Genomic DNA, 129,165 nt, shown 5'->3' on the forward strand with positions numbered 1-129,165 from the left:
TGTCCCACTCTGTCACACCTCACCTGGTTCTCATGAATCTGGAGCAGGTTTATGGCCAGCAAACTCCAGCAATCCTTCCCACCCCCTCCCCCAAAAAACCTGGGACTATAATTGTATGTGTACCACACCCAGCTTTTTATGTGGCTTCTACAGGTCCTGTGCTAGCCTAGCAATCACTCTTATCTGATGAGCCATCTATCGGCCCAGCCCTATCTTAACTATTCCTTAGTGTACTACTCAGAGGTATTGAGTCCATGTTGTTGTTTTAATGTTTATTTTTTGTTAGTTTTAGTTAATGTGTATGCGTCTGTGTGGGGGTGAGCAGATATGTGCCCAGGTGCTCCCAGAGACCACAGTGTCAGATCTCCTGGAGCTGGAGTTACAGAAAGCTGTGAGCATCTTACACGAGTGCTGGGAACTGAACTCAGGAGGAGCAGCAGGTGCTCTTAGTGAGTGATACATCTCTTCAGCTCTTGAGGCCGTATGGTGCAACCGTCACCACCACCCACCTCCAAGGTCTTTTTCATCTTTGCAAAACTCAAACTCAGTACCCAGTTATGCTGGCTAGTTTTGTGTCAACTTGGTACAAAGGAGAGACATCTGAGAGGAAACCTCAGCTGATAAAAATACCACCCATCAGGTCAGGTTGAAAACAAGACGGTCAGGCATTTTCTTAGTTAGTGACTGAGAGTGAAGGGCCCAGCCACTCTGTGTCATGTGACCCCTAGGCTGGTGGTCTTGTGTTCTATAAGAGAGCAGGCTAAAGCCACGGAGAGCAAGCCAGTAAGCAACACTCCTCCTTAGGCTCTGCATCAGCTCCTGCCTCTGGGTTCCTGGCCTCTTTGAGTTCTTGCCTTCACTTCCTTTAGCGATGGACTGTGATGTGAAACTATAAACAAGATAAACCCTCTTCTTCCCAAGTTAATTTTGGTCATGTCATCAATAGTCATCCTAAGATGCCACTAAAAAATGGCTCCTTATCCCCTGTGGTGGTTAATAGTGTCAACTTGTCAGAATCTAAACTCAGCCAGGAGGCAAACATCTTGGTATACCTGTGAAACAGTTTTTAGATTGAGTATACTGGGGTTGGAAGATTTGCCTTAAATGTTGGTAGCGCCAATTCATGGGGTGGGGTCCTAGACTGAGTAAAAAGGAGGAAGAAGCATGAGCAGAAACTTTCATTGTACTCTTTGCTTCCTGGCTGTAGATGCAATGGAACCAGCTGGCTCGAGCTCCTGCTACTATGTCTGTCCTACCATGATGGACTGAACCCTCAAACTGTGAGCCAAGAGGCCAAGTGTGGTGGTTTACACCCTAAATCCCAACACCCAGAAGGCAGAGGCAGGCAGTATCTCTGTGAGTTCAAGCCAGCTTGGTCAACATAGTGAGTTCCAGGTCAGGCAGAGTTGCATATGAGACTCTATCTCATAGATAGATAGATAGATAGATAGATAGATAGATAGATAGATGAATAGATGGATGGATGGATGGATGGATAGATGGATAGATAGATAGATAGATAGATAGATAGATAGATAGATAGATGAATAGATGGATGGATGGATGGATGGATAGATGGATAGATAGATAGATAGATAGATAGATAGATAGATAGATAGATAGATAGATAGATGAATGGATGGATGGATGAATGGATGGATAAATGGATGGATGGATGGATGAATAGATAGATGATAGATAGATGCCATGAGTCAAAATAAACCCTCCCCTCTAAAGTTGCTTTTCTTGGGTATTTTTTTCAAGCAAAGAGAAAAGTAACTAAAACACTCCCCCTTTCCCTACTCCCTGGAAACTATCGTTCCATCTGCTTCTTGTCTCTATAATTTTGATTGCTGTAAATACCTCACATAAACAAAATATCAAATTAGCTGTGCCTGGCTTATTTCACTTAGCATGATGTCCTCACGATCTGTCCATGTTGTGGTACGAGTCAGACTGAGGAGGAACGGATCTTCCTCTATGTGTCTGTACCACATTGTGTTCACCCATACATTCTTTGGTAGACTTTGGATTGCATCCTCCTTTACACTGTGGTGAAGGCTGCTACAAATACATATCTCCAAGTATTTCTTCAATGCCTGTCCTTAAGCCCACACCAAGAAGTAGAAGTGCTAAGTCATATAGTAGTTATATTTTTAAAATCTTTTCCATTTAATGTTTATTTTATGTGTGTGGGTCATATTTATGAGTACCACGTGGGTGTCTGCTGTCCACAGAGGCCAGAATAGAGAGATGGATCTTCCAGAACTAAAGTTACAGATGTTTGTGAGCTGAGAGGTATATGCTGAGACTCGAACCCAGGTCCCCTGGAAGAGCAGCCAATGCTCTTAACCATTGAGCCATTTATTTACCCCTGTAACACTATTTTTAATTTCTCAGGATAGTATCATATTGTCTCTCATATTATCTGTATCCTTTTACATTCTTTGGGGAGGGGCTTCTTTGTTTGTTCAAGACAGGGTTCCTCTGTGTAGTCTTCACTGTCGAGGACTCACTTGCCTCTGCCTCCCAGAGTGCTGGGATTACAGGTGTACCCAACCATGACAGGCTCTCTTTTTACATTCTTACCAATGATACATGAGGTTTCAGTGTCTCTACATCCTCATCAACACTTTTTTTGTTTAATAGCAGCCTTTGTAAATACTGTGGAATGCATGTTTCTGCCTCAGCTCTGAAACAAAGTTCCAACAACCATAGGGGATAATGGTGGTAAGAGAACCTTTTATTCCATAGTTAGTCTTTGACCCCAGTTTCTCGAACTAGTATTCTCAGAATTTTGTAGTTTCTGAACTGACAAAAGTGTCTGGCATAGCTCCTAAAATCACTCACATTTCCTTGCAGGTAGAAGCATCTTTGATCCTAATGAGACGACTCTTGGTGGTCTCCTGTGGAGGGACGGTCACAAGAAAACAGGACATCCAGTTCCTACCCCAATTGTACCAGTAGTGAAGACAGAGGAGATTGAGTTAATCATCAAAAACCCAAAAGCTTTGGCTGGGGAGATAATGTCTCAGCCTGGCCTCAGACCTCCATTCCATCTCTAGCACTCACGGAGACAAAAGCAACTGGGTATGTGTTAGATTTCAGGGTGGACAGTGAAGGATACAGAAGGCAGATGAAGATGAGAATCTGACCTCACTAGATGAGACTGTTTATTTCCAACAGCAAGAGGCAGATGCTCTCCCAAGGGCATAAAGGCTCTGCAGAGGGAAAATTATAGGAGTGGGTGAGGGGCTAGGGAATAAGGAAGTTGACGGTGCTGTAGGAGGATATGTGCAGGTTTGTGGTCTCTCCTTCCTGGAGTTGTCTCCTCAACTGAGACAGACTGTCTTGGGAAATGACTTTCTCATGAAACTTTCATCTTTGGGGCTGACTGTTAACTGTTGGGCGAGGCCAGCTGAAACTTCATAGGAACTCTGTTTTTTACAACCGAGGCACACTGACATGGTGGTTCGTGCTTGTAATCCCAGGAATAGGGCAGTGGAGACAGAAATATCCCTAGAGTTGACTGGCAGCCACCTTAGCTTACTTAATTGGTGAATCCCAGTTACCAATTAGAGACCTTGTCTCAAAAGAAAAAGAGAACAAACCAAGGCAGAGCCGGGTGGTGGTGGCATTCACCCTTAATCCCAGCACTCGGGAGGCAGAGGCAGGTGGATCTCTGTGAGTTGGAAGCCAGCCTGGTCTGCAGAGCAAGTTCCAAGACAGCCAATACTACACAGAGAAACCTTGTCTCAAAAAACAAAAACAAAAACCTAAACCAAACAAACAAACAAAAACAAAGCAGGTGGCTTCTGAGGGATGACATTTGAGGTTGACCTCTGGTCTTCACACACATGTACCTGTACACTTACATTTACTATACACACGTGTGCGCGTGTGCGCGCACATGCGCGCGCGCTGCAAGAATTATAAATACTAAAAAGCCTTTGGAATGCTGTCATCTGATGCCACAGTATGGTAGACCAAGAAAGGCCATAGGAAATTTGTAGCCTTTACTGAATACCTTGTTTTCAGCATGTGGTCCTTATGTGGTGGCCAATTTTTTTCTCCTCCTCCTTCTTCTTCTCTTCCTCCTCCTCCTCTTCCTCTCTTCTTCTTAGATATAAGGTTTCTCTGTGTGGCCCTTGCTGTCCTGAAACTCACTCTGTGGACCAGGCTGGCCTCAAAATCAGAAATCTGCTTATGTCTGCATCTCAAATGCTGGGATTAAAAGCATGTGGCTCCACCACCCAGACCTTCCTTCTTTGTTGTTTTTGTTGTTTATTTCTTTATTTTTCAAGATAGGGCTTCTCTGTGTAGCCTTGGCTGTCTTGGACTTGCCTCGTAAAGCCAGGCTGGCCTTGAACTCACAGTGATTCACCTGACTCTGCCTCCCAAGTGCTAAAATTACAGGCATGAACCACCACACCTGGCTCCCTTCCTTCTGTTTTTAAGACAGGGTCTCACCATGTCACTCTGAGCAGCCTGAAACTCATTATGTAGACTATGCTGGCCTGGAACATACAGAGATCTGCATGCCTCTGCCTCCTGAGTGCTGGGAATAAAGGCATGCATCACAGCTTGTCTGTGGCCTTTATAATAAACTGGAAATGTATATGCACTACTAGATAAGGAAACCCTAAGAAGGTGCTATCAGAACCCCAATTTATAGATAGCTGTTCAGAAGATCCAGAGGCACAAAAAGCATTTCCTTTCCATTTCTAATCACATGTCCACAATGCAATCCTTTGCATCACAAGAGCCTGGAGTGGAGGCAGGCTCTCTCTGAGCTCAGACCGAGGCCTTGGCATTTCTAAGTACATGTTCACTGACACTCAAGTGTCTGTACATGCTGGTGGGAGTGCAAACTGGTACAACCACTTTGGAAATCAATTTGTCATTTTCTCAGAAAATTGGGAATAGTGCTACCTAAAGACCCTGATGTTCCACCCTTGGACATATACTCAAAAGATGCTCCATCGTACAACAAGGACATTTGCTGAACTATGTTCATAGCAGCCTTATTCACAATAGCTAGAATCTGGAAACAACCTAGATGCCCCTCAACTGAAGAATGGATAAAAAAAAACTCTGGTACATTTATGCAATGAAATACTGTTCAGCTCTCAAAAAAAGGGAAAATTTGAAATTTGCAGGCAAATGGACAGAACTGGAAATAATCATAATGAGTGAGGTAACTCAGACCCAGAAAGACACGCATGGTACATATTTACTTATAAGTGGATACAAGCCCAACAAAGATGTCCTCTGAGAGACTCTACCCATTGGGGAGCTGGGACAGATGCCGGGACTTGCAACAGGACTATGGGAGAAGAGCTGAGAATTGGGGGATAGAGGGTCCAGGAGGGAGCAGGTGCCCCACAGGGAGGCCATTGGGGCCTACAGATCTGGTGCCTGCACGGACTGATGCACCAACCAAGGACAGTGCGTGCGGAGAACCTAGACCCCCTGCTCAGATTAACTGATAGACAGCTGATTCACCACGGGAGGGAGGCAGGACTGCCCCCTGAGCCCCTGACATGCACTCTGGCACCCACAATTTGGTCCCTGACCCTAGACACGATGGCCCAGAAGGCACACAGAGGAGAAGGATGCAGGCTATCCTGATAGGACCTAATAGACTTTTGCCAGACAGTGGGGAAGGGAGGGCGCCCCCTGTCGGAGGTCGGAGGGAAGCGTAATGGGCAGCTGATGGAGGGAGGGTGGGAATGGGAGGACGGGAGAGAGGGGATGGCAGTTGGGGACGCAGTGTGAACAGGTTATAATAAAGAAAATATACATTTAAAAAAGAAGGTCAAAATGAAACCAGCCTAGGTGAAAGAGAGAGTCCTAACTCAAGTCAGTCTATATTTACATGAATTCAAACTGCAGAACAAGCAGGTAAGATATATTTCTAATCCCACTACACGGAAATAGCTCTGAGACTGGCTGAGACATGACTGTCTATGTGTAAACAATGTTTCTTGTTAGTTACAGGATCTCTGTGGCTTATTTTTAGATGCTGTTCTTCTCATGGTATGAAGTTTGTTGTTGTTGTTGTTGTTGTTGTTATGTTATGTTTTGTTTTGTTTTTTATGAATGAAGATTTACAGATGTCTTTCTTCTGCTCATACAAAGAGCAGAGAACCAGCCTTAATTTGTTCTGTGCATCCTGCACACTTCATACTGTTATAATGTTAGGACTGTACAATGCTTGTGAGAAATTATATGTGTTCAGTACAAAAGAACCAGACACTGACGCTGGATCAGACCTGACAGGATTCATCCCCCTCAGCATGCTGGACACTGACATCCTGCATCCTTCATGTTCCAGCACCAAGTGCTTCCATTGCTGTTCCTCATCAGAACAGGAAAGCTTTGAAGAAAGCTCCTGATGCCAAATGATCCAGTGTTTCGGACTGTCCCACACAGGACTTCTATTAAGCCTGGAATTTCTCAACATTTAGAAACTGGACCACAAATGCTATTCCTAGCTTGCTTAACAATTTCCCCAATTGTATTTGGGCCCCTACAGAGGTATTATTCCTCCCAAATCAGCCAGAAGAAGCCTTAAAAAGAGAATGATGCCCTATTTCCCTTATGGGGGATTGGGTGGGTTTTTTTTTTTTTACTGTTTTCTTGGGATATGGATGTTTATTTTCATTGGGAATTGGTTATAAGTTATTATTGATCTTATTCAGAGAGAAAACAAAGTTGAACTTAGGAATTTCTCTCTTTTTCTTTATCTTCTTAGGTATGGAGATAGGGGTCAAAAAGAAAGAAGAGAGAATATAGAAATTTATAGGGATGACAGGACAAAAAATTATTGAACCTACTCCTCAACTTAAGGCCTTACCTGTTACTCACAAGCAAGGTTATTTTTAATTCATTGCTATAGAATTTTGTATATTGATGCAAAATAAGTTAAATTCTGATACATTGGTATAGAATTCAAATTCAAGATTATTCTTGACACACATTAAATGTATTGCTACTCTAATAGGAGGTTGTACCCATACAACTCAATTATAATACAAGGTTTATTTTTAATACTTTGAAGGTACTATTGCAGGCTGTTTAGGATAATTAAATAATATAAGTTAATTGTTAGTTGATCAACTCATGGCCATGACAATTACTAGTCTATTTTCATCACAAAAATATACACCTAGGTTTAACAGATAGATAGGATTCTATAGATAGATAAGGTAAAATAGTTAGATAAGGTCTTCAAAAACCTCAGAGACCTACAGAATATGGCATTTAAAGATGTTTTTATTATGTTATGGGTCCTTTGACAATAAGACAGATTAACTCTTGGCAACATCCAACCTTCCTCAGAGAAGATGATGAGCATCAATGAGCCTCCTTATGGAGATGGCTTCAAATGTAGCAAACAAGCCACTGGGCAAAATGCCCTCATTTCTGCTACAGACAGAATTCTGCCTAAAAGTGAGCAACCTTGGATGCAGACAGAGTTGACAGCCAAACTCTGCCCAGACAGGGTAAGCAAGTCCTCAATAGTTCCTGGCTCACAAATATGTCTGCCAGATATGTTGGGCTAGAAGGCTGAAGATGATGCTCCAACGCTATAGAGAGTTTTGAGTGACTGTCTAGGCAGCAAACTGTCTCTGTCATTTTCTCATTTTGGAAGCTGCTAACTTGCACTCCCTGTTTACTCAGATACTTAATTTTATTCCTTCTCAAGTCTCTGATGCGTTTGAAGACCGGATAGTTTAGTTTAGTTTAGTTTACAATTAAGTGTAGTTGTTTAGGGGTTAAAATTTTTTAGGTCTAGATAGATGTTTTAAAGTGATAGAGATAAGATATGATAGATATTGATTTACATTCAGAGTTGTAGACTCACCAAGATAGGAAAGATGTTTTCTTCAAGGCTGCCAAACACAAATCGCCAAAACACTATGAACATAACTTTTATATAATTCCTGTTTGTTTTGCGGTCCTTCTTGCTGTATGTAGTTTATTGTATATGTGTAATAATATAAATGTATATGTAAAAATAAATTTTTAATTAAATTAAAATTTTAAAAAACTTTGGGGGCTGGAGAGATGGCTCAGCAGTTAAGAGCACTGGCTGCTCTCCCAGAGGTCCTGAGTTCAGTTCCCAGCAACCACACGGTTGCTCACAACCGTCTATAATGGAATCTGATGCCTACAGGTGTACATTCAGGCAGAGCAATGTATACATAATTATAAATAACTAAATCTTTAAAAGAGCACTGGTTATTCTTCCAGAGGATCTGGATTCAGTTCCCAGCATCCACATGGCAGATCACAACTATCTGCAATTGCAGTTCCAGTGGATCTGACACCCTCACAGACATTCATGCAGGCAAAACCCTCAGGGGGTGGGGCCGGCGGAAACGGTGGGGGGGGGGTAGCGCTGGAGGAGGGGGCAACTAGCACCCCAGGGTTATGAGGGACTTGCGTGGGCACCTGATCGGGAGCCTTTCTGAGCTGGGGCAGGCGGGAAGGGAGCAGGCAGGTGGGGAGGCTCGGATAGAGTTAGGTTCAAGGGGGCCCGGGTGGGAGCGTTTGTGTGTTGGAAGCTAGGAGGCTAAGGAGACTCAGAACCGGATAAAAGGAAGCTAGCTGTATCCGAAAGAAGTGGGGGAAGTGGGGGTAGTGTGCAAAAGAGAGTGTGTTGAATGGGGGCAGAGAGTGGTTTGCAAACACCCATCACCTCCCTGCCCATCAGCGCCCGCACCTGATTCTTAAATGGTGCGGCGGAAATGGAAGCGTCCCAGACCCTCCCAGTTTGCCCGTTGTCCTTATCAAAGAAATCCACGACGAACCAGCACTCTGGACTTGTGAAGGGAGAGGTCTTGAAAAACTAGTATTAATTGGAGAAGGTTCTTTTAAGAGTAGAGACTGTGAGTAAGATAGTGAAAGATTGCTGCTCTAAATTAAAGCTTTGAGTGGGAGCGGGAGAGAGACATTCTTGGGGGAAGACCCAGAGGTGTGCTTCCTCTTGAGCGTTTGTGAACTGAAAGTGTGTGTTCACAACACGTTTCTTCCTAGGTTCATTCAAATGTAGAATTCCTTTACGACATGCTTGAGAAATTATATAAGCAGTGTAAAATCAGTAGAGACGACATGACAAAAGAGTGTACAGTAAGACACTTACACCTTTCACAAATAGAACTTAAATCATAGAAAGGCTGTCGCAGCAGGAGGCTGAGCACTCAGTCTAGGGATAGTTTTAGTGCCCTGCATAGGAAACTCAGCTTTCCCATCACATGCCCATTCAAAATTGTCTTTGAAGAAATAAATGAGGTTTTTATTTTAGGAGACATTAAAATTTGAAAACCTGGAAATAAAGTAATCTTACTCTCTGGATCTCAAGAGCTGTTTTCTGGAGTTGAGTTTGAACTTTTTGGCTGATTAATTCATTTCCAGTAAAAGTCATGGATTCATGTGAGAGGTAAAGATGATTTATCCATTTTAATCTGCTGAAACAAGCTTTCTAGTTGTCTACTTTGTAGATACAAATTTACAAGAATAACTTCTTTGGTTATGTATCCGGATTTTGCCATATTGAGATTTACAAATTCATTAATTAAAATAATGGCTTTAAATCCTTAAACTAGCTTAGATATAGCCATGGAACCCACGTATTTGATGTGTATTAGAGGAAAACTTGATTTGTAGTACTTGTAACTAAACTTTAAAGTACAAATGCTTTTCTGGAACAAGGTAAAGAAAGCTTTGTTTGGTAGTTGAATGGAATTTTTTTTTTCTGGAGCCGGGCACGGTGGCAAACACCTGTAATCCCAGCACTTGGGAGACAGAAGCAGGAGGATCTCTGTGAGTTCCAGGTCAGCCTGGTCTACAAAGCAAGTCCAGGACAGCCAAGGCTACACAGAGAAGCCATATCTCGAAAAACAAAACAAAATTTCTTTATGAACGCAATAAAAAACTTTATGGACCCCCTGTCATGTGTAGAATATTATGTAAGGTGTTGATGGAGAAAAGGTTACATTATATAGCCATTCAACAAACATTTATTGTTGTTTCTGCTTTACTTTGTGCAAAAGACCCCAGGATATAAAAGTAAAACTTGGGGCCGGGCAGTGGTGGCGCACGCCTTTAATCCCAGCACTCTGGAGGCAGAGGCAGGCGGATCTCTGTGAGTTCAAGGCCAGCCTGGTCTACAAAGGGAGTCCTGGACAGCCAGCGCTACATAGAGAAACCATGTCTCGAAAAAATAAAAAAAATAAAAATAAAAACATTTTTAAAAAAAGAATTAATACCTATTCTTCAAAAGTGCCAGCCTAAAGGGGATACTGAGTCAAATAAGCTGCAGAGTCTCTGAATAAGCTGGGCATAGAACAGCTCAGGGGAAGCACAGGGGTGTTCGGGAAGGGAATAATACTTGAGATTGCTGGGAATGAGCAATTCAGTTTCAGATTCCATTTAATCACAGGCAGAAACTAAGTTCAAGGTCCCAGGCCCTAGGGTGGCTATTGTTCCCAAGAGCTGAGCAGCCTCTGTTGTAAGGAAACAGTTGTCGGGGTCCGGACATCTCAGGGACAACTTGTAAGGAGGCAATTGTCTGAGTCCAGCCATTTCAAGGGCAACTTTTCCATCTTGCTGGCAGGGTCAACTAAGTTCATATTCATAGGCCCAGGAACCTGTTCCTGTCCTGATTGATGGAAACTCCCTTGCTCAACACTTTATGTCAAAATACGATTGGACAATGCTACAGCCCACCACTCCCCCACCCCACCCCGCTCCCCCTTGCTTTATGGTTTTATCTTTTAAACATGATGTACAAGGTCCCTTCCAGGCCACAGTTCAGCTCCCGAGTATGTTCTTTGGCCCTGATCAATCAGTGGCAGCTAGATTATAGTAAATTTTTGTCATTTGCATTCTCCTGGTGTTTGCATTATTATGTTGGAGTTAAGCAGATCCTACAACTAGATAAAGACTCCAGGACATGGCATGTGCAGTTCTTAAAGTTGATGATTTTTTTTTTTTAAATCATAAGTGACACCTAAGGTATTGATATTTTTTTGACAGAGTCTCACTAACTACGTAGCCTTGGCTGGCCTGGAGCTTAATCTGTAGATCAGACTGGTGTTGAACTCACAAAGAACCACCAGCCTCTGCCTCCCAGGTGCTGGGATTAAAGGTGTGCACCACCACACCTGGCTGGCTAATTTATTAAATAATTAAAATTTTAAAAACAATTAAGGCAAGCAGACAGTGCTTTAGTTATTGCCCAGCCCACTGCCCTTTGTGGTGTAGTGTACTTAGTTACTCTATTTTCTTTTAGAGAGAGAGAAGGAGGAAGGAGAGAGAGAGAGAGAGAGAGAGAGAGAGAGAGAGAGGGAGCATGAGGATACCTTTTGCCCTATTGCTAAGATATAAGAAAAGCTCTTTAATAACAGTGGAGATTTGCCTGGTGAGGACTGCTAGAGAGAATACTTTGGCTAACAGGAAGCTGATAAAAAAAACCTGTATAGGGGGCCTGGAGAGATGGCTCAGTGGATAAGAGCATTGTCTGTTCTTCCAGAGGTCCTGAGTTCAATTCCCAGCAACCACATTGTGGCCTACAACCATCTATACTAGGATCTGATGCCCCCTTCTGGCCTGCAGTGCACATGCAGATAGAGTGCTCATACATAAAATAAATAAAATCTTTTTTAAAAAAAAACTGTATAGGACAGCGGTAGTAAAAAGGGTCCCCAATTGTTCCTTACGGATGACTTATGTGATGCAGTCTCCTCTCCATCCCAGACGGCCTGCCTGCTTCCCATCTGGCAGAAGTCGGCTAGTCATATACTATTCTTAATTTGACCCTCCCCATTAGGCCCAAACACCTGTTTTCACAGAAAGACCCTTTATTAAGGAGCGGGGGAGCAGCAGAAGGAAACTTAAAGTGGTGGCTGCTTTCTGACTCAACATGTTGAGACCTGCTGAATCAGCCTTTAATATAGCGTAGTTTAATATAGCCATTTTGCTTTTTCAGTTTCCATCTTGATTATAAGGTGAAATTAAATTCAAGTTTTCAGGCTCTGCCTTCCGATGATCACGTCTCTATGGTTTCATTTCTCAAACGTTGTATACTTTGTTACCTGGATACTCTGTAAAGTCCCCCAACTACAGAGCCAATCAAATTAAAGGTCAGTTAGAAACGCTTTGTCTAGCTAGTTAAAATGATGGAGTGTTGCTTCCTACACCTGGAGACCTGGTTGTTAGATGATTGTGATTTTGTTAGCTGCTTATTACCTGCCTACAGTTTTGTTGGTGGTTACCTGATCATGGTTTTGTTACCTGGTTGTTTCTTGGTTACAGTTTTTCTTATTTAAAAACAAACAAACAAACAAAAAAACGCTGCCTTGGAAGCAGGACCGGTGTCACAGTTCAGCCCCCAGGTCCACTGCGTCCCTGGCCACGGCCAGTCTTGGGCTGTGGAGACCGAATAAACCATCACTGTCTCATTGAGGTTGTTGCTGGAGTGGTTTGTGTGATGATTCTTTATTGTATTATAACAAACAGGTGGAAAAACAAAAAAAAAAGACTCAAGTGTCTCCAGAGTTGGAAGGGACGCTGGGCAGAGTGGTTCGTATCTGTAATCTCAGCACTCAGGAGGATGAGTCGGAGGCAAACCTGGTTTACATGTGAGACTCAATCTCCAAACACCAAGGACTGCTAAAGACCTAGCTCAGGGTAACTCAGGATTATTGGGGTACCTGACTGACCAAACCAGCGGGACAAAAGGTCCTGAAGGGCAAGACATGGAGTGAGAGGACTTGGATGAGAAGATAAAGAAAGTCAGGACCAGGAGGTCTTGCGTCAGCTGCTGGGTTATGTCAAACAAGTTTGTTTAAAAAAAAAAAAGCTATAGCATCCTTTATACTATTCCCAGGGGGAGAATAGGTCATAGGCAGCAGAAAACTAGTTAAGCAATGTGGGCAAAGAGAACAAAGGATACCTCAGACACAACTGCTTTAGGACTGACAACCACGAGCAAGGAGGAAGAATGGGGTTCTCAGAAGCTGCAATCGCGATTCCTTTCCAACTCTGGCCCCAGTCCCAGCCTGATCTTGCCAAGGCTGCTCCTGGGCAAAGACACAGAATTAATGTTCCCTTTGTCCTTTCCTCAGGCCCTCAGAGAAAGCCTTGGCTAGGCCTGGCTCCCATCACCTGACAGTCATGCCCCATAACCTTGTGTTCAAACCCCAGTGCTGACAAATATGTTGTAAGAGCAAAAAACTGTCTTGTGACACTTTCCTCAAGATTAAAACATCCAGCAGGGAAGTGCGGTAAGTTGGAAAGTAAAAACAACTGGAACTAGCTTCAGGACACGCCTGAAACTGGCCAGATTCATAGAACAGAGTAAACAATACAGGCCCCGAGTTCTTCTGAGAGGAAGGGAAACTGAGCTGCCAAGAAGACTCAGACCAGACCAGCTGCCTGGAAGAAGCAGAGACCAGCTGAGCTGCCTGGAGGAGGTTTAGACAGCTCAGGCACCTGGAAGGGACACATTTCAATCTGCTGAGCTGCCCACAGACTATGCTCCAGGTTCCTAGCTTTGTAAGCTGTCAATCACACCGGGGTGATCTCTGGCAATGCGGCTGTCTGACTCATTTCCATTTCTGTAAACAAGCTTTCACCACATTCCTCTAAGTAACCTAAATAAAGCTCACCAAGTTGGATTTTGGTGATATTCATAATTTGATCTGTGGTGGCCTTGCTATTTGGCATGAGTGGACATGTGTGATGTGTCGCTTCAGGAAAAGCTTTGTTACGCTACACTATCCTATAAGATAAGATCATTCAAAAGATACGGAGCCACGCCAGGTGGTGGTGGCGCACACACCTTTAATCCCAGCACTGGGGCAGCAGAGGCAGGCAGATCTCTCTGAGTTTGAGGCCAGCCTGGTCTACAGAGTGAGTTCCAGGGCAGCCAAGGCTACAGAGAGAAACCCTGTCTCAAAAAAAAGAAAGAAAGAAACAAAGGAAAAGAAAAAGATAGAGATAGAAAGAAAACTCCCCTTGACTATAGGCTAAGGTTATCTTCATAGCAACCAATAGGGGCTTGAAGAATGTTGGATTATAGCATCAGTTGTAGGGGCCTTTCCTGCTACCCACCCTAGCTCCCAGATAATGACACGGAGACCTAGTCAATTTATTCAAGGAGCTTTTAAGCTCCATAACTGGGCAGGTATTCATCTAGTCTAACCCAATTAATTATGCTAGTCTGGCCACCTCCCAGCCACCTGCCCTTTTACTTGCCATCCCAGTCTTGCCTTGGCCCTTCTGCTTTAACTCTGTGTCTCTAAGGAGAACTACTCATCACTTTCTCATAGCAACTTCTTCCTCTTCCTCCTCTAAGACCCCTGACTGGGAATGGAAGTCCAGCCTTCTTGTTTCGTCTGCCCAGTCATTGGCTGCCCAGCTTCTTTATTAACCAATCAGAGATAATTTGAGGGGGGGGGCATTGTTTACACAACATTGTTACAGGAGATTCTTCATAGAAATGACAGTGGCCTCATTGGACTGCTACCAGATCTTGGGGCACAGAAATCACCGTCTGAATGCACAGTGCACAAGACCATCCCCCAACACCTCTCCTTTTTAGTCCAATAAAAGGCTCTTTGTCTTACAGAAGATAGTTGAGTCTAAAAGTGCTTGCAACGTGAGCACCTGAACTGAATCCCCAGCTTATGAGGAAAGCTGGTTGGGAAGGCACCGGGAAGTGGGAGAGCAGCCAAAGCACTTAGAGGGAGGACTTTAGACAACAGAATGGTCCTCTGGGTTTCATATCAGAGTAACAGGCACCAATTTTACGATTAAAAATAAGATGATAAGATACAAGGTACCATGCAGCAGATAATTATATTATATGAGGTTTATTAAATGAGCATAAAGAGAGAAGGAAAGGAGGAAGAGGTACCAGAGAAAGAGAGAGAGACAGAGACAGAGACAGAGGAAAAGAGGAAAAGAGAGAGTAGAGAGAGAAAAGGAGTAAGGGGGTAAGAGAGAGAGGGGGAGGGGCTAGATAGGTCTGTCCTTTTATATACTGGGCAGGGCCACGCCCCCTTGGCAGGTAGGCAATGACATCACAGGTAGGCAGACTGAAGTAGAATTCTAACACTAAGTACTGTCCTTTCCGTTTCAGACTCCATTTAATCATTGGGGAAAACTAAGTTCAAGGTCCCAGGCCCTAAGGGAGCTGGGGACTTCCCAATAGCTGAACAACTTCTGTTGTAAGGAAACAGTGGTCTCAGTCCAGACATCTCAGGGACAGCTTCTCCATGTTGCTGGAAGGGTCAACTAAGTTCAAATCCTCAGCCCCAGGAACCTATTCCTATCTTGATTGGTGGAAACTCCCTCGCTCAACCCCTTATGTCAAAATATGATTGGACAATGCTACAGCCCACCCCGCTCCCCTTGCTTTATGGTTTCATCCTTTAAATATGCTGTAAAAACCTCCCTTCAAGGTCACAGTTCAGTTTCTGAGTCCGTTCTTCAGCCCTGATCGATCGGTAGCAGCTTGATTGCTATAAAGTTTTGTCATTTGCATCGACCCAGTGTTTGAATTAATGCTGAATTTAACTGGACCTCCCAACAAGTGTGTGTGTGCGTGTGTGTGTGTGTGTGTGTGTGTGTGTGTGTGTGTGTGTTGATTACATGCATTGCTAGCTCCTCCCTCCTATTCCCCTAGATTCCTTCAACACATGCCCATCACATTTTCATAACCACCCCCACCTCCTTCCCTTCCTCCTCCTCCTCCTCCTCCTCAGCCCCCTCTTTCCAACCTGAGTTGTCTATTCCCTGATCTGCCAAAATGTAGCAAGCTGAGCTGCACTCTGTTATCACAGTCAGGAGCTGCTCTTGGTGCCACGAGTGCCAGCACACCCTGAAGAAAAGTGACTCCCTCTCACCCCAGCAGCTGTCACGAGTCAATACTTCCTCAGCTAGGGGGCGGAGCCTCGGAATTCCATCCCTCAAACACACCGGGATCTTTGTCTGGCTTGATCTTGTGCAAGTGAGCACAGCTGCTTGCGTTCAGGAGTACGGTGGTCATGTCGTACTCAAAAGACAGCATGTCACGCCACTCCGCCACTGCCCCGTCCGCCAGCTCTATCTTTCCACCATCTTCTTCTGAGTTACTCCCAGAGCATTGGGTGGTTAATACAGATGTCTCATGTAGGGTTGAGAACTCAACAGTCACTTAGTCTCAGGACCTTAACCAGTCATGAATTTGCACACTGACTGCCGCCCAGGGTCAAGAGCAGCACCAACCTATGAGCATAAGCATAAACACTTAGTTTGGCAGTGCTTGTGTCTGTTTTGCACATCATCGGTAGTGGGTTCCCCTACTGGGGTCTATAAGCTCCTATGGCCTTACAGCAGTGGTTCTCAAGATGTGGCCCTTTAGTACCGTTCCTTGTGTTGTGCTGGCCCCCAACCATAAAATTACTTCATTGTAATTTTGGTTCTGTTATGAATTGTAATGTAAGTATCCGATATGCAGGATATCTGATATACAATCCCCCAAAAAGAGTCGACCCACAGGTTGAGAACCACTGCCTTATAGGCTTTTAAATGCATTTCAGAACTACTAATAGAATTCTTGTTAAGGGTAGGCCAAGGACTTAGGCACTGAGGGTAGGGAAAATGTGGGACACGGTCAGTTACTATCAAGGGAAGGGGGGTGATTCTCACTAAGCTGACTCAATGGGACTCACGTTCTAAAGTGGGGGGAGGGGTGGAGGCTGATCTAAGTGATAAAGGTCTTTCCTAGCATGGGAAAGACCCCAGACTCAACCTCAAGCATCAGAAATAAACAGAATGAAATAGGATGGAGGGCGTGGCTCAGTTGATACCGTGCTTGCTTAGCATGCACAAAGGCTCGGGTTCCTATGCCAACAAGTGATTTCATTAAAGTGTTTACAATATAAAGTGCTTTATTTCTTGTGTACCAAAAAAAAAAAAAAACCAACTTGAAACTCAAGAGCATTTGGATACTGCTCCATTCCCATGGTTTCTTGCGTGATTCAAATTATTTAGGGAACTGGCAGGGAGCTTCACTGCTTTCAGTACTGCTTGAAGTTAACATGGAACTTCCGGCTCTGCAATTTTGGGGACTCCTTATTAAAATCACAACTTAAATTGAGAGAACTGCACTTACCTTCCACTAAACACTTCCTCCTAAAAGGCAAATGCAGAGGAAGTAAGAACTCTGTCAGTTCTCCAGCACACAGTTTTAACTGTTTGATTAAAATATTTAAACATGGGAAGGTCAAGAGAAGAGATGGGCCGAAGAGAGCAAACCCACAGTTATTGTCATGAAAGGAGATTTTAGTATGTCTCCCCCAAATTCAAAATTGAAGAGTACGAATGATAACATGGAAAGTCCGAGAAACAGAAACAACTGACTTCGTGGGCATCCACAACACACACACACACACACACACACACACACACACACACACACACACAACCTTCTTCCCCTTCCTCGATCCCCACCTCCAACCTGCACAGCAGATCCAAGGACTGTGCCTTGGAGGCACATCACTGTTCCCAAGCATATACTTCCTGTAGAACACAAACTAAGTACCTGGGCCAGCAAGATGGCGGCTCAGCAGGGAAAGGCATCTGCCACCACTGAGCAACCTGGGATCCATCTCTGGAACCCACGTGGTGGAAGGAGAAAACCGACTCCCAAGAGTAGTCCTCTGACCTCCACATGTGCATGATGGGATATGTGCATTCACATACATAGACACACACACACACACACACAATGTGAGCCTTGTTATGTACCCTTGTTATAAAAATACCAATCATACGGAAATGTATAAAGTAAAATAAATAAATAAAAATGAGCTGGGTATGGTGGCCCAGGCCTATCATCCCAGCACTTTTGAGGCAGAGGCAAGAGGAGCAACAGTTCGAGGTCATCCAAAGCTACATAGAAAGTTCCAGGACAAGCTGGGCTACTGAGTCCTATCCAACTTCTTCCTCAGCCCCTCTCACCTTATTTCTGAGACAGTGTTTCCCACTAGTCCTGGAACTCCCTGATGTGATTAAACTGTCTGGCCAGCAACCCCACGGTGTCCCCTTGCCTTTGCTGCTCAGCACTGGGATGAAAGGGGCGTGTCTCTAGCCCTGGGCGTGTGGGGATCCAACTGAGGGTCTCAGGCTTATGCAGCGAACTCTTTACTGACTGGGATGTCTCCCTAGCCCCAAGCATGTTTTTCCTTTCTTTGTTTTTACTATGTTTTATTTGTTTACTTTGTGTGTTTATATGTGTAGGGGCATGTGACCTGTGGGTGTATAAAGCTCAGAAGACAACTTGTAAAACTTGCCTCTTTCCTCAAAGCTATCATAGTCCCAAGAGAAATGGCTCAGGAACACCTTAGTGGCCAGTATTTAAGGGTATCAAACTGTGCACTGCTGTATAATTCATTATAATCTTGTGTTTTAATTGGCTTTTCAACTACCAAGTAACTACTAGTTTCAGAAGTGTGAAACAGATGGCTTTCATGTGGGTGTAGAACCGGTTTTTCTTCCAGATTTTTCAAGTCATTCTCTATAAGAGAGTCCCACTGTACCATGCGTACAGCCTATTTAACAGATTCTTTTAAACACATTCAATGGTTTTTTTTTTTAAATGGGGGGGGGGGAATGGTTGACATCGTAATTGAGATGCTGAGACAGGACTGAGAGAAGATACAAATAATGTGGAGTCATAGAGGCCGAGAGCCTCTGGGTGTAAAGCAGGGTGTAACTTGCATAGGAAGTGGCATGTTTCCTCATCTTCCAGCCTATACCCAACACTGCAGAGTCCTTGCCAGCCTGGAAGTCCTGACTGGCTCTCTAACAAGATACCTTCTTCCCCTGAGGAGTTCAAACTTCCCCCTCCCTAATTTTACATCTTTGCCTGTCGAAATCCTATCATCCCTCTTTTAAGATCCAGAACCAACCTCACCATGATATAATTTGCCCGGGATGAAAAGCAACTCTCCCTCCCCAGTCCCAGCCCAGCGCCGGTTTTCCCAAGGACAGTGAAGTATACACACACACTACAGTGAAGAGCTTGCTGCCTCTGCGGACCTTATGTAACTTCTCACAAGACGAACATGCTAAAATAAAATAGTCTTCTGGGAGAAAGCACCTATAGCCAACCCTGATGGCCTGAGTCCAATTCCCGCGACCTGAGGAGTGAAAGGCGAGAGCCCACTCCTGCAAGCTGCCCTCTGACCTCAACCCGTGCTCTGTGGCACGCGGGCCACAAACATATTGACGCTCACACACAAAATAAAAATAAAATAAAGGAAAAATGAGACAGAGACTAGACCGCTCTTTTCTGCTAATACACAGCTGAAAGAGGAGACAAAATTCACTAGGGAAAATTGTCACCTAGGTGAGTTGGGTGTAAAATGAGAGCAGTGCATAAGACCAAGTAAAAGATGGACAGCAGATCCTGGTGGGTGAGAAACAAAAGATAAAAATCAGCCAACCCGGTGTTGTGGTCCGGAGGGAGGCGTGGTCACCGGGATTACTTTAGTTCGCGGCGCGCTCAGGCAGTCACGTGATTGCTAACATGGCGTCGCCCAGTTCCCGGCTGCTCCTGGCTGCTTTTCTGCTTCCCTGGTGTTGTGCCGCCTGGGCCCAGGAGCATCTGGATTCGCTTTCGCCGACACCGCTGGTGATCTGGCATGGGATGGGTGAGTGGGTGTGGAATGGGGCATCCTTTCCCCGAAGGGCAGAGCTGGAAGGTTCCACAGCACTCGTCTGATCCAAAGTTTTCCGATTTGAGGGAAGGGAGCCTGGTGTCTTTGGTGAGCGCTCAGGGAGAGCCGTGCACTGCTGGGGTTTATACTGTCTTTGTTAAAAATCCTAGTGGCGGTGGCATCAGCCAGCAGCATCTCAGTCATGCCAAGCTGGACCCTGCAGAACTGGGCAGCGCCCTCGGGCTTTTATTCACATTTGGATAGGGATCTACCAGGCACCTGCATGACCTTGAGTTATCATACAACACCTGTCACGCCTGAGCATGGAGCATACTGAATTTTTAACCCTTCTGGAAAGTACTTTCCAGTAGGGAAACATACTATAAAGAAATAAAGGAAGCATGTCAAATGGTGATGGGTGCAGTGGTGACAAACATAACACCTTGAAGAAGACAGAGCCTGAGGGGTGTGAGCTTGTGCTTGTAGAGAGAGCAAGGCTAGGACAGGATTCACCCAGACAGTGACAGCTGAGCAGACCTGAAGTGGATGTGTGCTTGAGGTAGGTAGCCTTATGTTCGTGAAGAATTGTTCTAAGCCTACTGTGGTCCCTCGTGCCTGAAGAGAGCCAGTGCAGGAAAGGTATTTCCCCAGCACGCAGGAGGCAGAGGCAGGAGGATCGCTGCAAGTTGGAGACCTGCCCCGATCTACATGGCAAGTTCCGGTCAGCCAGAGCTACATGGGAAGACTGGAGATGGGGGTAGGGGTAATTTTAGTTAATTATACTTAGGTTTAAATTATACATAAATAAAAATGAAAAGATCATTCTATTTGTGACACTAGGTGGTCACGCAGACACTTCTAGTGGTTTTACTGCAACAAAACCTGCGGTTAGCTCTGGGGAGAAGTTATCATTAGAGAGAAAGGGATTGAGGAGCAGAGGATTGCTCAGACTGCAGGGCATTCAGGCTGCTTGTCAACTGAGGCAATACCAGGCATTTTCTCTGGTTCTTTAGGAACCTGGATTTATTAGCCTGACGATTCCTTTTCTTATTTAAAAAAGAAAAAAAAAAAGTAAGGTTCAGCTCAATGGCCTCTTTGCCCTGGAGATTCCCTAATCGGTTTTCTCATTTTCTCCTGTGATAGGTGAAGAGGGATCAGGCCAGGCGCATTCCGGGGACTGTAGAGAGGGAGGACAGAATACATTGTACATGTCACAGAAACTGCAAGGGGACACTGCAGGCCTTCAACCCTACAGATGCCTGTGGCACAGAACTGTACGATGGATGACAGCTGTGTGCTAACATGCAGTGTGGGGGATTGGTGGAACTTTGACGTACTTGGGGGTGGCACCAAGGGATTAGATGGGGCTGGAGAAACTTAAGGGGACAGAGATGACACCACAAGTTTGGCTTAGACAATTAGAAAATGAAGTTGTTTTACCAAGATGGGATAGCTCAGAGGTGAGCACACTGGTGTGTGTGTGTGTGTGTGTGTGTGTGTGTGTGTGTGTGTGTGTGTTCAAAAAATTTTTAAGCAAACAGAGTAACACACACTGGAACTTGCCTCCTGCCTTAGGAAGCCGAAAGAGAACATCCTAGTTCCAGGCCAGCTGAGGTACATAGCCAGACCCTGTCTCAAAGCAAAACAAAAGAGAAGAGTTAAGGGTTTTCTGCTTTTGGACTTAATAAACCTGAAGGGTATGTTGTTATTATTTTTGGTGTGTTGCTTAGTTTTAATTTGAGGGCCATTTTTAAATTTTAATTTATTATTTTTTTATTTTATGTGCATTGATGTTTTGCTTGCATATAAGCCTGTATGAGGGTCTCAGATCTTGGAGTTACAGTTGTGAGCTGCCATGCGTGGCCTGGGAATTGAACACAGGTTCCCTGGAAGAGAAGTCAGGCCCCTTAACTGCTGAGCCATCTCTCCACTCCCCTTGAGGGTCACCTTTATTAAATTATCTTTATTATTGGGGCGGGCGGGCAGGGGTTGTGCCACCTGCACCAGTGCAGACCTGGCTTTTGGCGGAGACAACAAGATCTCATGTTAGCTGCAGGCTAGCTCAGAATTTGTATTTGTTGCCCAGACAAGAATGGTTTTGGACTTGTGATCTTCACCGCACCCCCGACCCTGGCAGTCCCCAAGCACTAGAGTTGTAGACGGGATCTTCCGTACGCCACGCTGCCGTTGAACCAAGTATGTCATGAAGAAAGGAACAGAAGCCTCTTGAGGGCAAGAGTGTTTTCTCCTCAACCTTCCCATCCGGTTGAAATGCGGTGATTCAAGTGCAGAGTGGAACAGGACGGCAGCCCACGTTTCTACTCAGTGGTCCATTTGCTTCCTGTTCTTAGCTCCGCTTATTTTCGGGAAAGGAAGCAATCTTGGGCCTAGGCTGAGGCTCTGAGCCCTGAGGCTCTCGCTCCTGAGGTTATACAAGTTGGAGATCAACCCTTTCCCAAAGCTTACAGCGGCTGTGTGGTTAAATCCTGTGAATTCTGGTCCCCCGGGTTACATACAGATTGTGGCACCATTCCTGGCTTCCCCCCCCCCCTTTTTTTTTTCTTTCTATTTGTTTTTGCTTTACAACAAGAACTCGTGCAGTTCAGACGAGCCACGAGCTTAGCTAAGAACTGAGGATGACCTTGAACTTGTGCCTTCAAAGTGCTGGGACCATGTGCACACTCCTTGTCTCGATGATACAGTCTTGGGGTCCTCCCCAGGGCCTGGTGCATGCTGGGCAAGCACTCTATCCGCTGGGCTACTTCTCCTACCCCACGTGGCCTTCTGAAGCTTGTTAGCACCTGATAAGCTAGATAACCCTCCAGTGAGCAAGGAGGGTTCTTTTATCTGTCACCATTGAGGTGCAGTTTGTACTTACATCAGGCTCACAGTTGTCAGTGCACAATTTGGTGTGACTGAGGCTGTTCCCAAGGTGCGAACATGACTGCTCTCTGGTTTCAGAACTTGTCAGCACCAGGGAAACCTCCGTATGAGGTAAACCATTGTTTCCTCCCCTCTCCTCTCACTCCTGATAACCTCCAGCCTATTTCCTATGCCCGCGAGGTTTCTTATTCTGACCATGGCGGGTAAAAGGTCTTTTGTGTTGGGTTGTTTTACGGAACTTGCTCTGAGGTTCGTCCAAGTTGTAGCATGTGTCAGCACTTCGTCTCTATTTGTGGGTGAATAGTGTTCCATTGTGTGGGTGTACCACCGGTTATTCGCGCATCCGTGGGCATTTGGCTTGTTTCCACCTTTCAGCCCATCCCAAAACAATACTACTATAGACACTTGTGTCGTAAGGTTTGGTCTGGATGCATGGCTTCATTTTCCTTGGATGTGTGGTAGCAGTGGACCTACTGGGCCATTTGATAACTACGGGCTTGTACAATGCTTTTAGCCATTGCTGTGCTTTTTCACGCTGGTATAGTCCCAACAAAGCAGGACAAGCGAGCCTATTGCTCCATGGCCTTACCAACACTTGTTTTCTAATTTTAAAAATGTTATTTATTTATTTATTTATTTATTTTGCCAGGTGTAGTGGCACATGCCCTGGCACTCAGGAGGCTGAAGCAGGCGAATCTCTTGTGAGTTTTGAGGCCAGCCTGGTCTGCAAAGAGAGTCGCAGAACAGCGAGGGCTGTTACTCAGAAAAACCCTGTCTCGGAATAAAACAAAACAAAACAAAAGCAAGAAAACAAAACAGCAACAGAAACAAAGTTGTTTGGGGTTCTTTTTGTTTTGTTTTGTTTTGTTTTTTTGTTTGCCAGATATAGTAGTACACATCTTTACTCCCAGCACTAGGGTGCTAGAGGTAGACAGATTATCTCTGTGTTTGAGGCCAGCCTGGTCTACGTGGGGGTTATATAGTAATACCCTGCCTCAGCCACAAGAAGTTATTTTTAAGCAGTCCAGGTGGGTATGAATTGACACTTCATTGCATTTTAACTTGGATTTTGTCAACAGGGATGCTATTGACTATTCCCTATCTTCTTAGAGAAATGTCTTTGCATCTTTTTCCTATTTATTTATTTATTTTAGTTTTTTGACACAGGGTTTCTCTGGGTAGCTCTGGCTGTTCTGAACTCACTTTGTAGACCAGGCTGGCTTCAAACTCTCAGATCCTCGTACCTCTGCCTCCCAAATGCTGGAATTAAAGGTGCACCTCCATGCCTACCTCTCGATTTATTTTTTTAAGGTGTGTGTGTGTGTGTGTGTGTGTGTGTGTGTGTGTTTGACAATATGTGTGTGTGCTTGACAACATATGTGTGTGTTGGATGTTTGTATGTGTGTTTGACAACATATGTCTGTGTTTGATGTGTGTATGTGTGTGTGACAACATGTGTGTATGTGCCCATGGAGACCAGAAGAGGGAGGGTCCTTGGAGCTAGAGTTACAGATGTTGTGAGATGCCCAACACTGGTTCTGAGAGCTGAATTTAGAAGCCCTGGGAGTGCTCTTAACTACAAATTCTTCTCTCTAGCCTCTTCATTTCTTTGATTTTAAAATTATTTATTTTTATTTTCGTGTAAATGTGTTTGCCTATGTGAGTGTATATGAAGTGCATGTAGGTGCCCAAGGAGGCCAGATAATGGCATCAGATTTCCTGGAGCTGGAGTTACATGCGGATGTGAGCCATCCAACATGAGTGCTGGGAACCAAATTTGAGTTCCATCTTTTTTTTTTTAATTAGTAAATGAATTTTGTTTGGGGATTAAGACAGAATTTCCAACAGATTCTGACGGAACCCCAAGCATGCTTCTGACATTTGTACTATATATATTTGTGCAAACAGTGTTTCAGTACTAATGATTACAAAACCAAAATATTGGTTAACTCCGAAGAACAGAGTTCTTCAAGGAAGTTCTGTGTGTTCATTATAAACTGTTCAGCTAGAACCAAATCATTTGTTTGTTTTTGTTTTAAAGAGAGTTTCTCTGTGTAGCACTGGCTGTCCTGGAACTGACTTCACTCTGTAGACTTGACTGCCAGGATCTCAGAGATCCGCCTTCCTCTGCCTCGTGAGTGCTGGGATTAAAGGCGTGTACCGCCACCACCCGGCACTCAGGAGGCAGAGGCAGGCAGATCTCTGAGTTCAAGACCAGCCTGCGAAGGTAGCTCCAAGTCAGCCAGCACTATATAGAGAAACCCTGTCTCGAAAAGCAAACAAAAAGACTAGAAAATCAAAGTATTTATTTACAGTACTGGGCACTGTGGATCTCTGTGTGTTCAAGGCCAGCCTAGTCTACAAAGCAAGTCCAGGACTACCAAGGCTACACAAAGAAACCTATCTCTAAAAACCAAAAAAAGAAAAAAAATGTGTGCCACCACTGTCTGGCTGCCCTCAGTTCTTTGGGTCTCACTTTGTAGGTTTGGCTAGATTGGAACTCAGCAAGTAGACCCCCCCCCCAAGCCTGGTCTCTCAAATTTACAGAGATCTGCCTGCCTTTGCCCCCTGCATGGTAGGTTTAGAGGGTGACCCACTATGCAGAGATAATTTTTGTATACCATGATTCGATTGTATACCTTAAATATGATCTATATATACCAAAGAATTATCTTATAAATTCCTTTATGACTCATCATCAGTAAGCGTTCGAGTTGTACACATACTTTATATTCCCATATAGCCAAGGCAGAATTTCTAAAGAAGGGTGCCTGGTGGGAAAAGCTGACGGAGGGCGCGCACCTTCAATCCCAGCACTCAGGAGGCAGAGACAGACAGATCTCTGAGTTCGAGGCCAGCCTGGTCCACGGAGTGAGTTCCAGGACCGCCAAGGCCTACACGGAGTGACTTCTCTCTCAAACAAAAACCTGATTCTCTATGCTGCCCTCTCACATACTGGATAGTGCCCTTTGAGACATAAAAAGGCGTTTTGTGTCTTTCAATAGTGTTTTAATCCATGAGTTTCCACCACTGTTTTTCTTGGCTAGGGGACAGCTGTTGCAACCCCGTGAGCATGGGTGCCATTAAAAAGATAGCAGAAAAGGAAATACCTGGGATTTATGTCCTGTCTCTGAAGATTGGAAAGAACATGATGGAGGTAAGGTGCCAAGCCCGGCAGGGCTGAGGGACAGCGCTATTTGAACACTTCACCTTGCATTTTTAGCAGCAAACCATAGTCCCCACTGGTTTGGCTTTATCTTATCTCAGGATGTAGGATTTTGTTCCACAGCCCAGGCTAGCCTAGAACTTGCTCTTCCCGCCTCGCCCTCGCAGGTGCTGGAACTGCAGGGTTGTCCCAGCATTGCTCAGCAACAGTCCAGCGGCTACAGTCGGGTATTGACTCATGTCGGTCCCTGTCTTAAGAAGGTGCTGTCTACATGCAGTTCCTCCTTTTCACCTCGCCACTGCTCCTTTTTTAGGAAATGGAGAACAGCTTCTTCTTGAATGTCAATCTCCAGATAAGCATGGTGTGTCAGATTCTGCAAAGGGATCCTAAGTTGCAGCAGGGGTACAATGCTATTGGCTTCTCCCAGGGAGGCCAGTTCCTGTAAGTACACATCTGTTCCATGGAAGTGATGGTTCTTTCATTCAGATGAATTGACTGTAAATATTGGGGATCTTCCCCTATCGCGTAGAAAGGAAGTCATTCTTCAAATGTCTCTGTACAAGAATCTTTGTGGAACTTAATTTCTCTTCTTTCTCAGTGTGTGTGTGTGTGTGTGTGTGTGTGTGCACTTGTGTGAGCATGTGTATAGAGGCCAAAAGTCAGTGTTAGGTATATTCCTTAACTACTTTCCACCTTCTTTTTTTAGGAAAAATTTAAATTTTTTTAAAATTATTAATTGTGTGTGTGTTGGGATATATGCACATGTGAGCGCAGTGCCCACAAAGGCCAGAGAGGGCATCAAATCACCTTAGGCTGGAGTTACAAGTTGTTGGGAGTGATCCAATGTAGGCGCTGAGAACCAAATCTGGGTCCTCTGTTAGAGCAGCAAACACTTTTTTTTAAAAGATTTATTATGTATACAGTGTTCTGTCTGCATGACAAAAGACACCATTAGATCACATTATAAATGGTTATGAGCCTCCATGTGGTTGCTGGAAATTGAACTCAGGACCTCTGGAAGAGCAGTCAGTGCTCTTAACCTCTGAGCTGTCTTTCCAACCCCAGCAAACACTCTTAACCACCGAGCCACCACTCTCCAGCTCTTATTTTAACTTAATTTTTGTTGTTGTTTTTGTCAGGGTTTCTGTTTAGCCCTGGTTGTTCTGGAACTCACTCTGTAGACCAGGCTGGCCTCAAACTCAGTGATCCACTTGCCTGTGCCTTGTGAGTGCTAGGATTAAAGGTGTACTCCACCACCACCTGGCTTAACTTACCAATTTTTAAACTACACGCACCCATGCATGCCTTGGTGTATGTGTGCAGGTCAAAAGACAGACAGCTCTGAGGAATCATTTCTCCCCTTCCACTATGTGGAGCCCAGGAATCAGCAAGTGCTTAACCCTCTCTGGATAACCTGTTGAGAAAAGACAGTTTCTCTGTGAACCTGGAGCTCAGTATTGATAGTTTATATGACCAGATTACCTCTGTGTCTGGCTTTTTTTTTTTTTTTACTGTTTTGTCTTTAAGGAGGAAGGAGCATGTGATCCAGGCTCAGTCCCTCATTCGTGCATGACAAGCACATCACTGACTGAGCCAATCTCCCCAGACTCTATGATTTATCTTCTGTGAAGTAAGACTTGTCTCCACCCTTAGGAGAAGAAAAGCCTGTGCTTCTGTGGTTTGAGGACCCATGATATATTAAGTAGCTTAACCTGTCAAGTGACTGTCGGTACACTCTAATCTGACTGTCAGAGCTAACAGCCCATCCTTCATTTCTCCAGGAGGGCAGTGGCCCAGAGATGCCCGACACCTCCCATGCTCAACCTGATCTCAGTTGGGGGACAACATCAAGGTAACCCCTTTATCCCTCTGCCTCTCTCCCTCTTTTCTAACCCATGTCCGACTGATGTTTTGTATTTCTTTTTTTCTTTCATTTTTTTTTCCTTCCTTCCTTCCTTCATTGCTTTCTTTCCCTTTCTCCTCCTCCTTTTTAGATAAGGTCTTGTTTGATTGTTAGTCTGCCACCAAACTGTTAGCAGTTCGCCTGCTTCAGCCACCCAGATGCTGAGGCCATAGGCATGAGCCACACCACAGCCAGTGCCTGTGTGTGTCTGTGTTTAACTTAATTACGTGTGTGTTGGGGCTGGAATGTGAGGTGTTAGGTTTCCTGGGATCCGTCCTGCATGGCTGCTGGGAACTGCTCTTAATCATCGAGCAACCTCTCCAGCCCTGACTTGCTGGTTTTTAAAAACATGTAGTAGCACTGGGTGATGTTGGCTTAAATCCTTAATCCCAGCACTCAGGAGGCAGAGGCAGATGGATCTATGTGAGTTCGAGGCCAGCCTGGTCTACAGATCAAGTTCCAGGACAGCCAGAGCTACACAGAGAAGCCATATCTCAAAAAAAAAAAAAGATGGAGGAAGGAGGAAGATATTGTTTTATGAAATTCTCTGTATTACCTGTAGGCCCGGCTAGCGATCAATTAAGACTTGTTATATTTTAAAATAGCCTTGGTTAACCTGGGGCAGGGCAGATATCAATCCTCTAAACTACCTCCCATTGAAAATCCCAAATACGGGCCGGGCGTGGTGGCGCACACCTTTAATCCCAGCACTCGGGAGGCAGAGGCAGGCGGATCGCTGTGAGTTCGAGGCCAGCCTGGTCTACAAAGTGAGTCCAGGACAGCCAAGGCTACACAGAAAAACCCTGTCTCAAAAAACCAAAAAAAGAAAAAAGAAAATCCCAAATACTTGCTAATGTTCTTCATCTGGGCCGGACTCTCCATCCACGCTGCCAGCCATGTGCTTCTCCTCCAGCTAACCCATGGCGGCCTTCCTCTCTTCCCTTCAGGTCTCTCTCCTTCTCCTAGTGGCAGTCTTTCTTCTTCCCAGAATTCCTCTCTCTCCTAGCCCCACCTATCTCCTGCTCTGCCCAGGTGGGATGGCTTTTTATTAAGCAAAATGTGGGTCAGACAACAAGCAGTAATTAGCATCAAAATACATCAGATTATCCCAACATCTCCCCCTTTTCTGTCTAAATAAAAAAATGCCATTTTTCATATACAGTAAGTACAATTATGAAAAATTATAAAAACCAATAGGTAACACTTACACACATAATTTTTTTTAATCAAAATGTATTTGGCAACCTTGTAGAAAATATCTATTCTATCTTGGTGAATCTAAAGTTTTGAACTTAAATCAACATCTATTAAAGCTCAAATCTGTCAACCTAAAAGTTTCTATCTAGACTTAAAAATATCTTTTTAATTTTAAACTTCATTTTAAAATTAACTATCTGGTCTTCAACCCCATCAGAGACTTCAGAAGGAATAAATTTAGCTACTGCATAAAAGGGAACCTGCAGGTTAGCAGCTTCCAAAATGAAAAAAATGACAGAGACAGTTTACTGCCTGAACAGACACCCAAAACTCTCTATAAGATTGGAGCATCATCTTCAACCTTCTGGCCCAGTATATCTGACAGATATATTTGTGAAGCAGGAACTATTGAGGACTTGCTTACCCTGTCTTGGCAGAGTCTGCCTGTCGACTCTGCCTGCATCCAAGCTTGCCCATTTTAGGCAGAACTCTGTCTGTGGGAGAAACAAGCACATTTTTGTGTGCTGTGGCTGTTTTGCCACACTCAAAGCCATCTCCACAAGGAGGCCCTTCAGTGGTCATCATCTTCTGTGTTAGGATGGGTACTGCCAGGAGTTAACCTGCCTTATTGTCAAAGAATCCTTAAAACAATAAAAATATTTTAAATGCCATATTCTGTCGGTCTCTGAGGTTTTTGAAGACCTTATCTATTTTACCACAAATATCTATAGAATTATCTGTTAAACCTAGCATGCATATTCCTCTACTTGACATGACCATGAGTTGATCAACAGTTGACTTGTATTACTTAACTTTCCTAAACAGTCTACAATAACACTATCAGACTGTTGGAAGTAAACTATGTATTAATTGAGCTGTATATGTACAACACCTCATACTAGAGTAAAAATATAATGTGTGAAGATAATATTAAATTTGAATTCTATTTCAGTGTATCAAAAGTAAACTTACTTTGTATCAATATACAAAATTCTATATTAATTAATTAAATTTAACCTTATTTGTAACAATTAAGGCCTCAAGTTGAGGAGTAGATTCAATAATCTACTTTTTGTCCTATCATCCCTACATATCCCTATACTCCCCTTTCTTTCTTTACAACCCCTATCTCTATACCTTTTAATGACAACATATATCTATAGCCCAAGAAAGCAGCCAAAAACCCACCCAACCCCCCTTAAGGGAAATGAGGCATCTTTCTCTTAAAGTTTCTTCAAGCTGATTAGGGGCAGAGAATATCTGTAGGGGGCCCAAATAAAAAAAATGGTTAAACAAGAGAGGAACAGTATTTCGTGGGCCAGTCTCTAAATGTTGAGAAATTCCAGGCTTAATATTAGTCCTGTGTGGGACAATCCAAAATGCTGGACCAATTTGGATCAGGAGTCTTCTTTGAAGCTGTGCTTCTCTGATGAGGAACAGCAACCGAAGCACTTGGGGCTGGAACATGAAGGATGCAGGATGTCAGCATCTCAGCATGCTGGAGGAATGACTCCTGTCAGGTCTGATCCAGCATCAGTGTACAGTTCTTTTATTCTGAAAACATATAATTTTTCACAAGCATTATACAGTCTTAAAACTATGTGTGTATTAGGTGTGCAGGATGCACATGTCTCAGCCAGTCTCAGAGCTGTTCCCATGTAATGGAATTAGCAATATAAGTTAACTGCTTGTTCTGCAGTTTGAATTCATGTAAACATAGACTTTCTTTTTTTTTTTTTTTGGTTTTTCGAGACAGGGTTTCTCTGTGTAGCCTTGGCTGTCCTGGACTCACTTTGTAGACCAGGCTGGCCTCGAACTTACAGCGATCCACCTGCCTCTGCCTCCCGAGTGCTGGGATTACAGGCATGCGCCACCACGCCCGGCAACATAGACTTTCTTAAGTTACCAGTCTCGTTTTTATTCAGGTCTGTTTCAAGTTTTCCTCTTTTAAAGACAAAAGATAATATCACCATTAACAATGAACATACAATTATCATCATGTTGGAATCAAAGCAAGATTGTATAGTTTTAAATGTCCTTTTTTAGGCTCTGTGGCGCTTGATGTATAAGCTAGGCCGCAACCTGTTTCCCGAGAAAATGTTTCTCATTTTAGAAACAAGCTGTGGTTGCCCTGAGCAGAAAAAAAAAAGGCATTAAGTTTTAAATAGACATCAGATGGATTCTCACTTTACCTTAGTGTTTATGTATACAGTAGGTATCTTGTACCTACGTAGGCAGCTTGCATGTTTGTTTCTCTTTTTAACCTTTCCTTGGCCCTTATCTTGACCAACAAAATATATTTCTTCTTCGGCTATAGATATCTTGTACCTGGCTTTTTACATTTGTTTTGGGTGGTTTTGCCTCACACCTTCTCCACATGGGAACCCTGTAGCTTCATGTCTGTCTCCCCCTTCAACCTATGTCTTTACCTTGACCAACAAAACATACTTAAAGCATTTTTTTATTACTTTTTAAAAAAAAACATAAATCTCATATTGATGCGTATCTATCCTTTAGATCAGTAAGCATATACAATCCATTGTTAAGAAAAAAGGAACATACCAAAAAAAATGTCACTTTAAATCCTAATACAACTTAATCTTATCAGTAGGGGGTTCAAGCCTGTGGAGGCCAGGTTGGAACTCAGGAGTTCCGCCTGGCTTTTGTCTCTATTGTGTTGGGATTAAGGGCTGGTGCCACCACCGCCCTTTATAACTATTTCATCTCAAATTTTTAGAAATCTCAGTAAAAAATCAAGCAAGGAACCCAGAGAAGTCTAAGCCTTGAGTCATTTGTGCCAATTTAGACTTCAGTTAGTGGAATCCTGCCCACCATTCCTTGGAATTTATTTACTGCTATCTCTCTGTGGCAGACCTTTCCCAGAAAAACCCTGACAAACACCTTGCAGCTAAGGAGCTTAGAATTTCAGCTGTTGCCAACTTTATGGAGAAGAGTTCAGTCCCTTCTCCTTTTCTAGTTGTTAGTAACTTAGTCTCCCATTTCTCTCTGCCTTTCTCCCTGAACTTTTTTAGAGAGGGTAAGGAGAAGTGTGACCATGACTAAGCTCATTGCAAACAAATTCATAAACACCAAAAGAGAGCCAAAAAAGATCCAGGAGCTTCCTCTCATGGCGCCTTGGAAAGGGACCATCATAGTTTTAATTTTATTATTTTTCTAGGCAGTTAACTCTATTCCTCAGGCTAGTTTAGAAGACTGTCAGTCTCTTAAGTCCGCCTCTCCAACTGGCCACGTGTATGTAGCCATCTTTGCTATGGCTCTTGGATGCTCTCTGCGAGCTATTAACCCTTTTTAGACTATGACAACATGATTTTTAAGAGTGCGGATACCTGCCCCCACATTGGGCGCCACTTTTTGTTTTATAAAATTATCTATATTACCTGTAGGCCCAGCTAGCGATCAATTAAGAGGAAGAGGAGAAGAAAGAAAGAAAGAAGGAGAGAGAGAGAGAAAGAAGGAAAGAAAGAAAGAAAACAAAAAACATGTAGTAGTTTGATCTGTACACTGTCAATCACCCTTGTCAAATCCCATTTCTGCACAGTATAGCAAAGTAGCCACCACTGAAAGATCCCCAAAGGGAGACCCTCACTCAAGCCTCGGGATGGCGCGCACCCAAAGACTCACAAACGACCGTCTTGCTGTAAACACATGAGGCAGTTTATTGGCGGAGCTCCGGGTCGACACGTATCTCACGCAGGAGACAGAGGGGTTGACCCAGAAGCCCAGGGGTTAGGGGTTTATATGGGCAAGGGTCGGGGGGAGTGGGAAGTTTTGGCGCGGCCACACACGGTTGGTTGTTTCAAACATTTGAACATCAGCAAATTGCATAGGCAGATCTGGGGTAAGCTCAGACTTAATCACATGGGTACAGTCCTTGGTTCCTGTCTTTCTTGGAACCCGAGGGTAGATGTTTATCTGAGCTAACGACACCTCTGGAACATTGTGTGCGGGCCTCAAGGGGGGGATTAAGCAGACATCATAAGATCGGATGAGGGGTCTTGGCTCATTACTCACTCGACCATGTCCGGTACCTGTTTCTCTCAGGAATTTGTCCTTGTGTATTCTCCCTATCTTTTATGGCCAGCCGGTCCCTGGAACACTCAGTAGGCCTTTGTCTCCTATCTCCGCATTCTTTGTGATTTATCATCTGGGACCTTGGGCTAGCAGACCTGTCGACCTGCACTTATGAGTTAGAGAGCTCTGCTGTTCTGGTTGCTTTAATGTTAATTAAAAATTTCCCTTTCACCACCAATATGGAAGTAGGAAGTTTCTCTGGATTACAAAGCTCTGTAGTACATGTGAATCGTTGCTAGCCATCCTCTCTACTTAGCTCATAAGATTTCATAGAGTTGGGCTGGAGAGATGGCTCAGAGGTTAAGAACACTGTCTGTTCTTCCAAAGGTCCTGAGTTCAGTTCCCAGTAGCCACATGGTGGCTCACAACCACCTATAATGAGATCTGGTGCCCTCTTCTGGCGAGCAGGCACACATGCGGGCAGAACACTGTATACGTGATAAATAAATAAGTCTTTTTAAAAAAGGCTTTTATAGAGTTAAGAGTTCCATCTGATTGACAGTGGTTGAAGAGTTGATAAAATACATTGGGCTGTGCGTGTAGCTTGGTGGTAATTCATTTGTCCAGCATGTGCAAGGTCCTGGGTTCCAAATACAATGGAATCCCTGTTCTCTGTCATCTGTGCTGTGCAGTCGACATTAGGCTTAGGCAAAAACCAGTATGTAAGCCTTTTGTTCTGTCCTTTAGCACTACTTCGACAGAGTACCTATTTGAGGGAAAACATGTGCTATATGTCATTGTGAACACATTTGACAACAAAAACTAAGTTACTTTATTTACTTAGTTTGATTTTTTTTTTTTTTTTTTTTTTTGAGACAGGGTTTCTCTACATAGCCTTCCCTGGCTGTCCTAGAACTTGCTCTGTAGCCCAGGCTGGCCTCAAACTCACAGAACTCCACCTGCTTCTGCCTCTCAAGTGCTGGGATTAAAGGTGTGTGCCACCACTGCTCAGCAATTTATTTTTTTTAATACTTTATTTCCTACTTATGTGGGGGTTTTTTGTTGTTTGGTTTTTTTGTTTGTTTGTTTGTTTTTTCGAGACAGGGTTTCTCTGTGTATGCCTGGCTGTCCTGGACTCACTTTGTAGACCAGGCTGGCCTTGAACTCACATCGATCCGCCTACCTCTGCCTCCCAAGTGCTGGGATTAAAGGCGTGCGCCACCACGCCCGGCCTATTTATGTGTTATATTCACATCATTTTCACTCCTCCCCTCCCCCCTTCAACTCCTATATTCATGACCTCTTATTTATTTATTATTGGTGTGTGTGTGTGTGTGTGTGTGTGTGTGTGCGTGTGTGTGTGTGTGTGTGTGTGTGTGTGTGTATTTGCTGAGTCCATTTAGTGTTGCTCATATGTACATGACCACTTGGGGTTGGATAACCTACCAGGTCTTATCCCTGAGTACAGATTCTCCCACTCTCGACTATCATTAATTGCCTCTGGTCCTTCATTTTTAGAGGTGGGGCCCTGTGAAGTTTCCCCCACCTGCGCTGGGGATGTCACCTGGTGGTGTCATTATAAGGTCTTCTTTAGGCGACCATATTGTTGAGAGTTCATATGTGTAGTGACCGTTTCACATATAGAAGACACAGTCTCAAGTGTAGCCATGCTAGGCTTCGGCCTCTTCTTCCAGCATGTTCCCTGAGCCTTGGGAGTGTGTCGTGTTGTAGATGGATCAGTTGCGCTGGGCACCTCACAATCAACTGTTCTCTGCGTTTTAACCAGTTGTGGATTTCTGTAGTAGTCTCCATCTGTGCCGTAGAGATGCCTCTGTGATGAGGGCTGAGAGGTACACTTGACAGGAGAAGCAGGTGCTCAAGTCGCAGGGCTGGAGCGAGGCCTGGGAGTGTGGTGATAGCTAGATCTCAGGCTCTCGCTCTCTCCTTCCCCCTCCCCCTCCCTCCCTTCCTCCCCCTCCTCCCCCCCTTCCTCTGTCTCTCCGTGTGTGTGTATGTGTGTGTGTGTGTGTGTGTGTGTTGCTGTGGATAAACCCCACAGTCTGCAAGAACTCTGCCACAGAACTGTACCCCAGCTCACTTTTGGCCTTCTGAATCCCTGAGTTCCATGTCTGTGGATTCAAAGATCCCAAAACTATTCTGGGAAAAGCCATGGTGTTTGTGTGCCTAGAATCCCAGCGTTTAGGGAGAGGGGCAAGAGGTCAGAGAGTGAGGTCAGCCTGGGCTACGTTAGACGGACGCTACCCTGTCTTCATAAAAAGAAAGGGAAAAGGAACAGAGTGTCGAGAGAGGGCAGGGGAAACTATTCAAGAAACAAGTGAATTTCCTGACCATTCGCCCTCCCTAAACAACACAGTGTGATGACAGTCCATGGGACATTTGCACCCGTATTAGGTGTCAAAAGTAATTTCCACAGGACTTAAAGGAAGGGGAAGAGCATGGATAAAAGTATGGCTTGGGAGGGGAATGGGGTCTGGGGGCCCCGTGACTTCCCCAGAAAGAGGACAGGGCAACCATGTGCTGTATGTAGCAGCCACACAAGGGTGGAACTGGGGCAGAGGCCCCTGGTGGGAGGAGCTGGGAGGGAGGGGAACAGAGGAAAACTGGCTGCTGTTAGTTCTCAGTACTTGGACTTTTTTTTTTCTTTTCTTTTCTTTTTTTCAGTTCTCACAGTACCTGGTACAGTGGGCACTCAATATATGGTTGTCTTTTTGCCTATACAGGAGTCTATGGATTCCCTAGATGCCCAGGAGTGAGTTCTCACTTCTGTGACTTCATCAGGAAAACACTCAACGGTGCTGCTTACACCAAAGCTGTGCAAGAACAGTGAGTATGGGCCGGGCGTGGTGGCGCACGCCTTTAATCCCAGCACTCGGGAGACAGAGGCAGGCGGATCGCTGTGAGTTCCGAGGCCAGCCTGGTCTACAAAGTGAGTCCAGGACAGCCAAGACTACACAGAGAAACCCTGTTTAAAAACAAAAACAAAAACAAAAAAAGAACAGTGAGTGCAGCCAGCTGTGAGGCCCAGACTGTGGGAGTGCCCTGCTCAGTGCATGCTCAGTGATCCCAGCAGTAGTGGCTGGTGATATCACAGCTGTTGCTAACTCTGGTCTCTGGGGATCCTACATCCTCTGGGAGCACTGCCTGCACAGGGTGCACAGGCATACATACATGCAGGTAAAAAACACACATGCTTAAAAATAAAAAACCTTGGGGCTGAAGAGATGGCTCAGCAGTTAAGAGGTTGCTCTTCCAGAAGGCCAGGGTTCAAATCCCAGCACCCAAATTCATAACTGTCTATAACTCCAGTTCCAGGGGATTTGGCACCTTTACATAGACATACATGTAGGCAAAACACCAGTGCACATATGATGAAGTTTTAAAATAAATAAATGAATGAATCTTTTAAAAACAAAAACAAAAACAAAATCAGGCCTGATGAAGTGGTAAACTGGACAGAAGAACCGAGGCAGGAGGATCTCTGTGAGTTTGAGGCCAGCCTGGTCTACAGAGCAAGTTCCAGGACAGCCAAGGCTACCCAGAGAAACCCTGTCTCAAAAAAAAAACAACAACAAAAAACAAAAACAACAACAACAAAAAAAAGTTACGACGTCCAAGGCACTGCAGTGCGTGAGCCTCCAGGCTGAAAGGGCTTACTGAGTACTGTGTCAAAGACAGAAAAAAAAAACCAAAGCCACGTTGCCATACATTCCTATGAAATTTCACAGCACCATGCATGAGGAAACGATCCCAACCAGAGTGGATCTGGGGGCAGCATGCTCGCCTATAGCACTGCAGCTACCCAGAAGGCATCGGTGCAGAGCCTTGTCATCTGAGAGAAGACTGCAGCTAACCTCAACTCCTGTATCCCTGTACCAAGGAATGACCCACTGTGAAGGGAAATGGACTTACCACCTTCAGGGAAGGGAGGTGGGGGTTGTTGGAGAGCCCTCATGGTGTCATCAGCTAGCTGTGTGGCCCTGGGCACCTTGAGCCTCTGACGTGGAGTTAGTAGCATGCCTTACTGGAGAGTCATTTTTTAAGTAAGTTGAGTATTAGCTATTTAGCGCAGCCTGCATTCCCATTGAGTAAAAGGTCTGGGCTGTTACCACAGCCGGGCTGTGTTTCAAACATTCAGCTTTCTCTTTCCCTTCCTAGTGTTGACATTTTGTTTGTTTTCTCCTTTACTTGCAGTTGTGAAGTCTTTCATTCATAACTTCACCAAATATTGAAATTGTTACTGTTTTCCCAGGCCTGGTGGCGGGCTTCATAGATACCATGGGATGGAAGCCAGTTGGGCAGCTTGGTCTCATGCTAGTGGGAGAGGGGGAAACAGGCACCTCAGATGGAATCTGCTAAGATGCGGGCGTGCAAGTGATGGTACTGGGTACCTTTGATCTGGGTATAAAGGAGGAGATGGAAGGGACATGGGAGAAGCCAAGAAAAGGATGGCCGGTACAAAGGCAGGACAAGTCAACCTTCTTCTGGGCTGGTGTGACTTTAGTGATAGGTGTGAGAACTGAAGAAACAAGTTAGGGCTTTAACCATGTAAAGGCGTAGCCAGGGAAGGAGCGCTGAGAAATGCTGTTCTCTCTGTATCCGCATTCAAAGCTGTCAGGGTTTTAAGCTGAAGACTCAAGTGCCTTGTTTACGTTTTTTTTAGAAGACCTTGTGGAAAGTGGATTCTGAGAGGGCTAGAATTAAAACAAGAGACTGCTCAGGGTCCTGTGGCAGTGGTCTAGGTGAGAGACAGTGGTGGCTGAGACACTAAGGTGGTGACAGTTAGATGGAAGGCTTGAAGGGTGTTGTATCCACACTGTCCATGAGTTAGGCCTGTGAGCCAACACAGCACTAACAACACAGTCTCCCCGGGGGCCGTGCATCCTGAATTCTCAACAGCTGTAGCGCAGACTAACTTATAGGCCTCCGCCTAATTTCCGGAAGGTTGTTTGCTTTTTCTTTTTAAAGGTATATGGGCAAAGCCTCGTTTGCACAGATGGCCGATTATAAGCAAGCAGTCCATACAGAATAGCGGGAGAGGGTGGTAAGACCAACAGAGGCATCCTGGGGCCTGGGGGGGGGGGCCTGGATGTGCAAACAGGAGGACCTGGGCTCAGATTGCCAGGACCTACATAAAAAGCGAGGCACAATGGCATGCATCTGCAACCCCAGCCCTGAGCATCAGAGACAAGTGGATTCTGGGAACTCACTGTCCAGCCAGCTTGTCACCCTGTCTCAAAGAAAGAATATGGTGCAGAGAGATAGAGGAGGAGGACGCCCAATGTCAACTCCACAAGAATGGGACCATCCACACATGAACACACGCATGTAGCCCCACATACAGACTGAAATAAGTTAGTGGATAACCTTTTGTTTCCCAGGGCCTCAATGAGCATGGTGGCTGACACCTGTAATGCTGGAAGAGCTCAGGTGGGTGAGACAAGAGGATTGCTGCGAGTGTGAGGGCCTCATTGGCTACATAGTAAGGACCAGGCAGCTAGAGTTCCATAGCAAGACCTTCCCTGACAAAAAAACAAACCAGAAGAGTCAAGTGTGGTAGTACATGTCTATAATCCTAACGTTGGGGATACAGGGGCCAGGAAGAGTGTCCATTTGAGTCTATCCTGGGCTACAGAGTGAAACTCTTGTCTCAAAACACCAAAGTGACTTACCTTAACTACCGTGGTTTAACTTAGATTAGCCTTTTCCAATCTATCCCTCAGGGTACAAGTTGATAGTGAGAGTGCACATTGGTTCTTCTGTCTGCTTCATGAACCTCCTCCTCCCAGGGCCCTGCCCTTCCGCCCATCCTCAGGCCTCCTCTGAGCTGTACCACCTACATCCCTCCTCTTCCTCCTCCTCCCAGGCCCCTGCCTTTCGGCCCATCCTCAGGCCTCCTCTGGGCTGTACCACCTACATCCCTCCTCCTCCCCCTCCTCTCCATCCTCCCCTTCCTCCTCCTCCTCCCAGGCCCCTGCTCTTTCTCTGCCTCCTCTGAGCTGTACCACCTACATCCCTCTTCCTCCCCCTCCTCTCCATCCTCCCCTTCCTCCTCCTCCTCCCCCTCCTCTCCCTCCTCCCCCTCCTCCTCCCAGGCCCCTGCACTTTCTCTGCCCATCCTCAGGCCTCCTCTGGGCTGTACCACTTACATCAAGCTCCTTACAGTGAAATGTTCTTCACATCTTCCTGCCATCTCTCCTCTTAGCTGGACTCTTTGATGGCAAAAGCTTAATGGTGATGGTTGTCCTCGTGCTCACGCTTAGTCAGCATCCTCCTGAAGTCCTGAGTCACCAGGAAACTGGTTTGACTGGGTCAAAGACCTTCCTCATCATCCCTTTCCATTGTGTGGCTGATTCAGGATCATTCACCTTGGGGAACTGTGTGGGTGTTTTTACCCACCCACCCCTGACACTGTGGGCCCCACCCGCAGAGTCCTCACCGCTCCAGCCTCCCTTCACCTTACATCCCTATCACAGGCTCCAGCATAGCTTGTCTCACATCCTGTACGAGCGAGCCCATGTCATTTAGCAAACCCCTATAGAGAGCATCTGCTGTCCGTCAAAGGGCTTACAGTCCTACAGGGAGAATACAGTAAGCAGCAATACTAAAGCCTTGACAAGATCGGTGCTGATGGCGGTGTTCTATAAATATTCAGTCTGCTGAGCTATTTATCTATTTTTTCAGTGCTGAGGATCAAACCCAGAGTCATGTGCAAGTCAGACAAATACTGTTATCTGTGGCCTAACCTCTTAAGCCCTGAATTCTTCCTTTATTTACATGTTAGATATTTTTATCCTATGTTTGGGTCTTTATCTGTATGTATGTATGTATGTATGTACGTATGTATGTATGTACACCACATGCATGCCCAGTGCCCAGGGAGGCCAGAAGGTGGCACGGGATCCCTAGGACCTGGAGTTGTGAGCCTGGTAGCTCATGTGGGTAAGATGAATCAACCCAGGTCTTCTGGAAGAGTACTTAACCACTGAGTCATTTCTTTAGCTCCTCGCCCTGAGTTTTGAAGTATCAGTAAAATTAAACTTTTTAGAACTTCCAAACACAGGGTTTTTGTTTTTTTTGGGGGGGGGGAACAGTGTCTCTGGTTGGCCAAGGCTGACCTCAAATTTACTATGTAGCTAAAGATAACCTTAAGCTTCAGAACCCTGTGCCTCTACCTACCTCCTGAGTGCTGGTATTGCAGGTGGGTACTACCACATCTGGCGCCAAATACATTTATAAACAGATTAGAGTGTCATTCTGATTACTGGTAGTCACACCGAGCTGGCTAAATCTCCATTCCAGTCTGAGGAAGATGAGGAGAGGAACAACAAAGGAGCGGAAGGGGCAAAGGCAGCTGCGTCTTACCAGACGAATAGGAAGCCGAGGGAGGGGGGTGAGGCTGTAAGAAGGGGCAGCCTGGATGGACCACTGTGATTAGAAGGACGCCGCATATTGACGGATCTCGTCCCCAAGTCTTGGCCTTTTCTGTAGCTGCCAAATGGCGGCTGTTTCATCGGCAGGTCTAAGAAGTATTCCCTGTTAGAAGGCAAGGCCTGGGACTCGGGGCTTTGGCCTAGGAAGCGGGGCGTGCTCCGGGCATGCTGACTGAGAAGCGCCTAGTCACCTTCATCCTTTTTTCTCCCTCAGCCTGGTGCAAGCACAGTACTGGCATGACCCCGTCAAGGAAGATGTCTACCGCAACTACAGCACCTTCTTGGCTGACATAAATCAAGAGAGAGTAAGCGCCCAAGCACACTCCCATGCTTAGGCATTCTCTTCTGGCCATCAGAAAGAAAATAAGCAGTGACCATTTATGGACGATACCCTGTGCATAAGCCAGGAGCCACAGGGTTTGTTTGTGAGAGGCAGTGCTCATGAGTTTCAGTTCCTTTTTTACGGTAGCTGAGCTGGGTCTCCTCCTCCCTGAAGCCCTCCCGTCCTTCAGGTTAAAACAGCAGGAGGAGGTTATACAGTCAGTGGCCCGCTGGGCAAAGTAGAAATTCACAGCTGGCGTCTACACAAAGGAGGCCTCCCTGGCGGGGCCTTTCAGGGCAGGTTTCCTCAAAAGAGACTCTGGGAAGGCCAGGGACTGTGCGGAGGCGCGAGCATGGGTTTGGGACATTCCGGGAGAATCCAGCCTGCGGTTGACTGCACGTCAGTCAGATGGGTTTCTGAGGGAAGGCTGAAGATAGAATCCCCCTGCCGGAACGTGGTAGCAGTGACCCTGCAGCACTGTCCCCTCTTCTTTCAGAGTGTCAATGAGTCCTACAGGAAAAACCTGATGGCCCTCAAGAAGTTTGTGATGTTGAAATTCCTTAACGATACCATCGTGGACCCTGTAGAGAGTCAGGTGAGACGCATGGCCACAGAGTGCCAAGAGATGGCGGGATGGTCACCAACAGTACTGACTGGTGCTGCTTTCTGGGCAAAACCTGTCCTTACCACCAGCCTTCACCTGCGTGTCTATTTATGGGACACCAAATCAGCTGCGGTCCCCTAGCTGCACCCAGAGTTTTATGAAAAGTATGTGGTTACATTCTGGGGGGTGGGGAGAGGGGGCGGAGGTTTACAGTTTTAATGTGTTTCTCAAAGGGACCTGTGACCCAGACAGGTGCAGACTCGCTAACCCCATCTCTAACCCCGGAGCTTGATGTCCAAGTCCGCCTTGACTCAGAATGACCAACCTCTGCAGCTCTGCCACCCGTACTTAGTACTTGAACTGTCCCAAGCTAGTTCGTAGGCGTCTGTCTCACATGCCTTCTCTCTCAAGGGCATCTCCCTGCCTTCTCCGCCTAACTACCCCTGTCCCTTCGTCATGGCCAAATACAATAATGTCACTCCTCTAGGACACCATGCCTACTCCCAGGTTTTGGCTCCTCCTTTTAAAGGGGCCCTCATTCTGCGGCTCCAGCTGGTCTCAAACTCCCAGCGACTCTTCCCCCCTCGTCCTCTTGAGTGCTCCAATTGGCAGGTGTGAGCAACCGACTGCTGCTTCCGCTTTTGAAGTCACCAAGCTCAGCTGAACCTCTGCTCACAGTCAGATGGCAGGGGAGGAGGGGAAGGCAGCCTAGGGGCCAAATCTCACTGTATTTTTGAGTGGCCTGTGAGCTCGGAGTTTATATATATATATATATATATATATATATATATATATATATATATATATATATATATATATATATAAAAACAGAGGGGGAAAGCTAAACTATTGTATGCTATGAAAACTGTATGAAAGCCAAATCTCCATATCTACAGAAGCATTTCGTTAGAAGACCCCTACTTCCTCTTCACACTCTGTTGCTCCTTTTGTGTCGTGCGATGGCAAGCAAGTAGCCAACCACGTGATTCTGTATCTGGCCTTTACAGAAGTCCACTGACCCGGAGCTAAACAGTGAATTGGTTCTCTGCCTGCCAGACTGGCAGCTTCTTAAAAAAAAGGGGGGGGTGGCTGGTATGTTCATCCTTGAATGACTGCGGACAGCACAGTGACTTTCAGGGTTGATGCAGTTAAGGAAGGAAGCAGAGGTGACGGGGAAATGGAAAACTTCAAGAAGCCTAGCCTCATCATCCCTCAGGATACATTACAATGGTCATTGGCTGGCAGTTTCAGGTTCTAGCCAGCCTCAAAAGATTTCTGAAAGTGTGCTGCACAGGTGACCTGACCCACAATTCTTCCTTCTCTCCTGCAGTGGTTTGGATTTTACAGAAGTGGCCAAGCTGAGGAAATCAATCCCCTCCAGAAGACCACTCTATACAAAGAGGTGAGGGGGGGGGCGGGGTTTACACGTGCTTCGGGAGGTTAACGCTGTTTCTGTCCATCCCGGGTTCCGTTGGGGCTAGAGCCCCCAGAGCTCACGAGCCACCTAACTTAGGTCACCGTAGGCTGTTTCACACTCACTTCCTGGTTTGTGGAAGACCTTTGGCTCATGGTTCTCAAACACAAAAAGAGAAATATCATCTCTAAGGTTTTACTTTTGAAGAAAAGGTTTGGAACCGGCTTCCTTTGTAGAATTAATTAGTTTACTGCAAATCCCAGAAGCCTCTAAGGAAATGCAGACATGGGTGAGGTGTTGGGCTATGACAACCATAAACGGAGGCGTGGACTTTGCTGGTCGGAGGGTACACCTCAGCGGCAGTCCGTGTGCTCGACATACATGACGACTTTTGGGGTTGTTCCCTAGCACCAAGAATAAACATATCAGGCAGTGACAAGGCAACTTCTACTGCAAGGGCTGAACTGGGGCTGCTGTGGCTTCTGTTTGGCAACAGGTCCTGTTTCTCAAGCAGAAATTGCAGTGTCACCACATCCAGCCACTGCTCACCACAGACTAAAGAACTGATGCCGAAGATGGACTCACAAATGCCCAGGCACCACATCTGAACCATCTTTCACTACCGTTTCCCCCCCCCACACAATTCCAGAGACACTTTTTCCTCTGCTTCTCTAATATGCATGGTGTCCCGGTTTGGCTGAGGTAGAAATACAGGGAAGCTAAGGTTCTGGTAGCTTTGGAAATTACAGCCAAGGCCTTCCTTGTCATGAAACTCAAACCCAGGGCAAACAAGCAGTAGCACTGCTCTACCCTTCTAGATCGTCTCTTCCCATCAAGAGACTGACACCCCGGCTATTGGGGATGACACTGTTACTGCAAGATACTAGCGTGGCCCAAGTTCACTGCCCTAGGAATTAGACATGTTGCATCTTAAAGTATTATGTGGCTAATTTTCTCTTCTTTCTTTGGCTCAGCCCCATTTCACTATGATGTTCCGTACCAGTTTTACCTGTGGCTCGCCCAGCTACTTTCCAGAAAGCTGACTATAGGCACTGAGGTGCAGCTCAGGGCAGGCCCGGGTTTACTTCTAGCATCTTGCAGGGAATGCGGCAAAACAATCTCAGTTGTTTTTTGTTGTTGTTGTTGTTTGTTTGTTTGTTAAAGACAGCGAACATCCTCTATGTAGCCCTGACTGTCCTGCAACTCTGTATAAACCTGGCTATCCTTGAACTTAGAGATCCACCTCTACCTCCCAAATGTTGGTATTAAAGGGATGCGCCACTATGTTGACACCCTACACATGTATTTTTAATGCTTAGAAGCAAACTGAAGGAACCAGGCATGGTAGTACGTGCTTTTATAATCTCGGCACTCAGGAGGCTGAGGCAGTATTGCTGCAAGTTCGAGGCCAGCTAGGGCTACAAAGCAAGGCCCTGTCTCAAAACAAAGATCTAAAAGGAAGTATCTTTTTCTTTTCACCTCAACAATATGCCCCTCTATATTGCTTTATCTTGTATATTCAAAGTGTATCCTGAGACTAAATGTTGTTAACATTCTGTATTAATCTAAAGCCTTTCATTAAGCCTCTTGGGTTCATTGTAGCCTCTCTCTCTCTCTACAGGACCACCTGGGACTAAAGCAAATGGACAAAGCAGGGAAGCTAGTGTTCCTGGCGAAGGAAGGAGACCACCTTGTAATGTCTAGCACATGGTTTATCGACCACCTCATACCCTTCCTGAAGTGAAGCCCTGGCCCTCTGCAGCCAAGTTCAGGAAACCACAGCTCTTCCAAGCCACGCAGGCAGTTCTTTGTGCCCAACCCTGACCTCTGGTCTAGCTTACAACCAGTCCTCTCCTGTTATCAGCTACCATGCACTACTTGGAAAGATCTGCTGCGATCTGAGGCTTATCCTTTGCCGCCTCCTATCCTCATATGGTGTTGAATTCAAGTTTAATTAGCTAATTACCGTGGAGATTGCTTTACAACCTTGTGATGTGGTCAACCCCTTTTCTTAAAAAAGGAGTCTGGGGCTGGAGAGCCGGCTCAGCCACTAAAGGCTAGGCTCACCACCAACAATAGAAGGGAGTCTGTTGTTTCAGATCAGTAATTTGTGCCCAAAGGAGATGGAAGAAAGTGAAGCAGGGATGCCAGCTCTGGGGGCAGAAACCATACAGATTTGGAGCAGATGAAAGCCTGGTGGTACTCAGTCCTGAGCTGTTCACACCAGCACTTTCGTGCTGACACAGCATATGTGCATGAAGTGTGTACAGCATGTTTTAAGGCTGTGTTCCCATTTAAGCGCTGCCCTCTAGTGGCACCTAGCAGTCACACCACAAGCCTACCATCACGCTCCACAGCACTCACCTTGTATCCTTCATCCTCAGTAGACACAAAAGGAGGGAACAGTCCCGGAGAGTTATTTAAGAGAAGTGCACTTTTTCTTCTTCATCTTTTTTTGAGATCACTCACTTTGTAGCCCTAGCTGGCCTGGAACTCACTACGTAGAACAAACTGGCCTTGAACTCGCAGATCACCTGCCTCTGCCTTCTGAGTACAGGGGCTAAAGGTTCACCACCACACCCCACAGCAAACTGTCTTATATGCCGTGAAAAAGTGGGGGGCGGAGAGGTGAACCCCAGGTGGCTGTTCTTATCATTCCACTCTTGGCTAACTGCCCTTAGTGTTACAAGAGACACAAATGTCACTCATATTACAAAGACTGAGAAGATGGGCTTTTACACTTCCTCCCTAACTCCCATTTGCCAGCACGAGAGCTGCTGATGTGGTTCAAGATAATGGTTAGAAAACACTGTAGACTTCCTGCAGACCAACCCACATTTAAAAACTGATGGTGACTCTAATGGTTAAAGAAAAACACCACTGACCCACCGTTCCCTACAGTACTTGAGCGTGGGCCCTTTAACACTCAGGCTGAAAAGACAACAGCCCTTTCTGGATGGTTCCTATAGAGCACTAGTTTGGTGAAATGATTGTTTTCATGAAAGCACACCCTATTAGCACTGCAGAATGCACCCACTGCCATTTTTCCTTTTTTCTTTCTCAAATCTATTCTTCAAATAAGATGAGGGTTAGGGCAGGAAGCGGGAGGGTATGAAAAGAGTTGTCAAAAATGAAATAAAGTGTTATTTCTTACCACTGGTGTCATTTTCAGTATTTTTTAAAAACATCAGTAAAGCAAACATCAGATGAATAGCTGAACAAGTTTGGTATTAACTTTATTCTATTTTCTGTATAACTTTAAGTACATAAAGGTTTATTTCCACAGGCCTCAGGAACTGGGCAGAAGTCACAGGACAATCTCTCTTCCCATCAAAAGAAAAAAAAGTTTGCATATTTTGGTCAGTGTGTCCTAGATGGAGAACTGGGATTTCCAATCCTAACGCTGTTCAGGATTCTGATGTACATCAAGACAGTTTGCAGTGCAGGTCTTAGTCCTGTTCAGGTGCCTGCAATGAGGCCCTACGCTGCTGAGTGTGACAGGCAGGAGGATGAGTGGAGGTGACGGCAGGCATCTGGCAGGGAAGAGAAACACCAGATTCCTTGGAAAGGGGGGGGGGGGGCTGGTTGGTTTTTAAGTTGTGCCCATGGGAACCAAGGCAGTAATCCCTCTAGGGGAAAAAAACGGTTTGAGACACTTTTTTTCCCCCCACAAAAAGGATACTGTTAATGCAGCTGCAAAGCGGAATGCCTACTACATCATGGTTGAGGCTGACCCCGGATGGAATGCAGAATGAAGGAGGCTTTTAGGGAATAAGTCGGCCTGGGATGCCGAGTGGCAAGCCTGGCCTCCCTTGGCAACATCGGAAAGTTGGGTTGGTTAGAAGAACCTAGTACAATCACCGGCTACTGCTACCCCATGCCCACTGTTAGGAGATTAGTATTTTGATCCGGTTGTTTCCGGGACGTTTTTAACCCCCAAGGACTGTTGGTGGAATGACCCCCAAAGCTGAATGCCTCAGAGCTCCAGTCTGGGCCTGCAGCTCCGGAAGCTCGGACTGTGGAGCAGCTGCGCTGATGCAGAGAAGCTGCTCCTTCCTGCGAAGATCCACTGACCCGCTGTCCCGCCCGGCTCAGCCTGAGCTATATTCAGTGAAGGCAGGTAGCTGGGCTTCTCAGCGCAGAGAAGCAGTTTAAGAGCAGAAAGGTAGAGGAAATCTAGAAAAGAAACGTCTCCATACAGATGTATCCCATGGTGTGAAGGGAGAGGGCACAGGACCCACAGGCATTCGCTTATCCAGCGATTTCAGTCACTGTGGTGACCAACTTCTGCCCGTTCCACAGGGTCTTGAACTGCTCGGGGACTGGGAACTCGTTCTGGAAAAAAAAGAGGTACTCTGTTGATGAGGCTGGAGAGATGACTCAGTAGTTAAGAGCACCTGCTCGTAACTTGCACTACGAGGCAGCGCAGAGCCATCTGTGACTCCAGTGGCAGGTAATCCATCCCATCTTCTGACCTTAGGCACCAGGCAAACATGGAGTGACACAAGCTTAGCCAAACCAGCCCTGCAGCTCTACACGGCTTGCCGCTTAGTGATCTGTGGTCCCGAACAGACTTAGACAGCTCTAGACGCCCAACGGGGGATGGCAGCACTCGCATTCTTAGTGAGCTAAGAAAGGCAGGGAACAACCCAGCCCTTGGAGCCACCTTCACAGGACTTCCTGGCTTCTGTGTGTACTGTTGGAATTTACCTACTACCAAATGTCCATCAAGTAGTTTTCTCTAATTAAAGAAGTTGTTGGTCCTGTTTCAACTGTCTGAGATAGGGTAGGGGATTTTGAGTCTGCGGCCAGCCTGCGTTATGTGGTAAGGCCCTGTAGGGAATACAGGTAGACACCAACAGGCCCAGCTGATTTCTTCTGTTTCTAATGTCAGATTCCTCAGGGATACAACTTGTTGGTAGAATGCTTGCCTAGTATGCACAAAGCCTGGTTTAATCTCCAAAAGCCAAGAAACAGCCCTGCGCTGGCTGTATCTGAGCACTTGGGAGGCAGAGGCAGGAGGATCACCAATGATCTCCAGGCAACCCTGCAATAAAAGGAAGAAAGGAAGGAAACGGAAAGAGGAGGGAAGGAAGGAAGGGAAAGGGAAGAAAGGGAACTTACAAAATCCCCGCCTTCTGTAGGAATGAGGACATTCATCTCAGAAGATTTGGCACTGACTATCTCACAGTCCAGGGAGTTCTTGCTCAGGTAAACATGGCAGCCATCTGTTTTGTTAATGGAAATGGTTGGCACTTTTCCCATCACCTGTAGAAGAAAACCAAGACAACTGAGTTCCGACAGGTGTGAGAGGACTAAGCTCTGGAGGGAGTAGTCACAGTTTTAAGCGGTTATGCTCCTTCACAAAAGCCCCCCAGTGCACAACAGATATTAGAAACCGGGGCTGGGCTGGGCTGGGCCAGGTCCTAGACAGAGCTCCCTTAAAGAGCCAGCTTCTGCCACATCCAAGGCAGCTCGCCTTACAGCCTCTGGAGAATCAGATTCCTGCCCAAGGAACATCTGCGAGTCTGCTGTGTCCCTCAATTAATTCTTCAGGGGCCAAAAGGAGGAGCCAAGACATCAGGTTACCTGCACTTTGACATCCCTGCTGTTGATTATCTCCACAATGCCCACCACATCATCAAACACCAGGCCGAGCTTCTTACAGTTATCTAGAAGCGAGGGAGGAGGTCAGCAATGTAACTGCAACAGTGTAAGAGTTTACAGAGAGGCGGGAGTGCCTCTGGCTGCCTAGGGCAGCAAGGACGACTCACCTACTGTAATGGAGTTAATTTTGCCCTTGATTTGCAATGTTGTGTTGACACACTTGTATATGTAAGCCACCTGCTTCAGTTCAGTGTCATCAATCACCAGGTTGGAAACATTCTCCTGGTTTTCCTGATGAAGACACAGCCAGGATTCTTAGCACACAGCACATTATCAGCACAAGCAAGGCCTCTCCCCAAACCCTGGTTCTGCCACCGTAAGCCAGAGCCCTGCACTCCTCAGCTAAATTCTGCTTAAAGCTTTCCTCCTATTCCCTCCTCCCAGGAGATCCAGTTCTTTTCACTCACCACTCTCCACTTCTTGCCTTCCAGTTCGAGCAGAGCTGGCTCCTTCTTCGTGGCTGGCTTGGGGGAGGGGTTAGTTTGGGGCTTAGGTGCAGAGAATGGCTTGGGACCACTCCGCACCGGGCCACTCTGAGCTTTCAGGGCGGGGTTCTTGTGAGTCTTCATGTCATCAGATACATGCTTCAGGGCTGTAAGAACACAGCAGCTACCTCAGTCCTGTCCTGCACGCCAGAGCTTTGGGCTGAGGCAAGAAACAAGGCTGCCATCACTAGTCCTTAGCAAAAACTTCAAAGCAGGAACTGAGCTCTTGAGAGACCATCTTGTAAGCAGTTTTGGGGAAGAGTGTTTATGGTTTCTCTTGTCCTCTAGGTTATATGGGGTTTTTTTGTTGTTGGTTTTTTAAGTTTGTGTGTTGAAGGTGAGGAAGGAGCAAGGCCCAAAAACAGATCTAGAAATGTATTTATTAAATATATGCACACAGAATATGTATGTATGTCAACAAGAAGGGGGGAAGTATGTCACAGTGAAGAAAATTTAGTGGGGGGAAAATACTAACCCTCCTAATGAAATGTTCCTGCTTTTTGTTAGTATGTATTAATTACACACAATAATGTAGTTCACTGTGATTTCTCAGACATGTACAAAAAATGTTCTGATCATATTCACCCCCGTCACCTTCTCTCGTTCTCCCTCAACTCCTACTGGCCTCTTCCTGTCCCTTCTACTTCATGTCTTTGTGTGTGACACAATGAGTTTCATCAGGCGTGCTCAGAGGAGCATGGGTAGGAGGCTACTTACTGGGTGTCTTCTGCCATCTAGTCCCTACTCGTGCTGTTATTTGGTTAAGCCGTACAGATTGTTAACAAATTTGATCTGGTTAATTAATATTCAATTAACAAAATTTTTCTCATGTTTTTTAACTCAAGGCATGAGTGCCAATTTTAGCTCTATCACTGCTTGAGGTTGTAATATAATTGTTTTGGAGGTAGAAGCTGGTGGGAGGATGGTGAAACCCTCCTTCTTATGTGGGGCTGGGTCTAGAGCTGGCAGTTACACTAACCGTTATTATCTTAACCATTACATGGTCCCTTGGCGTGGAAAGGTGTATCTCATGGCTGCACTGTATGCTATCAAGAGGATACACCACAGGTAACAAACAGCCAGGTCCCATAAATGCTGGGTATGTCCCTGATTATACCACTACTGGTTACTATAAATGTATTTTTATGAGTACATTCTTGATCTTTTTTGTTTGTTTGTTTGTTTTGTTTTTCAAGACAGGGTTTCTCTGTGTAGCCTTGGCTGTCCTGGACTCACTTTGTAGACCAGGCTGGCCTCGAACTCACAGCGATCCACCTGCCTCTGCCTCCCGAGTGCTGAGATATAAGTACATTCTTAGTCAAGGGTTACACAATTAAGAATTCCAACAATGCCGGGTGGTGGTAGCTGCAGCAGCAATGGCACATGCATTTAATCCCAGCACTCAGGGAGGTAGAGGTAGGCAGATCTCTGTGAGTTCAAAGCTAGCATGGTCTACAAAGCGAGTCCAGGACAGCCAAGGCTACACAGAGAAATCCTATCACAAAAAAACAAGAAAAGAAATTCCATCAGCTAGGTATAGAAGCGTCCACTTCCTCTGTAACAATAGGTCCTCCTTATACAAATTTCCCATGTGACAAGCACACATCCAACACAAGGACTGCAGAGTCCGTGTGGTACTGTGGCACAGGCTCTGGGGAAACTGCCAGCACTGTTAGCTAGCTAGAAGGTGCCTGAACATGCTACTTAGTGACTTCCACTGTCATTATCCACGTTCAATTTCTACTTCTTAAAAGTATACATTTAGTTACAAATTGACTGTAGGGAAGGAGAGAGTAAGCAGACAACTTGCAGGCATCCCATCTCTCCTTTACCAAGTGGGTCTCGGGTCAAACTGAAAGCATCCATCAGGCTTGGTGGTAGACGCCTTTACCCTTTCAGTAAAGCTTATTACTGTGGGCGTGAGGGTCCTGCTGCAGTGTGCACGTGGAGTCCAGGACAGCTGTGCAGCATAGCCCTCTCCTCATTTTTACGGCTTTCAGGGAATGAACTCAGAGATGACCGCGTTTGCGCTGCAAGCACCTCTTTACCTACTGCGCCATCTCAGTAGCCCTTCATCACCACTTAATTCAAGTCTGACATCACTTTGGGTAACGTGAAGGCAAGTGACACCCCAAATGAATGTTCCCACATGCAAGCCAGTGTTCTGGTTTAGACCAGATACTGTGTCTGGTGGATGAAGTCTAATCCAAACAATTTGCTATAGCAACTGCTCATGCCCAAATGCTCACCGTGTGTGATGCTCTCCCCCTGATTGATCTGTGCAAACAGTGCGGAGCGGGAGGCAGAGTCGTCAGAGCCAGAACCAGTAGGGATCGGGGGAGGAGGTGGGCCCGGTGGGGGAGGAGGTGGGCCTGATCCAGCAGAGGGTCCAGATGGTAATCCACTCAGGTCTTTTGCCACAGGCCCCTAAACACAAAGTACAGGAATTCAGTGAGCTACTCCTTATCCTCTCGATTTTTCTTTATTTGCTGTGGTCTGTGCATTTATTGTTAACACTTTGTTTGTCAATTTATAACAGGGGCCTGTCTTTGTATTTTTTTTTAATTTACTTCAACTTACTTTTTTATTTTATGTGTATGAGTATTTTGCTGGCATGCATGTCTATGTACCACATGTGTGCCTGGTGCTTAAGAAGGACAGAAGAGGGTGTTGAAATTACAGACAATTGTGAGCTGCCCTGGGGGCACAGGGAATCGAAACCATGTCCTCTTAACAGATCAGCCAGAGCTCTTAACTGCCGGGCCATCTCTCCAGCCTTCCTTTTCTGGCCTTGGTGGCTGTAAGTCTGAGCGGAAGGGGAAGGAGGGAAAGGAGGGCTCACTCACCGTCTTGCTCCAAGCCAGGCCAGTGGTATGGAACTCCTTGATGTACGCCTGCAGCTCCGTCCATATACTCAAGTAAGCTCTGACCCAGTCCACGTGCTTCTTATCCCTGCAACAATTAAAATTGAACTTCAGAGTATGGTAGCAACTCCAGAACTCCTCCTGCCATGGCGCTCATCCTCCTGCTGTGGGATGTCTTAGGCTCTGCTCAGTGGCAGCTTCCCTCTCTTCAATAATACTCGTTTAATTAGTTTATCTTATGCGTATGGGTGTTTTGCCTATATCTGTATGCCACATGCTTGCCTGATGTCTAAGGATGCCTGGATAGGGCGTCAGATCCCCTGACTGGAGTTACACATGTTTGTGGGTGCTGGGAATCAAAGCAGGGTCCTCAAGAGCAGCCAGTGCTCATAACTGCTTAGCTATCTCTTTAGTTTCTCATCAATGTTTAAAACAAAACAAACAAACAAACAAACAAAAAATGGCTTAGCGATTAGTAAGGTGGTGCACACCTTATTAATCCCAGCACCTGGGAGGTAAAGGAGGTGCATCTCTGAGTTCAATGTCAGCCTAGTCTACAAAGCCAGGACAGCCAAGGATTGGGAGGGGTGGGGGAGACCTTGTCTCCAAAAAAAAAAAAAAAAAAAAAAGAACCAAAACCAAAACCTTATCCTTTTACCCTAATTAGACCAAACTCCAGGAGAGCTGGGACGCTGGATTATATGTCTATCTTTGACAGCAGTGTTTACCAACATTTTTGTTAGGACCAGATTTTTTCCCCCCAAAATATACCACAGGCAGAACCTAATAGCAAAGTGGTTAAAATAAACATTTTTGCAGGAAGCCACAGTGGACCAAGATTACTCAAGCATTGCCATCAAACTGAGGACCTGCATGAGCCCTCCCAACTAAAGAGGAAAAAATAAACCTGGCGGTGGTGGCACATGCCTTTAATCCCAGCACTCAGGAGACAGAACCATGCGGATCTCTACGAGTTCAAAGCTAGCATGGTCTATAGATCGAGTTCCAGGGCAGCTAGGGCTACACACAGAGAAACACTGTCTCAAAAAACAAACAAAACCAAAAAGGAAATAACCAGCAATTCTTACAGAAGATACACTGCACTGGGTCTGGACACCCCCTTCTCTTTCTAAATGGGAAGGCGCTGATTACTTAGCCCAAGCAAGTATGAGCTTTGGGTTTCCATTTTTTGATCCTCCTTTCAAAGCCAGGTTTCCTAACCGTGTCAGTTCTCAGGTCCTATGATAGGGTAAACTCTGAACAGGTCTGTGGAATTCCAGGCAGCTAAAAAGATTCTAAGAAGTGTGTGGTGTTGTGGGACACAGGTCACACAACTGAAGGCTTATTTCTTCCACAGCTAGTCAACAAATGTCTGCTGCCTGATGGTGTCTGGAGAGTTACAGAGCTCAGTAACTGTGGTGGCTTCAGCTCAAAGTAGGCAATGAAGAAGTCACTTAGGACTAGCATGGTTGTCGTCAGAACACAACGGTACCCTTACCTAACACCAGTGTTGGCTAAGCAGCCTCACTGTCACTTTCCCTGAATACATTACTCTAGTTTAAAAGTCCTGTGCCCTAGCGCCACTGAGACGCAGCAACAGAAGAACAAAAGTTAATACAAACAAGCAACTTAAAGGCCTGGAGAGGTGGCTCAGTGGTTGGGAGCCACGGTTGCTCTTCCGGAGGACCCCGAGTCAATTCCTAGCACCCCTGTGGTGTCTCTCAAGGTCTATAACTCCAGTTCTAGGGGATCCAAAGCTCTCTTCTGACCTCTGACGGCACCAGGCACACATACGATGCATAGATTTATACACAAGCAAAAAACCATACATACATATAGTAATAATAGGAATTAAAAAGAAAAGAAAGCAATTTAAAGTGCATTAATCCATGTTACCAGCATAAGGTAAGGAAAGGTAAGGACTAAGAAACTAAAAAGCAGAAAAAGAAATGGAAGCAGAAATATGTCCTGCTTGGGCTGGAGAGATGGCTCAGAGGTTAAGAGCACGGACTGTTCTTCCAGAGGTCATGAGTTCAATTCCCAGGAACCACATGGTGGCTCACAACCATCTGTAATGAGCTCTGGCGCACTCTTCTGGCCTGCAGGTGTACATGCAGGCAGAGCTCTGTATACATAATAATAAATAATAAATCTTTAAAAAAAGAAAAAGAAATATGTCCTGTTGTAAATGCAGTTCTAGGATCTACCAGGCTTTCCATCAAACAGCCTTGAAGTAAAAGAAGCAACAAGGAAGTCACTCCAGGAAGTAACCAGGTGCTCTGTGCTGTCCCGGCTGGGGACAGGCTGGACTCACACATCTCTGTACTCCTTGAGGACTCGATTTGTGTAAAACATGGCAGCATCATTCATCTCTTTCACAAAGGGGCCAGGTTTCGCTGCCTGTGAAGGAAAAAGCAGTCAGTAACTGAGAGCCTCTGCAGCCCTATGCCCTTGCCCTGTTTAGACCCGCCCTTCCCCCTTACCAGAGCCACCCAGCCCAGGGCCTGGATGCTTTCACTGATAGCTGATAGATGATTGAAAAACTTGCTGCCTCGGTTCTTCTCCCGGAAGGTTATCACTTCTTGGATCTGCTCCGAGATGGGTGCCAACAATTCAGAAAGCTTATTCTAGGAGAGATGGGAAGCAACTGTGGTTAGTATTTCTATTAAAGCAACATACGCTCATCAACTCTTGACTCTGAAGGCAAGCTTTCCCCTCCTCAGTTTACAGAGACAATATTCTATGTAGCCTAGAATCCAGGATACTCCTGCCTCAGCACCCCCCCACCCCCCCCCACCCCCGTGTTGAAACTCTAACCATGGGAGAACTTGTTAAGTCTACAATGAGCACAGAAGGTAAACTTTGTGTCCAGGCTACCTTAAATCATACGGCTAAGAACTGCTCACATCCTTCCTCTACATAAAGTTTCAACTTCTCAGAAGAGAGTCTGAGTTCAGGACCTATATTCTATACCAGAAAAGCCCCACCATTCAGGCCACTTGCCTCTTTTCTGACCCACTAATAGAAGATGCCAGCTTATTTTTGTTCCTTATGTCCTCTTTTCCACCCACGCAAATGCTCCAGGAGCAGCTTTTCCAGCCCAGCTGTCACGGCCTCTGTATCACGTGCCGATATGACCAATCTGACCTGCCCACACGAAACTACAAGCTATCCCCAGGCCCATGTATGTGCCCTCTCCTTTCCTCTGTTTTCCTGTGAGACAGGGTCTTATGCACTCCAGGCTGGTCTTTAGGTAGCAGAGGATGACTTTAAACTCCTCCTGATTTTCTGTCTCCACTTCCCAAATGCTAGGATTAAAGGTATACTGCCAAGCCTGGTGTAAATATGCTTTTCTTTTTCTGTTAGTTTTTCAAAGGCCAGGGCTTTGTCTGAGTTCTCTTTTGTCCTCAATGCACCCTGAGACACACAGCAGCTGCTGAATAGAGATCTGGTGATAAAAATGCAGTCCGAGATGCTGCCATTCAAAGCCACTTAGCAAAATGAAGGAGCTTTGTGTTCCCATTTTTTGATCCTCCCTTCAAAGCCAGGTTTCCTAACCATGTCAGTTCTCAGGGCCTCAGTCTAACGAGAAGTGTGAAAACTACTCTAAAGGGCCAGTCAGTGAATATTTGTTCCCATAAACTTCACTCTGATACACGGGTGTCAGATGAGGTCAGCTTGCAGCCTGTACTTCTGCTAACCTTAGCCTAAAACATGACAATGTCTTGGCTGCTTTATTATTTTGGGAAAATATGAGCTTGGAAGAAAGACTTAGGTAAAACACTATTGTCACTCAAGACAGCTATTTAAATTATTTTCACATATTTAGCATGATTAAGATCAAGGGTTTTATTTCAGCCTTAGCAGGAAGACTTGTTTTAGCATTTTCTGTGACTAGGAAAGCCTAAGACAAGTTAAGAATCTTTCCCTCTGAGAAAACTCATTTTTCTAGCTTTTTTGTTTGTTTGGTTGGTTGGGTTTTTTCTGTTTTGTTTTGTTTGTTTTTTGTTTTTTTGTTTTGAGGCAGGTTTCTCTGTGTAGCCCTGGCTGACCTGGACCCGCTCTGTAGACTAGGCTGGCCTCAAACCCACCTGCCTCTGCCTCCCAAAGTGGTGGAATTGCAGATGTGCGCCACCTTGCCAGGCTCATTTCTATAACTTAACTTTCCACATCACATAGCACAAAATGTTGACGTAAGAATTAAAGAGAGACTCCTCCATCAGTAACGGATGAAGGGGGTCCCAGTTCCCCGCTGTAGCTCTGCCACCCACCATAAAGCACCAGAGCTGCCTTTGTTTACTAACAGAAGCAGCAAGGTCCCAGGGGCAACTAAAGTAATGGACAAAATGACAAAAAACAAAAAGTCAGCAGGGACCAGCAACTATCCAAGGCACATTCCCACGGGGTCCTGAGGCGGCCTTATGTCTATACATTACTGTGAGTGTGGTGGGTCTATTGCAGCCTGCTGTGACAGCCTCTTGCAAATTTGTTTGCCCTGAGCATCACACCAGACAAAACCATCCAGTGATGAACTTACACCGGCTGGCTGCTGGCACTGAGAAGCTGTAACCAGGAGAGCTCGCTCCAACTTCAGGCCTGTGTGCACCATCTCCGCCTGCAGAAGGAAACAATCCACTGTCCATGACACATGACACATAAGCAGACCTTGAAACTGACCCTGGTAGTATCCAAGCCCTTCATGTTGTCTGCCCCATGCATTCCAGAGCCCAGGGACTGATACCACAATCACATTACTATTGTTCCTGCTGGAACTGTCCAGGACAAATAGCCAGAACTGGAAATGACCATAATCCCAAGCTGTCTTAAGTGAAGGCAGCTCAGTGAGCTCACAGGAAGTACTTTGGGATCTGCCTGTTTGAGGTGGTAAGAATAGAACCCAGGGCTCTGGGAATGCTAAGCACTCTACCACTGTGCTAAGAACACATCCCAGTCCCACGTAACTTTGTTTAAATTTAGGTTTATTTTTATTCATGTGTCTCTGTATGCATATACCTCACTGTGTGCAGATCCTAATGCAGGCCAGGAGAAGGTGTCAGAGCCCCTGAACTGGAGCATTAAATGGCTGTGAGCCACCTAGTGTGAGCGCTGAGAAGAAAGCTCGGGCCATCTGCAAGAGCTGCATCTCTCCAGCTCCTTTTATTTTTTGAGGTTCTGAGACTGGGTTTTACTTTATAGCCTACCTAAGTTGACCTTAAAATTGTGGCATCCTCCTACCTTGGTCTCCCAAGACTAGGATGACAGGCAGGAGCTACCACAGGCAGCTGGATTTGCACTTTCAAAGATTAAAAATGACATGATGTTTTAATTTTTTCCCCAAAGGAGCTGGAGAGGGCTCAGCAGTTAAGAGCACCAGCTGTTCTTCCAAGGGCTCCAGAGTTGTTTCCCAGCATCCACCATGGCTCACACCCTCTGTAACTCTGCTTCCAGGGGATGGAATGCCCTCTTCCGGCTTCTGTGGGCACCATGCACACAACTGTATACAGATGTACATGCAGGCAAAACACCCGGGCATATAAAATGTTTTTAAAAATTAATTCTTTTTCAAATGTTATAGAACTGTCTGAAGGGGAAAAAAAAAAACCACAACACCACTTCCCCACCACTAAAGTCCCAACACTGCTCCGTAGAGCTTACACCTCTCATACACTACCAACAGTCTGTGTACAAGGGCTCGGGGTCAGTTAGAAAGATGCTAAATATGGTTTCTGCTTATAAATGATCATTCAGTGCACCAGCAGAAAGGTGCTGGGTCCCAAAAGCGACGCAGAGAGCGTATGTGTGTGTGGGATGCAGGTGGTGGTGACAATGTAGGAGGCAGTTCATGAAGGGACGTGGGAGGACAGGCATCTGTCACTGCCTACTTCATGTCTCACAGGGGACCAAGTGCGAAAGTAACCCATATTAGCATAAGTAATAACCATCAGGCATGGCTTTATAGGTGCTACGTCATGATGATGATTCTTTTGAATAAGCCATCCTCCGCTTGGTTACATAACATTAAGGTAAGTCTGCTAGCACATTCTCCACCACAAAGGTGAACACTTTTGTATTTTATAAGCAAACAAGCTTTCTCATAAAAGAAACACATAGAATAGGTAGTGAAAACAAAAGGCGTAGAAAAATAAAGCCACTTTTGTGCCTAGACAGATGAAGGCAGAAGAAAAGGAGTCAGGGAGGTCCTAGAAGGTTCCTAAGCTGAGAGTAAAAAAAAAAAAAAAGGTGAAGAAAGCCATCAGTCCTTACATAGGAAGGAGATCAAAGGCCCCATCCTTACATGTTTCTGCACGTCTCCCCCAATCTCCTTACTCATCTTCAAGTACTCTGCCACGGGATTGGCAAGCAGTGAGTCAAACGCTTGCACATACGGAGCTGCTCCTGGAGAAGGCAGACACACACAACAGGAAGAATCAATCATGCACCAGAAAGACTTTTTAAAAATGTGAGTGATGTAGGCCGGCACTCATGTGGTCATCAGAGGACAACTTCAGATGTCAGTCCTTCCTGGCCTTCTACTGGACACAGCATCCCTGCCTGTTCATCACTGCTCACACCTGGCTACTAGCCCACGAGCTCCCAGGGGGTCTTCTGTCTCTGCCTCCCATCTCGACACAGGAGCACTGAGACCACAGACACACGCTACCGTGCTCAGCGTCAAGTGGGTTCTATGGATCTGGACTCAGGTCCTCTGGCTTGGATGGCAAGCACTTAATCTGCTGAGCCATCTCCCCAGACAGGAGACATTTCTTGAAAGTAGAGAGCCAAGGAGACACGGTGCACAGAAAACTAGAGCAGGAGTCAGGCAGCAGAGCCTGCCTCTAACCCTGGTGCTAGCTGCTTCTGTGGCATCCTTACTCGCTGAGCTTAATGCTTGTCACCTATAAAGTGAAAATAAACATGAGGGTCCTCCAGGGTCCCTTTCATCCTGGCTATTCTATGTATTGGCTAGTGCAGCGGCAAACTGGCTAACTGGGCAAATCATTTAGAAAGAAGAATCTTTAATCACTTGTCATTTGACAGAATGACTAGTCACTCTGCTAAAGGACAGGAAACATCACATAAGCAGGAAGTTCTTCCGTTAAAATTAGTTAACCACAGGCCTCCCTGTGTCAAATCACTTCCTTCCTATCTGTTCACAGGAGATAAACTACCTACATTAAGTCTGGGAGGTGGGCTCCAAAGGAGAAAGTTCACCAGGACAGAAAAACTGATGCGGGGACAGCACAAAGCACCCCGCTGGGTCCGGCTTACCTTTTGAAGGACTGTCTCCAAATCCACAGTGCATGTCAGAGGTATGTGACACTGCCTCCAGGCGGCCCACTGCCCTCTCCAATCTTTCTACAAGATTTTGCATGTCAGCCATAATGATCCACCTGCTGAAACAGATCAAATGTCATGTGCCATTTTAATATTATACCTCCATGGGGGTGAGGAGGATGCCAATTCTGCGGAACAGGATAATTTAGTAATAAAATACAGTGGAAAAGTCAGCTAGAGAATTTGCAAAACCACACAGACATCATTAAGTAAGAAAACTACTTAGGAAAAGGTGTTCACTAATGCAAATCTTATTCAAATACTTGAGTACTTAGTATATACTAACAAATATTTGTGCACGAATTTAGATTTACAAAGTAGGTGATACATATTTTCTCAGGTTAAACCTCCCTACAACTAATTAGGATGTTTGCTATACTCCTTTGGGGGCATGAGAGGTTGAGCCCAGGTTTTCATCAATGCTAGGCAAGCACTCTACAACTGAGTTACACCCCCAACCAATTACTATATGCTTAAAGATATAAATTTAATTTTTAGTAACATTCACTGACTTGTGTCTAGTCATACACTAGTCACTACAGAAGCCAACATTCAAATCTCCTAGCTGTATGTTTAATGCGGTTTCCACCTCACCCCCAACTTCCTGCTGTCTGCAGTGGGATGTCACATACCAGGATAAATACCATCCTTACTAACTTTTAACTGAAGGTGGGGAAAGGGTACTTAACATAGATACTAATGACCACCAAACCAACAGGGAAAAGGCTGAAGATGCCGGAAGCTGCAGGTGGGGTGGCATGGGGTTTCAGGGAAGGGCTGAATGCTGGGAGATCAGATAAGGGTATCATAAAGCTGCCACCTGAGTCAGGCTCAAAAGAGAATGGGTGGGTCTGGACACGCAGCCAGGAAGGGGACCACAGACTGGAAAGCTTGTTAGAGACTTTTCAGAGTACCTTACCGAAGCCCGCCTCACTCGCTGTCTCAGATGCTGAAGAGAGTAAGCTCCAAGAGAGAAGAGTGAGCTGATTTTGTAATTTGACTCTCCCTCTACTCCTCCTTCTAGATCACTCACTACCCGGCAGGTTAGGTTTAAGGTGTGCGGTACTTATTTATGAGCCTATACATATTATGAAACCACAGAGGGCCAAGGGTTCTTCTGACAGTTGCTTGGACTACACACCCAAGCGTGAAACATTACCCATTTGCCCCTGTACAAGGTAACTGTGATTGTAGAGTTTCAGTTAAAACTTTGACTCGCACAACAATTAGGCCCTTCCCCAAAATGACAGATAGCACGCCAGAATATCGCACGCTACACACTGGCCTCCCTGTGCAGGAGATAAGCAGCTCTCCAGACAACACAATCCCTGTTCATTCTTCTCTGTGTGCAGGTGCTATCTCTCTGGACCCAGTCACTCGTTACCGAATGTTATTTAAGAGTGTCAGTGAGAAAAAAATAAGCGTGAGAAATCAAACCAACTTCTCTGTTTCCTGAACTGAAGAAGCGGCAGAAACCTCTAAGTCTATTCCTACCCAAAGTGGAACAGACCTGGGACAGCAGACACCTGTTCTCCCTTACGTTAGCAAAACCAGCAAGCAATACCCATTCTGCTCCCCTGTTCTATTCACATATATCCACACTGTAAATCTAGGGGAATAAACTAAATCCCAAAGCTACCATCCATGCAGAGCACTCACTTCTGCTAATACAACATGTTCTGTCACACACAATGGCAGCCAGTGAGGCCAGTGCTACAGAAAATACAATAATGGAAAATACAACACAAACAGTGTAGGACTATATATGCTACCACAGCTCTGAAAACTAATTTCTTTTAAGATTTTTTTTTATTTTACATGAATGGGTTTTTACTTTTTTTGCTTACAAGTATGCCTGTGCATTGTATATAGAGATGGCCCACAGAGGCCAGAAGAGGGGGTCAGCTCTCCTAGAACTAAAGTTACAGATGCCTACGAGCTGCCACATGGGTGGATAAATTGAACACACGTCCTCAGGAAGTGCATTCCAGTGCTCTTAACCACTGAGACATCTCTTCATCCCTAAACACTAATTTTTAAAGTTTAATAACAGTTTTAGGAACTAGACAGATGGAATAGTGGTAAAAAGAAAAATGTATACTCCTCTTTCAGAGGACCTGAGTTCTGTTCCTAGCACCCACTTCAGACAGCTCACAACCACCTGTAATTCCAACCCCAGGGCATCTGATGACTTCTCCTGGCCTCTGTGGACACCTGACTCACATGCAGATACTCCCACAACTACACATAATTAAAAAAATAAATCTTCCTCTAACTCTCAAGTTGCTGAAGATGACGCTCAACTCCACATCCTCCTGCTTCTACCTCCCACATGACAGAATTACAGGTATGAACTACCTTCCTGGAAAACGCCACCATTTATAGCTGTTCTCCTCCTACCACTAACTAAATAGAGACCAGTAACCAGGGCTTTGGGTTCTTTTTGTTTTGTCTTGTGGGAATAGAGTGAGATTTGATAGGTTACGGGAAAGAATGTCCAAATGCAAAGGGACTGAAAGACAAACCAAAGGCACACCTCTCTCCTCCCAAGGGCTCAGATTACAACTGTGAGCCACCACTTCCGGCAAGACAGGCCTCTTCTTAGCCTACCCACCCTGCTCTGGGTGGTCGTGTCCACCTCTCCCTAGCCGTCACCTGCCCTTACTGTAGAAACACAACCAACCCACTTGCAAACACCTGTTAAGGCCTCAGAGCAGCATATTCAAGTCAAGACGTGGGATTGGGATTCAGAATCTTAGATCAAGCTCCCATTTCAACATCGAAATCGGGCACCTCAAACTGAAATATCTTTCCCAGCTCTCCTCCCACAAGCCCTCTCCACACTGTCTCAGTGGTCCAGCACTGCTGGCCGTCACACAGCTGCCCAAGCTAATAACCTGGCAGCTGTCAGCCATCGAACACTGAACAAGAGAAGTCTTTCTGGTGTGTTGGGCTTCATAGAGCCAGGGTCTCACGTAGTTCAGGACTGCCTCAAACTCCTGCTTCTCCTGTCTGCACCTCCCAAATGCTGCATGAAACACCGTCTTAAACAAACACATCTACAGGCTGAACTTTGCCTATCTCAAGAACAGATTTCCTTGCCTTCATCCTAACTTGAAAAACAAATCACTAAGGCTTTTCCCTGCTTCCTGCCATTACTTCCTAGCTAGTCTCCCCTAAATTCAGTAACATGCCCCGTCTTCATCCATCTCAAATGCAAATGTAATTAGGATGTATTTTTAACATTTTGTGTAGGTGTGTGTGGAATAGGGCAGCAGGGAGCAATTTTTCCAGTGATGATTCTCTCCTTGCACCGTGTTTTGAGGCAGGGGCTCTCAGCGTTCCTTGTGGCTGCACTGTGTATGTGATCGCTGGCTGCTTCTCTTGTCTCTGCCCTGCATCTTGCTGTAAGAATGCGTGGATTACAGACGCAAGGCCCAGAACCCATCTGGGATGCTTGTTTTTGTTTGTTTTTCCCCAACATGGGTCCCAGGAATCAAAGTTGGTTTTGTGCAACATAAGCTTTTGCTTACTGAACTACTGCCCTGGCCCATAACACTACCATATTTGTATTCAATACCTTTCAGTATTCCCCACAGCATTCAGGGTAAAGTCCAAATAAGCTTTTCCATAATCTGGCCCTGCATTATCTCCTGTCCTCACCTGCACCTAGCTTAACCACACTTCCACAACCAACTTACTTACTTACATTTCCATAAAAAGCCGTGTCTTCTCTCACTTATTAAGCTATCTACTCTGCCTGCTTGCACTTTGCCCCAACTCAGAAACTCTTACTGTCCTTTAGATCTCGGGTAAGACATTACCTACGTAAAAAGCATGTCCACTTATGTGCTTCCACGATACTGTACACTTACCTCTACCACCACACAGAGCTTAAAAGCACTTCCTACGCAGGGCATGGTAGCGCACGCCTTTAATCCCAGCACTTGGGAGGCAGAGACAGGCAGATCACTGGAGTTCAAGGCCAGCCTGGTCTACAAAGCCACTGCAGGACAGCCAAGGCTACACAGAGAAACCCTATCTCAAAACACCAAACCAAAAAAAGGAAAGAAAGAAAAGAAATTTAACAGAGGCCAACAGGGTGTGGTAGTGCACGCCTTTGATCCCAGCACTTGGGAGGCAGAAGCAGGTGAATCTGAGTTCAAGGCCAGCCTGGTCTACAGAGGAAATTCCAGGACAGCCAGGGCTACACAGAGAAACCCAACAACAATAAAACAAAACAAAATTTTAAAAGTGATACAAATAGACTATGTTAAAGCATCTAGACTGCATACGGATGGCTTGGAGTACGAAAACAAGGCTGTGTGAGCACGCTGGCTCAGACACCCCGGGAAGCCTGGTGGTGTCTGGCTTGAGATGATGATGAAAATGAAAAAGGAGTGATGCTGAAAGACAGCAAAGTATTTACAAGCACTAGCTGATAAACAGTAGGACTTGAACGAGAGGGAAAGCATCAGGGTCTGTAAGGTTACTCACCTACCTAGCTACTCAAGATTAAATGAAGGCTACTACAAAAGACTTTTGTTGTTGTTGAGACAAAGTCTTACTCTGTAGCATTGGCTGACCTGGAATTCCCTGTGTAGACCTGCTGGCCTCAAATTTACAAAGATCCACCTGCCTCTGCCTGGAGTGCTGGGATTAAAGACATGCCGCTATGCCCCACCCATCACAAATGATATTTAAAACAGAAAACAAAAGAGCCTACAAACAAGCCCCTTTGAGGAGCCAGCACCTGAATTAAGTGCTAGGACATTGTTTTTAAAAGGACAAAATAGTTTCCCTGCCCAAAAGGGGAGAGGCAAAGCTACCTTCCATAGAATCAGCTTCTTGGGATTTAAAGTAACTGTGGAAATCACCTTGCAAAAACTCCATTTGATGCCAGAACAGTCCCTTCAACATTGTTAGCAATTAGCTGGGCAGCCTCTGATCCAGCCGGCAGGGATGGAGAATCTGGACTTCTGAGACAGCCCACTCTATTCAGACAGCTCCAAGGACTCCTTATATGGAGGCAAATCTGCCTCCCTGGAACTTCCACCCAGTCTGTCAGCTCTGCCCTTGGAGGGCACACATACCAAGTGTGAACTAGACACAAGTGTAACTGTGTGGTCCTGACTGAAAGCACAGCCGCATTCGGAGAGGGGAGAGGACGACAACTCTAGAGTTACAAGGATGGGCGCCTTATGAGAATGACGGCAGGAAGGCAGTGTAGCAGATTCTAGCAGGTTCTAGTTAGAGCAAGAAGATGATGTCCGTTTTAGATGTACGGAGCCTGAAGAGAAGAGAAAGCTTCTAAATGAAAGTGCCCAGTAAGTACTTAGGAAGAGAGCCTGGGAAAGGACCAAGACTGAAGATGATGTTTACAAGTCACTGGCAAGAAAAGCTTCATGACATCATCATGCAGAGCAGAAGGAAACTATGAGCTTGATTCTCCAGCAACTTCTTTTGCGGTCCATAACCAAGAAAAACTAGACCTGGCTGGAGATCCTTGCCAAAGCTGCTTCTTTTTCATCATTCTGTATTTTTCTGTAATGCTACACAAACACTCTGCCACTGAGCTACAGTCAGCAAGCCCTCAATCGCTTCATTCCAACAACTTCCTGTTATTCACTGACTCAGGCTGAGGGCAATGGGCTGGGTTACTCCTGCAGTTCTGGTCACAACTCAAGAAGCCAGTAGTGTGAATTGGTTTCCACTGTGTCCCACGGGAGTTCTAAGTCATCAACTCATATAAAATGGAAATGAAGCTGGGTGTGGTGGCACACGCGCCTGCGATCCCAGCACTCAGGAAGGCAGAGGCAGGTGGATCTCTGTGAATTGGAAGCCAGCCCGGTCTACAAAACTCTGGGAGAGCAAAGGCTATATAGAGAAACCCAGTGGGGGGCGGGGGGAGGAAATGAAAGTAGCTGTCCAAGTCAGCCTATATTCTTAGTAACACAGCTGACCTTAAACTGTTTCTCTTGGCTGGCTGTGGTGGCACAGGACTCAGGAGGCAGAGCCGGGTGGATCTCTGAGTTTGAGGCTAGCCTGGTCTACAGAAGTTCCAGGGCAGCTAGAGCTTCACAAAGAAACTCTGGAATGGTGGGGGGGGGGCATTTCTTGGACTTTTCTTTGTAAGGCTGTTGAGATTTTATCCTAGGAAGTAAACTAGCACGATGTAGATGCGGTACTAACATGAAGATGTTCGCTGCAGTGTCCATAGCTATCTACCCATCTACAGCCAATGTACCTTGGGCTCCTAATTATGGAGAACAGCTAAAAGGACTGGGAAACAAACAAACAAACAAACAAACAAAACTGAATATAAGATTTATAATAGCTAGCACATTACAAAGTTTTCAACAAATTCCTCTTTTTTTCTAAACTTTGACATAGAAGAATTGTTTTACAATGAAAGAGGAGGAAAACCATTTTTAATCCCAGAACCCAGAAAGCAGAGGCAGGCTGATTTGCGAGTTTGAGGCCAGCTGGTCTACACAGTAAGACCCTGTTTCACAAAGGAGCTAGCGGATGAGGGAGAACACTCTCTCCTGGGTTGTCTCTTTCAAGCTACCACAAAGCTATGAATTAGTTAGTGCTGTCCCTAAAAGTATAGACACTCTCAGCAGTAGGCGCTAGGCATGCTAACAGGAGGCACCTCCACGGAGGCTGCAGCTCTGGTTGGGTTTATGTCAGCCTGACACAAGCTAGAGTTATCAGAGAAGAGAGCCTCAATTGAGAAAATGCCTTTATAAGATCCAGCTGTTAAGGTGTTTTCTTCATTAGGGACCACTGGGGGAGGGCCCAGCCCATTGTGGGTAGGGCCATCCTGGGCTGCTGGTCCTGGGTTCTGTAAGAAAGCAGCCAGCCAGTAAGCAGCACCCCTCCGTGGCCTCGGCATCAGCTCCTGCCCTGTTCCTGTTCCTGTTCTGACTTCCTTCAGCGATGAACAGTGCTGCAGAAGCGTAAGCCAAATAAACCCTTTCCTCCCCAACTTGTCTTTTGGTCACAGTATTTCGTTGCAGCAATAGAAACCCCAAGACAGATGACTTAACCCAGAAACCAAAGAATCCACTCTACAGAGTAAAGATGTCATCTAAACCTAACCCAAATCAGGAACCTCTGTTCGTCCCTAAGATTTTGGTTTCACTGATGAAAGCAATGACATTTAGTGCCACCTGAGGATTCGATTAGCAGAGAAAAGAAAGGCCTATCTTCCAGAGCGGGAAGGGATCCAACCCCGTATCAGCGCTTGTCTCCTATTCCGTCCTCCCCCATCCTCTAGCTGAGGCTCCAGGAGTGTTAGGTGAACCGGTGATATCACCTACAAGCTGAAGTCAGACTTGGGAACCAGCTGACTCAGTGGTCTGGGGCTAACAGGCAGCCCTGTGTGACTACGACTCTCTCTCCCTTACACTGAAAAGAGCGTCAGGAACACTCAGCAGACCCTTGTTAGTTTTCTGGGTTTATGCTGTGTAATGAACGACTGCATTGCTGGTTTCTGCCTTGATGGTTCCTTTAACAGAACAGCCTTTCCAACTCACTGCCATAAAGATATTTTCAAAGATGAAATCCATCTTTAGCCATGATTCAGCTACAACTAGAGATATGAAAAGATCTGTGATTCTACATCTATAATTAACTTAAATATAGGAACTGTAATGGCCTCTGGAGGGGGAAAAAAAAAGACCTAAAAACACTCTCCCCAAAAAAGAACCTCAAGCAAAAATAGCAAGGCTGCTTATTCCTCCCATTAAACATTTCAACTATTTTCCAGCCCAAATGGAAAAGTTTGGCACATCTCTGGTAATAGAAGGCAAACAAAGCTGCACTGTAGCGGAGGAATCTTTTCAGAACTTGGACTTTCTTTTTTAATTGGATTTATATAATGGTGTATCAAGACGAAATAGTTTCATGGTGAAAGCTGAAGTTATATTAACGTAAAGGCAGAGCAACTACAAGCCTATCAGCTCTCTCTTCCTTCTCCACTAAGCCCAGCGAGCTAAGTTCTGGCAGGACGGCCAGGAGCAAAGCAGGAGTGTGCAGATCCATGCTACTGGGGAAGAGGCAGATCTGCTAAGCTGCCAGGTAACTAACACGGACTCTGCTGCTAGTGCCTGCCAATCACTGGCCTTGCTCTATGAGAAGAGCGCAGCTCAGGGTGCTGGACAGCGAGCTCAGCAGTTAGAGCAGCAGCCCCACACCAGGCCAGCACCACCGTTTGTAACTCCTGTTCCTCCTTCTAGCCTTTGTGCTCACCAGCATGAATGTGGTGCACACATATATATACACTTGGACATGCATACACATAAAACAAAAAATAAATGTTAAAAAAAAGTAACAACTGAAACAGGGATGCTAGAAAGGTGGCAAGTTCGTCAAAGACAACCAGGGACGTCCTTGAAAGCACACAACTTCCAGGTGCCTCAGAGTATGCTGCTTAGGATGTGCCACACACTGTGCTAAGGGCAGCCACAAAGCCTCCTTGGAGATGTGCGGTGAGGAAATAAGACCCTGGAGAACCATGTTTTCTATTGCACTTATTGTGTGTGGAGGTGCACATGCTACAGTGCATGGGTAGAGACCAGAGGACAACTTGCAGGGGTCAGCTCTCTCCTTCCACCATGTGGGATAGAACTATCCCACTAGGGATAGAACTCAGGTGGCCATCTCGCCAGCTCACCTATGAAGTTTTTTGTTTTTTGTTTTTTTTGCTAGCACTATTGAGGAAGAGGCCAAGGATGCTGCCAAGCATCTTATAGGACAGCCCTAATGTCAGCTGTGCCAAAGCTGGAGGAAGGGGGGGGGGGGGGAAACCTGGTCTGATATAAAAAGCATAAAGGGAGAACAAATGACTCACATAAAATGCTAATCTAAATTAGAAAGTCAAGTCTGAAAATTAATTTAAGTAAGTGTCTGAATGGGGCTGTGCTACAGCTCATTGGTAGACAAGCAAGCACAAGGCCCTGGGTCTAATAGGAAACATTTCCAAAACAAAACAAAATACAACACAACACAGCACAATGGAACATGTAATTGTGAAGAACTAAGTTGGAAAAGGAATTTAGACTTGATACTTTGGGATTATGAAGTCTGTAAGAATAATGCAAAAAATGGACAATGGGTAAAAAAAAAATGATTTGTCTTAAAGAACTTTAAAGGATTCACTATGGCTGGGTGTGGTGGCTCCCATCTTTAATCCCAGCACTTGGGAGGGAGAGGATCTCTGTTAGTTTGAGGCCAGCCTGGTCTACAAAGAAAGCTCAGGACAGCAAGAGCTCTGTTACACAGAGAAACCCTGTTTCACAAAAAAGAAAATAAAATAAAGAAAGAAAAGAAAAAGCAAGTCTCTATGGTGCAGAAGCCGGAGGGTTAGGTACGTTAGACAGGTTACCGGTAGATGGGCTGACGATTATACTTAAAGGAATAATCACGGCCATTGGTAAGGTACAGTTTATGGTCCTCAGATTTTAAACCTCTCCATTAAATCTGAAACCAAAGGGCTTTATTTCTGATAATACTTTGTATTTGCTTTGTTAAACAAAATGAAACTTGTTCTTACTGTTTCACAGAAAATCGGTATGAAGAAATCATCCCTTTAAAGGCTCAGTCTCTGGTTTAAAAGAAAGAAAGAAAGAAAGAAAGAAAGAAAGAAAGAAGGAAGGAAACTCAACAAGAACAACAGAAGTGCATGCACTACCAAGAACCTGGATGAAGAGCCTCCCCACACAGCCCCCTCAGGATGGCAACACTCCACCAACTTCCTCCTCAAAGGCAGATGCATCCAGGGAGTCTACAGTACTACCACTGGGTCTGCACGGTTACATTACACTTTAAAGTACTCTTATTGGTACCATTTTTATTAAACTTCTCTGAGTCACTAATTATGCTCAGTTGACCTACAAAGTATTTCTGAAAAGTAGGAAGTATCTACAGAAAGTTCTGCATGCTGGGCTACAGCAACCCGATTAGCAAACTGACAACTACAAATAACATCCAAACTCATTCAGGTAAGACATCAGAAGCCCCTAACAACGGGCACACCAATACTATCACCCACCCCAGGTTCTGCCAAACTCCAGGCTTGAGGACTTCTCTGTGCGGTGCAGACCTAACCCTCTTCTGCCACATCTTTGCCTTTACAGTTTGCTCCGGCTAGCCCGCCACGTTAGGCGTCTGTGCCTAGGTAGACTACGATGCCTGGAAAGCACCAGATTTTGGTTTTCTGCTGTCACTTCACAATTTTATCTCTTTCCAGTGAGCCTTTTATATTCCTTATCTGAGTGGCACCGCCCAGTATGGCCAGAACACCAGCAAATTCTAGACTACAAACTACTTCTTCACTCCTGTAAACAAGCCTCCAGCTCCTCAGATTCCTGCTGTGATACCTGCCCCAGGCTGGCCTTCAACTCTTGATTCTCCTGCCTCAATCTCCAGGTGCTAACATTACAGACCTGCACTACCACATATGGCCAAGAGTCCAGTTTAATGCTGCTCAAACACAAGCCCTCCCGGCCATTTCCACTTCCCCTCTCTAGTTTAAGCCACCACATAGCGACAGCTTTTAAATATTGGCCTACTCCCGTCTCTTCCCATTCTGCCAAGTGGGAAAACCCTTCAAAGTATTCCCACAGCGTCCAGGTTAAAATCCAAATTCTTTAGCATGCTTCCAAGGGCCTCCATATTTGACACCACCTCTGGTTTTCTCCACTTCTCCAAGTAACGGCAACAAGGCTAGCCAGCCACTGTTTCACATGCCTAGGTCTCTGTGCCCTCCCATCTACAGTGCTCTGCCTAGAAAGCCACTCTCGAGGTTCATTATATGCCTGAGGATATCTTGAAGCACTAAGTCTCCCTTTTCTGCGTAGAAGTGTGGCTCAGGTATTTCCCCGCTATGTTCTCAGGAGCTCTGTGCTCTCACAGGGCACGAACTCAGCCATCCTTGATTTGCTGGCCCCCTCCCACATTGTAAACCCCGCTAGAACAAGCCTATCCCCTGCCACAAGGACCAACTGTCTCATCTGATACATTTTTCACACATATTAAGGTCCAGTGAGTCCTTGGCAAATGATGAATGTGCTCTCCTCACCCCAGATTTTCTCTTCAATAGAAAGCAGTACAAAGAGCTACAGCTAACAGTTCTGATACTAACCTCTATCTAAAATATTCTCGGCCCCCTCTTGATCTTTCAAAATGTTTCTGACTCCCTGGCTACATCCTTCCACCCTCACCACATTTATAAATACTTCTTAACCATCTTTGCACTGCTAACTCCGGGGGGGGGGGGGGGGGCAAGGACTAGACTTTTCAAAGCTGTGTTAGATGAATTTTACATACTGCCGACACAGAATAAACACGGCTACACGCACTCAGCAACTTGGCCAGACTCAACCTGAATCATCTGACTTCAGATCCAGAAGTGGACAGCACCTCCCATAAAGTTGGCTTGGCTTCCTAGTTAACAGTAGCAGTCTAAGAGTAAGGGGAGCTCTCTGAAGGTAAGAGCAGGGCTTACTAGCCTATTTTAAACTCAACAGGCATTCCGATTTTTTAAAAAAACAAAAAATTTTTTTAAGTTCCACACAGCAGGTAGCCTGCCCAGATCGAAAGACTACTTCAAGTTAGAGAGGTTCCAAGGAAATGAACGTGGGAAGGATCCGGGACTGAAAACCTTGCTCTAAAACCAGACTCCCTTCTCCGAGATCAATTTACCCATCCGTGCAATGGGGACGAGACCTGGCCAGAAAGAAATTCTAAGGTCTCACAGGTTCCTTTCACTTAGTTGGGGTGTCTTTAGGAATCAGGCCTCCGCGGAGGCTGATAGACAGAGCTGCGAAATCGAGGGGAAAACGGCTTCCCCAGAACCTTCCGGCTCAATCTGGTACCCCGGCCCCACCTTAAGAGACCGCACCCAGGAGCCGAGGATGGCCGAAGGGCCACAACCCCGGCCCGTTCAGCTGGGCTCCCTAAACGAGTATAGGCTAACAAGGCCATTCCCAACGCCAGGACCTGGTGGACCCCAAAGACCACCCCAATCCTTAACCAACCACCAACCCTCACCTTAAGAGTTCCGCCTCACCTCCGGACTGCGATCAGCCGTTCCCTACTTCCGGCAAGAACCGCCCAGCGGTCTCCGCGCGACCCACTTCCGGGCCCTCACTGGGCGCGGCACCTTCACCGGAAATGAGCCACCGGCTGAAACGCTAGCCCCGGAGAGAGGAAGAAGTTTGGCCGCCCGGCTCGTGGCTCCGCCCTCATTCCCCGCCACCGGAGAGAGATTCCGGCTTAGGAGCACTTGGGAAAGGGCTCCGCCCCCAAGGCGGGGGCGACTCGGAGAAGGGGCGTGTCCACCGTTGGTCACGCCTCGAGACCCAGACCAATGAGAGGCTGGAGTCCTTGCTCAAGCCCCGCCTACGCAAAAGAGGACAGGTGAGTGGCTGCTTCTCCTGTCAGTTTGTGCTCAGGGACTGAGCTCAGTCCATTTTTTAACCTCAGTCTCGGGGAACAACAGTAAGGCTGGAAGCTTCTGAGAGCCAAGTGTCTGATGGTGGGGATCAGGGCCAAACTCCGCCCCTCGTTGGGCGTGCAGATCTTGGTTTTCCTATCTGTGGAGGGGAAAAGCAATGGACTCGCGGAGCTTAGCAGCAGAGCAGGCCCGGCTTTGGGCGTGTGGGCATGCCGGTTCTAGCTCCGTCCTGTGTCTAGGGCTGGGGAAGTCGAGAAAACCTAACTCGCACCCCACTTCCTGTTTGCTCTGTGCGTTTTGTGACCATAGATGGTCAGGTCTGTGGCCGCGCAAAAGCTTCCGCCCCGAGGCTTTAGAGTCCTTCCTCCCAACCAGCAGGGTGTGGTCCCTGAGAATGAAATGAGCGTAATTGGAGGAGATCCTGTCCCATTCCTCAAAAATCTTGCTTTTGAAGCGTCTTCGCCCCAGGCTAAGTACGCTCAGCTGGCTGCTAATGAGTCCAGGAGCGACTCAGAACTGTAACTGCAGCCTACGGGCCAGTCTTCGCCTCCCCGCTTCTTAGACGGGGGATGGCCTCTTTGTTTGCTCCGGACTTAACACTTTCCAACCGGTCATTATCCTCCCACGAAGATTTATTTCTAGAAGAAATTGGCGAGTGCTGTGCTATGGTTCCTACCCCTTCGATTGAATGACTGACAGCTCTGTGTTCAAGTTGAATGCAGGTGTTACATACCAGAGTCAATCATTCAACAAATACAGCTCTTGTAATAATAGCTACCATTTACTGCGCGCTGACTACATGCCAGGTTTGTGCTGAGGGCTCAAACCATGTTCATTTAATCCTAATAGCAACTCTCTGCGGTGGGTACCGTTACATCCTCCGAGCTTCAAATGAGGAAGCTGAATAATTTGCCAAGGTCACAAAGTAGGTTGTTGCAACTTTGAATAGAACACACATTTGACTTTCTTGGAGCTAGTTAGTTTAACCCCAGTGACAGATCGATCTGGAAACACCCGAGGCATTGGATGCCTCTGGTTGCAGACTTACTTCGGTTCCGTTCCTAAGTAGAGCCCTTTACTACGGGGCCTGGCTTTGGACAAGTCCTTTGTACAACGTACTGGCCTCTCCCAATTTATGACTCCTGGAATGTCTAAAAGAAAAATGATGCCAGGTGTGGTGGGGCATTAATCCCAGCACTCAAGGAGGCAGAAGATTTCTGTGAGTTCGAGGCCAGGCTGGTCAACAAAGGGAGTCCAGGACAGCTAAGGCTACATGGAGAAACCCTGTCTTAAAAAACAAACAAACAAACAAACAAACAACAGAGGGAGGGAGGGAGGGAAGGAAGGAGGGAGGAGGAACAACATGAAAAATTGTGGTACAAAAATAATCATGTAATTAAGTTTGGGGATGGGGGCAATGTGGTGATTCTCACCTTTAGATCCAGCACAGGGAGGCAGAGTCAGGTATATCTTCGTGAGTTCAAGGCCAGCCTAGTCTACATAGCGAGTTCAAAACCAGTGAGGAATACACAGTGAGACACTGCCTCAAACAAACAAGTACATTTGGGCTGGAAAAATGAAGACACCTGCTTGGAAAGCCTGAGAACTTGAATTGGATTCCCCCAAGATCCACATAATGGAAGGGGAGAGGGCCCTAGACAGTCGCTGAGGGTCCACGTGCCTTCAGTCTCCACACAAACCAAATTTTTGTTTTGTTTGAGACAGCTTCTCATAGGCTTGGCTGGCCTTGGGGCTCACCGTGTAAGACCAGACTAGCCTTGAGCACACAGAGACCTGCCTGCCTTTGCCTCCTGGGTGCTGGATTTAAAGGTGTGGGTGACCAATGTGCCTGGTCAATAAATACTGTCCTAACATCGAACGGTTAGACAGTTGTGGTGCACACCCATGACCTCAGCTCTTGGAAAGCTGAAGTAAGAGGCTTCTGAGTTTGGGCCAGCCTTGGCTACATAGGAACAACTTGTCTTAAAACAAATCAAAATCAAAAGGTTACGTTTAAGTACGTATGAAGCTCAGAACCAACACTCCCTAATCTATTTCATTCTCCTAAGTCTCTTTTTTTTGAGTCAGGACAAGAAATGTACAGATCATACATGCACCCAAGAGCAAGATAAAAGGGTGCAAGGCTGTGGGGCATGTGGCACATGCCACCAGAGGAACTGGCATAGGACTGTCACAGTGGAGCCTGTTCAAACCCCGGAAATCTCAAACTTGAGATTTAAATTTTTGTCCTTAGATCGCAGGAGTGGAACAAGCTCTGTCCCTGTCTCCGTGCCTGCCTCTGAGCATGTAGCTCGGAAATCCCCAAGGTAGTCAGGCAGTCACACAGCGGGCACCTAGATGCAAATAGAGCATCGCCAGTATCTTAGCCACAGCCAATTAAATGCATTCACCCACGAAGTCCCTCCCCTCTGCCCAAGGTTCATAACACTTGTGCTCCCTGGAACAAAGGGGCTACCGCAGACACACACACACATACACACACACACACACACACACACACACACACACACACACACCACGGGAACTTGGGCTGTTTCAGCAATAAAGGCGTGCATAAGCTGTTTCACTGAATATTGTCTAAGAGTCACAGATTTATCCTCATCCTCGGAGAAAAGTCTTCCCCACCACCACCGCCACTGCCACCCCTGCCAGGGCCAGCTGGACTGTAATCCCACAGGGCTCACCCGTTGCAGACTCTGCTTCCTCCTCCTTGTCTCAGTGTTTCACAGAGTCTGGGCACCCCCAGGGAAAAGCAGAAGATGGAACCACAAAAGGGGGAGGGGGCAGTGAGATGGCTCATGGGTTAAAAGTGCTTACCATGTAAGCCTAACGATCCCCATAGCCCATATAAAGGTGAAAGGAAAGAGAACCAACTCCCAAAGTTGTCCTCTGACCTCCACACATTAGAAATGGCGTACATGCCCCCCACACATGCATGCTTAATACATACATAAATGAAAGACCATTTCCTCACCTATAAAACTGGGATGATAGTTCATGGGGTTGCAAGGACTAGAAGCAGTGACCTTCTTTGAAAGTCATTTTGTGAAACAACTATAGAGCGTGCACATGTAACTTACAACCCATACCCTAAGGCACTGCTTGCTTTGAATGAATATATAGGTGCATGCACTAGTAACTCCAGTCACAGATAGAGTAAAAACGCTGCCTGCTGCATAGTTCTCTATATATTGCAGGAAATGCACTCAGCCCTTCCCCTGCACCAAGCACTGTGCTATGGTCCTCCAGTTCCACAGCTGTGAGAACTGGGGCTTCCAGCTGTCCTTTTCCTTGCTGATACTGTCCTGTGGCCAGACCACAATGCTTCATCTAAAACTGGCTCTCATCTAGCACAAATGCAGCAAGTGCCTTGAATTCAGAATAACCATTTCCTGAGCCAAGGCGGATGGGTAACCAGTGGAGATAGGAACTTGGCCAAGATGTGGTGAGTAGTAGTTGCTGTAGAAGGCGACGACTTTGACATCAGGCTGGACAAAGCAGCTTAAACCAACCGTTCAAGAGGAGAGGTAACCATGCTGCCGTCATACGCTCCACCCCTGGGCTGTACCCCCGGAGGAGAGGCGGACCTTAATGGAGGAGCTATTACATCGCACTTTAGAAGTGTGCTGTAGAGCATGGGCTTGAGTGGGCAAGATAAAGAGACAGGGAGGCCCATTAGAACAGATGGAGGGGGGCTGGAGAGATGGCTCAGTGGTTAAGAGCACCGCCTGCTCTTCCAAAGGTCCTGAGTTCAATTCCCAGCAACCACATGGTGGCTCACAACCATCTGTAATGTGATCTGGTGCCCTCTTCTGGCCTGCAGGTGTACACGCAAGCAGAGCACTGTATACATAATAATAAATAAATAAATATTTTAAAAAAAAAAAAAAAGAACAGACGGAGGACCAGCACAATGGCTCAGTGAGTCCTGAAGACCTGACTTCTACTCCTGGAACCTACATAAAGTCGGAAGGAAAGAGCCAAATCCATAAAGATGTGCTCTGACCTCCACATGGTTCTGTGGCATGCATACTCACACACACCGGCACACTCACACACACATGCCTACGCGCACATGCACACACACACACACACCAATAATAATAATTTGATTTTTTTTTTTTTTAAAGAAGGACGGGCACTGGAGAGATGGTTCAGAAGCTAAGAATGTGTACTGCTGTGGTAGAGGACCCAAGTTCAGCTCCCAGCACTCATGTCTGGTGGCTAACTATTACCTGTAACTCCAGCTCCTGGGGGGAGTCTGATGTCTCTGGCCTCCATGAACACGTGCACTCATATGCACATACCTACACACACACACACACAAACACACAGAGCACACATAATTTAAAAACATAAATAAATCCTTCTTTAAAAAAGAAAGAGAAATGCCGGGCAGTGGTGGCGCACACCTTTAATCCCAGCACTTGGGAGGCGGAGGCAGGTGGATCTCTGTGAGTTCAAGGCCAGCCTGGTCTACAAAGGGAGTCCAGGACAGCCAGGGATACACAGAGAAACCTTGTCTTGGAAAAAAAGAAAGAAAGAAGGAAAAGGAAGGAAGGAAGGAAGGAAGGAAGGAAGGAAAGAAGGAAGGAAGGACTGCAGTGTATGGTCTAAGGTAAGAAACACCATCCTTATGAAGGGAATGATGATTTTGAGGGCAGAAGACAAATGATTTAAAGTACATCTGGTCCCCCAGGACTACCTCTGGAATGCTTGCGTTCCTCTAAAATTCATATAGAAATAGCTCCAATCAATAGCGAGTGGTGGGACTTTTAAATGACTAGGCTCGGAGGACTAATGGGTGGCACTAGTGCCATTAAAGAGCTGGAAAGCTCTACCCACCTTGCCCTACCTTCTACCCTGTTAAAACCTTAACAAGAACCCATCTCAGAAGCCCAGAGCAGGGCCTTATCAGACACCTTGAGGACTTCCAATGTTTAGAACTGTGAGAAATAAATTTATATAGTTTATAAATTATCCAGTCTTAGGCATTTTGCAATATATAGCAGGAAGGGTGTATATTTTCATCCAATATTCCTCTTCCTCCTCAGTGAGCTCTATAATCATAATTGTTTGGTTTTGTTTTTTGTGTGGTTTTGGTTTTTGGGGGGTTTCTTGGGGGGATTGTTTTCGTTTTTGTTTTTTGTCTTTGGTTTTTGCTTGCTTGCTTGCTTGCTTGCTTGCTTGCTTTGAAAGAGAGTCTCACGTTCCTAGCACTGGCTAGCCTGTAAATCCTTATATTAGACCAGGCTGGCCCCAAACTCACAGACAACCACCTGTCACTGCTCCCCAAGCGCTGGGCACAATTATCTTTTAATGCCTTTCTCCCCCTATTCGTTTCTTTCCCCCCCTGCAGTTGTGTTTCTGGCATAGAAGTGATACTAAATATTTATGGGGAAACCTTGACTAAATGAGAAGGGTAAGAAAGAAGGTGGCTCTGAGGCTGGGTGTGTGGGTGAGCAGGGCAGGATTTCGGTTGGAGGGCTTTGAGTTTCCGACCTTAAACTGTAGCCTGGGAAGAGAAAAGGAAGGAAGACTTGTAGGTAATCAGTTGGCAAGCAGGAATTGCAGCACTCTGTGCATATGTTACCACCTCTTCTGTGGTGTTGGGGGGAGGGGGAGGGGTAGAGGGTGGGGGGAGGGGGTGGGGGCTGGGGGCTGAGGGGATGGGGGAGAGGCAGGGTTTCGGCACATTCTAGGTCTGCAGAATCGCTTGCTTTGTCTCTGAGGGAGCTATCCAAGTCTCCTCCCTTATCGCTCAGGGTTTTAGACACAGAATTCTGGCAGTTCGTCTGGAGCACTTCCCAGCCTGGCAGCTAGGACAGCATGGATCCCCGCAGCCTCGCTCAGAGGACTCTGTGCATCTGTGCCGCCTGGCTCAGAGCCGGCGGCGGCCTGCATGCATTTGGGCAGATCCTGCATTCTCTGCCAGGAGGGGCTGATGGCAGACAACAGCCTTTGGGGGACTGTCATCTTTCTCCCCTTCCTAAGGAAGAAGAGGGGGTTGCCCAGGCTGCAGCTTGACTAAGGGTCCCAGGTCACACTTAGGAGCTGCACAAAAGGAATAGCAAGGATGAAATGTGGTAGTTAAAATCTGACTTTGGGGGGGTCACACTGACCTGAAAATGAACCCCAAACCTGCCACTTACTGTGCGATCTTGGAATTATCCTCACTTAACCCTCAAGAAGGAAATTAACACCCAACTGAAATAGTTCATATAAATTAAGAAAGAAAATTTATACAGTTTATAAAAAACACTTGGCTCTTAGAAAACAAGTGAATGCTAACAGTTATTACTCAGAACAAAGCAGCCATTGTCTGTGCCCCTGGTGAAGGCCACCAGAGAGCAAAATATGATCTGAAGTGTCAATACACTGGCTGGTGCCACCAGAGCTGCCACTACTATCTCTCTAGAAAGATCTTTATAGTTCCTACTTTTCACAGTTATCTTTTGATTCAGAGTCAGGGACTGTGTCCTTGGCTGCAAGTGAGACGAAATTAGTTAGGAAGCTGAGTGCCTTTGCCTACAAATAACAGAAAGCCTGGCTGCAGTGACATTTTAAAAAATGTTTTAATGGCTCTATATCAAAGCCAGTATCTTCTGACACCCACCCCACCCCCACCTCACGTGCTGCCACTTTTTCTTTTTCTTTTTTCTTTTTTTGAGACAGGGTCTTAGCTGATCTGGAATTCATCCACCTGCTTCTGCCTCCTGAGCGCTGGGATTAAAGGTGTTGCGTCTCCATGCTCCACTGACTCTGGCTCACCCTTACAATGGCAAATTCGACGCCGCAGCCAAAGCTGTCTCATCATATCTCCGGAAAGAGCAAAGGGAAGAAGCAGTGTCCGAAATTGGAAAGCTGACGTTTTCTCAAGAACCCACAAAGCATACCCCATTTCCTGTTGAAATAGCCAGATCTCACGGTGAACTGAGTTCAGCTTCCCGGTCTCTCAGAGGGACCTTTCTGCGCTCCATTTCACAATGCGTCTGAGGGTCCCCAGGAGTCCTGAGCCCACGTGCCCACATCCGTAACCATTAACACACTGTCTTCGCTGGGGTTGCTACAGCTGCAACAAAACACCGGATTGCTGTTCATCATCGAGGGGAGGCAGGGCAGAGACTCAAACAGGGCAGGGCCTTGAATGCAGGTGCTGATACAGAGACCACGGAGAAATGCTACCTACCAGCTTGCTTCCCATGGCTTGCTCAGCCGGGTTTCTTAGAACCCGGGACCACCACCTCAAGGATGGCACCAGCCACAGCAGGCTGGACTCTCCCCAATCAATAACTTATCTTTTAAAAAATGCCCTACCGCTGAGTTTTTGTTTTGTTTTTGCTTTTTCAAGTCAGGGTTTCTGTGTGTAGCTTTAGCTGTCCTAGACTCTGTTTGTAGACCACGCTGGCCTCAAACTCGGCGATCTGACTGCCTCTGCCTCCCAAGTGCTGGGATTACATCGTGACTGACTTTTTACAGCTGGATCTTATGGAAGCATTTTCTCAATTAAGATTCTCCTCCTTGGGGCTGGAGAGATGGCTCAGAGGTTAAGAGCACTGGCTGCTTTTCCAAAGATGCTGAGTTCGATTCCCAGAAACCACCTGGTGGCCCACAACCATCTATATAATGTGATCTAATGCTCTCTTCTGGCCTGCAGGTGTATATGTAGGCATAGCACTGTATGCATAATAAATCTAAAAAAAAAAAAAAAAAAGATTCCCCTCCTTTCAGCTACCTCTAGTTTGTGTGTCAAGTTGGCCTAAGATCGGCCAGCAAAGCCAGGCATGGTGGCGCACACCTTTAATCCCAGAGGGATATAGTGTGAGACACAGAGTGACACACTACAGCTTCCATGATGAGATGTTTTCTACGCTTTGTTTTTCCTTCGTCTGTTGATTTGTTAGTTTGTGTGGTTTTTTTTTTGGGGGGGGGAGGGAGGCTGCAAGGGTGAAGTGTGGATCTGAAGGGACAAGGAGATGAGCGGGACTGGGGTGCATGATGTGAAATTCACAAAGAATCAATGAAAGTTAAAAAAAAAAAAAAGAGTGCTTGCCTAATATGTCTGAAGCCCTGGATTTGATTCTCAGGACAGCAGAAGCCAGGTGTAGTGGCACATGCCTGTTAATCCTAGCGTTAGAGAGCCGGACCAGGAGGATCAGACACTCAAGGTCATCCTGGGCTGCAGAGTGAGCTCCAGACTAGCATGATAGGTCTATAAGAAAAGAAAAGATAAAAGAAAAAAGAACAAGAGAGAAAAAACACCTCAAACTTATTTAAACTCACTTGTCTTTGAGAACTCAAAGAGATGGTTCAGTGGGTTAATGTACTTGCTGGGAAAGCCTGGTGATCTGAGTTTGATATTTGGAACCTGTATAAAGAGGAACGAGAGATCTGACTCCACAAAGTTGTCCTCCGACCTCCACATGTATACTGTGGCATGCACCCGTGGACCCCCCAGCCCCCAATATACGTGAAAAGCAGTAATTATAACTGTTTAAAAAAGAATGGAGGAGGCTGGGCATGGTGGTGCGCACCTTTAGAGGCAGAGGCAGGTGGGTCTCTATGAGTTCGAGGCCAGTCTGATCTACAGAGTGAGTTCAGGACAGCCAGGCCTGGTATACAGAGAAACCCTGTCTCAACAAACCGAGAGAGAGAGAGAGAGAGAGAGAGAGAGAGAGAGAGAGAGAGAGACAGACAGACAGACAGACAGACATAGAGGAAGAGAGACAGAGACATAGAGACAGACACAAAGAGACAGAGACACAGAGAGAGACAGAGAGGAGGATTTGTTCCAAGCACCCACACTGGGTGGCTCCACCCACCACCTATTCCAGGGAATCCAGCATCCTCATCTGGCTTCCATGGGCACCTGCCCACATGTGATATGCATACAGACAAACAGGCATGCATGCATACATACACACACACACATACACACAAATAAATAAATATTTAATTTTAAAGGAGAATGGAACTGGTTGGGCTTAATGCACTAGGACATCAACAGTGAGCATTGATTGTCAGCTTCGGTAGCAGCCTGTACCCTCTCACATGTGAGACAATGGCTTAAATCTGAAACGGGACCCCCTGAGGTGCATGTCGAGCAAGCTTGTCTGCCAGTTGTGGCACCGTTTTGAAGGCCGTGGAGCCTTTCAGAAGTGGGTCCTGACTGGTGGAGAGAGAGACTAGAAATGGGTCTTTGAAGGTTATGTTCACCCGTGGTCCCAGTTTGCCTTCTCTGCTTCCTGGGTGGCTGCGATATGCTCCCTCCTTCCTCTCTCTTGTCCCTTTCTGTCGTGATGGGCTGCGATCCCCCTGAATCTGTGACCCAAAAGAAATCATTCTTCTTTTAAGTTGTTCCAGGCAAGCAGTCTGTGACAGCAACATTAACCCATTGCTCAGACATATGAAGGGGATGCAGATGTTGAAGGGGATGCAGATGTTGAAGGGGATGCAGATGTTGACCGCTCAATGAGAGTGACAGGCGGATACCAGGCTAAACCTTTCTGAGTGCCCAATATCAACATACACCTTTCTCTCTATTCTTATGCTTCAAAAACTAAAACAATCCCCAGAGCCCGAACAAGTCTTTTATAATCTGAAGAGGATGCCCCACATCCACCTTCTACCCTTAAAATAAAATCAATGCAAAGCCCCCTCCCATCATGTCATCCAGCCCGGAGTCCAGGCCCACCAGATAACATTCCTGCTTCCCTCAGTTCCCTGATGACTCGGCCTCCGTGCTCCGTTGCTATGGTGGTTTTGAATATGGCCCTCGACACTCACAGGGACTGGCACTGTTGGGAGTGTAGTCTTGCTGGAGGAGGTGTGGTCTTGTTGGAGGAGGTGTGGTCTTGCTGGAGGAGGTGGTCTTGTTGGAGGAAGTGTGGGCTTTGAGGTCTCAGATGCCCAAGCCAGGCCTAGTGGTTCACTGTCTCTTCTTGCTGCCTGCAGATCCAGATGTGGAACTCTCAGCTCCTTCTCCAGCACCAAGCACGCTGCCATGCTTCCCACCATGAAAATAGTGGTCTAAACCCCTGAACCTGTAAGCCAGCCCCATAAATGTTTTCCTTTATAAGAGTTGACATGGCTGGGCATGGTGGCACACACCTTTAATCCCAGCACTTGGGAGGCAGAGGCAGGCGGATTGCTGTGAGTTCAAGGCCAGCCTGGTCTACAAAGCGAGTCCAGGACAGCCAAAGGCTACACAGAGAAAACCCTGTCTCAAAAAAACGAAAATAAATAAAGAGTTGACGTGGTCATACTGTTTCTTCAAAGCAATAAAACAAAAACAAAAACAAAAAAACCCTAACTAAGACACTTGCCTACAGGCTGAACTTTAAAGTTAGCCACTACAATATGCCACATCCTGCAATATCGGAGGGGAGAAGGGAAAGGAAGAAGAATTGGGTATAATCTGTGAATATTAAGTAGAATATCAAGAACCCTTCTCGTGAGGGATCACAAGGCCTTAGTTGGTAGCTGTTGACATATCCCCTTTTCATCCTACATTTTCTTCTTCAGTCAACACCTCAGTTCCCTGGGGTCAAAGCAACGGAAAGGGAAAGGAGGTGTGAAATTGGCATGGCACTGTCTTAAAAGCCCCAGCGCTGCGGTAGCTCTCGTGCTCTCATTTCATCAAGTAGAAACTTGAGAGGGGAGAGCATCCTGGATTATCCAGAGGGTCAGACAAAACGACAAGGAGCCAGCAAAGGGAAGGAGGGAAGACAGAGCCAAAGTTCCAAACAGCAGTAGGAGAATAACAGCTCGGAGGTTCTCCAGAGAAAAGCCATGAGTTCTGTTCCCAGCAGAGGGTGGGGGTCGGGAGGGAATAAAACAATAAAGATCAGTACAAGAAAAGGAAAGGGAGCAGGTGACAGTAACAGTGGCCGACCTCGTGACCCTTCTAAGAGTGCTGGAGGCTTCTAAGAGGCTGGCAAGGTAAAGAGGCTAGCCTGAGGCTGTAGCTGGGGGGGGGGGGGGGTGTAGTGTTTGCCTGGCCCACCTGGGTCCTAAATTCAATCTTCAGTGTTGAGGTGGGGCGGTGGGGGTGGGGGTGGGGGTAGTAGCACTAGGGATAGGCTGGTTAGGGAAAGAAGCTGGCATATAATCACCCTTCAGGAATTCGCTTTCTTAGAAGGATGGATGCCTGGACCATCAGCTCAGGATGGGTGTGGAGGTGAGACTGAATTAAAAAGGAAAGTACAGTGTATCAAAAAGAGGATAGCAGAAATAAAGAGAAGGAGAGGCGTCCCTTTAAAGCCTGGAGCTTTATTAAGACCACTTAAAGAAGAGAAAGAGGCAGGCATCATAACCGATGGGGGAGTCCCAGAGATAGCCTATGGGACAAGGAGAATCGAGGAGCCTTTAATGGGTAGGAGCATCATTAGGAGTTGTAAAACCACAGGCTTAGGGCTGGGGAGATGGCCAAGCAAGAGAGTTAACCCCTGGAGCGGGGGATCTGACAGCTCTAGTCTCCGCTGGCATTTGCACTGTGTGCACAACACACACACACACACACACACACACACACACACACATGCTCAATAAAAAATAAAATAAAATAAAACAAACCAGCAAACAGCACTGGACAGACCAGTTTCTTAATTCTCTGTCTGCAGGAGAGATCTGGCCAGCTCTCTGAGCAGCCGGCAAGGGTTATGTTCTAACACCAGTACTAAATAGAGAACAGAGGAGGGGGGGGGAGGGGAGAGGGACAGGCTTCCCTATAGACCTTCAGAAGGAGCACAGTGGAAGCTGTGCTCTGGAGACACGGGTGACAAAGATTAACATAGTGGGCAAATTTGCTAAAAAGCATTTCAGGTCTTTAAAAGGGAAGCATAGGATCAGCTTTTGCTACTACCTCAAACACACAAATGACACAGCCTTGAGCAACGTACTCGTTTGTCTTTCCTTCACCAGTCACTTCATCTTTTAGGTTTTTTGTTTTAAGATTTTTGATTTTGCTAGGTGTGGTGGCGCATGCCTTTAATCCCAACACTCGGGATCGCTGTGAGCTCAAGGCCAGCCTGGTCTACAAAGGGAGTTCCAGGACAGCCAGGGCTATTACACAGAGAAACCCTGTCTCAAAAAAACTAAAATAAAATAAAATAAAATTATTTTTAAGCCAGGAGTGGTAGCACACACTTTTGATCCTAGCACTTGGGAGGCAGAGACAAGTGGATCTCTATGAGTTGAAGGCCAGCCTGGTCTACAAGAGTCCAGGACAGCCAGGGCTATTCGGAGAAATCCTGTTGAGCATTTAGCTTAAATTTTGTTTGTGACCTGTGGAGGCCAGGAGAGGATGTGGACTCCTTTGGAACTGGAGTTATAGGTGATGCTGCTGTTCTGGAATGTACTGTACGGCTATCTGCAACTTCCGTTTTCCCAGTCATCGTGGAAGTTGGAGAGGCTCCTCAGATGCCATGAGGGCTGGCCTGATGCAACAGAAACAGCTCAAGCAGGAACAATGTGACAAGTAACTCTGCATGGGAGGCTGGGAAGTAACAAAAATGTGTAACTCTAAAAGTCTCTGTCTCAATTACTTGGGAAGCAGCTGGGGTGGAGAAGGCGCTGGGAGTCTAATATCCTTGTCCACAACAACACGGTACACAAAACACCACCCCAGCATCGGTGGTTGGGGGGGTGGGATTGTTTGAGTTTGGTTTGGTTTGGGTTTCTGTTGTTTTATTTTGTTTTAAGAGTAAGCAATTGGCCGGGTGGTGGTGGCACACGCCTTTAATCCCAGCACTCGGGAGGCAGAGGCAGGCAGATTGTGAGTTGGAGGTCAGCCTAGTCTACAAAGTGAGCCCAGGACAGTCAAGGCTACAGAGAAACCCTGTCTCGAAAAAGAGTAAGCAATAGCAGCTGGGCAGGGTGGTGTAGGCCTGTGATCCCAGCCCTCCAGGAGGCAGAGGCAGGTAGAGCTCTGTGAGTTCAAAGCCAGCCTCGTCTACAAAGCAAATCCAGAACAGCCAAACAGCCAAAGGCTATTACACAGAGAAACCGTATCTGGGGGGGGGGGGAGGGGAGGGGAGTAAAAGCAAGCAATCAGGGTGTATTTCGACAGGTGAGAAAGTAAAGGTAGATAAGGAGTACATCGTCCAGAGTCCAGAGCAAGGCAACTCAACAAACTGGCTCTGTAGATCAGGCAGCCTTGAGTTCCCATACTGCCTCTGACTCATGAGCGCTGGGGTTGAAGACACGCCCCCACCGCCCCGCCCGGCTTGGAATACTTCTTAAGATTTACTTATTTAATATGTATACAATATTCTGCCTGCATGTGTGCCTACACGGCAGGAGAGGGCACGAGATTTCATTATAGATGGTTGCTGGGAATTGAACTCAGGACCTTTAGAAGAATAGCCAGTGCTCTTAACCTCTGAGCCATCGCTCCAGCCCTTGGAATACTTCTTAAGAGTTCCTTCTTAGGTCCTTACTTCTTGCTCTTCCCAGTAACGGCACAACTTTGTTTTTTAATCATCATCTTTATCCCACCGTCTCTCTGGAGTGCCTGACTTGCTTTGATGTAGCTTTCCTTGCTTGAACTTTCAGTTGCTGGGAATGACCTTAGCTCCAGCACACATTTAAATGGCCACAAGATGGCAGCCTTGTCAATTCTGGCTTCAGGGAGTCTAGCAACCAGCTCCTTCCAGCTGGAAGGGGAAAGGTTCTGAATAAGACTTAAATTTTTTTTCCTTTTTTTTTTTTCCCCTTCAATACAGGGTTTCTCTGTGTAGCCTTGGCCATCCTGGACTCACTTTGTAAACCAGGCTGGCCTCCAACTCACAGCAATCTGCCTGCCTCTGCCTCCCAAGTGCTCAGGATTAAAGGTGTGCGCCACCATGCCTGGCAAGACTTAAATCTTAAGACTTCTTGAGATCTTGTTCAATTCTGAGTCTTTTAATTATATTAGATGCTTTTTATTTTAATTTTGCAAACATTCTGTTTATCCCCTTTTCAAATGAGGAAACTAAAGTTGCCCATAGTTAACTTGCTCAGTCAGGGTCTAAATTAGAAACTAGGGTTTTCTGACCCCTAAGATGAGTAATAAGCCCCTCATTAAATTAGCCAATTTTATTGGGCAATCCTCTTGTTTAGGTTTTGTTTTTAAACTACAAGTTGGGGAAATTAATGTTAGCCAGTCTGACAGAACAATGTGACTAGCCTAACAATAAAGACACATCTGTGGACCTGAAGAGATGGCTCAGGACTTGAGAGGACAGCAAACTCCTCCAGAGGACCTGGGTTCAAGTCTCAGCAAGAGGCAAGGGCAGTAGGGTCTCTGTGAGTGCCAGGCCAACCTGCTCTACATAGCAGGTTCCGGACAGCTGGGGCTGTGTAGTAAAACCCAGTGAAAGAAAGAAAGAAAGAGGCCGGGCGTGGTGGCACATGCCTTTAATCCCAGCACTCAGGAGGCAGAGGCAGGCGGATCACTCTGAGTTTGAGGCCAGCCTCGTCTACAAAGTGAGTCTAGGACAGCCAGGACTACATAGAGAGACCCTGTCTCGAAAAACAAAACAAACAAACAAAAAACAAAAAAAAAAAAAAAAGAAGGAAAGAGAAAAAGAAAAGACAGAGCTGAGTGTGTGGATTTTATGTATCAGACCTTGATGTCAAAATGCTAACGTCTAGGAGTTATTGCCTTGCTTTTCTCCACTGATTAAAGAACTAAAAAGCAAGGGGAAAATCTCAGACACAGCAGACAGCAACAAGCAGGTAACAGAGTTTTTTTTACAGTAAAGAAACACGGGGGCAGCGCGGGGAGGGATGCAGAGGGGACCCAAAATTTACTCCCCTCCTCCCTGCAGTGCTGGAGATTTTAAATGTTTCAGGCCTAGACAAGTCCCCTTCTCTGAATTTTAAGTTGGCCTAGTTAGACAAAGAGAGCTGACAGATTCAGGTGAACAAGTTGAGGGCCTGTCTTGAAGGGTGTGACCATCCCGGACACATCAGCCAGAAGCCCGCTGCCATTTTGCCCTCCGGCTTTGCCTGTATATTCGAAATAGCACAGGAGAAGAGAGAAAGGATTAAATGTGACTCACAGTCTTCTGTGACTCCCCTTTGTTTGTTTGGTTGCTTGGGTTTTTGTTTTGTTTTTTGAGACAGGGTTCCTCTGTGTAGCCCTGGCTGGCCTGGAATTCACTCTGTAGACCAGGCTGGCCTCAAACGCAGAGATCCGCCTGGCCCTGCCTCCCAGTGCTAGGACTAAAAGCGTGCGCCACCACTGCCCGGCTCACTCTGTTAAATAAAACTGGCCAATATTCTATGTCGTGAAGGCTGCAAGGACACAAGAGTCCTTCCATTTCTCTTGGAGCCTAAGCTTGAAGATCAGTGATTTTGTTTGTTTGTTTGGTTTTTGGTTTTTGGTTTTTCGAGACAGCGTTTCTCTGTGTAGCCTTGGCTGTCCTGCACTCGCTTTGTCGGCCAGGCTGGCCTCGAACTCACAGCGATCCGCCTGCTGTGGATCCCAGGAGGGCTGGGATTATTAAAGGTATGCGCCACCATGCCCGGCCAATAACAGGGTTTTTTTACAACACTAAAATTAGCCAGGAGCAGTGGCACACAGCTGTATTCCCAACCCTTCAGGATACAGAGGCAGGTGCATCTCAGTGAGTTTGAGACCAGGCTGGTCTACATAGCCAGTCTAGGACAGCCAAAGCTACACAGAGAATCCTTGCCTTGGGAGGGAAAAAAAGAGGCCAGGCAGTGGTGGCACACACCTTTAATCCCAGCACTCAGGAGGCAGAGGCAAGCGATCTCTATGAATTCAGGGCCCTGGTCTACAAAGTGAGACCAGGACAGCCAAGATAACATTGAGAAACCCTGTCTCAAAAAAAATCCACCAAAAAAAAAAAAAAAAAGAACTACAAGCTATTACAATCCTACTTTGGATTTCAGGCTCTTAAAACAAAACAGGGCTGACAAGATGACTCAGCAGGTGAAGGTTCCTGCCACCCAGCCTGAAAACCTGAGTTTAATGCCCAGTAACCACAAGGTAAAAGGATAGAACCTGATGCCACAAACTGTCCTGTGACTGGCACATGTGTGCTGTGATACACATGTGCTTATATACATACATAATACATACAAATAAATACGTAAATGCATAAAACAAAATATATATTATGCATTTGACATATTAGATTGATATATTAAGCTATGAACATTTCTTTAACTTCTACAATATGGTTAGATGAAACGCCAGCTTCCTATGCTACGTATCCAGGCACTGTTTGCATTCTGCAGACTTTGTCCTGCATTTATTAACTAGCACTTTATATGGTTCTCTTTTTGGGGGGAGGTGGGGTGTTGAGACTGGGTTTCTCCGTGTAGCCTTGGCTGTCTTGGACTCGCTTTGTAGACCAGTTTGCCCTCAAGCTCACAGTGATCCCCCTGCCTCTGCCTCCCTGATTAACATTTTGGTAGAAAACGCAAAGTTGGATGGTGTTAGCAAAGTCTGGTGTCCAAAGTCTACAAGCGTAGGCACCACCTCGCTATTATCTCTGGTGTTTTTTTATTGACACACAGTTCACACACTATTAAACTCACCCTCCCGAGTATTATATGTACCTTCTCGTAGGGTTGCACAACCATTGTCATTACCGAATTCCAGGAAAAAAATTGTCACCCCTCCCCCCCACACACACATACAAGAGACTCTGCCTGCTCCTTAGCAGCCTCTTCCTAGTGCCCTCCCCTAGCTCCTGGCAAGCTCTGCTCCACGTGCCTCCTCCACACTTCATGTAAGCAGGACGGCTCGGTATGTGGCCTCTGTTTGCTTCACTGTGACTTCAGGGTTCATCCACGCTGCAGCACCTGTCGCTTCACTTATTTCAGGACTCAACATTTTACTTATTATATACAGAGTGCTGTATCTGCGTGTACACCTGCCCACCAGAAGGGGGCACCAGATCGCATTATAGACGGCTGTGAGCCACCATGTGGTTGCTGGGAATTGAACTCAGGACCTCTGGAAGAGCAGCCCATGCTCTTAACCTCTGAGCCATCTCTCCAGCCCCGCAACTGGTATTTTTATCCATCCATCGGTCAGTGGACATTTAGGCCGTTTATGCCTCTTTCTTTTGGTCATTTGGATAGTCATGTTTTTGTGTGAACATGTTTTTAACCTTCTTGGGAATGTGCCTAGGAGTAGCAATACGTCTACTCTTGACGTTCCAGATTGTTCTCTGCAGCACCTGCTACATCTTACTGGATCGGGGTTCTAGGCCCGGGTGCTTGTCTCTTAGAGTTAAGTCACAGCTGGCCTAGTGGGTGGAAAGCTGTATTCTGTTAGGACTTTTTGTTTGTTTTTTTTCAGATTTATTTTATTTCTTCAGCCAGCACTCAGGAGGCAGAGGTGGGCGAATCTCTGAGTTCAGGGCCAGATTGTTCTACAGAACAAGTGCCAGGACAGCCAGGGCTACACAGAGAAACCCTGTCTCAGGGGAAAAAAAATAAGATTTATTTTATTTCTTTTAATTGTAGACATGTGTGCATGTATGTGCATGTATGTGTGTATACACATGAGTACAGGTGCCCACCAATGCCAGAAGAGGGTGTCATCTCTTGAGGCTAGAGTTACAGGTTGTCGGGAGCCACCTAATGTGGGTGCTGAGAACTGAACTCAGCTCCTCTGGAAAAGTAGTACATGCTCTTAACCACTGAGCCATCTTTCCAGTCCTGTTTGTTTGTTTGTTCTTTTTAAAAGAGGTGGGGTTTATCTGACTTAGTTATTATGGCTTTGGTTTGTATTTTTTTCTTTTTCTTTTTTCTTTTTTTTTTTTTTGTTTGAGACAGGGTTTCTCTGTGTAACCCTGGCTGTCCTGGACTTGCTTGTAGACCAGGCTGGCCTCGAACTCATAGCAATCCACCTGCCTCTGCCTCCTGAGAGCTGGGATTAAAAGCGTGCACCACCACGCCTGGCTAGAAAGCAGGGGGTTTTGTTTGTTTGTTTGTTTGTTGAGGTGAAGTTTTATGTGACCCAGATTGGCCTCTAACTCACTGTGTAAGCCAAGGGTGGCCTTGGAGCCTGAGCCCCCTGACTCTACCTCCCCAGTGCTAGAATTATAGGCATGTAACACCAGGCCCAGTAGGAAGAAACTCTCTAAACTATTTGGTTGAGAGAGAAAAAACAAACAAACAAACAAACAATCAGCCTGCTCACTGGGGTGAGGATTGCCCTTGCAGAGGATATGAGTTTGGTTTGCAAAACCCACACTGTGTGGCTCAGTCTCTTGCCACTCCAGCTCTAGGGAATCTGATGCCCTCTGCTGGCCTCCAAGGGCACCTGCACTCATGTGCGCATACCCGCATATAGACATACATACACATCATTTAAACAATAAAATAAAAGGCCGAAGAGATTGCTCAGCACCTCCGAGCATATGTCCCTCCTGAAGCTCAACATCAGGCAGCTCGTACTTTGTGTAACACCAACTCCAGCGGATCTGATGCCCTCTGCTGGTCTCTATAGGCACAGTCGTGAATATATACGTAGACACACACACATACACACACACACACACACACACACACACACAAAGGCATGAATAAAAATAAATTTTACAAAATAAAATAAGGGAGGCTGGAGAAATAGCTCAGAGGTTAAGAGCACCAGCGGCTCTTCCAGAGGTCCTGAGTTCAATTCCCAGCAACCACATGATGGCTCACAACCACCTATGAGATCTGATATCCTTCTTCTGGTGTCCACGCAGATATAGCATTGTATACATGATAAATAAATCTTTCCAAAATAAAATAAATCTTTAAAAAAAGAAATTAGCCGGGCGGTGGTGGCGCACGCCTTTAATCCCAGCACTCGGGAGGCAGAGGCAGGTGGATCACTGCGAGTTCGAGGCCAGCCTGGTCTACAAAGTGAGTCCAGGACAGCCAAGGCTACACAGAGAAACCCTGCCTCGAAAAACCAAAAGAAAAAAAAAAAGAAATTAATCTGAATTCATATTCTACTTTTTGAAGAAATAAACCTAGCCACTGCGGTGGCAAATACATGCCTTTAATCCCAGCACAAGAGATGCAGAGGTGAGTCAAGCTCTACAGGTCTGGGGCCAGCCTGATGTTGGCTCAATTTCCTTAACAATTATACTTTATTATGAACTTATTAATCGAGTGTACCCCTCTTACAACCCAACTAGCCTGAATTGGAGGAAAAGGAGATTAAGGAAAACAAGACTGTACTTCCGAATGCACCTGCTTGTTCTACTGGACCACCTTTGCCCTTAATATAAGGAAACAGCAACAGCTGAGCAATTCTATGCCTTGCATTAATTTGTATCTTCTTCTTCATTTTTTAAATTTTGTTTTGTTTTGTTTTTGGGTTTTTCGAGACAGGGTTTCTCTGTGTAACCTTGCCTGTCCTGGATTCATTTTGTAGACCAGGCTGGCCTTGAACTCACAGAGATCCGCCTGCCTCTGCCTCCCAAGTGCTGGGATTAAAGGCGTGCGCCACCACGCCCGGCCGCATCTTCTTCTTTACATACGCCATAATTTTGATTACCCCCTTACAAGACTGGGATGCACAATAAGACCTTGAGAAGTCAATCCACTTCTTCCCAGAATTATTCCCACTGTCCCTGAAGGTAAAGGGCCATAAACACCAGTACTTAATTTGTAACATTCAACCTGTGGAGATAATGTAATAGATATATCTGAGGCTGCGCTGCCTTCAGTAGTATGCATTAGGTCACTAATACCTAACTTCCATTTTCCTGGAGGTCTGGTATTTCTGGACTGGCCAGGGGAATCCGACTTATGTTGTTGGTGGGGCCCCAAGCCAATGGGCACCTCCTGCCATTTCCTGACAGCAAGATATTGCCTTGCACGTCTCTTTTAAGATTGACAATCCCTAGACCAATGTTTTCCTTTCCCACTGCGGCTACAGTCCCCTGGAAGTCTTGGTACCTCATAACCATCATGGCCAGATGCCCTATGAGTATCATTTACTCCAAAGTGAGTGCATCTGTTGTTTTGTGGCCTGGAACTTTTAACCTCACAGTTTCTTTGTACGTGACCTATTCTGGCATAATTAAAGCACCGGGTGTTATGATATCTGGAACCTCTGGCCATAGCTTGACCTACCGTATTGTTTTGATGCTCTGGAAATCTAATATTAACTGTTTCTCTCACCCATTCATCTAATGGAGCTCCTCCTTCCTTTAAGGCCCTCTTACGTTCCGTGTTAGGGTTCTCATGTGCCATGAGTTTCAGTGCCTGTTTGGTGTCAGCATCTGCTATTGCTCTATCTAGCACTGGTCCCATGGTCCCAGTCTCTGCAAAAATTCTGTGAAGGCCTCCCCGGGCCCCTGAAATATCTTATAAAGGGAACGGTTACCTCACCAGGTCCCTCCACCACGTCCCAAGCTCTTAAGGCTGCAACACGACATTGTTCAACCACTGTATCATCATATTGGACTCGTTGGCAGATCTCGTCAGCAGGTCGCCCTTCACCAAGCAATTGCTCCTTACCAACATTTGTGTCCCCTTTCCTATTTTCTTGTTCGATTCTCTCTGCCTCCCTTCACTGCCACAATAACCAGTGCACTTACTGTGCCTCTTCCAACACCGCTGAAACCAAACTTTTCCAATCCTGAGGAGCAATTCTATGCTGCGTGGCCCAGTTATTCAGCATTTGTTTTTAACAAGGGTGGAATGTAGTCCATACCTTATGACAGACTGCTTGAAATGTTTTAAATCTAGCATATCTGTTGGACTCCATGCCATTCCATCATAGCCCTCAGCACCATTTTGAGCAGGCACATGTCTTACAGTAACTGGAAACGCTGATGGTGACTGTGTGACTCTGGAAGGTTCCTCTATCGGAACATTTTTCTCCAAAGACCCTTTTGTTTGTCCGCTCTCCTGATCCTCTAGTTTCTTTACAGCCTCTCCGGCCTCCCAGTTTTCTTCGCCCCCTTTCACAGGCTGGTGCTCTGACCACCTGGCCCATGGAGCAGGGAGGGTGGCAATTGTGGGAAACACTGACTCCCAGTTACCATGTTTTTTTCCCTTTATCAACAGCACCGTCTGTTTTCCAATGGTTTCAACCTCTACCCTCAGATTCTCTAGCTGTACTGCCAACTCTGTAATCCTTTCAAGAACGATGGAATTTACTGACCCTTCCAGTTTTTGCATCTTATAAGTCTCTCTTCCAATTTTTAAAAAAATGATATATAGTAAAAGTAAAAGAACAAAGGAAAAACAAAAAATTCCCTCTGGGTATAAAGCAGGAAAGCACTTTGCAACAGCAGCTGGGATTTTGCTGACACCCTGAAAGAGCATGGCTATATCTTGAAAACCTGTATCTTCCTCCGCCCTCTGCAGTATTAGAAATTACCCATTATGCCCAAGGTGCGTTGGGCACCACCTGTAGGCTCAATTTCCTTAACAATTACACTTTATTATGAACTTACTAACCGGGCATACCTCCCTTACAACCCGACTGGCCTAAATTAGAGGAAAAGGAGATTAAGGAAAACAAGAAAGAAACCTGGTGTCAGTTCCTAGGAGCAGTTCTCCTGGCATAGTCAGCAGGATTTCAGCCAGCAAGTCCATCAGAGTTGCCGCTGGAACCTAGAGCAACCGGAATCTGGGAAGCTGAAGCCTCAGCCGGAGTCCAAAGCCTTGACGCTTTCCCCGGAGCTGTTCTCTCTAGGAGCGTCTTGAAGCACAGGGATAGAGCCAAAAAAACCAATTCCCAACAAAATGCCCAAACCTCCTGTTTTGGGCCCGTATGTATATCTCCTCTGAGTCTGTCCAAGGATGTTTTTCAGCTGGCAACAACCAAGCCCCCAACGAAGTGGTTGGACTTCTAAGTGGAAAAACATCCTGCTCGCTCACATCTAAGTGGTAAACATCCTGCTCTCTTACTCATCCCACACTCGGGATCAAAACAAAAAACAGGTTTATCTCCCCTACAGCCTGGTCTGCCTGTCCAGTTCTAGGCCAGCCAGGGCTACATAGTAACACCTTGTCTCCAGAAGAAAACATAAGAACGGCAACAGATCCCCAAAACCACCCTCGCCACACAGCACAGTCTACACAAACAACCTTTCCTAGAGGGATTTATTTATTTAATATTATTTATTTATTTTTATGTATATTTGGTGTACATGAATATCCATGTGAGAGACTCAGATGCACTGGAACTTGAGTTACAGTTGTGGGCTGCCACATGGGTGCTGGGGAATTGAACCTGGGTCCTGTGAAAAAAGCAGCCGATGCTCTTAACCACTAAAGCCATCTCTCTAGTTCCCCTCGAGGGTTTTACAGTGCATGTTGTTATCATTCCTGGGTAGGTGTGTAGAATGTGTGTTTGTACCACTGTGCATGTGTAGAGACCACAGGACAGGTTTCAGGAGTCTGTTCTTTCCTTCCACCACTAGTTAGGTGCGGGGATCAAACCCAGACCCTCCAGTTTAGAGGACAAACACTCTCCCCTAAGCCTGCTTGCCTGCCGGTGGCACCCAACATATAATGCTGCACAAAAGGAGTAGCTCTGAGTACAGTGTGTCAGAAGGTTCTGGCATCTTCCCAGAAAGCTTTTCTAACTTTACGCACTGTGGAGGTGTGCCCGGGGAGAAAACTGCCATGTGCATATATTGAAAAGGCTTGATCATTATAATTCCCCTCACTCAGGCAGCCTCTTTACTGGGCTGTTCTTCCAACTGAGCTAAGGCCAAAGGAATCGTCCTCTGGCTGCAGGTAACAGAAGGCAGCTCTAACAAACTTCAGAAGGGACACAAAGCCAAGCGTGGTGGCTTAGGTCCTGTAATCACATCACTTAGAAGGCTGGGGCGAGGAAACTAGGCTGGGCTATCTAGCAAGAACTTATGTCAAAACTTAAAATATTTACTGTAAGAAAAATGTGAAAGATTCATAGGCTCAATACAATCTGGAAAATTTTGCAACCAGAGCAGTCGAGTTTTATTTTAAAATACACTGGATCGTGGTGGTTCCGGATAGTCAGATCACAGACAAACCCCTTCATACCGCTACCTACACAAAGCTCATCAGCTCCGGGTGGTTTTGGGTTTTGGGTTTTGTTTTTTTTTCCTTTTGCCTTCTTGTCTCCCACTATTTTTTTTTTCCCAAGAGAAAGCATTTCCAGTTGGCTTTGTTGTGATGAGATGTCATCCTCTGACAAGGGGGGCTTTGAACTGTGACTGACAGCCCCACCACGCCAGTGTGCAGTGGGGGGAGGGGCCCTCTGCAAAAGAAAGGGCTAGAACAACGCTGGTAGAGGGAAACAACAGATGTCCTCTGCATCCCAACCACAGGTTACCAAGCAACGCCTTCCCACGTTTTAAAATACCATATACACATTTTTTAAATGCTTCTGCCTAACATAATATGACTATTTCAAGGGCAAACAAAAGACACACTCAACCCCTTCCAAAAAGATACAACCCATGTCCAGCAATGGCATCCATCTTCCCCACCCCGCCCTACCCCCACACACACCCTGGGTTTGATCATGATGGGGCTTGAGACAGAGTTTCTCTGTGTTGCCCTGGCTGACCTGGAACTCTTTCTCTCTCTCTGTTGACCAGGCTGGCCTCTAACTCAGAAATCCACCTGCCTCTGCCTCCCAAGTCCTGGGATTAATGGCATGTGCCACTACCACCTGGCCAACTGCTTTGTAAATATATCAAACTTTATGCAGACTTCAACAACAAAAACCATGATACATAAAAGAAGGCATTTGTCCCTATTACAGCCTTACCTGATATCTGTAGGTTTGGTTTGTTGTTTGTTTGTTTGTTTTGTGTGGGGGGAGAGGTATGTTTTTACTTGTTTGTTTGTTTGTTTGTTTTGTTCTTTTGGTTTTTTGGCTGGCCTGGAACTTCCTATGTAGACCAGACCGAGCTTGAACTCATAGAGATCCTCCTACCTCCGCCTCTGGATTGCTGAAATTAAAACTGTATGCCACCACACTTGACTTTGTCTTTGTTTTAGTTTTGTTTGTTTGTTTGTGGGGCGTTTTGTTGTTCTTGTGAGGGGGGAAAGTTGTGCTCATGAGTGTAATGCCTCTAGAGGCCAGAAGAGGGCAGCAGATCCCTCTGAGCTGGAGTTATAGGTCGGTTGCTTGCAACTTCTCCCTGTATGTGGGTGACAGTGACCTTACTCAGATCCTCTGGAAAAGCAACAAGCACTCTTGGCTGCTGAGGCATCTCCAGTCCCTCACCCTGGCATTTGTGATTCTGTCCTCCCATCCCCAGTCCCTACCAGCATCTTATTTGGTTTAGTGCTTTGGTAGGCCGGTTGTGTGACTCAGCCATCAGGGCAGCACCTAATGATTCTCAGCTTCTGTTGGAAGAAGATGAGCACGTTTTTGCTCACACAGGAGATCTCTACCTTAATTAGTTAATTAGTACCAGGGAAGGCACATATAAGCCTGCTGTGCGCAGAAACGAGATTCTCTTTCAGAACTGCTGGTGCTTTATCCTTGAGACCTCTCGCCTTTTGAATATCATTGTTTAAATCACAAATAAAGCAATCCTGAGTTTACTTATTACATTTATTGTTTTGTATTATTTGTTTTTTTTAGGACTGAGAAAGCTTCCAGGGGAAGTGGAATTTGGCTATGCTGACCTCGTTATGAGTCTGACAGGACACGGAGAGCCACATGTTAGGGGAAAGGGACAAAATTTACCTGCACACACGCTCTTTGCATTGGTGATTATAGAGTCGGACCCTTGACAGAGTTGAAAATTTGAATTGTTTCGACTCACATCTCACAGACTGGGGCATTGGAGCTGGTCAGTTTCTGGACTGAAACAAACTGCTGGGTTGGAGAGATGACTCAGCAGTTAGTATGCTTACTGATCTAAGAGACTAAGCGTTCAGTTCGCAGCTCCGTATCAGGTCTCCGAAACTAGCGCTTGCTTCTGTCTTCCACAGGCACCTGCACACACATGCACGTGCCCACACAGAGACATATATTCCCATATACAGACATGCATTCACATACCCACAATAGACATGCATGCACACACCCACACACATAAACACACAAAAACACATGCACATACCCACATACAGATATACATGCATATATTCACGCAAGACATGTACGCACAGACACGCACGCAGACACACATACCTATACACAAGAATACATGCACACACCACACACACACATACCCACACACAGACATACATGCATATACCCACTCATGGACACATATACTCACAAATAAATACACATGTACATACTCACATATCCACATGTAGACACATTTGTACACATAACTGAAAACAAAATTTTTTTTTTTTGGTTTTTTGAGAGAGGGTTTCTCTATGTAGCCTTGGCTGTTCTGGGCTCACTTTATAGACCAGACTGGCCTTGAACTCACACAGATCTGCCTGCCCCTGCCGAGTGCTGGGATTACAGGTGTGTGCCACCGTGCCCAGCTAGAAAAAAAATTTTTTAAAAAATATTATTTATTTATTTATTATGTATACAGTGCTCTGCCTCCATGTATGCCTGAATGCCAGAAGGAAATATTAGATCATGTTATAGATAGTTGTGAGCCACCATGTGGTTGCTGGGGATTGAACTCAGGACCTCTGGAAGAGCAGTCGGTGCTCTTAACCTCTGAGCCATCTCTCCATCCCGGAAAAAAAAAAAGATATTTTTTAAGGAAGAAAATAAAAAGATTTTTTTTTAAGTTGTAAGCAATGGCACGGCTTATATCCTCACTCTGAGAAGGCTAAGGCGGGCTGGTGCTAGTTTAGAGGCTAACCAAGGCTATGTAGGAAATGAGGGTTCTTCTTTTTTGAAAGATTGATTTGGGGGTGCTGGAGATGTGGCTCAGCAGGTAAGAGCACCTATTGTTCTTGCAGAAGATCAGGGTTCAGTTCCTAGCACCCACATGGTGGCTCCAATCCTAAAAGACTTATTGCTCTCTTGTGGGACATGGAAAAATAGTCTGTCTTTTCTTTCTTTTTTTAAAAGATGTATTTATTTATTTATTATGTATACAGTGTTCTGCCTGCATGTACACCTGCATGCCAGAAGAGGGCACCAGATCTCATTATAGATGGCTGTTAACCATAGCTAGGAATTGAACCCAAGACCTCTGGAAGAGCATCCACTGCTCTTAACCTCTGAGCACCCTCTCCAGCCCTAGATTGTCTTTTCTACCGAAGGGTAAATAAAACAAAACTCTATATTAAATTTAGAGAGGACACTTGACAAAACCTCACATTTCTCCAGGGATAACGCTTCTGGAAATCAAAATACACGCTCAAGGTTGCCTCCTGTTCTCAAGCGTTGCGCACTGCGGATTCGCTTCACTGTTTCGAGCCGGCCTGCCACGTGAGTGGCGGAGCTCTCAGAGTGAGGCACAGGCCCCTTTGCTTTAGGAAGAAAAGACAGTTGTTTGCCTGCCTCTGTGTCTACTCACCATGTGCTCGGCCAGAAGAGGGCATCAGAGCCCCTGGAGGTAGTGTAAGGTTGTGGGTGCTCGGAACTGAACTGGCGTCCTCTACAAAAGCAGCACGTGCTCTTAACGGCTGAGCCGTCTCTCCAGCCCCATCTACTCTTAATAAAACAAATCATGACTGGGGACATAACTCAGTGGAAGAGTGCTTGCCGGACTACACGAAAGCCTCGCTGTACAATGACAGCCCACCAGAGGCTTCCTGGCGACCATTTACTGGCCCCACTTCCCCAAAAGAGAACTTCCTGTCTTTTCCAACCCTGCACTTGGCTTTATCTTCACCTTTTCGGAGGAATTTCGTTTAGTAGTTCAGAAAAACTTACAGACAACCTTGAGCTCTTCCTTTTCCTCCCAAATCCTCAGCCTCGGCCCTGCGTCATCGTCTAATTCACAGTCTGTTTGGTTGACTTTTTTCCCTCCGAGGATACCCAGAACGCAACTGTTTCTCAGAAGTCCTCGGTATCGAGACTACACCCTGAGGTCTCCTGCCTCCGCTCCTGTAGCCCCCTCCTCAGCCTCCGCCCGCGTCCACTTTTCTTCCACCAGGATCTCCGCAAAGAGCAGCCAAGATCAAATCTGGTCACTTTAGATCCACTTGTAAGCCAGTTCAAAAGGAAACAAGTAAACATAGCTCTGTCCTTCCTGGCCACACTACAGGAAACCCGGAGGCGATCACATTAACCATCTTTTTTTTTTTTTTTATCTATTTATTATCTCCTTGGGGCTGAAATCAAGGCCACATGCATGCTGACCACAATATACTTACTCTGCCACCGAATTATACCAGGCCCCATAAAACGAAAAACAAAACTTTTTTTTTTAAGGTAGGGTGGAGCGATGTTGTTGCTATAGGAAGTTATAAATAGCTGAGCTTGGCTCTTCTCCACACTGCATTGTACACTGTGAACAAGTTCTGAACAATCAGTGTGTGAGAATGCTTGGGGGGGGGGAACAGTCATAATAACCCGGATGTTTTCCAGATAGGTCCTGCCATGTCCAGTTGCTTCTCCCGTTTCAAAGTTGGCCTTTGATGAACCAGAGAGTCTGGACTCTGTGACCCAGGCAGCTCTGATGTTATTGCCATCCATTCAGCAGAAATGAATACCGTGCACTTTGGTTCTTTTCCATGCTGTCTTCCAAAAGAACAGACGGCCAGAAATACAGCGGGCCGGAAGAGGCTTTCTAAAGCTTGGGCAGCCTTGAAGGCTTATTTACTGGGAAGCTTGTAGAGCCTAATTACTGACCCTTCCTTGCTTGACACCCTTCCAAGACCACGTTCTTAATCTTTTATCAACTTGCCACGCAGCTGCGAGTGACCCTGACCTCCTGGTCCTCCTGCCTCTATTTCCCAAGGGCCAAGATCACAGCTGTGGACAACCACGCCGGGTGTATGCAGTGCGGAGAACCGATGTATCGACCCCAGAGCCTCGTGACGCTACCCAAACGCTCTCTTTACTGAACTTCACCTCCGTTCTCTGTACTGTGCTCTTGTAGCCTTCTTTGCTTTATTGTTATCATGTGTGTGTGTGTGTGTGTGTGTGTGTGTGTGTGTCTGTGTGTGGGATATGTATGTGGAAGCAGTTTGTGTGCCACAGCGTGCATATGGAGATCAGAGGGCAACTTTGTTTCTCTGTTTCTTTTCTTTTCTTTTTTTTCTTCAACAGGCCATCACTATATAGAAGCCCTATCTAGCTTGGAACTTGTATGTACTCTAGGCTGGCTCTGAACTCACAGAGATCTGTCTGCCTTTGCTTCCCTAGTGCTGGGATTAAAAAGTGTGCCCTACCATACTTGTGTCTAGGAGAGCAGCAAGCGCTCTTAACCACTGAGCCCATCTCTCTAGCCAAGCGGGAAAAATTTCCTTAAAAACAAAAACAATGGGGCCAGTGAGGTGCTCAGCTCCTCCCTCTGGGCTCCGGGGGTATTGCACACACGCGGTGCACAGACACACATGCCGCCAAAACCCACAGATGAAATAAGAGCGTTTTAAAAAATTGCTCTCTTCCCCGGTTGTGTGGCTGCTCCCAGAAACAGGAAACGACGGATCTCAGCAGCGTGAGGACACAGGAGAGGAGGAGAGGCAGCGCAGAGGTCCCGAGGCTCTGCCCTTGCTTGACAGAGAATGTCGGTCCACTGGGAAGGCTTCCGGCTTAGTCATTCCAGGTCACTTAGCACCCATGCCCTAAACTCAGCAACCCGTGAAAGAGCCTGCTAAGAATCCTGAGGAACAGCCGGGCGTGGTGGCACATGCCTTTAATCCCAGCACTCTGGAGGCAGAGGCAGAGGCAGGCGGATGGATGTGAGTTCGAGGCCAGCCTACAAAGCAAGTCCAGGACAGCCAAAGCTATACAGAGAAACCTTGTCTCGAAAAACCAAACCAAAAAAAAAAAAAAAAAAAAAGATTCAGAGGAACTAGTCCATCCAGGAACACTGGTCAGGCTCCACTGAGGAAGATGGAAGATGTCTCTAGGTATCTTTTTTCCCTTTACTTAATATATGTCTATGCACCGTGTGCACGAAAACCTCAAGGAGGCCAGCAGAGGGTGTCAGATCCCTTGAGACTGGAGATATAGCCAGTTATTAGCTGCTATGTGGGTCCTGGAACTCAAATCTCGATCCTCTGGAAGAGCAGTCAGTGCTCTTAAGCACGGAGCCATCCCTCCAGCCCCATAGCTAGGTATCTTGACGAGGAAACATCCTGTTAGCTTAGTAGTCTCCTCTGTACGGAGCAATAAGATCAGTGTGCAAACAGGAGAGGTACTTGGCCCTCCTTCCTTCCCACTTATCTGCGATTGCGATTCACTCACTGATGTCTGGCGTGATGTAGTTAAACATCTTGGTACGCAGGGAGATCTCTGACTTATTTAATTTGCTAATCAGTGAGGCCTTTTGCTTCCATCTCTAATTCCTGAATGACCAAAGCATTAAGAAACTGTAGCTACAGAGGTAGCTTTGCCCCATCTTTAGGTAAAATTACCCCCCCCCCAAGTAATTATACTGGCATGGTTTGAATGAGGGTCTCGAAATGGTCCATGAGCACGCCTTTGATCCCAGCATTCAGGGAGGCAGAGGCAGGTATCTCTGTGAGTTCAAGGATGCCCTGGTCTACAAAGCGAGTCCAGGACAGTCAAGGCTACACAATGGACAGGACATTGTCCACAGTTATGTGGAGAGCAGGGACTGACTTCGACGTGAACTCTGGTGCTCCATATTTGACCACCTCTCTTTGGTGGCACTCAAAGAAAGAATAAGCAAGCAACCAAACATGAAGACTTGAATTTGATTCTTAGTACCTTTACGAAAAAATAAGCTTGGGGCCGGGCGGTGGTAGTGCATGCCCTTAATCCCAGTACTTGGGAGGCAGAGGCAGGAGGATCACTGTGAGTTTGAGGCCAGCCTGGTCTACAAAGTGAGTCTAGGACAGCCAAGGCTACACAGAGAGACTTTGTCTCAAAACAACAACAACAACAACAAACAACAGAAACAAAAACAAAAATAAAAAAGCTGGGCTTGGCAGCATGCGGCATGTGCAGGAAATCCCAGTGCTGGGAGGCAGAGACAGGCAGCTCCCTGGGGCCTGTCAGCCAGCCTAGCTGTGAGCTCCAGAGAGAGACCCCCACCCAAGGTCGGCCTCTAGCCTCCACATGTATGAGCACCCACATGCACGTGGACACACATACACACACATGTAAAAAAAAAACCCACAGTACATTTTCACTAACTTAATTTTTTATGTGAATGTGTGTGTGTGTGTGTGTGTGTGTGTGTGTGTGTGTGTGTGTTGAGTGTCCATCTTCATCTTTTATATTATTTTGAGGCAAGGCTCTTGTTCACCTCTGCAGATGCTAACTGGCCTAAGAACTTCACGGGATTCCCCTGTCTCCAATGTGACTGTAGACACGCTGAGATTATAGATAGGTCTAGAAATCCTAAATCTGGTCCTCACATTTACGCGTCAAACACTGTAGCCACTGAACCACTCACTTCTCCAGTCCCATATTTCCTAACTTTATAAATGTTTAAGAACCGCTAGTAGTGATTCAGTAGCTGGGTGTGGTGACACACGCTGTTAATCCTAGCACTCTGGAGGCAGAAGTCAACCTCGCCTACACAGTGCATTCCAGAGCAGCTGGGGCTACATAGTGGGACCCTGTCTCAAAAAAAAAAATCATTAGGAAGGACATCTAATCTATCTCAAATTAGAATAAAATAAAATAACAACAGCAACAAAAACAAAACCCAAAGCCTAACCTAACTTCTAACTTTACCTCTTCTGAGCCTGGCGTGGTGGCGCACGCCTTTAATCCCAGCACTTGGGAGGCAGAGGCAGATGGATCCCTGTGAGTTTGAGGCCAGCCTGGCTACAAAGTGAGTCCAGGGAGCCAAGGCTAACACAGAGGGACCCTGTTTCGGAAAAATAAACAAACAAACAAACAAAAAAAGACTTACCTCTTCTGTACTTTAAGGAGTTCACTAAAGAACTAAAGAGTTCATTATTGAGAGGCTTTGATTTCAATTTAAAGAAATCTGATATACTAGGAATATATATATATGTGTGTGTGTGTGTGTGTGTGTGTGTGTGTGTGTGTGTGTGTATGTATGTATGTATGTATGTATGTATGTTGCCCTGGACTCACTTTGTAGACCAGGCTGGCCTCAAACTCACAAGATCCACTTTCCTCTGCCTCCTGAGTGCTGGGATTAAAGGCATGCACCACCACGCCCGGCTGAAACTGAGAGGAATTTTAAGATGTGATTTCCTCCTGCTGCAAAGTCTAAGTATGACTCACCTAACTAGACATTTATTTCAGGCTGGAGGCCGACCTGAGTTGTAGAGGCCTCATTTTACTTGCAAGAAGTCTTTGAGTTTGAGCCACACAGAACGATGTCACTTCATTTTTCTATAATTTCTCAAATATTTTAATTTATTTATTAAGTTTTATCCATTTTTATTTTATGTGTATGGGTTGTTTTTGTTGTTGTTTGCCTGTTTTATGTATGCAGGTGTATGCAGTGCCCATGGAAGCCGGAAGAGGGCGCCGGAGCCCTTGGAACTGGAATTAGAGATGCTGGTGAGCCACCATGTGGGTGCTGGGACTCAGAATCGGGTCCTCTGGAAGAGCCGCCGGTGATCTGGTGATCTTAACTTCTGAGCCGTCTCTCCAGTCCTCAAACCATTTAGAATACACGAATACCCAAATGGATGTAAAATGTGGCAGAAAGGCGTGAGATACTCCTTGTGAGGGAATCCCGACGAAGGACGTAACCCACTTGTAGAGTACTTACCTGGAACAAGCAAAGCCTTGGTTTCCACTCCCAGCACCAAAAGGAGAAAAAGATAAGGAATCCAAAAACCATAAGGATGGCCAGAGAATGAAATCCCCAGGAATTCACAGGATTCTTAAGGACCGTGTAGAGTCCCGCCGTAGGGTTTAGCCGATTTGAAATGACCTCCGAGGATAGAGAGCTTTTCATTCACAGATATGACTGCCTATGAGGGTGGTCCCCAGCTCTCCCTTGTTCTGCGCACTGCTTGTGCCCACCCCTGTTGGCAGATGGGCCTTGCACTTGCCAACGGTGAGGGCTGCTACTCGGGGGTGCTTGAAGTCGCACAGCACACATTTTTCTCACCAGGCAGGGAGAGACGCCACTGGCCATGCGTTTGTAACTCACACCAAGCAGCCCCCGTGGTACAGAGGCAGCCTTGCTGCCGCTGTATCAGAGCAGGAAGGGAAAGCCTACACCTCCCACCTCTGTCCTGTATTCTACCTCCTCGCCTCCTTTCCTTTGGAGGTTTCAACAATTCCCCACTGGGGCTTCCTGCCCTAGCAACCTCACTCCCATAATTTGCAAAACTGCCCCTCTCACAAAGGACTCTGGACTTCTGTGTGCAAGGAAGAACAGTTTTCTTTCTTTGATCCCTGTCCTTTCAAACGGTGCTCTTTCAGGCCTGCCGGGAATACCAGAGCAAGTCTATTGACAGCCCAGGTACCTCTTAACGACGTCTCCCGTTTCTACACAATGGCACAAAGGCCCTGCCAAAGCTTTGAAACTAAACCCTGAGAGTCCTCCAGGCCGTGCCTGAACCTTTACGTAACAAGGAGCCCAGAAAAGGGAGGAGGAAGGGACAAAGCCTGTGGTTTTCTTCTTACCATTGTGTTTTCTGATTTCTCTGAAACACTTGCGCAGAAACCCAGGGAGGTTGTGTAGTTTGCCTGCGGTCACTCCTCTAGCTGATGTGAGCTGGGAGTCCATCCAGCATGGGATTTCTAGTGTGCACGGCAGGCTCTCTAGCACTGAGTCACGGCCCCAGCTGCTAAGGTCGAGATCGGATCCACCCCTGTCCGTGAAACCAACCAGAGAGGGGGTAGAATGAAGTCTAGAGGTGTGTCTTAGTCTGATTTGTGCTACTTTTTGTTTTGTTTTGTTTGTTTTTTCGAGACAGGGTTTCTCTGTGTAGCCTTGACTGTCCTAGAATTGTTTTGTAGACCAGGCTGGCCTTGAACTCACAGCGATTTGCCAGCCTCTGCCTCCCCAGTGTTGCTGGGATTAAAGGGGAACGCCACCACGCCCGGCATGGTTTGTGTTACTCTTAACAGCACGCCCGAGACTGGGTAACTCATAATAATTCAAAATTGACTAAGCTCACGGGGTCTGGAGCCTGGGAAATCCAGGGTTCCGGGACCTCAGGTCATGTGGGTTGATCGTGGTGGAAGCTACTAAGAGCCGTTTTCCGCTGACGAAATGCGCCAGTTCAGGTCAGATACAAGCATCAAAGCAGGTTTATTGGGTGCAGCTCGTGGGTGGGTTCACTGGTCCCAAGGAACCAGGGAGGCCAGGGAAGTCGCCATGGGGAGGGAGAGAGAGAGGAAGGGGAAGGGGAAGAGGAACGTCGCGCAGGGAGAGAGAACATGCAGAAAGAAGGAGGGAACCAAAGTGTCTGGATTATACAGGGAAGTCCAGGCCCTGGGCTGGAAACTTCACTGTAGAACGCTGGGCGGTGGTGGCGCACGCCTTTAATCCCAGCACTTGGGAGGCAGAGGCAGGTGTATCGCGGTGAGTTCGAGACCAGCGTGGTCTACAAAGTGAGTCCAAGACAGCCAAGGCTACACAGAGAAACCCTGTGTCGAAAAAAGAAAGAAAGAAAGAAAGGAAAAGAAAAAGAAAAAGAAAAAATTCACGGTAGAGGGCTTGGGTATGCCAGCCATGCCCTATAACTGGGAGGGACTGAGGGATGCTGGAAGAACCCAGAGGCCAGGTCTGCTTTGGTGTGTTAAATAGGTACCTCAGCCACTCATCCAGGGTCTGAAACCCAAAAGTGCCGGTGGGTAAGAAGACATGAGAAGTCTGGATTTGCTTCGACAGTGCGTCTGATCCTGTAATAGTGTTAGTCTTAATCCATTCATGATAGCTCTGTCCTTGAGGTGTCTAGTTAAAATCGTTTACTTTACTAATGTTATTCTTGTTGGGGGTGGATGTGTGTGCAGATCAGAAACAATGTATAGAGTCAATTTTCTCCTGCCACCTTTACAAGGGCTCCTGGGAATCGAACTCAGGACATCAGACTTGCACAGCAAGTGCCTTTATCCACTGAGTCATCTTGCCAGCCTCTTAAAGGTCCCACATCAATGTGGACGCCTTAAGAACTGAGTTTCTAACACATGAACTTTCAGGACACATTCCAATAAGGTCCTGTGAGGTCTGGTGTAGCTCCGCGCCTCTGCCGTGGATTGGAGAATAGGCCAAGCTGCCCTGGCCTGCTCAACTGGGCCTCCGTGCTTAGGTAACTAAGGAAGAAAAAGAACACTTAGTGATGGTTATAACAGATTTGAGAAGTATTTCTGAAGAAGAAGGAGAAGAAGAAGAAGAAGAAGAAGAAGAAGAAGAAGAAGAAGAAGAAGAAGAAATAGAAGTAGTTGCTCATCTCCAGCCAAAGATATCTGTTAACATTTAAGAAACAAAGCTGGGTATGGTGGCACATGCCTTTAATCCCAGCATTCAGGGAGGTAGAGGCAGGAGGATCACAGTGTATTCGAGGTCAGTCTGGTCTACAAAGCGAGTCCAGGACAGGCAAGGCTACACAGAGAAACCCTGTCTCTTGGGAGGAAAAAAAAAAAAAAGGAAACGAGGAAGTACAGCTCTCACGAGGTCCCACCACCAATGATCTCATCTGGCAGAAACACCAAAGTGAGGTGATTCATGGTGATGCCTGGAGGCCGCACCCCAAGGCCCTGGCTGCAGGCTGCTGATGGTCTTTACCTCCTCACCCGCCGCGCGGCAGAATGAAGTCAGCTTCTGTTTTCCTCCTGGCCTCAGAGTCTCCCCTGAGTACTTCTCACTGACAGAACCTAGCCCGAATCCTGCTGTCAGGACAACCAGGGAAGTGACGTCCCAAGGCTTCCCCACCTCCAGTGGAAGGGGAAAGCATGGGAAGGAAAGGATGCTCCTGAAATGTCAGCAATAGGACATGACCTACACCTCGGGTTAGTTGGTGACATTCATACGTGCTCTTCTATCCATGCCTAACTTTTCTTTTAAAAAAAAAAAATGCCAGGCATAGTGGCACACACCTGCAATCCCAGCACTCGGGGAGGCAGAAGCAGGCAAATCTCTGTGAGTTCAAGGCCAGCCTGGTTTACTAATTGAGTTCAGGACAGCCAATACTACACAGAGAAACCCTGTCTGGAAAACTAATTATGTGTGTGTGTGTGTGTGTGTGTGTGTGTGTGTGTGTGTGTGTGTCACATGTACATGAGCATGGGTGCCCAAGGAGGTCAAAGGGTCAGATTTTCCCAGTACTCCAGTTATAGGTACCTGTGTGTACTGGGAATTTGAACTTGGATCCTCTGGAAGAGCAGGAAGAACTCACTTCTGCCAGACACTTCTCCTGCTTTCCCACCATGGGGCCTTCATCAGAAACCAACCGCAGGCTAGCTGTCTGGTAAGACACAGAACTATAGACCCAAATAAACATCTTTACAAAAAAAAAAAAAAGAAATTTCAGTCTCAGGCATTTTGTTATAGTAACAAGAAACAGAGTGAGACACTGGCCAAGCTAACAAGGACCACAATTTCACCCCACCTCTAAAGGAAGATGACTAGACCCACCAGTCAGTCACTGAGCCAATCTCAGAGTGGTATTTGTTCTTCTTGTTGGCTTGTAATCCTACCTCGGCATCCTGTTAGTAAAAGATAAAGTGGCATACCTCGGCACTGCTGATCCCTGTATATGATACTGAAAAAAGAAAGAGGAAAAGTTGATTAATATATATTCAAATATTTCATGTGCATGTCTCTGTGAGTGTATGTGTCTGTGTGTGATGTGTGTGCTCCTCTGTGTGTTTATGTGTGTGTGCACACCTGTCTGTGTCTCTTGCGTGTATCTCTGTGGTATGTCTGTGTGTCTGTATGTGGTGTGTGTGCTTCTCTGTGCTTCTCTATGTGTGCCTGTGTATGTGTTTATGTGTGTGCACCTGTCTGTGTCTCTGTGTATATATCTCTGTGTGTGGTATGCCTCTGTGTGTGTGTGTGTAAATATATACAGATCATCTCTTGGCTTTGGCAGTAGAAGCAAGGGGATGATGGGAACTTCATCATTTGAACCACACTTCAGTCAGATGTGCACACCGTGCCGCTGTTGAGGCTCAGGCGTGGTGGCAAACGCCTTTAATCCCAGCATTTGGGAGGCAGAGGCAGGCGGATTGCTGTGAGTTAGAGGCTAGCCTAGTCTACAAAACGAGTCCAGGACAGTTAAGGCTACACAGAGAAACCCCTGTCTCAAAAAACAAACAAACAAACAAAAAACCAAAACCAAAAAAAAAAAAAAAAAAAAAAAAGGGAGAGAGGGAGAGAAAGCATAGCTGCAATGCAAAGGCTAAGAGACCAAACCTCAACAGCACTGTCAAATAAGGCACCTACAGGTTGTCTGTCTGTCTCAGATCCAGACGTGGTTTCCATGGAGCAACACCTAAACCCAAGAAGGTGGCTATTGCAGCATTTCAACCGCCAGTCATAAAAACAAATGCTTTGGTTTCAAAAATTAAAGGAAAAAATGCACACACAGAACAAAGAATAAAAGATGCCTTGTAGTAGTCTCTGTTTCCATATGAGGTCACATGACCACAGTTAGGATGTACAACTTGCTTCCTCTCCTTCCTATTCCATATTCCCTTTACTGTCTTTCAGCCAAGGACACAGTAAGGACCAGGACTTACCGGCCCAGCCACTAGGAGAGTTGTGAGTGGGAAGCAAAGAAATGAACCAGTCTCTAAAGAAAGGCTTTCTTTTTATTAACAAGGGAGATGTGCCAGCATGACTTTTTTTTATTTCTTATTTTTTGCTGTGGAGAAAGATAATGTTAGAGAAAAGTAGTAATTTTACAAGCTATGACCTTAGCCGGGCATGGTGGCGCATGCCTTTAATCCCAGCACTCGGGAGGCAGAGGCAGGCAGATCACTGTGAGTTCGAGGCCTTCCTGATCTACAAAGTCTGTCTCAAAAAACAAAAAAACAAAAAAACAAAAACAAAAACAAAAGCTATGACCTTGACTTGACTAGGAAAGAGGAAGAGATTCCAGTGCACAAGTAGAGAAATTGGCCTAAGATCAGTTCATGCTTGGTTTCAGTGAAACACAATGGATAGAGGATATGTGTGTGTATATATATATATTTTTTTCCAGCTTTGTGGTCTAGATTTTATTTTATTTTATTATTTAATTTCTATTGGCCCACTGAGCCTTCTCCCCTGCCCAGCTCTTCTGGATGGGTGTACACACACACACACACACACACACACACACACACACACACACACACAAAACTGTTGTCATCAAGTGACTCTAGGAATGGCTGTCGAGGTTTCTGATGAAGCCATGCATAGTTTGCACTTGTTTAAACATATAATATTTTATACCCGTGCTTCTCAGCCTTTCTAACCCCGCGGACCTTTAATACAGCTCCTCATGCTGTGGTGACACCCCCCCCCCCCCCGAGTCACAAAATTGGTTTTGTTGCTACTTCATAACTGTAGTCTTGCTACTTTATGAACTGTAATCGGAGTGCCCCTGCTTTCCGATGAAAGAGTTGTTCAAAGGGGTCCTGACTCACAGATGGAGAGCTGCTGTTTTATACAGTTCATTCACTTGCGAGTGCGTATGTGAAGCTGTTTGTGGGTGCTCTCGGTTGGTCCCTCCTGACCCACTCTGCTCATCAGCAGCCCACTCTCTGCCCCTCAGGAAGTTATATTTAATAATGGCATCCACCAGCTCGCTTTCCCGGTGACTTGCAGTTGGGTTCAGCCAAAAGGAGCCACTACTCCTCATCTTGTCCCTCCAGGCCTGTGGGGCAGCGGAGACTCTCTGGGTGGCTTCACCCTTCCTTGTTGCTTCCCATAACTTTGCCCGTATTTTTTGACAATACTCTCTTTATTACTACGCAGATCTTAATCAGACTGGGTTTGAGTGTACCATCTGTTTCCTGCCAGGCCCTAACTAACACAGTAGACATATTTATTATCTTTGCATTTCATTTCAGAACAGAACGGAGCCAAATTACAAAAGGCGGGCTATAAAAAGGGGCGTCGGTCCAGAGTGTGGAACATTGTACAGGACAGTTGCAGTGGTTCTATGTAAATCAGTGGTTTAAAAAATAACAAGGGAGGCTCTCTCTACGCCCATCTCTTACCCCTCTTACTTTCTCTCTCTCTACCTCCTCCATCTGCCTCTTACTTTCTCTCTCTCTTCTTCTTTTTACTGTCCCTGTCTCAGTCTTTCTCTCTGGGGTACCCCTTACCCTCTTTCCTTCTCCCCCCATACTCACTTAATAAACTCTGTATAAAAAATAATAATAATAGAGCCGGGCGTGGTGGCGCACGCCTTTAATCCCGGCACTCGGGAGGCAGAGGCTGGCGGATCGCTGTGAGTTCGAGGCCAGCCTGGTCTACAAAGTGAGTCCAGGATAGCCAAGGTTACACAGAGAAACCCTGTCTCGAAAAACCAAACCAAAACAAAACAAAAAAACAAAATAATAATAATAATAATAATAATAATAATAATAATAATAATAATAATAACAAGGGAGAAAGGACTGCAGGTTAAAGAGCGTGAAGGGCTCAACACACTGTAAGCCACGGATCTTCCCCTCATCTAAATGTGAACAAATCCAGGCGTGATAGATAAGCAAGAAATTGTCCGTGCCTTTAAGAACTGCATCCCTAGAAAGGCGGAGTGAAATAACATGGTACCCAGGATTTGCTTTACCATATTGTGACAAAGAAACAGACATGATGGACACGGGTAGGGTCATAACTACTTTTCTATTGCTGTGATGTAAACACCATGATGAAGGCAACTTATAAAAAAACAAAACAAAACATTTCTTTTGAGGCTCACAGCTTAAATCTTTATCCACAAAAGGTAAAGAGAGAGAAAGAGAGACAGAGAAACAGAGAGACAGAGAGAGAGAGAGAGAGACAGACAGACAGACAGACAGACAGACAGACAGAGAGCTAACTGGAAATGGCATGGGCCTTTGAAACCTCAAAGCCTCCCACTCCCCCAGTGACACGCCTCCTCCAATAAGGCCACACCTCCTAATCCTTCCCAAACAGTTCCACCGACTGGGGACCAATCACTCAAATATATGGACCTATGGGGACCATCCTCATTCAAACCGTCGCAGGTGAAACTGTAGGTATCCGTACCTAGGAATACATTGTACTATTTCCTTTGGTTTTGAATGTATGCCATGAAGAAATAGTTTACATGCCAAATATTTTCTGATTGGATCTGGGGCCTGCTCTACCAGATAATTCATATCTGTGTCTCTAAACCTAGTCAAAAGGCCATGGCTGGGGAGGGACCTACTGTGATTGTTTTGCTAGAGGGACATGTTATCAAGCTACCTTCTAAATATTATGTCTGTTCCTGTCTTAGGATTTCTATTGCTGTGAAGGGACACTGTGACCACAGCAACTCCTACACGGAGTATCTAACTGGGGCTGGCTTACAGGCTTAGAGGTTTGTTCTATTATCCTCAGGGCCGGAAGCACAGCAGCACAAAGGAACAAAGGTTCTACCTCTGGATCTGCAGGCAGCAAGAAGAGAAGGGACCCCTGGGCCTGGCTTGAGCATTTGAAACCTCAAAACCCATCCACCCCCAGTGACACACTTCCTTCAATAAGGCCATACCTAATAGTGTCGCATCCTGGTGACGAAGTGCTTTAGAGGTTTCAAAAGCCCAAGGCAGGGGGCTGGAGAGACGGCTCAACGCATCTATTATGTGATCTGATGCCCTCTTCTGGCCTGCAGGGGTACAAGCAGGCACAGCACTGTATACATAGTAAACAAATCTTTTGCAGGGGCGGGGAAAGCCTGCTGGTAGCGGTGGCGCACGCCTTTAATACCAGCACTCAGGAGGCAGAGACAGGTTGATTGCTGTGAGTTCGAGGCCAGCCTGGTCTACAAAATGAGTCCAGGACAGCCAAGGCTACACTGAGAAAACTCTCAGGTACTCTTCCCCAGTGCCACGTCTATCTGCGTGCTGGACTGTTCCCCCACCACGATGACAAAGAACTAAACCTCTGAAAACAGGTTGACAGAATTAAGAGCTTTCCTTTTAAGAGTTGAGGTGGTCATGGTGACTCTTCACAGCAAAGAACACTGACTAAGACATGTTGTTGTTTCAAAACCACTAAAAAATGTTATGTATTTACATGTATGTTTGTATTATGTATGTATATATGTATATATCCTTGCAACCATATCAAAAAACACAAAATGCTGGTCAGTCAGTGCAAACTCATGGCAAAGTTCTTGGCTACCATGTCCGTTAATAAGGTCCGAATGTTTGATCTCTAGCCCAGCTAAGGACAAAAAAAAAAAAAAAAAAAAGACAAATATTTAGATATTAGTCCATTGAGAAGCATGTGAAACCTCAGTGACACGTGGAAAGCCTGTGACAAAGTGGTATAAAGAGTTTGCTAAAGACACAAAAAAGCAGAATTAATTGAAATACACTGTAGGAAAATAGCAGGTGTGTGCCCAGACAGGAAATCTTGCCCCTAAGAGGAGTGGAGGCTCCTTTGTAGCTGCTAAAGGGGAAGTTACTTGGATGTATTGACATGAGACATGTGTGTGTGTATGTGTATGTGTGTGTGTAGTGTGTGTGTGTGTAGTGTGTGTGTGTGTGTGTGTGTGTGTGTGTATGTGTGTGTGTGTGTGTGTGTGTGTGTTGGCAGGGACAACTGTATCTGGGTGGACATATGTACATCTCACTCTCTTATGAAATTAAAAATTTAACAGCATACATTTTTCTTGAGACCAGTCATTGAGTGACATTTCATATGTCTAGGTAAAAAAAAAAATCATATTATGGATTAAAAAACATCCTAACGTAAAATAAACATTAAAAAAAGTAGTTATTGCCTGTTTAAGTGTGGGAAAATTGGTATATCTTTTTACCTCTGTCTCTACACCCAGTGCTGAAAACAATAAAATACTCTTTTTCTTTCTTAAATTTTTAATTTATGTGTATGAGTGTTTTGTCTGTAGTTGTGTTATCTGTGCACTACTTACGTGTTTGGTAACCAAGGAAGTCAGAAGAAGAAAGCACCAGATGCCCTAAAACTGGAGTTACAAGCAATGTGAGCCATCACGTAGGCTCTGAAACAAACCTGGTCTTTTTTTTTTTTTTTTTTTTTTTTGGTTTTTCAAGACAGGGTTTCTCTGTTTAGCCTTGGCTGTCCTAGACTCACTTTGTAGACCAGGCTGGCCTCGAACTCAGTGATCCACCTGCCTCTGCCTCCCGAGTGCTGGGATTAAAGGCGTGCGCCACCACCACCAGCTTCAAACCTGGTCTTCTGTGAGGACCAAGTGCTTGAACAAGAGCAACAAGTGTTTTGTTGTCGTTGTTGTTTTGGTTTTGTTTTTTTTGTGGGAGGAGGGGGCTCAAGACAGGGTTTCCCTGTGTAGCCCTGGCTGTCCTGAACTCACTTTGTAGATCAGTTTGGCCTTGAGCACACAGCAATCCACCTGCCTCCGCCTCCTAAGTGGTGGGACTAAAAGCGTGCACCACAATAACCAGCCCATCCACAAAGCATCTTGAGTAAAGTAAGCGTGGCATAAATAAATGCCTATCTTATTTATTCATGAGTTGGAAGACTCCACAGTAGTAAGTTGTCAATTTGTTTCCAAAACAATCCATGCATTCAATGCAATATCCAATCAAACTCCCAGCAAGTACTTTAACTGTGTGTGCATGTGTATAAGATGACAGGCTCGTTCCCAAGCGTGTATAATCAAAGGACTCTGGATACTTTTTAAAAAATGATTAAAAAAAAATAAAATTAGGGGTTAAAGGGATGGCTCAGAATGTGTATCTGTTTATTTGTGTACGTTAAATACGTGCTCGTCCCTAAAAAGGCCACTAGATGCCTTGGAGCTGAAGTTCCGGGCAGCTGTGACCTAGCTAATTGATACCGAGAACCGAATTTCTGTTCTCTGTAAGAGCAACAAGTGCTCATCATCAAATCGAGCCACCTTCAGGCTCAGGAAGGCGTTTTAACAAGTATAACCATACTAGGGAGACACAGGTAATCATTAGCGGTTGTAGCTCTGCCTTCTTGAGGACCAACATGACTTCTCAGGTTATATAGTCAAGGGCCATCAGAGGAGGGACAAAAATCATACATACTATGTCAACCCTTTTTTAAAAAAAAGATTTGTTTGTTTATTTACTTATGTATTATGTGTACAGTGTTTAGCCTGCATATATGCCTGCATGCCAGAAGAGGGCACCAGATCTCACTATAGATGGTTGTGAGCCACTATGTGGTTGCTGGGAATCGAACTCAGGACCTTTGGAAGAGCAGCCAGTACTCTTAACCTCTGAGCCATCTCTCCAGCCCCATTATGTCAGTCTTGTCTGCTTGACCGTTATCTTAGGATTGGCTAGACAGGACCTCATAATAATAAGACCATTGCTATGTGGAGCTTAATTTCAAGTAGTGACTGCCATTTTTAAAGTTCAAGGTGACAGCAGAAGAGAATGACTCACAGCAAAGGAGATAAGTAAACTGAAAACAAAACCATCAAGTTTTGTTTTTACTCATTTGTTGTGTGTATTCATGTTTTTTGTTTTGGGTTTTTTTTTTCCTGCATACTTCTCTGTGCACCACTTGCACAAGTTACAGACAGTTGTGAGACACCACCTGGGTGCTAGAAGATCAGTCAGTGCTCTTAACCCTTAAGCCATCTCTTTGGGGTGCTAGCCAGAGCCTAAGAATGACGTTTCCAGTACCTTAGGCTTTATACTCTTCCTCCAAAATCCCCTTCCCTGCCTGCCTTGGTGTAATTGACCTCCATGCTGGCTTAATTCAAATGTCTCAGCTTTTTCCTTCTCCCTCTTCCTCTTTCCGGCAGTTGTCAAGATTTACAGGTTTTTCTTTTAAATTCTAATAAAACTGTCGAGACGTTTCCATTTGAGTCTGCTCTTAAATTCTCTTACTAATGAGACTGAAAACCCCAAGAGGGGACTCTGATTTCTCGAGTATTAGTGACTCTGTTGAGAGTCCCCAAAATTTTCCACTAACAGAGTCACAACGTTAAAGACAGGAAGTGAAGATCTTTTTTAACACCATGCTCTAGAAACAAAAGTCCACCTCAGACCATAATGAGCCATCTACCAATGGCACATATGCACACAGAGCCAAGCAGCCACCAGGAAGGAGAGCGCGACCAGGTGGAGGATAGGCAACCCTGGCCTCTTCCTTGGCCACAGGATCCATTTAAGGAAACAGGGCGGGTTCAGCTCCTCCCGAATGACCAAGCCCATTTGCTAGAAATTAGACCGCTGGGAAGAAGGAAGTGAGGAGGTGAAGAGTGTTAGGTTTTGGAAGTGGGGGTGGGGATCAAGATGACACTAAGATAGATTACTGAGGAATATGGAGGTTATTAGAAGAGTTAGTGATGCCGTAGATAGAAGGACTGGGCGGGGAGGAGGAGGGGAGGCCAGAGACAGACAGTATGAGGGTCTCTGAGGTGAGGAGCTGGAACCCCTGACAGAGGAGGGAGCCTCTTCTAAGGATGGCGGGGGTGCGGGGTGTTGGGGGGGGTCTTGGGGGGGTGTCACAGACAGAACATAGAGCCAGGTTCTCTCAGTCCCAGGCAGGAGGCGGGGAAGGGAGTAGGAAGCAGGATGCGTTCTGCCTATGCCCTTTTGATGTTAGAAATAAGTTCAGGGTTGCAAAGAAAGAGAGTCTCAGCAAAAAGAAAAAGTGTCTCAGCAAAGCAAGACGACTGACCGGAAGGAGTGACCGGAGCTGGGCATGGTGGCTCGCCTTAAATCCCAGCACCTCAGGGAGCAGAGGCAGGAGCATCTCTCTCTGGGTTCACAGACAGCCTGGTCTACACATGGGGAGTCTCAAGTCAGCCAAAGCTATACAGCAAGACCCTGTTTAAAAAGAAAATGCTGGGGGCCAGTGGGATGGGGCTGGAGAAATGGCTCAGCAGACGAAAAACCTATACACATAAAATAAATTAAAAAAAAAAAAACACAAGAACCAGGCATAGTGGCACACACGCCACTTTCCGCCCCAGCATTTAGGAGTCGGAAGTAAGCGGATCTCTGTGAGTTCAAGGCCAGTCTGGTCTGCACGATAAGCTCCAGGCCAGTCATGGCTACGTAGTGAGGCCCTGTGTTACGATAGACAGTGATGAGGTACCACGGCTGGCCCATGCCAAGATGCATTCCCTGAGGAATTATGCCACGCGACAGATCTGGTGTAAGGAAGGTTGTTGGGGGAAGGGAAAACCTGGAGAAGGGCTAGGGACAGTGAGGGAGCAGAGAGGGCCCAGAGGGGCAGGGAGGGAGAGAGAGGGAACACCTAAGGCAGAGAGAAATCGCTGGTACAGAGAGAGCCTGGGGCCGGGGTCCTTTTATTTGGCAGAGTCCTAGCAGAATCACCTATGTGCTAACACCTTATCTCCAAACACACACACACACACACACACACACACACACACACACACACACACACATACACACACACACACATACACACACACACACCCCAAAGGCGGGCGTGGTGACACACGCCTTTAATCCCAGCACTCGGGAGGCAGAGGTAGACGGATTGCTGTGAGTTCGAGGCCAGCCTCGTCTACAGAGCGAGTCCAGGATGGCCAAGATAGAGAAACCCTGTCTTGAAAAACTAAACCAAAACAAAGAAAGAAAGAAAACAGGAAGAGGAAGCACACAGGGACAGGAAATGCTCTTGGTTTTTATTCTAAGGCTGGTAGTAACTCTATCTTTTCTGCTTTGTCCTGGGGGCTTGAGTCTGTGTTATAAACCAAAGATTCACAATGCTTGCCAGAAAGGGCCAAAATTTAATGTTTCGTGTACTGCTAACTCACCTCCCAGGTGAGAAATCTGGACCCAGGATCCACTCACAGGCAGAGTCTCAGCAGAGTGCCTGTAGCTATCTCCGATAGGGACAGAGGAAGCTGCTGCGCCCTCCAAAAGGCAGGGCCAAAGATCCCGAAATGAGTCCAACCTGACTATAGGAGAGTTTCTAGTGGTGAGAAGCTGGTTCCTGGTTTCCAAAAGGGGCCATTGCCCGTACGTCTGGTAGGCAGAAGGGACATGTGGCTACCGTGGCACTTGTCAGCGTGCCAAAGCTTGTGCTGGTGTCGAGGCTCCTTCAGCATCATAAGAACCTGTTATACATTCCAAAACTCCACACTAGCGTCGCAGCCCTTCTTATCCCTTCCCCTCCTCCTTCCCCCTCCCCCCTCCCCCCTCCCCCCTCCCCCTCCCCCTCCCCCCTACTCATTCTCTTTGTCCTTGCTATGCTCTCTCTCTCTGCTCTTCTCTTGCTTCTCTGGTTATGTTGTCTGTATCCTCTATCCTGTCCTCCTCTCCTCCCCCTTCCTCCCTCCCTCCCTCCCTCCCTCTGTCCCTCCCTTCCCTTCCCTCCCCTCCCCTTCTCTCTCCCTCTCTTCCTACCCTCATATCTACAACAAAACGTCTTCCCCTCAACCATACCATGGACTGGTCACGTCATCAGTTTATGCACAGACTAGACTCCAATATCACATTTTTACAAGTAGAGCACTTGGTGTTCGGGGGAAATAACAGATATGGTGAGAAGAGGCGGGCGTGGTGGCACACACCTTTCATCCTAGCACTCAGGAGGCAGAGGCAGGTGGATCGCTGTGAGTTCGAGGCCAGCCTGGTCTACAGAGCGAGTCCAGGACAGCTAAGGCTAACCAAGCCGAGACCCGCCCCCCCGCCCCCGCACACACACACAACTATCTGATGTTCTCTTCTGCTTCTGTCTCCCTTCGCCTCTCAGAACCTGGATGCTAAGACAAGTGCTCCTGAGGTTTTCAAGTCTGGGACCCCAGGATGCTGCATGGGAGTTTCTGAAGGGAAGGTGCTATGACAACGATTGTGGCGACTGTCCTGGAAGACGAGAGTGACATCGGATCTGAGTTCCGTATAAACCCCAAGGAGGGCAGCCGCTCCTGTCCCTGTCCCCCTCTGTGAGCTCAGGGTACGTTGGGATCACTGGGATTCTTCTCAAGCCTCTCGGCCTCCTTGGATCACCTTGGTGAGGAGGACCTGGCACACCCACCCCAACCTAGTTTTAAAGGTGTTTCTGTCAGAGGAAGGGCAACTTCCCTGAATGGTGAGCAATCAAGGCTTGGCCAGGGCTAGGCCCTCTTTAGAGCCCAGGCCTCTCCCAGGAAATATCTTCAGGTCAAGGTAATTAGGGACTTCTCTGATTGCTCTGGAGATACGAGCCCTATCCTGTCTGCCCCCGAGGGGAAATGGGCTGGGCAGTAGAATCTGGAATCTAGATAAGACCCAAACGCACAGCCCTGCTCCTTCCCCCACATGCCTGCTTGTCCTCTTTTCCTCGACTCCTACGGCCAAGCACTGATTTATAGCCGAAAGACACAAATCCTAGACCTTGCCCTAAGGACCACACACGCCAGAAAGAGAAACAGACACATACAATTGGTTGCACTACTCCTTTTGGCTATATTTTAAAGTTTCCAAAATTAGCAGGGCAGTGGTGGTGCACGCCTTTAATCCCAGCACTCGGGAGGCAGAGGCAGGTGGATCGCTGGGAGTTCGAGGCCAGCCTGGGCTACAGAATGACTCCAGGACACCCAAGAATAATACAGAGGAACCCTGTCTTGAAAAGCCAAAACAAAACAAAACAAAAAAAACTTTCCATAAATAATAAATTAGCTAATACTAGACCATTGATCTCTGGAGAATCATGGGCTAGGGTTCTGAAAGCCTCTGATTGCAGCCTTATTGCCAATTGATCAATACATAACACGCGTGCTTCTTTTGTTTGTTTGTTTGTTTTGTTTTTCCAAGACAGGGTCTCTCTGCGTCAGCCTTGGCTGTTCTGCACTTGCTTTGTAGGCCAGGCTGGCCTCGAACCCACAGAGCTCCACCTGCCTCTGCCTCCTGAGTGGGATTAAAGGCGTGTGCCACCACACCCAGCTCACATGTGCTTCTATTTAAAGACACTATTGAACATGTATCGTTGACCCATTAACATTGATTTCATGCCTAAATGAAGCTTACTTAACACATGTGTCCTCTCTGGAAGGCGTCTAGCCGCAACAGCCTTTGATATTATCGTTGAAAGCCATTTTAATAGTGAAATCACCAAAAAGGACACAAAGACACAAGTCACACCATGGCACTAAATAGACTCCACATGGGACATTTGTTAACACGGAGCCGAGAATATGACCCTTTTCCACTGAAGCTTTTTTACTAAGGTCAAGCCTGTCTATAGTTGCCACTCAAAAGCCAGCACACGGAAATGACATGTTCTTTTTCATATGCATGTATAAAGTGACCTCTCCAAGGTATGGTTGAGGGGAAGCTTTTGTTGTAGCTATGAGGGAGAGTTCAGGCAAAGGCATCTGGAAAAGTCCAGAGCCAGGGAGGAAAGTGGTAAACTAAAGAGGCAAGCAGAATGGATTGGACCATTGAAGGGTGGCGGGGCAAGACAGGAAGGGGGGAAGGAAGACAGGAGAGAGATGAAGACAGAGGAGAACCAAGAGAGTGCAGCTTATATAAGCATGAGAAGTTGGGGGAAGGGAAGCCCATGAGCCGGAGAAGCTTAGGGTAGGGGACAGGGCGAGAAGAGCTGAGAGGAGCCACAGGTAGCTGTGATCCTGAGAAAGCCTAGAGGCCACGATGTGCTTTGCTATGCTAATGGGTACCACAGACAGTCATTTGTCCAGAGCTCTTTTTGGACCTAGTAATGCAGATCCTGACTTATAATGTCATATATCAATGTCTATATCCAGGTATAGAAATGAGGGTGACAATGGGTATAGGCTATGAAACTATCAAGGAGACCATGAGGGGGGATGGGAAGAGTTGCTGAAGAAGGAGGGTGTGTCGCAGTTAACTTTGTCAAACTGACACACGCTAGAGTCACCTGAGAAGAGACTCTCAATGAAGGACGGTCCATATAGGGTTCGCCTATGGCCACGTCTGTACAGGATAATGGTGATTAAATGAACTGACATGGGGTGGCCCAGCCCACTGAGGCTGGCACTATTCTCTAAGCAGGAGGTCCCGAGCTGTGTAAAAGTGGAGAAACCAGACTGAGCACAAGCAAGCGAATGAGCACACGGCTCATTCGTTTCCTTCTCTCTTAACTGTGGATGCGATATGACTGATTTTTCTCACAACAGACTGTAACCTGGAATTGTAAATGAAGTAAATCCCTTTCTCCTTTAAGTCGCTTTTCACCAAGGTATTTTTTATCATAGCAACAGAAAGGGAACCAGGATAAGAAAGGGCACAGGACAGAGGTAACATGAAAGCAGAAAGCAGGCTGTGGGGGGTAGAAGTGAACAAGGGGAGTTGAGGATAGGCGAGGAGAACCGGCGAAATACATTATTTTAAGGCCAGCCTGGTCTACAAAGCCTACAAAGCTAGTCCAGGTTAGCCAAGGCTACACAGAGAGACCTTGTCTCAAAAAACTAAAAAAAAAAAAAAAATTTATTTTAAAATATTTTTAAAACTTATTTATTTTATGTGTATGAGTGTTTTCCCTGCATGTATGTATGTGGACCACATGTGTGTGTCTGGTCCCCAGGGAAATCAGAGGAGGGGACTGGCTCTTCTAGAACTGGAGCTAAGGATGGTTGGTTGTGAGCCACCATGAGCATGCTGGGAGTTCGACCCAGGTTCTCTGCAGGAACAACAAGCGCTCTTAATCACTGAGTCATCTCTCCAGCCCAACAAAACAACTTTTGCTTGAAAATCCCAGAGGGAAAATTGATACAGTATATGCTAATTTTTAAAAATGTTTTGAAGCCAATTACTAGAGAAATGAGAGTTGTGTAGGAAAGCAATTCTATTCAAGAGCCAGAATTCTGAAAGATGGAGGGATGTGCTGGCTACTTTTATGTCAACTTGACATAAGCTAGAGTCATTGGATAGGAGGGAGCCTCAACTGAGAAAATGCCTCCGTAAGGCCAGGCTGTAGGCAAGCATTCAGGGAGGTCCCCACCCCCAGGGAGTTTTTTTAAATTAGTTATTGATGGGGGAGGGCCCACAGCTTATTGTAGGTGGTACCAACTCTAGGCTGGTGGTCCTGAGTTCTATAAGAAATTAGAGTGAACCAGGCATTGTGGCGCACGCCTTTAATCCCAGCACTCGAGAGGCAGAGGCAGGTGGATCTCCGTGAGCTGTTCAAGGCCAGCCTGGTCTACAAAGTGAGTACAGGACCGCTAAGGCTACACACAGAGAAACAGAGAAACCTTGTCTCAAAAAAAAAAAAAAAAAAAAAAAAAAAAAAAAAAAAAGAAAAGAAAAGAAAGAAAAAAGAAAAAAGTAGACTGAACAAGGCATGGGAAGTAAGCCAGTAAGCAGCACCCCTCCAGGGCCTTGGCATCAGCTCCTGCCTCCAAGTCCCTACCCTGTTAGTGATCCTGCCCTGACTCCCTTTGATGATGAACAGTGATGTGGAAGAGTAAGCCAAATAAACCCTTTCCTCCCCAAGTTGCTTTTGGTCATGGTGTTTCATCACAGCAATAGTGACCCTGACTAAGACAAGGACTATTTATCTCTGCCACTCCATCTTGGAGAACATTGACGCAATAAAGGCTTTTATAGGAAGGAAACAGAAAGACTTAAATGTTTAGCAAGATACTGATCATTCAGGCCTTGGCTGGCTGGAACAGAAGCTCTCAGCCTTCCTAATGCTATGGCCCTTCAATACAGTTCCTCATGCTGTGGTGACCCCCCACATGTTGCTCCGTCATAACTGTAACTTTGCTACTCTTATGAATCATAATGTAAATATCTGATATGCAGGATATTTGATATGAGACACCCCCCCCCAAAGAGGTCTTGGCCACAGGTTGAGAGCTGTTGGGCTGGAGCATTTCAATTGCCCTTGGCCCTTTGATGCTGGTTCCTGTAACTCTTTAGACAAACACATTCGTTCTCTGCATGTTAAATCTTGCAGCATTTTTAAATACTTCCCGTTGGCATTTGGAATTGAAGAGCAAGGAGAGCTGCTCTGTGTTCCGATGTTAACCGCACGCCGAAGGAAGATCACAGAGCAGTGAGCATCCTCACCTCCTGCGCGCAGCTTCTCTTTGGAAGTTAGAACTCTAGGCAAAAGGTGTAGAGACAAAAGGTTGCCACAGACAACTCGGGAAGGAAGGGCCACCGTTGCAGCCAGGATGTACACACGGGGCGTGCAAAAAGTTTTGCTGCTCTCTACCTGTCCAGGAGTGACTATAAGTTTTGATTTTTGGAATTGCCATTGGTTTTTGCAAATAGGCAACTTCACACATATGCCATCTGAGAGTAATGAAGACCACTGCCTACCTCCTCAGAGGATGTCACGACTTGGAGGGAAAAATGCATAGTTGCCGGGCGTGGTGGTGGCGCACACCTTTAATCCCAGCACTCAGGAGGCAGAGGCGGGCGGATCCCTGTGAGTTCGAGGCCAGCCTGGTCTACAAAGTGAGTCCAGGACAGCCAAGGCTACACAGAGAAACCCTGACTCGAAAAACCAAAAAAAGAAAAAAAAAGAAAGAAAGAAAGATGCATAGTATGATGCTGTTCAGGATGGTGTGGAAAGTTTCCGGGATGTGCTTAGCTGAAAGTAGATGACCCTCTCTCTCTCCTTCCCTCCCTCCCTCCCTCTCTCTCTCTCTCTCTCTCTCTCTCTCTCTCTCTCTCCTTCTCTCCGTCCCTCCCTTCCTTCCTCCCTTACTCTCTCTCCTCCCCCCCATTTCCATGTTTCCTGTCCACCAAGAGGTAAGTCATCTCTCACACTTGTTCCTACTGCCTTTGTGTTCAGCTTCATCACAGGACCATCAAAAACAGAGGCAAGCAACCATAGACTGACACCACGAACCAAAACAAATCTCTTCTCCCAAAAGTTGTATATGCCAGCTATTTTGTCACAGTGATAGCAAGTCTGACTAATGTAAGGGTCCTAGAGGACTGACTTACTGCTGAATAAGCTCACTCTTTCTAGCTCTTTCTGAACTCTGGCTGGCTGGTTCAACTCAGCTGTTTTGCCTCAAACTCCTCTCCAAGCTGACTGATTGAAACTGGCTTCACTCAGCTTCTGACTACATTGTTCTGCTTAGCCTCAAAGTACCTTTAGCAAGCTGTTCTAATCTTTTGGGTCCTTCTCATTCTCTGGATAGTTCTTGTCCTCACCTGGGTCTAGCTTGTTCTCACTTCAACCTCTCTATAAAACTCTCCCAGAGCCGGGCGTGGTGGTGCACGCCTTTAATCCCAGCACTCTGGAGGCAGAGGCAAGCGGATTGCTGTGAGTTCGAGGCCAGCCTGGTCTACAAAGAGAGTCCAGGACAGCCAAGGTGGTAGCTGTCTTGAAAAAACAAAACAAACAACAACAACAACAACAACAACAACAACAACAACAAACTCTTCCAGTAAAAACTGCCTCTGAATCCCTTGAACCGAACTGACACAAACTCAACTCCACTACACCACCTCTCAACTCACTCTCGACCTGAACTGGCTGAACAGCTGACTAGAACTCAGAGATCTGCTTGCCTCTGTCTCATGTGCTGGGATTAAAGTCATGTACCACCACCCCTGCACCTAAGCTTTTCTTTACCTGAAACTTCCTCTATACCAGGCTGGCCTTGAACTCAGAGAACGGCTTGCCTGTCTCCTGGATTAAATGTGTGTCTGTATTCCAGCCTAATCACACAGACCTATGAGGTCTTTGGATGTGATCTCTTGCCAGAGATGTCATGTTCTAAATTAAAATTCCTCTACAAGCTTCTCACCTAGGTTGAAGGAATCAAAGAAGATTCTCAAAAAAGGTGGCACTTTGTCGGTATGCTAACACTTAGAGGTCTATGCAAGAAGTCCCCGACCAAGAAGTAGGTCATGTGGTGCAATACAGAACTATTTCTTTCCTGTTTCCAGGTGATGTCTTTGTTTTGTTTTTTTCCTCTCAAAAATGATGTCTTCTATTTTACCATCCCTACTCACTCACAAAGCCTTCTGCACTGGTAGAAATGTCCCCCAACAGTGCAGGCCATAGCCTCATGTAGCTGTGGGTACTTGGAAGGTAAGCCTAGAGTGACGGAGTGAATGAATTCTAATGTCTAATTGGTGTTGAATTTAATTTAATCATAATGAATTTAATAGCCACATGTGGTAGTGGTTATTGTGGCCCACAGTGTAATGACAACTTACTGCACTTTATATATGTAAAACATATGGCTTTGTACATCATTTTTAAAAATCTATTCACTTTTGCAGTGGTAATGATGGAGAGCAGAAACTCAAGTGTGTTCAATCCGTACTCCATTTTCCTATTAAGTTTGTTGCTGTTGTTGTTGCGTAATAGTGCTTTTCCAGTTGATTTACTTGGAGTCTCTTGGAATAAACTCGTCTTTGACAAATGAAGGTAATTTTACCTATTCTAGCTGACTTTTGTTTTATTTTCTACTCAATTGCATTGGTCAGTGCATTTATCTACTTGTTTGTTTTTGTGGTTCTGAAGAGCAAGCCCAGAGCCTCGTCTATGCCAAACAAGAACTCTAATGAGCTACATCTCCAGGGTCTTATTGTTAGCCCAAGCCGCCTTTTAACTTATTATCTATTTGTCTGTTTGTTTCATTTTTGTTGTTGTTGTTGTTTTGTTTTGTTTGAGACAGGGTTTCTCTGTGCAGCCTTGGCTGTCCTGGACTCGTTTTGTAGACCAGTCTAGTCTGGAACTCACAGCGATCCGCCTGCCTCTGCCTCCCGAGTGCTGGGATTAAAGGAGTGCGCCACCACTGCCTAGTTGATTGTGATATTCATCCTTGTTCTCACCAGTGAGTCCCTTCTTTCTCTACCCTGCCCCCTTCAGTGTTAGGAACTGAACCCAGAGCCAAGTGCACTGTAGGTATGGACAATGGAGTACCCAAGTGTGGTTTCTTTCTCAGGCATACGAAAGTGACAGAAACAAGTAGCAGATAAATGCTTCCTTTCATGGTTGCTGCTCTCCTGGTGACTTGTGTGTTGCCAAATGGGGCACTCTAGGCACCTCCCTTTCCCCATCCTTCTTCCCCTCGCCTCACTCCCTCCGTCTGTTCGAGGCTAACTTGCCACCAAGCCATCCTCTCTGCTCTCTACTGCCGGCACCCAGGTGGCATGCCCAGAATGTCATTCATTCTGGGAACAGTGCACAGACAGCCTCTTCACTTAAAAAAAAAAAAGCTTCCTACTAGACTGCTGAGATGGATGAACAGGAAAAGGCACTTGTTGGGTTCAATGAAGGAGGAAGAAAAGAATAGACAACATGAAGTTGTCCCCTGATCTTCACACATGTACTCTTCCTTCTCATGTGATACACATGCATGCACATACACCATCATTATTTTACAACTTAATTTTTCCCCTTTCCTGCTTTCTATTCTTCTACTCTCACTTTCTTTTTTAAAAAATTTATTTATTACGTATACAGTGCTCTGCCTGCATGTACACCTGCAGGCCAGAAGAGGGCACCAGATCTCACTATAGATGGTTATGAGCCACCATGCGGTTGTTGGGAATTGAACTCAGGACCCTTTGGAAGAGCCGTCGGTGCTCTTGACCTCTGAGCCATCTCTCCAGCCTTACTCTCACTTTTTTGTGTCTTTTGTTGGAAATAAGTTTGGGGTCGAAAAAAAAGAGACCACAATTCCAGCTGAAGTGTCTGGAACAAGGCAAACTTTACTCCTGGCCAAGAGAGTGCGCTTAGAAGAGCAAACAAGAGACAAGACTTGGTTCTTATTCGAACTCAGATGGTGACAGCATCTTTTCCCCATTGGCTGACGTCCACGTCACAGTGTTTTCCAATTGGCTAGTCTGAAAAGAGCAGGAAATGAAGGAGGAAGGAAAAGGGATTGCTGCTCTGAAGAGAAAGGGGTCACTGTTCCAGGCCATCGGGCTCCTGGAAAGCAGCAGGAGCTTTTAAAGGACGAGAGGAACAAAAAACGTTTGCATACAAGTCTTACAAGATGGGGATAACAAGTAGAAAGAACTTATATTTGCTCTGCCTTACACCTTCTAGAAGTTGATACTCCTCAGGCTGGAGAGATGGCTCAGAGGTTGAGAGCACTGATTGCTCTTCGGGAGATCCTGAGTTCAGTTCCCAGCAACCACATGGTGTCTTTTTGTTGTTGTTGTTGTTGTTGTTTGTTTTTGTTTTTGTTTTTCAAGACAGAGTCTCTCTGTGTTAGCCTTGGCTGTCCTGGACTCGCTTTGTAGACCAGGCTGGCCTTGAACTCACAGCGATCCACCTGCCTCTGCCTCCCAAGAGCTGGGATTAAAGGCATGCGCCACCACGCCTGGCCCACATGGTGTCTCACAACCATCTATAACGTGATCTGATGCCCTCTTCAGGTCTGCAGGTGTACATGCAGGCAGAGCACTGTATACATAGTAAATAAATTAAAAAAAAATAGAAGCTGATACTTCTAAAGTCTTGTCTTCCATATGGCTTCACCTGCTTAAAACTATTAATGGCTCTCTGCTCATCTTAGAGTAGGATCCAAGCCCCATGTGCCTGTCCTTCTATGCTTTCCTCCTCAGCCTCATCTTCCTCCTTCTAACCGCACCCCTCTCTTTCCTTTATACTCTGTCCCTGGCCTTCGAGAGCGTCACCACAGACCGTTGGCCCGTTCTCCTCCCAGTCTAATCTCGTTCTGTGACGTCCATAGCTCCTTCCTCTTCCTGGTAACGTTCATGACCCACGTGTTCACTCAGTTAACATCAGTGCTTTCCAAGCACAGAGAAGGAAAGTCCACAAAGGACTTTCTACTTTCTAGAATCCTTTCTACTGCAGTCCCTACTTTTTAGAACAGGGCCTGGCAAAAAGGAGGGCTCACTCAGTACCAAGTCCAATAAGCAACGGGTCAGCCCTTGGAGTCCTAGTGCATAAACAGCTTTTAAGCATGTGCTCCACCTGATTTGATGGAGGCAGGATAGCAAGCCCCGCCCCCCCCCACGCCACCCCCACTTAGGAACGTTCAGCTGGTGATTCGGGGTATGTGCCACATGTCCGCAGCTACATTGCATTCTCCTCCTCAGCCTTTCTTTTTTCTTTTCTTTTTTTCTTTCTTTTATTTTGTTTTGGGTTTTTTTTGTTTTGTTTTGTTTGTTTGTTTTGCACAGGGTTTCTCTACATTGTCCTGGCTGCCTTGAGCTCACTATGTAGACCAGGCTAGCTCCAAACTCAGAGTGCTGGGACTAAGCACATGGGAGGCAACCATGCCAAGCAAGATTTACTCTTTTATAAAGCAGCAGTCAGGACCCAGAAGATTTTCCAAATGTAAAATTGTTTTCTGACTTCAGTGTTTCTGGTATTTTGACTGCTCTCAAAATTAAATTCAAATGCTCAGGATGCTGGGGGTTCATGGTCCTTGACACTCCCTAGCTTCGGCTACCCAACTTTCTGGTTCCTTCCACTCTGAAGCACAAGGTTTTCTAACCTTCAAATACACCAAGCATTTTGTAGTTCAGCTGTTCTTCTCCCCACACTATCTCATGCCAAGCTCTTTGAATATCTGGCTAGTTCTCCTTCCTGACTTAAGTCAAATGTCAGCTAATGTTCCAGAACATTCCATCCTGATCTTCCGTGATCACATCAGTCAGTCCTCTTTTTTTTTTTTTTTTTCTGTGTTCTGATCACAATCTAAAATTTTGTGGTGGTTGCGGTTGTTGTTAAGATATTTTCTTGACACAAGGTCATTACCTAAGATAAGACCTGGCTGGCCTTGAGCTAGCTATGTAGACCAGGCTAGCCTTAAACACACAGATCTGCCTGCCACTGCCTCCTGAGTGCTGGGATTAAAAGGGTGTGCCACCACACCCAGCTAAAGATGGATTTTTGTTAATCTGTGTGCATGTGTCCATGTGAGTGAATGCTACATGTGTGTAGGTACCTGAAGAGTCCAGAAGAGGGAAGGAAATTCCATGGGTGCTGGGACCAAACTGCGTCCTCTGGAAGAGCAGCAATACTCCTAACTGCTGAGCCATCTCTCTAGGCCTTTAAAACTGCTTATTTTCTTTTTAATTAATTAGTTTATTTGTTTGTTAGTGTTTACCATGAGGGACATGTACAAAGACACATATTGGAGGTCAAAGGACAACTTGCGGTGATCAGGTCTTTCTACCATGTGGGTCCTGCAGTCAAACTCAGGCCAGGCTTGGTAGCAAGGGCTGTTACCCACTTAGCCATCTTGCAGGATTTACATTCTGAGCTTTTGTTTGTCGGAGAAGAGGGTTTCTCTGTGTAGCCCTGGCTGTCCTGGAACTCCCTCTGTATATAGAACTGGCCTCAAACTCAGAGATCTGCCTGTCTCTGCCTCCCAAGGGCTGGCATTAAAGGTGTGCCACCATCCCCAACAAGTTTTGAGATTCTTTTTATTACATTTTGTCTATTCATCATGAGTCTCCACAAAAAGTTCAAGCTCTGTGTTGTCCACCAATGTCCTTAGAGCCTAGCAGGCATATGGCATATGACAGAATCGTTGTAAATATGAACAATCACTTATCTGGACCTTTTTATTATTATTATTATTTTAAACAATGTGGAGGTCTTGTTCTCATCTCCCAGTAGGTGGCGCTAAAAGCCCGCCTGGTCCTCGGCAGTGGTGGGCGTTGAGGGGAGAAACGTCCATAGTGTAAAGGGTCAGGACCTGGCAAAGACAGGTGGGTGCAGTGATGCAGGATCTGGATCCAGACTGGTGGAAGTTGGGTGGCTCTTCTTCCAATGGACGGGAAAGTGCGAGGGAGGGGAAGTGTGAGGGATCCAGAGGGGGCCTGGGACAGCCAATGCCCCTGCAGGTCAATAGTAAGATTTCTGAAGTAAGGCTTTCTGGAATCGTATCCCTACATTCTGCGTCCTGCCAAGTTGCTCCTAGGAATTCAGAAGAGGGGGCCTTTGAAGAGAATGGCACTTTTCTGTGAGCACAGAACCGAAGAGAATCCAGGGTTATCAGTTTAAGCCTCCATTAAAAACATTTGGAGATCCTGGCGGTGGTGGTGGCGGCGGCGGTGGCAGCGGCGGCGCACGCCTTTAATCCCAGCACTCAGGGAGGCAGAGGCAGGTGGATCTCTGTGAGTTTGAGGCCAGCCTGGTCTACAAAGCGAGTCCAGGACAACCAAGGCTACACAGAGAAACCCTGTCTCGGAAAAACAAACAAACAAACAAACAAACAAATTTGGAGAAATATCCAGACAAGAGCAAGTTGGAGAGTGGGTAGGAAGCAGGTCTGGCCTTAACCTATACTTTTTCCGGTCAGCTCTCATTCACTTCCTCTTGTCCAACACACCCTGCCATTCTTAGTCACAGGCTATGTGTAAGAGACCACAATAGGGAGGGAAGACTCTAGAACAGGCTTAAGGAGCATAGGGGCCAGAGCCATCTCACAGGCTTCCGTGAGCATCATTGGGTATTTCTGATACAAGAGCATTTTCCAGGATCAAGAGGTGGGCTTTAAAAAAAGGGGGGGGGAGGGAAGTTGCATGCCCCCAGAGAAGGGCGTGACCTTCAACTGCATGAAGGCCCAGGTGACAAGAGGCCTGAGAAATCAATGTAGCCATAGAAAGGGACAAACTTACAAGTCTAATTTTTGTGGGTTTTGTTTCAGCAGTGCT

The 129,165-nt window shown here is 46.1% G+C and overlaps 2 protein-coding genes across 6 annotated transcripts; one reads left to right on the top strand and one right to left on the bottom strand.

The window, feature by feature from the left end:
* The first annotated feature begins 19,556 nt into the window (after positions 1 to 19,556).
* On the top strand, positions 19,557 to 45,843 carry PPT1 (palmitoyl-protein thioesterase 1). The gene is made up of 9 exons (XM_084784896.1): positions 19,557 to 19,712; positions 25,649 to 25,758; positions 26,081 to 26,208; positions 27,549 to 27,619; positions 35,641 to 35,743; positions 40,565 to 40,655; positions 41,169 to 41,267; positions 42,607 to 42,678; positions 44,312 to 45,843. Exons 1-9 carry the CDS (start codon positions 19,589 to 19,591, stop codon positions 44,432 to 44,434), a joined length of 921 nt encoding a protein of 306 aa, XP_084641022.1. The 5' UTR covers positions 19,557 to 19,588; the 3' UTR covers positions 44,435 to 45,843.
* Positions 45,844 to 45,909: 66 nt separating this feature from the next.
* On the bottom strand, positions 45,910 to 97,972 carry CAP1 (cyclase associated actin cytoskeleton regulatory protein 1). Of its 5 annotated transcripts, none has more exons than XM_084784887.1 (13): positions 97,952 to 97,972; positions 58,976 to 59,100; positions 58,002 to 58,102; positions 56,244 to 56,321; positions 54,190 to 54,333; positions 54,021 to 54,106; positions 51,689 to 51,794; positions 51,092 to 51,269; positions 48,765 to 48,949; positions 48,465 to 48,588; positions 48,280 to 48,362; positions 47,815 to 47,958; positions 45,910 to 47,025 (listed from the first exon to the last, which is right to left on the bottom strand). In XM_084784887.1, exons 2-13 carry the CDS (start codon positions 59,085 to 59,087, stop codon positions 46,942 to 46,944), a joined length of 1,425 nt encoding a protein of 474 aa, XP_084641013.1. In that variant the 5' UTR covers positions 59,088 to 59,100; positions 97,952 to 97,972; the 3' UTR covers positions 45,910 to 46,941. The 5 variants fall into 5 exon arrangements, with proteins under 5 accessions (XP_084641013.1, XP_084641012.1, XP_084641011.1 ...); XM_084784886.1 differs by lacking the exon at positions 97,952 to 97,972 and adding an exon at positions 71,118 to 71,253 and having other exon boundaries at positions 58,976 to 59,097; XM_084784885.1 differs by lacking the exon at positions 97,952 to 97,972 and adding an exon at positions 71,118 to 71,250.
* Between the last annotated feature and the right edge of the window lie 31,193 nt (positions 97,973 to 129,165).

The sequence above is a fragment of the Acomys minous genome (assembly GCF_964271855.1).
Source record: "Acomys minous genome assembly, chromosome: 6".
In the NCBI taxonomy this organism is placed as follows: Eukaryota; Metazoa; Chordata; class Mammalia; order Rodentia; family Muridae; genus Acomys; species Acomys minous.

Coding starts and splice junctions, on each gene's coding strand:
- PPT1 (XM_084784896.1), top strand. CDS start 19,589: ATGGCGTCGCCCAGTTCCCGGCTGCTCCTGGCTGCTTTTCTGCTTCCC. Junction 27,620..35,640: donor AGTTGGGGGACAACATCAAG/GTAACCCCTTTA, acceptor TTGCCTATACAG/GAGTCTATGGATTCCCTAGA. Junction 42,679..44,311: donor AGACCACTCTATACAAAGAG/GTGAGGGGGGGG, acceptor CTCTCTCTACAG/GACCACCTGGGACTAAAGCA.
- CAP1 (XM_084784887.1), bottom strand. CDS start 59,087: ATGGCTGACATGCAAAATCTTGTAGAAAGATTGGAGAGGGCAGTGGGC. Junction 58,103..58,975: donor TGGAGACAGTCCTTCAAAAG/GTAAGCCGGACC, acceptor TGCCTTCTCCAG/GAGCAGCTCCGTATGTGCAA. Junction 47,959..48,279: donor GCAGGGATGTCAAAGTGCAG/GTAACCTGATGT, acceptor TTTCTTCTACAG/GTGATGGGAAAAGTGCCAAC.